This window comes from Anabas testudineus, chromosome 18 (assembly GCF_900324465.2).
Source record: "Anabas testudineus chromosome 18, fAnaTes1.2, whole genome shotgun sequence".
NCBI lineage: Eukaryota > Metazoa > Chordata > Actinopteri > Anabantiformes > Anabantidae > Anabas > Anabas testudineus.
The window spans coordinates 19405927-19519014 of record NC_046627.1 but is presented as its reverse complement, the minus strand read 5'-3'; the positions used below and the strand labels follow the sequence as shown (position 1 = coordinate 19519014).

At 41.2% G+C, this 113088-nt stretch overlaps 14 protein-coding genes across 20 annotated transcripts; 7 read left to right on the top strand and 7 right to left on the bottom strand.

Annotated features, from left to right (window-relative positions):
- The first annotated feature begins 209 nt into the window (after nt 1-209).
- On the top strand, nt 210-18451 carry slc7a8a (solute carrier family 7 member 8a). Of its 2 annotated transcripts, XM_026352548.1 has the most exons (11): nt 210-342; nt 4602-4806; nt 7864-8015; nt 12167-12292; nt 13014-13167; nt 13584-13707; nt 13960-14063; nt 14766-14862; nt 14961-15110; nt 15636-15813; nt 16429-18451. In XM_026352548.1, exons 1-11 carry the CDS (start codon nt 210-212, stop codon nt 16587-16589), a joined length of 1584 nt encoding a protein of 527 aa, XP_026208333.1. In that variant the 3' UTR covers nt 16590-18451. The 2 variants fall into 2 exon arrangements, with proteins under 2 accessions (XP_026208333.1, XP_026208334.1); XM_026352549.1 differs by lacking the exons at nt 210-342; nt 4602-4806; nt 7864-8015; nt 13014-13167 and having other exon boundaries at nt 12177-12292.
- Nucleotides 17698-21511, bottom strand: nedd8 (NEDD8 ubiquitin like modifier). Its single transcript, XM_026352552.1, has 4 exons — nt 21335-21511; nt 21167-21214; nt 20973-21055; nt 17698-20227 (listed from the first exon to the last, which is right to left on the bottom strand). Exons 1-4 carry the CDS (start codon nt 21350-21352, stop codon nt 20101-20103), a joined length of 276 nt encoding a protein of 91 aa, XP_026208337.1. The 5' UTR covers nt 21353-21511; the 3' UTR covers nt 17698-20100.
- Nucleotides 21512-21831: 320 nt separating this feature from the next.
- gmpr2 (guanosine monophosphate reductase 2) lies at nt 21832-26340 on the top strand. Of its 2 annotated transcripts, none has more exons than XM_026352550.1 (10): nt 21832-21874; nt 22328-22482; nt 22758-22877; nt 23471-23554; nt 23660-23833; nt 23935-24016; nt 24125-24231; nt 24828-24870; nt 24975-25134; nt 25302-26340. In XM_026352550.1, the coding sequence occupies exons 2-10, from the start codon at nt 22396-22398 to the stop codon at nt 25489-25491; spliced, it is 1047 nt and encodes a 348-aa protein (XP_026208335.1). In that variant the 5' UTR covers nt 21832-21874; nt 22328-22395; the 3' UTR covers nt 25492-26340. The 2 variants fall into 2 exon arrangements, with proteins under 2 accessions (XP_026208335.1, XP_026208336.1); XM_026352551.1 differs by lacking the exon at nt 21832-21874 and adding an exon at nt 21894-21930.
- A 231-nt stretch (nt 26341-26571) lies between these two features.
- On the bottom strand, nt 26572-28301 carry LOC113157571 (tripartite motif-containing protein 15-like). The gene has a single exon (XM_026353144.1). The coding sequence runs from the start codon at nt 28187-28189 to the stop codon at nt 26690-26692; it is 1500 nt and encodes a 499-aa protein (XP_026208929.1). The 5' UTR covers nt 28190-28301; the 3' UTR covers nt 26572-26689.
- Nucleotides 28302-31745: 3444 nt separating this feature from the next.
- Nucleotides 31746-33768, bottom strand: LOC113157173 (tripartite motif-containing protein 16-like). The gene has a single exon (XM_026352487.1). It carries the CDS (start codon nt 33565-33567, stop codon nt 32050-32052), a length of 1518 nt encoding a protein of 505 aa, XP_026208272.1. The 5' UTR covers nt 33568-33768; the 3' UTR covers nt 31746-32049.
- A 1531-nt stretch (nt 33769-35299) lies between these two features.
- On the top strand, nt 35300-38680 carry homezb (homeobox and leucine zipper encoding b). Its single transcript, XM_026353597.1, has 2 exons — nt 35300-35361; nt 36578-38680. Exon 2 carries the CDS (start codon nt 36602-36604, stop codon nt 38102-38104), a length of 1503 nt encoding a protein of 500 aa, XP_026209382.1. The 5' UTR covers nt 35300-35361; nt 36578-36601; the 3' UTR covers nt 38105-38680.
- Nucleotides 38681-38815: 135 nt separating this feature from the next.
- On the bottom strand, nt 38816-41279 carry cideb (cell death inducing DFFA like effector b). 2 transcript variants are annotated; one of them, XM_026353598.1, is made up of 5 exons: nt 41077-41279; nt 40490-40604; nt 39774-39932; nt 39474-39658; nt 38816-39137 (listed from the first exon to the last, which is right to left on the bottom strand). In XM_026353598.1, the coding sequence occupies exons 1-5, from the start codon at nt 41100-41102 to the stop codon at nt 38996-38998; spliced, it is 627 nt and encodes a 208-aa protein (XP_026209383.1). In that variant the 5' UTR covers nt 41103-41279; the 3' UTR covers nt 38816-38995. The 2 variants fall into 2 exon arrangements, with proteins under 2 accessions (XP_026209383.1, XP_026209384.1); XM_026353599.1 differs by lacking the exon at nt 41077-41279 and adding an exon at nt 40884-40924.
- An 870-nt stretch (nt 41280-42149) lies between these two features.
- Nucleotides 42150-46755, top strand: tinf2 (TERF1 (TRF1)-interacting nuclear factor 2). 3 transcript variants are annotated; one of them, XM_026353571.1, is made up of 10 exons: nt 42151-42545; nt 42833-43035; nt 43192-43293; nt 43546-43641; nt 43754-43864; nt 44065-44188; nt 44282-45116; nt 45778-45836; nt 45932-46011; nt 46348-46755. In XM_026353571.1, exons 1-10 carry the CDS (start codon nt 42521-42523, stop codon nt 46465-46467), a joined length of 1755 nt encoding a protein of 584 aa, XP_026209356.1. In that variant the 5' UTR covers nt 42151-42520; the 3' UTR covers nt 46468-46755. The 3 variants fall into 3 exon arrangements, 2 of the variants coding, with proteins under 2 accessions (XP_026209358.1, XP_026209356.1); XR_003298533.1 differs by lacking the exon at nt 46348-46755 and having other exon boundaries at nt 42150-42545; nt 45227-45836; XM_026353573.1 differs by lacking the exons at nt 45932-46011; nt 46348-46755 and adding an exon at nt 45227-45255 and having other exon boundaries at nt 42150-42545.
- A 302-nt stretch (nt 46756-47057) lies between these two features.
- Nucleotides 47058-49608, bottom strand: dhrs4 (dehydrogenase/reductase (SDR family) member 4). The gene is made up of 9 exons (XM_026352835.1): nt 49471-49608; nt 49041-49159; nt 48634-48811; nt 48305-48406; nt 48115-48185; nt 47980-48031; nt 47564-47698; nt 47375-47430; nt 47058-47267 (listed from the first exon to the last, which is right to left on the bottom strand). Exons 1-9 carry the CDS (start codon nt 49480-49482, stop codon nt 47153-47155), a joined length of 840 nt encoding a protein of 279 aa, XP_026208620.1. The 5' UTR covers nt 49483-49608; the 3' UTR covers nt 47058-47152.
- A 387-nt stretch (nt 49609-49995) lies between these two features.
- Nucleotides 49996-58916, top strand: efs (embryonal Fyn-associated substrate). Its single transcript, XM_026352834.1, has 8 exons — nt 49996-50124; nt 50677-50884; nt 51599-52912; nt 53064-53183; nt 54044-54988; nt 55193-55246; nt 56281-56538; nt 56727-58916. The coding sequence occupies exons 2-8, from the start codon at nt 50873-50875 to the stop codon at nt 56910-56912; spliced, it is 2889 nt and encodes a 962-aa protein (XP_026208619.1). The 5' UTR covers nt 49996-50124; nt 50677-50872; the 3' UTR covers nt 56913-58916.
- A 273-nt stretch (nt 58917-59189) lies between these two features.
- acin1b (apoptotic chromatin condensation inducer 1b) lies at nt 59190-81015 on the top strand. 2 transcript variants are annotated; one of them, XM_026353474.2, is made up of 17 exons: nt 59190-59363; nt 61080-61145; nt 61244-61355; nt 61789-61862; nt 62785-64134; nt 64332-64414; nt 69170-69290; nt 74200-74245; nt 75103-75245; nt 75500-75646; nt 75853-76024; nt 76199-76344; nt 77786-77893; nt 78296-78403; nt 78764-79145; nt 79328-79425; nt 79533-81015. In XM_026353474.2, the coding sequence occupies exons 1-17, from the start codon at nt 59229-59231 to the stop codon at nt 79851-79853; spliced, it is 3612 nt and encodes a 1203-aa protein (XP_026209259.1). In that variant the 5' UTR covers nt 59190-59228; the 3' UTR covers nt 79854-81015. The 2 variants fall into 2 exon arrangements, with proteins under 2 accessions (XP_026209259.1, XP_026209258.1); XM_026353473.2 differs by having other exon boundaries at nt 62782-64134.
- Nucleotides 81016-81142: 127 nt separating this feature from the next.
- On the bottom strand, nt 81143-89343 carry ajuba (ajuba LIM protein). Its single transcript, XM_026353289.2, has 8 exons — nt 86579-89343; nt 83933-84034; nt 83698-83765; nt 83519-83581; nt 82562-82692; nt 82320-82371; nt 81823-81891; nt 81143-81679 (listed from the first exon to the last, which is right to left on the bottom strand). Exons 1-8 carry the CDS (start codon nt 88155-88157, stop codon nt 81548-81550), a joined length of 2196 nt encoding a protein of 731 aa, XP_026209074.1. The 5' UTR covers nt 88158-89343; the 3' UTR covers nt 81143-81547.
- A 4588-nt stretch (nt 89344-93931) lies between these two features.
- On the top strand, nt 93932-95987 carry mrpl52 (mitochondrial ribosomal protein L52). Its single transcript, XM_026353130.1, has 5 exons — nt 93932-94040; nt 94318-94387; nt 94990-95057; nt 95483-95547; nt 95649-95987. Exons 1-5 carry the CDS (start codon nt 94007-94009, stop codon nt 95799-95801), a joined length of 390 nt encoding a protein of 129 aa, XP_026208915.1. The 5' UTR covers nt 93932-94006; the 3' UTR covers nt 95802-95987.
- A 5028-nt stretch (nt 95988-101015) lies between these two features.
- mmp14a (matrix metallopeptidase 14a (membrane-inserted)) lies at nt 101016-112819 on the bottom strand. The gene is made up of 10 exons (XM_026353296.1): nt 112736-112819; nt 106253-106401; nt 105923-106045; nt 105047-105354; nt 104801-104962; nt 104516-104655; nt 104063-104201; nt 103813-103963; nt 103315-103430; nt 101016-102985 (listed from the first exon to the last, which is right to left on the bottom strand). Exons 1-10 carry the CDS (start codon nt 112817-112819, stop codon nt 102669-102671), a joined length of 1689 nt encoding a protein of 562 aa, XP_026209081.1. The 3' UTR covers nt 101016-102668.
- Nucleotides 112820-113088: the final 269 nt, after the last annotated feature.

Sequence of the window (113088 nt, the reverse complement as noted above, 5' to 3'; positions counted from 1 at the left end):
GTTCCCACTGTGACCTGTAGCTCCACCTGTGACAGCACAAAGACAACTGGTCCTCAGCTGGACCTGGACCTGAAATACGCGTGTGTGAGCTGCACTTCCTTTTGCATATTAGTCCAGATTAGTTTTGACTGTGTTTGACACCCTGGTGGTTGCCGACCAGCAGACAGACTAAGGAAACGCGAGGTGTAAGAGAAGACTAAACAAGCAAAATGACAGACGGTCCGAGACAACGGAGCAGCGCGTCCGGCTCTTCAAAGGATGCTGGTGGGGAGCAGGAGTCCGGAGGAGGAGTTGCGCTCAAGAAGGAGATCGGACTTGTGAGCGCCTGCGGCATCATTGTCGGTGAGTGATCATTACTACTACAAGTGCAGGAAAAGTTAGAGGGGAAAAGAAAGACAGACTGCAACAGAAGAGACAGAGTCTGTGGTGACACACGTGTTTCAGCTCCTGCTTTAAATTCATCAGGGCACAAAATCTGCTCTGGGATCAGATTCCACTGATCCATGACTGAGGGACATAAAGTTTATGATCTGTGTGTGAGTGTTTCTAGATAAGGAGGGTGTATTTTCAGAGTGAGTGCACTAATATTTACACAGACAGTAGCATGTGTGTATTCTGTGTGTGTGTGTGTGTGTGTGTGTGTGTGTGTGTGTGTGTGTGTGTGTGTGTGTGTGTGTGTGTGTGTGTGTGCATTAATGCATCTGATTGACAAGTATGGGATATAAAACACACTGAGTGTATTTAAAATGGCTCACCAGAATGGCACAAACTAGATCCACTCACAACACACAGGACAACCTAATGGGACGTGCATTGATCTGTTTGCAACATGAACTCTCAGTAAAGCATAAGCAGACCCCTCCAGATAAATTCTGCTCCACAGTTTTTCCCCCCCGCAGCCGTTAATCAGCGAAGCTTTCATCATTTCTCTGTAGCCTGGCCTGTGATGATGATGATGTCGTCACCCTTACTCATCCTCCCTGATACTCATGAGCTGAGATTTGTGTTGGCTCACATGACTTGGACACAGCAAGAGAGCTTGAGATGGCAGATTGGTTAATGTGAATGGTCACAATATGGCCTTCAGCAGTTGTATTTACTATTAAATATTTAATAACAGGCCTTTGTGACCTTAATAGATCAAGACAGCACCAATTTAATTCACTACATTTGAACAAATGTTAAAGCACAAAATACCAAATTTATACCATTACATTAGACAAAGAAAACTAAAAAATCTCCCATTGGAGAAATACAAATGATATAGCATCACAGTTATTGCGCCTACAGTAATTGTGACAGGGTGGTACAGAACTCAGTCAAGGGCATTAAGGAGTTATTCTCATTTAATGAAGACAACATGTAGAGATGACACCACCAGACGACAGATCGAACACACACACACACACAGGGAAGAAATATGGCACAGGTCGACCAGGTGGGGCGGAGGAGTGTGGGGTCTTCATGTTGACCTTGACAGGATGGAGAGAAGGGAGTGTGTTTCCACGGTAACAGGAGGAAAGAAGAGAGCGAGTGAGAGTGTGCGTGTTTGAGAAATCCCAAGAGACCTGCTGTGAGAGATAGAGAGACAGGCAGAGACGAAGAACAACCTTGGCGCTGAAGCGCTGCTGAAAAGACCTTGTTCCTGTTGGATTTGCAACATACTGACTAAAACCTCGTGTTTGCAGGAAAGACTTAAAGCAAGTTGTGCTCTGCTGTATGTAGCACAGACGTCAAACCTCTTTACTGGTAGAATAATGTTTGTACTTTCCAAGGCAATTATAATGTTCTCAGGTGGTTGCAAATATTGACCCAAACTAAAAACACAAGTGAGGGATCCCCGTACACGCTGCCAGTATGTCTTCTCTACAGCCCCATGCATTGCATGGGTGCGTCTATGTAGCAACATTTAGATAACTTAATCATTTAATTTACGACTCTCCATTCATCAGCCGACTGTTGAAACTGCTCGTCAGCCATCTTAGAGCATTTTTATGGCCGTCCAGAGTCCATACATCTCAACGTAGTCACCAGACTGCTCTCGGCCGGGGCTTTCATCCTTGACCAAGTCACTCATTCATGCTCGTTCAGCTCACATCGTCATGCGCCAGAGATACGCGTGGTCAGGTGACTCGTCTGAGCCTTTGGTTGTGAACATGCCCTGCTGGGTTTCCATGAAAAGGGCTGAGCGTAACAGGACATCAGATAGTTTTATGGCCTATTGTACAGAACAGCCATTTATCACTCTCTCTCACACACACACATAAATCCTGAAACGTGCAAAGCCAGGAATTGGGATTAGAAGTGAACTTTTGGTCGCTTGGAACAAGACCTCACCCTGATAATGCTGTTTTATTAGCCTGCCCGGCTTAGCCATGTCTGAACTCCACTCTGTGTGTTTTAGTATAGAACTGCTGCAGAGACAATCACTTTAATTAAATATTGAGTTTAGCTTTGTGTCTTAAAATTGAATTACGATGCAGAGCCTTAGTCCTTAGTTGGCAGGAATATTGATGAGCTTTGGTTAGATCTCCAACCTTAAAGAAGCCAGTGTTGCCACCAGTTTGTCTTTGTATCCACTTACCTTTAATGCATTACTAGCATTAGTGCCTTTCATAAATTACTTTAGTGAAATAATAACTCACATGCATGCTCACAGGCCTGCAGGATCTGTGAGGCCCTGGCTGAGGGCCAAGCAGCAGGTTGCCGCAGCTTGGTGGCTGTTTGAACAAGGATTTAACAGTGAGAGGAAATGCAAGGACTAATCTTACGCGTCTTTGTAAAGGCTGATTAGCGTGATATCATAATGCTGCACAAACACACACATGCTTGTTTTGTAGCAACAAGCGTCAGTAGAAATGTCCTAGTTATGCAAATAATCATTAATTTGAAGCAGTAAAATCACAATACACAATTATATAATGTTGCTGTCAAACGCCATCAGACAAAACCCAAGAGGAACAGAAATGTGCAGAGGGCAGGCCTGACACAAAAATCTACCAACAATAGATGGTATCAATATATCCTGTGTTAAAACAGGCAGAGAGTGGTAAAAAGAGAGAGATTCAGACCGGAAATATATGAAACACACATGTAGATGTGATGCAGGCTCCCTCTGGGGCTTCGACGTTTCAACCACTGTTTCCTAAAGCTGATAGAAACTCTCAGTTTGGAAGCAGCACATATAAAAAACTGTTCCCTCTTTGGCCTGGTTGGAGACAAAAGGATGTAAAAATGACCGCAAGAACAGGAAAACCAAGTTCCACATTAGTCAGCATTTATCCAGAACACGTGTGATGATGCACATGACACAGACACCGAACACGCAAGTGTCCACATTTCTGCAAAGGAACTCGTTCACCTTTATTTAAAAAAAATATGAACTCAATCAAACCATCCAGAAGCAGAAGCGTGTGTCAGAGTGTTTGCAGCAGATAACCGTGCGTGTTGACGTGCACGGCTGCTTTCCTAGATGTCAAAGGTCATGCACTGAAGACCACGGCTGCCATAACGATAACAACATAATCAGGGGAGGGGTGGTTTTGTTTGTCGGCTCTTTACCTTTTATCTGCAACTGGAGTTACATAAGTGGTGGCTGTCCTCACCACATATGGATTAATAGTGGTTTAGTTGGAGCAGGAGAAATCATCCACACACTCCAAATCTACTCCCTGCATTTAAGTCTGCGGGCGGAGCAGTGTGACAGTATCATTCATACCTTTGACTGTTGGACTCAGCCTATCACCCAACTATCCTGCTATTATTCGCAACCTTCAACCTTTTACCCTGATGCCTTTTTATTGTCTGTGATGTTCGCGCTCAGTCAGAGCACGCTCCACCCTGTCCTCCAACCTGTGAGTGAATCTCGGAGTTGGCATCAGTCGGGCCACCACCTTTCATCTCCTGTGTAAACTGCTTGATACTCTGACGCTCATTGACTATGTCAGGGCACCCACCTGTGATCCTGCCTCCCTCTTTGCACTCTTTCACCCCGCTCTCTGTCGTGCTCCATCTGCTCATAACTCCGTGCTAAGTCAGCAGCTTCTCACTTTGCTCTGTCACTGTACAAACTCATTCATTGTGAATGTGCCCATGACATCAGTGTTTCTCCCATTTACTAAGTGTTGTCCTTAATTATTACTCAAGTGAAAATAGAACATATACAACAAACATTAACAAAGCATTGATACGTTTGATATTTTCAAAGTAATACAGTACAGATTTGACTTTTTACGTATTTTTACAGATTTGTTTCCATCCAGTACGAACGTCCGTTCACAGACTTTTCATGTGTGACATTTTCTTAATTTGTAAATAAACAGAAACAAACAAAACATGCTTTATTGTCAGGATTGACATGCAACAACATAAATCAGCAGTTTTCTTAATGTAGGTCTAGCTTCAACATATCATGTACTTCCCATAATGCAGCTTTATAGCATATTTTCGACTCCCTGCTTGATAGCTGAGATAACCTGGTGCATCCAAGTAAATTTCTCAGAGCTACATAGTTCATACTAGCTAAACTGATCTTGATCTTGTCGTAAACCTCTTGTCCACCTGTAAACCTGGCTCCTCTGTTCGCTCCCTCTTTCCTCCAGGTAACATTATCGGCTCAGGTATCTTCGTCAGTCCAAAGGGGGTGTTGGAAAACGCCAGCTCCGTGGGCGTGGCTCTGATTGTCTGGATCATCACAGGCGTCATCACCGCTATCGGGGCCCTGTGCTACGCTGAGCTGGGTGTCACCATCCCCAAGTCAGGAGGGGACTACTCCTACGTCAAGGACATCTTTGGAGGACTGGCTGGGTGAGTAAACACTATTTATAAAAATGTTCAGGCGTGTATTTGTGAGAGGAAACAGTCAGAGAGCAGAGCTTTCTTCTTCCACAGTGTGATAGGCTGTAATAAATGTTATCGTCATATGAGCCTCATCTACAGACTGATTATTAGATTACATCCATTATCAAAACTGTTTATCCTTAATGCAGGGCTCAGGGTGAACATCTTCTGTCTGTGGCCCCCAGCTGTCCCAAGTCAAACCGTTAACTAATCCATAACTGTACCCATGTGTGTCCATTATTTTGTCCACCCTATTATCAGTACAGTGGACAGACTTAGCTTGAGCTAATATACTACAGAGTTTAATTTCATTTATTGATATCTACAACAAAGTCACAACACAGACCTAATAATATCTGCTTAAATATAATTTAAAAAATATAAACAATCTCCTCACCTCGGTACTGTTGGGATGATTCATAGCCCTGGTTTAGCGGAGCTGGCGACAGTAGGAGTAAACATGGTAACACAGGAAATACAAGCTTGAGTCAAGGTGTGAAATGTGAAGGGAAAGAAACGTGGGTTTGTGGTTTTTAATAGTGGTTTTGATGTAGTCATTTGTCACTCGAACACCAGCTGTCTTTGTTATATATATACCACCAGTTATACCAGTTATATATCTGTGTTTTACGTTGACTCTCAGGTAAGTAAGGTTTGTTAAAACCACAGTTCACACTGCTCTGAAGTCCTGTGTATTACGTTTATGACCCATTTTCCAAAAGAGCGAGGACAATTAAAAGTTAATTCAACAAGTATTTCCGCATGTGAGCTCTCCAACATGTCTGGATTATTCCCTTTATCCTGGTGGAAGAGCTTTCTGATGTAGGTCAGGCATTTTGATCCAAGTCAGGGGGGATAGCTTGAAGTCAAATACAAATATAGGACCAGAACCAGAAGAAGAAAAACAGAACATGCAGGTGTTTGCAGTGTTGATCCATTCATCCATAAACTGCATTAAGGTAACGTCGCTGACTTTAAATGCTTGGGAACCATGCAATTTTAATTTCCTCACAAAACAATATCGTTTGTTAGCGTCGATTTCACACACACTGTGCATTTGCTGGACTGTAAACACAGATTGGACCATTGTTTTTTCAACTATCACAAGGATGCATATTATCGGGGTATTTTTGGAGAGGAATTCAACCAGACAAAACAGCCAAGGATTGTTTTTGTCTCTTTGTACAGTAGCCATCAGCACACATCAATGAACCTTTACGTCCAGAGACTTTGTAGTTTATGGCTTCTGATGGTTTGAAGTGTTGGGGCCACACCGCTTCCTTGTGCCCTCTGTCTAGAATACATAAACCGTGTTCAAGGGGGTGTTTGTTTTTGTTGTCCTGTAGCTTTTGTCCGCATGTGTGTGTAAGTGGGGGCGGAGGGGCGCAGTTGTTCTCGCATGTCAATAACTGGAATCACGGAAATACTTCACTACATCACCTTCAAGTTCAAGTTCAACGTTATTTGTCCCCCACGGGCCAATTTGTTGTGCAACAGCAAGAGAGGAGAGACATAAAAAACTTGCCGACAGCTTTACATAAAAATGAAATGCTGTCACAGGGGGGCCAAGGCGAGCTCGTAGACGGGGAACAAGCTCGGAAGTTGTGCGCTCAAAGATGAATTACATATTTCAGGTACAAAGTACAATGAGGGGAGTGTTACACTCATAACGCAAGGTACAGATAGTACTGATGCAACAGGCTGCAGGGGTCACTGCATACAATTTGTTAGAGAACTAACAGTGACTGATTATATGATTTGAACTGTTTTAATATAATTCCTGTGTGTTTATACATGTGTACTACTGTTGCTTTGTGTTATTTGGTGGTGAAGAAACATTCAGACATCACAGTTTCGATTACTAATTAATCATTCAAGTCCATTTTTCTGAATGTCTTCTTATAATATTTTCTATTATGGTCAACTGAATATCTTTGATATAAATAATCTTAATATACAAAATAAAAATATATATTTCTCTATGAAGTTAAGTGGGGTTAAAAGTAGACATGTTCACATAATGTGAACTAAAATCCTAAGAACAAGTACCTAAGAGTTACTTAAGTTAATATACTAACATTGTGATATTGGTTTTTCACGTCTCAAGGTTTCAGCCAGGAACATTAAACATTAAACACACACACAGCCTCCAGTGAGACACAATCCCATTAACGCAGTCAGGTGTAACAATCTTTCTATAAGCTTTTGGAGAATTTCCACACAACCACTCAGCTAAACCCGAGAGCTCGCCTTCATCTCTTCCCACATCTTCATTCTCCTCTCTTCCCGTCCTGGATGAGTCTGTTGGTGGTGAACTGAATGAATCCACTGTGGACTAAATATTTCTAATAAAATATCACAGGACTAATCTTCTGTACGAGTCTGACAGTGACTAATACGAGTGCTAAGAACTATGGTTGAATGAGTCACCACAGCTAGAAATAGAAATTTTATTCATCTGCTCTCCAGCTGTGTTAAGTTTTAACAAGTGAGTGATCTAAATGTAGTTTCACTGCACTGACTAAGAAAGATATTCTGGAGGTAATGATCCCAGTAGCTGCACATCAAAGTAGGTTAAAATCAGAAACACTGGTTTGGTGTGAGCTTTCTGGTGTCCTGGTTTCTGGATCAGTCTGCATCATGTGTTCTTTCATCTAAAAAGGATGCAAAGACTTATTATTTATGTCTGTCTGTATTGTCTCTTGACTATTGTTTCTCCTGATTGTTTAGCTGTTGAACCTGTATATTCTCACAAAATAACAAAAATATACCCACCGTGACATTTTCACGTCAGAAAAGATTGTTTTTAGAGCAAACTGTGAAAAAATAACAAAGATGTTCGATTAACATTTGCTAAAAATAACAAGCTATGAATGGAAGGATGTGCAGCATGTATGTGTTGTATAGTACTGTGATGTATTTCCACAGTCACTGCTATTACTCGCTGTATTTCATCCTGACTCCCGCTGTTGCTCCCATGCTTCTGTTTTTCTAACCGTCCGACCTCCTTCCGTTTTCTCTCAGGTTCCTGCGTCTGTGGATCGCCGTGCTGGTCATCTACCCGACCAACCAGGCCGTGATCGCTCTGACGTTCTCCAACTATGTGCTGCAACCTCTGTTCCCCACCTGCTTCCCGCCAGAAAACGGCCTGCGACTGCTGGCGGCCGTCTGCCTGTGTGAGTAACACGAGATATGTTTCTGAAATTAAAAGCACAAACACAGTCTATCAACTTATTTAAAGCACTTCAAGGACAAGTCTCGTGAAAAACAGTGAGTCTATAAAGTTGAGTTTGTGAGCTCGGTGACTCATTTCAGGAATTTGGTCCCCAATCTTTGCAGACTCACGAAAACCAGTGCCTGCTGTGCACACTACCGGGTGTAAGATTGTGAATATTCACCACTGGTCACAGAAATCTAACACTGCCCAGATCTTCCTTCTTGTTTCTCTGTGTTCCACTTCTGCCAAATCAGCAGTTTTTACTTAATGCTTGTAAGGGAACTGGGTGTCTCTTTGTTAAGTCTAATGTTTGATGAATCAACATGCTTGCACAGAAGTCTAGACTCAGGTTTGGATTATGTAAAGATAAAGTAACAGGGTTAGTCCAAAGAAGTGCACAGAGTTGTTTTTCAGCGTGCTTGTCAAGACTAGCTCCGATATTGAGAAGCTGCTGTTACATCATCAGAGTCGTCTGTAATATCTCAGAGTTACGGGCTGATTTATCCATTTAGTCTCTGTGTCAATATTTCCTTGTTTTCTCTGGAGCTCCTCTGTTATTTCACCTTCGGTCGAGGTTCAACCAAGAGAAGAGGCCGCAAAGCAGCTAGAGTGAACGTGTGAAGACAAATTGATGAATGCGTTGCTGCCGACATGACAGTGAAGCTCACACACACTGCTCAAATACTACAGGTAGTCCTCAGACAGGGAGAGACAGACAGGCCGGTGTGTGTGTGTGTGTGTGTGTGTGTGTGTGTGTGTGTCTTAATGTCTTTGTTTGACATTTCAGACACATCTAACTTTACCAGTGTTCTCTAATCACTGGTTTTAGTAGGAACCCTGAACTAACTCCTGCATCACAGCTTGTGAGAAATCATCAGGGCAATGAGTGCGTTTCTGCATTTGAAGAAGATAAAATGAAAACAACAGACAGGAACTAGTGAAACCAGTGGGACCAGACAAACTGGGCCTGTCATATTGGCTTACTGTCACCGATGATTTGACTGGCCTCTCCAGTAGAAAGGTGGACTCTCCTGGAGCAGGAACACCGTGTCTTTGGTAGAAAGGTGGACTCTCCTGGAGCAGGAACACCGTGTCTTTGGTAGAAAGGTGGACTCTCGTGGAGCAGGAACACCATGTCTTTGGTAGAAAGGTGGACTCTCCTGGAGCAGGAACACCGTGTCTTTGGTAGAAAGGTGGACTCTCCTGGAGCAGGAACACCATGTCTTTGGTAGAAAGGTGGACTCTCGTGGAGCAGGAACACCATGTCTTTGGTAGAAAGGTGGACTCTCCTGGAGCAGGAACACCATGTCTTTGGTAGAAAGGTGGACTCTCCTGGAGCAGGGACACTATGTCCCTTGCTGTTCAGTCAGACGGTTCAGTTGGCTGCCCTTTTTGGCCTGACAGTGACACTTAAAATGTGACTTTTTAAAAACATGCACAAACACATTTCTAACAGTGAACAGAGAGATCTGCCCTCTCATGATGATTATGTCATCTAAACCTTGTTGCAGTTGCACAACGCTGCTGTATCACATGAAAACTGGAAACAGCAACTCAGGTTAAGCCTCTTTAATTATCAGTTCCTTTGACGGGGACAGTGCACATCATAAAAAATCAATGTGAGTTAGTCAGAAGTTACTGACATGGATTAAACACACAAAACAAAAACACAGAGTAACATCAAAATAAGAACACAGTCAAAGACAGAAGTGCAGCTACATGAGGACTGACTGACAAAAACAAGATAGCAACACATGACAGACCGCCTGAAGACAACGAGGTGTGATTGATGTGACTGCTAATTAACCTTTTCTTCAAATGAACTCTAAATGAACTGAACGTGTGCAGGTTTCAATTGTTTTGTGCAGCTTTAACAGAGAACGCAGACGAACCTGAAGCTCTCAGTCTTAGTGGGATGACACCTGTACCTCTCGTTAGCCGACATATTTCTAAAGCGTCGGGTCGTTTTGTTTGGTTGTGACCTACCTTTCTACCAAACATCTCATCTGCAGAGTCTTTTTTACCGGTTAATACATTTGCAGGAGGGTGAACCTGAACAGTTCTCAGTGTTTCATAGTGGTTTTGACACAGACACACTGACCTACTTCCTACTTCCTGAGTGCCTCAATGCAAATGTGCTTAATGTTAACAAAAAAAATTTGCTAACAGCCACTCGTTGCGTAAGTCTGGTTTGTTTACAGCTCAGCCAGCAGCACGCTGGTGTCGCTGCTCGTCGATGTTGTCTGGCAGCACTGAGCAAAAATTTGCTGAGTGTTGTTTTTTTGGAGATGGTTTATTTCTTGTTTTGCAGTTGTTGTTCAGGAGGAGAGTGGGGGAGAGGTCAGCTGTTTCACCTCAACTCACAAACGATGTGACTCTTGTGGCTCGTGGGGCATCGTATATATGTGTTTATCGGCGTCTGTGTTTAGATGTTTCTGTGCTGTCTTAAATCGGGCTCTTAGCAGAATATTATATAATAACAGTACTTATTTAGCTACCAATCCAGCTATAACCAGCTTCAGTGACAGACAGTCTGGTCATGTCATTCTGCCTGGCTTGACCACGGTGTACCATGTCACAAACGTGAGGTTGGGGCTCTGTCCTCCCTGAAGTCCATCTTTTCTTCCAGATGGCAACGTACATGGGCTTGTTTTCCAGCAGGCTCAGAGTTAACTCAGCAAGTTTACGCAACACATTTTGGGAGACTCGGCTTACAGACAGCTGAGCGGCGCCAGCTCAAGACGTAGTCAGGTGTTTACTGGCAGTCTGTCAATCAACGGAGACGACCAGGAATGGGTAGATGTGTTATTACTGTAACATGGTGCAACTGCAAAAAGATCCTCTGGTTCCCGAAACAACTCCGTTTTTCTGGTGGAGTTAAGAGGTTTATGGTGCATTTAATGGATCAGACTTTTATTTTTGTTTATTGTTCCTGTGCGTGCGCGTGTGAATTCAGTAATTGTCTCCTAAGCTGAACTGTGTGTGTGTGCAGTGTCTCATTTCCTGTTTGTTGTGGGCTGTGAGCAGCGGCAGCAGCTTTCCTCTTCAACCTGACTGCTGTGGTTCCCGTTTGTAAAGAAAACCCAGGATGTTTTAGTCCCCTCTGTACCCTCTGGTTGAAACTCCCACTCACATACCAAAAAAAAAAACAACACAAACAACTCCACAAAAGCTACAAACAAGCCCAGTTTGCCAGTCTGTGTGTGCGTCTGATGCACACATCTGCAGCATGTTCAGCGTAGACTCTTGCAGGTCTGCTCATGTGCATCTGTCTTTGTTCCCCGCAGTGGCAGCTGAGCCCAGAGTTGTTTAACATGATGAACTTAATCCCACAGAGTTAAACAGGACGGTTTTTTAATGGCACCCTATCGGCCTGAACCCACTGGCCTGTTGTACCCAGCAGTTCAGATCAAGTCCATTATCTTTGTCTGTGCTAGCTCAGACAAGTTGGATTAACGTGAACAGCACTAAATACTCAGTTTTATTCTTCATAAGTCCATATGAGCAGAGTTTGGTTGATTATTCAGGCTAGAAAATGACACTTGAGGTTGTCAAAAAACAAAAAAGAAGTGCAATAAACCATGTAACAAACTGCCAGTGCAAGTGTAATAGCACTGAATTATTAACCAGGAGTCATTCACTTTCCACCAAGAAATCCTAAAGGGTACTGGGTTTATCAGTGACCACTTTCATCACTTCTTCTTGTCTTGGGTAATTTTACAAGCACTGCTACTATAAACAGGACCAATAAAACAATTAGCACATAAAACCAGTAACTGCACAGAATGTAACAAATCACGTTTCATGTCACTGACTTCTTGTTTTTCTACTAGTTGCACTCCACAACCTCAGTGTCCCACTACACTCAGTGCAAAGCGTGTGCAGCCAAACATTAGACAAATATGTTGAGTTTCTGGAAACATTGTAGAGTATTACTGATAAAACAATCTTGATCGTGTAAAATGTGGAGATCTTTAATGAATAATGCAACCAGCTGATCGAGACACTATATTCGTGAAGTTAGCAGACAGTTTGGAATGAAGTGATTTTAAAGCTACCTGAGGCTAAAACCTGGATTTAACGAGTGAATTATTGTTTGTGTGTGTCTAGTGCTGCTGACATGGGTGAACTGCTCCAGCGTGAGGTGGGCCACCAGGGTGCAGGACATCTTCACCGCTGGCAAACTGCTGGCCCTCGCCCTCATCATCATCATGGGCATCGTACAGATCTGCAAGGGTAAGCTGGTTAATGCCACCTGTGCATTCCTGAATGAATCCCTGAATACGACCGTAGCATGTGGGTTCTGCTCACACCCGCGGTCAATGGGGACATTCTCAGTCAGTCGGCACAGGGGTCAGTGAGTTGGGGCCCACTTTGGCTAAAACTCACATTGCTAACGCCAGCACGCCTGTGTGGGTTTACAGTTCAAACACGGCCAAGGGACAGTTATTACAGGGGCCACAGAGAGTCGGCCCCTGAAACAACAAGATGAGGATTTCAGTGTGAGTGTGCGGGGCTGGTTTTGATGGAGAGTTTAGGTCGTATATACAGGACAGCGTGTGAAATACTTTCTAAGAAAAACTGTCATGTCAAATAAAATTAAAAAAACAAGATTCATTAAGATCATTTATGACGTTAAGGATCACAGTGAAAACCAGTTTACAGGGGTTTAGCAGAACGACTTTTACAACTTGTTTACCGCACATTGATTTCATTAGATGAGGATTTTCATCTGGTTTTCCTCACGGTCCGCCTAAACTTTAGAACAAGTCCGTCTGTTTACCCCCTGAGCAAAACAGCATCATCACAAACAGACCCACGCAGTTTGGTATTCAGATTTACATAAGCAACACAGAAAACCCAGAATAAAGGCGAGTTTTAGTCGGAAAGGAGGTTAGAATATGAAATAGTCCCTGACTGCTGCACCGCACTTGTTCATTATCTTCTCCACCTGTAGGAGAGTACTACTGGTTGGAGCCAGTCAATGCCTTCGAGCCCTTCCAGGACTATGATGTGGGTTTGATAGCTTTAGCCTTCCTACAAGGCTCCTTCGCCTACGGAGGGTGGAACTTCCTCAACTACGTCACAGAGGAGCTGGTGGACCCCTATGTGTAAGATGCTTTACTCTGCCTCTTGTATATTAAGATACAGTGTTGTTGTGTTTCGAGAACCACTTCCCCAGTACCGAGTGGCCTATTTCCATAGAAATACAGCTGATTTAAAAGCAGCTCGCAGCAATTTTAATGATTAGCTGCCGCATACCAACTAGGCTTCCCAGTTTAATCCCTCGTTCCTTTTGTTAGAGCTCCCTGACATTTATTCAGTTTAGCAAGTCTGATTTCAAACTCTGCATAAAATGGTTTATTTCTTCATTTCCTCTGCATTAAAAAAACACATCGTAATAACTTTAATATCCATTAATACACCTCTCTGTTATTTTAATTTCCTACTATAAACCCTTCTCCCTCCTTCCATTTAGCTTTCTCCCCCAGTCTTTCAACAAAATTTTGCTCTTTATTGTCTCCAGGAACCTTCCTCGTGCCATTTTCATCTCCATCCCCCTCGTGACGTTCGTTTACGTCTTTGCCAACATCGCCTACGTCACGGCCATGAGTCCCCAGGAGCTGCTCGCCTCAAATGCTGTTGCCGTGGTGAGTAGCTCAAGTTGTGACGCAGGTTGGGGTGGTCCTCTCCTGTGACTTTCACACACACACACACACATGTTGGTATGTGAAAGAGTGTGTCGCCCTCTAGTGGTCTCTGCTGGTCAATGCACAGTTTGACTTTATGCACCACTTCGTATTAGAAACACATAAAACATGGTTAAATAAAGATCTAACCATGCATCTGTGTCTCCCCCTCATCCAGCCGCTAACCTTTGTCTTCCCATTCTTCCATCCCAGACATTCGGTGAAAAGCTGCTGGGAGTCATGGCGTGGATCATGCCCATCTCTGTGGCTCTCTCCACCTTCGGGGGAGTGAACGGTTCCCTCTTCACCTCATCACGGTGAGTTGGCTCAATAATGATTCTGCTTTTTGCATCATGTAATAAGACGCCGTCACACACATTTTACTGGTTTATGTGAACGTTATCCATCCTGAGGGAAAAACTCACCATTAGGAAGAAGCTTTTTCTTATCCTGCACTCTCTCTTACATTGTTTTGTCAGACTTTTCCCTGACTGCTCTATCAAATAAAGATAAATAATTTTTTTTTTTAATCTAGCACCTTAGTTCTCAGTTAGTGTGTTGGAGAACCACAAGATAAAAACAAAACAACTCTGATGTCTGCTAAGATGATTAACAAAATAGAAATGAAGACAAAAATTCTGTTATTTGTCTTATTATATTATATATGTTATATCTGAAACATACCATGTCAGCTCAGGATCAAATGATTAAAATGATTGGGTGTCATTTATAAATGAAGATCGTTTAACAAAAAAATACACATTAGCTATATTTAGCAGTTTGATTTTAAGTATTTTTAGTACGATTATTTATGGCTTAGAGCTGTTATGTTGCGTTTCCTTGACCGTCTTTGTTTCTTTTAAAAAGCAATAAGCTACGAATTACATCATGCTGAACGTTTCCTTTCTGAATTCAGCTTCTTTTCTTAACCCTAACCCTCATTTTAACAGTCTCTATAGGCCTCATTCTCACCGTAAAACGTGTGATTAAACTGCATCTTTCATCTCTGTCTTTCACAGATTGTTCTTTGCTGGAGCCAGAGAGGGCCACCTCCCCAGTCTGCTGGCCATGATTCATGTAAAACGCTGCACTCCCATCCCGGCTCTGCTCTTTACTGTGAGTACTAAACTCCTTTATGTGGCCTCCATCACTTTTATCTTGATACTCATGACAAATAGTCTGTGTCTGACCTTTTTTTCCATCTTTTTCTGCAGTGCCTGTCCACCCTGCTTATGCTGTGCACCAGTGACATGTACACTCTCATCAACTACGTCGGCTTCATCAACTACCTCTTCTACGGAGTCACCGTCGCCGGGCAGATTGTGCTGCGTATTAAACAGCCAGATATGCACAGACCAATCAAGGTGTGTTGACATGGTGCCCATGTTTGTGTGTTAATCTCTTTCCAGTTTGTCTGAGTCATTTAAAAACTCTGCTGCACTTTGTGTCAGATCCGATTATTTAGATTTTTGAGGAAGAAAATTTAGCTGTGTTATAAAAACACAGACAAAGACACGAAATGACAGATGAAACTATTACCAACAAAGCATGAAAAGGACCAAGTACATTTACCAGAAGTACCAGAAAGTATATTTATCTTAATTACAAGTCTTTAGAGAAATGATTCATATAACTTTAAGAAGAGCTTCCTCTGTGCTTTGCTTGGCTCAGAAAGAAAGCAGAGTTGGAGCCATATCTGACATCTGAAACCTGTTTCATAAATGGAAACTGGCTGAAAATCTAAATGTCACTGCCATCTAGAATGATTTTTTTGTTTTCAGAAGAGGCTGCACTAACAAAAGTTTGAGAGCCACTGGAAAAACAGTAACAATATGTTATGATGTATTAACATCATGAGTAATAACAAGTTATTCTGTTTTGTCTTCCAGATCAGCCTGATATGGCCGGTCATTTACCTCATCTTCTGGGCTTTCTTGCTCATCTTCTCTCTGTACTCTGAGCCTGTGGTGTGTGGCATTGGCCTGGCCATCATGCTGACTGGGGTCCCCGTCTACTTCCTGGGAGTCTACTGGGATAATAAGCCACAGTGCTTTGACGCCTTTGTCAGTAAGTAACCTTTCACAGGGAGGTAAATAAAGGAGCAGTATGTGATTTGGGGAAAGTTGCTGATTCCGTTCTTTGCAGAAAGGAAAATTAATAGATTAGCATGAAGACTGGGAACAAGGGGAAACAGCCAGCTACACACACCACCACCTCACAAATTAAAACATTTGTTAAAAATGTACACAAGAAAGACATCAGTTTGTGTTTCTACAGGGAGATACGCTTGGTAGTTAATAGAATATTAATTCACCTGCGTCCAGTCGGTATTCTCCTCGCTCTATTCTCAGACTGAGTAACTTCACATTTCACAGTAACATCCTATGAATATGTTGTATTTTGTATGATTCCTCTAATTCTGTAAAGTAAATAGAACTAGTTATCAAATAAATATCGTGAAGGAAAAGTAAGATATTTGCCTCTTTAATTGAGGTAATGGAAATGCTCAAGTATGTATAGAAATACCTCTAAATTGTACTAAACTGCTAAAGTAAATGTACTAAGTTACTTTCCACTACTGTCTAAAATACATACACAGTTGTACACTGTTTTTATTTCATGTAGTATTTGCACGGTGTTTTAAATGTGATATGAAAACTCTGTGTTGCTCTCTCCCTCCAGACAAAATGACATACTTGGGCCAGAAGTTTTGTGTTGTTGTTTATCCGGCCGTCAGTGACGGAAGCAGCAGTGGAAGCGGAGAAGAAGGAGAAGAAATGAAGGAGGCCAGATCCCCTCTGTCCAAGGAGGACGGAGACAACCACAAGTCAGCGGACTGCTAAAGTACACGTGTTTTATCCCCCACCTACAGTAGCCTGAAATAAATATACGTATGCAGACAGACGTGGGCGCGCACATACAAAGACACGAAGACACATGCAAACATACACCACACAGTTTGTGTTGGATTTACTGATCAACACTTGTGCCCCCACATCTTATCTTTTCGCATTATTATTTGGTTTTAGCAACACATCAATCACCGATTTCTGTTCCAAATACAGTATGAGACATACATGACCTTACACGTTTCTGTCTGGGGTCGTTCAAAAGTGCAATAGTGAAAGGTTAAACACCTTCCAGCTCCTTCACACTCTGGCCATCGTCATCATCACCCTTCTCCACACACTCAAACTCTAACAGCATCATCTTTTAGTATTTTTTGTATTATTATTATCAAAAGACTCCAAGTGTACTGTGACAGCTACACAAACACTTGTTTGTTTGTTTTTTTGTTTTTCCAAATTGTAAATGTTGTTCTGTCATACCTTACTTTAAACACACCAAAGCTGTATTATGATTGTCAAAGCTGAAAATCATGTTCAGATCAAGTCATTTCTTCTTGTAAAGTACACTAAGTAGTCTTTTGTTTTTAAATGTGACTGTAATTCCAATATGTTCCTGTTTTTTTTTTTTTTTTTTTGTAATTGTGATAATTGTTTATATCATTTACCCTTGTTGTTATTTTAGTTTTAATAGGTTAATTTTAAATTTGTTGATATCCTTTTTTCTACTCGACATCATATTCATCTGGGCCTATTTTTTACTCTTGAAACTGCAGAGCTGATGTGTGATGTATACTCTGTATCGGTAATTGTGGCGTAAAACAAATATTTTCTGTACTTGGTTTCCAGTATAGCTGTCTTTTGACTGGTGCAGACAGATGATTAATGCTCATTTTTATGAAAGCTACAAAACGTGGAGAGCCTCGAGTTCTTGTGTGGACACCACGCACGTAATTAACCCGTCAAACTGAATAGAAAGATTAAATAGGAAAGACATGTTTGCATTGTCAATATGCAAAATCTTTACACCGACACGTGAATGCCTGTGTATCTTAAAAAGGCACTGATTGTCTTTCATGCAGTAACAGTATTTTTGTTGCTTACAGTACCATCTAGCTGTGTTAAATATCTTTAAGCTTTATTTAGGGTGTAGAAAGAGAGCATTAAAAATATTTTTTGATTCATACAGAAGTTCACTAGAAGACATTTTAGTGCAATATTAGTAGAGGCACCAGCAGAAACTGAACATGCACCCCTGAAGGAACCCACCCTGTATCGTCTGGTAATAGTTACGTATGTACACTAATGCTGCATCTTATAGTAACAACACTCCTGCACACTGTAAACACAGATTCTATATGTTAATGTCTTAATTCTTTCTATACTCTGTTAGTGTCTCAGGGCATCCCCACTGCCTTCTCCTTACATACACTGCCTAAAATCTCCAGACCATGAAAACTCAGCAGTTCTGACTGATTGCCTTTGAAATTCAGTCTGTTAGTGCTCAATGTTTGTACTGGTGCTTTTTAGATATTTATTTCCTCAGGAGACTTTATCCTTCAAGCAATGAAGCCCCAAAACAACTCACAGAGAATGATGAATGAACAGTTGTTGAATAATTAACTATCAAAGTATCACTGAAGTTGGGCCAGTATTGTAAAGGTTGCTCTTGTTAAATTGTAAAGGGGAACAGGGTGTCTTGGACGTTTTTATACGTACAGTGATGTGCATTGTACTTGTTTGGTTACTGTGTATTTGCAGTATACACAGATGTCATGACAGTCTGTATGTTGCCTCATAGTAAATAAAAACCACTGACTAATGTTTGATTTTGTAATTCAAGGCCTCATTTGTACAAAATGCTCCTCATCTTTACCTTTATTCCACTGTGTGATCATTTCAGAGAACGTGATCAACATATCAACATTTTTTACTTGACGTACATAAATGAGGCCTGACAATGTTTCCACCTCGGAAATCAAATGCTGCAACTTTGTGTCATATGGCAACATAAACTGCTCAGACACAGTTTAGGTCTAATTCTGCATGACCTACCACTTTAAAGCAATTTTAACCTTTCTTGCTGCTCGAGGTTCCCTGACAAGCTGCAACCTTCACTTCTTGCTTTAATTCAGACCAAAACAGGCAACTTCAATGTGGTGGAAGTTTTCAGTGTTTTAACAGCATAATATAAACTAAATATAATGTTAGCAATAAATTACAGCACAACAATAAACTGCCTGATAAGAATGTTAACTCTGAATCATTTGTGTAATTTGAGTTGCCTTTTGCATTGTAACTATCGTACAGAGAGCCATTCTGACTGACGTGTCTCCCTAACTGTTGTGTTAAAAATGTAAGTGTGAATATTGAAGGCGAGTGTGTGACGAAAATAAAAAATATACTATGAATGAACTAGACTTTTCACCTCTCCTTTGTCCATCTGTATTGTACATTTTAGACGAATATATGACAAGAGTGAGGCATTTCCAGCAGTTTATTCTACTGACAGACTAATCCATGACATAAGTCAGTTTTTGGGTGCTGACACAGCAAAGCTAAAAGTTAAAGTTGCTTCTGTGAACACACAAACAAACCTGTCAATACTGTGTGTGAATCCACTGTCAGAGAGGACCATATTTGGCACACTCCTTGTCTTCATGAAAGTAAAACATTAACATAGGCAAATTCAGATGAAATTATATAAAATATCTCCCAAATGGACACGAAGCACGTGTGACATGATTTAAAGTAAGATTCGGGAAGTTCTTGACAAGCAGAGCACACAAAGTATTTCGACATGTTGGGAAATATGTTGCCTGGAGACAACACACAAGCAAGAAATAGTCCTGCATGTAACCCTTATTATTATTATTTCCCAAGATGTTGAACATTTCTTTTTTAAAATGCTGTTGTCTAATCTTCACAAATGTTTCTGAGCTGTATAGAGATGAGAAAGTGACTTTTGATACATTGATACACCAATTATTGTTTGATTATTATACCAAGAGTTGGGTAAATCTGTAGACAAAAGAATAAAACACGTATGAAGCATAAGAAGTAAACCTTAGAAGGAAAGGGTCCCCCTACAGCATCTTAACACTACAGATACATCATCTCTGCTTCATTGTGAGTCAGTGGAACAGAGATAACATATGTGTTTAAATCTTGGGGAAACTCAGCCTTGCCTATTATAGAGCTATAGACATACATGTTTTCTATAGCAGCCAAATTAGCTCTGGGTTGTGAATACATAGTCAAAGCTTGTTTAATTTTGCAACTAACTTATGTGCCAGCTCAGCTTTAACATGTGGAATATGTCACTATAACAATGTGTGATGTGTTGCAGCAAACATTGGGAAGAGGCTGCCATAAATACAACCTGATCTAACTGTTTCTACAAATGTCCTTGTGCTGCCAGGTGACTCTGCGACTGGTAGCTGTGTGTCTGCAGTGTATCTGCGTAGAGCAGGCACCACAAAAGCTAAGGCGTATTTTGTAGTGACGTCTACAACGCAGGCGTGGAGTTGAGGCTTGTGGGAGAGCGGCGCGTATGTCCTCCTCGCAGGGCAAGTACCAAATGGAGAACAGAGCCTCCCTGGATTTTATAGTCCGCTGCAGTTTTCTCATCGTTCCTGAGAAGAGAGAGGAAAGAGGTGCAGGGTAGAAAGCCACAATAGAAAATTAAAAATATAAACTAGTCTAAATTTAATACCTGTGTTATTGGCTATTGACAAGCTTGGCAGAATTGGTGGATATTGTTGTAATGTATTGTTGATAATGACTGTGTGGGGTGTTCATTTTTTAACTTGATGTCCATTGTTTTATGTTAGCTTTTGTAGTGTGTTTCATGAAAATTTCCTTCAGCGTATGATAAAATTAACCTTTAGATCAAGCTGAAAACTTCGACTTTTCCACGTCTGTATGTATTCACTCAAACACATCTGCTTATATCCAAAGACATAGATCTTTCAAAACAGATCACACATGTTTAGTTTTATTTTAATACAGGCTGAGGGATTTCCTAAAACAGCTATTTAGTCACTGTTATCAAATATAAATCAAAAGGTTGAAGCATCAGTTGAGGTTCATTTTGATACACATTCAGTGCACTAATGTGCATTTAGTGTGGTTCCCCTGACGGCATCCAGTACAAATGTGTGACACACTGATGTGTATACAAAAATGTGGGTCTACTGTATAAATAAAAATCGTGTCACTTTACTGTTTCACAGAGAAACAAAGTTGGGCTTTGAAAAACGCACATAAGACTGTGTCATAGTGTTGGTTTTGGTATTGAACTGGATGTGATCACAATATAAATCATTCTGAACATCCTGGACATTATCATTTTATTAATAAAGGGTATATTGAGCTTACATCTGTTTGCCGCTGTAGATCAACCTCTGCTGTTGAGGAGGGATCCCCTCTTTCTCCTCCACCCTCTCTTTAATCCGCTCCACCTAAATGGAAATCAATGCAAAGGATATAATGAGATGTGTTAAATGCTGAAACACTGAACAACATGTTTTCATGAGCATTCAGCACAGATCAAACCAACGACATAGCGTTACCTTATCTGTGGGCTCTATGTCGATCTCTATCTCCTTACCAGTGAGTGTCTGTAATAAAAAAACAAGTCGTCTTTCGGCAAATTATTACAATAGATTCAATCGAGTGACTCATTAATAGCACGGACAGACACAAAATAATAGTTAAACCGGGCTAGTCGTTGTACTTACCTTCACTTTAATCAGCATTTTTTATTTAACTGAAAGATGATTAGCAGTATGACTAAATGTTAGCTAAATGTTTGATCAGTCTATCTGCAGGATATAAATAATATTTCACTACAGTAATTTGGAAAAGAAACTCGTTATTTCTTGCTTTCTACAATTTCAATGAACGCTTCCTGTGTTTCCGACTGAATCCTCCGTGCTAACTGTTCCGCTTCAACTTCATTTTGGACTTTTGCTTCATTTACCGTCGTCAACACAGAATGTTCCCCAAAAGTATTATAATTAATTTAATTGAACCATTAGCTTCACTTCAATAAAACAAAACTGAAATATGTTTCCTAAATCCATAAAACAATCTTTGCGCCATGTAACGTAAAGCGAGTCTGTCATTTGTAGTTTTTACCGGCGTGTCGCCTACAGGATGACGCACTTTAAAAACTACAACGCGGCTGTCAGTTGGTGTCCGCCGCCATAAAACTTCCCGCGCAAACAGTGGAAAAGGAAGCAGCGGCACAGGCAGAAGACAGTCATTCTTTTATAACGGTAAATACTTTCTTTGTCTAACGTTAAATGTTGACGAATTAGTAGCTCCTGCTCAGGTAAACAGTTTGTTATGCTCATTAAGTGGATTCAGTTTTGGCACTTTCCGTCGCTCGAAGCTTGACTTTTGACATCGGGTAGAAAAACAACAGATCTGTGTGATGTGACCATTAGCAATAGCATCATTAGCATATGAGCACTTTTACACAGCTACCTAGCTAAAAACAGGCTCATTACACTTCCACGGTGTAGTTATTACACTCCTGGCTAATGCTGCCTCGTCTTTTAAATGAGATAAGGATGTCTAATGGGTTATATCCAGATCATAGACCTGTGTCTGACAGCTACTGACCATATGTGAATGGACGGCTGTGTGACCGGGGAAATAATGTGCAAACATGGCGAAGAAGACACCACAGAGTAAAGATAGTGACCTGTGATCTCCCTCTCTTTCAGAAAGTCACTTTCCTGGGCAAAGTGCTTCATTTGTCGCATTTCGTGCTGCACTCCACCTCGTTTCCAGGATGCCTCGCATTGAGAATGACATCAAGCTGGACTTTAAAGATGTGCTTCTCCGTCCGAAGCGAAGCACGCTGAAGTCTCGTAGTGAGGTGGGTGTACAGCTGCAGGTTTTACCATGTGAACCCTGACTGACCTAGATACAGGTGTTTCCATCTGCTGAGCTCTAAGTCATTATCACTGAGTAAACACGTGTCCTCATTGGCATTGGTCAAAGAGTGCAACACTCATCCCTTACCCACATATATGCATTTATAACACTGTCATGGAAGGGAAATCTCCTGTCATTAAAGTAAATGGTTTGTTAAACAAATGTTTGAAACTGTTCGGTGCACTCAGGGTTTGTGGTTGTATTTGTTTATCTCAGGTGGACCTGATGAGGAGCTTCACCTTCAGGAACTCCAAGGGCAGCTACAGAGGGATCCCCATCATCGCTGCTAACATGGACACAGTGGGGACCTTTGAAATGGCTCTGGCTTTGCACCAGGTAGGCTATGCATAATAACTGATTATAGCAAAGTGCTATATGGAGCACATATGGCTACGATTTATTTGATGTATAATTTTTCTTGTACAAAAGTTAACCTTTCAATTATCAGTTTGTGGTAATGACAACTGACAAAAGTAGTGCAAACAAAACCAAGTCTAGCTAAATGTAGTCTGAGCTGTGATCAGTATAATCCTCGATAATCTCTGCTATGTAATATATTACATGTAGGTGATCATGTAATATATTACATAGCAGATTGATATATGGGGACATGCCCTAGTTCTCTCACCTGCCTTTTCCAAAGACCAGATTAAAACAAGAGGTGATCAAGCCTCTCTGATCCTCCAACTATGGGTGACTTGTGTGTGTGACAGGTTTCAGTTTATTCTTGTAAGAAAATTGAATAGCCCAAATTATTGTTTGTGATTTGGCTTATTTTAGTTAATGAAGTCTCAGAAAGTTAGGATTAAAAAACAAACACACATTAATAATTATTTTATTATTTCTTCAAGCCGTGTCGAGTCATGATGTGCCTGCATGTCCTTTTTGCAGCGTATCTTTCATACATTAATATGTTTGTCTTCCACTAGTTCTCTCTCTTCACTACAATTCACAAACATTACTCCGTGGATGACTGGTTGGAGTTTGCTGCAAAACATCCTGAATGCGTAGAGGTACCAAAATCATTAATTATTATGTAATTGCCTACCAAATCCAAGGAGTGAATTCATGGTGGTTTTTGTTGCAACACAGCTCTCTTTTCTCTGCTTGTGTGCCAGAGTGTAGCAGTCAGCACAGGGACTGGTGATGGTGACTTTGAGAGGATTTGCACCATCTTGGCAGCAGTGCCCCAGCTTCAGTACGTCTGTGTGGATGTAGCAAATGGCTACTCCGAACACTTTGTCCATTTCGTCAAAGACGTCAGGCAGAAGTTCCCTTCTCACACTATAATGGTCAGTAGATCTCTGTTGAATGCCCCTAATTGCATGTAGGGCTGTAAACAGAAAAGTGTGTTCACTGGATCTACTTTCTACTTTCAAATATATTTGTTTAGGCGGGAAATGTGGTGACAGGAGAAATGGTGGAGGAGCTGATCTTGGCTGGTGCTGACATCATCAAAGTAGGCATTGGACCAGGTAATCAATATTATTACCTCAACTTTAAATTTTTAGACAAATATGAAAATTATTCATGATTCATGATGGCTTAAAAGCCATTTCTTGGCTGTGTCTCTTCCTGTTCAGGCTCAGTGTGTACCACTCGCAAGAAGACAGGGGTGGGGTACCCACAGCTCAGTGCTGTGATTGAATGTGCAGATGCAGCCCATGGCCTGGGTGGTCACATCATCTCTGTGAGTAGTAATTCACAGAGATATCTTGTGTAATAACTCAGTAGTGTAATCTTAATGTTCAGTTAACAGTTAAACTCTATCGCCAGCAGCAGCTCAGCTTATGTATAAATAAATACTGGAATCAACGAGAAACATTTAGGTTATCTACACGTTGTGCAGTAGTTAAGTGCAGGACCATTGCATTTTGAGCCTTTTTGTCTCCAGCAGAGACTCCAGGAAACCACTGTGTCTGACCAGAAAAGAGTTGAACAACAAATAGTTGATTTTACACCACAGTTTCTGCAGTTTAAGCAAACAAGATACTGTTAATTGAGATTTAGCTGGTGGGTGAATTTTGTTATCTTCAGACACGACCTACCTCGTTGATTCCATGTGTTTCCAGTCTTTATGCTAAGCTTAGCTAACTAAATGCTGGCTCCACTTTCACATTGGCAAGACAGAGTGTGTTATTTTCCTTTTTACTGTATGTAATCTCCATCTAATTTGTTTGACGGTAAGCAAACTTATCTTTAGCTCTAGGCTGTACACTCACAGTCATAGTCACATTTATAACATAATGCTTTGTTTTGTGTTTTCCCATCTTCTTTTCTACACAGGATGGGGGATGTACTTGCCCAGGAGATGTCTCCAAGGCTTTTGGTTAGTATATGAGCTTATGAATCGCTCTCTTTTTCCAATGATAGTTTGAATTCATTTTTTTTTATATTTCACCATTTGTTTGGGCTCTTAAATGTGACACTCAGGTGCTGGAGCAGATTTTGTGATGCTGGGGGGTATGCTTGCTGGGCACTCAGAGAGCGGAGGCGAGGTCATCGAGAAAAATGGCAAAAAATACAAGCTGTTCTATGGAATGAGCTCAGACACAGCGATGAAGAAACACGCAGGGGGCGTGGCTGAGTATAGGTCAGACTTATTTCTGTCTATAAGTGAAATAAAACGTGTCGGTCTTTGTGTGTCTGTGAATGTTTCCCTGTCATTAAAACCTACAGTGTGCAGTAATTATTGGTGTTATACCAGATTTGCAGCGTCACCTCTCAGGACATTAACCAGTGTCTGTTTTCTTCGTCCAGAGCATCTGAGGGGAAGACAGTAGAAGTCCCCTACAAAGGTCCAGTGGACGAGACAATTCGAGACATCCTGGGTGGGGTTCGCTCCACCTGCACCTACGTTGGGGCAGCCAAGCTGAAGGAGCTAAGCCGCAGGACCACCTTCATCAGGGTCACCCAGCAGCTCAATAATGTCTTCGGCAGCGACAGCTGAAGGCTCGACTGAAGCATCAATCTACAACACCGTCTGACTGACTCCCAGGTGCTGGATGTGCACAAACAGAAGTGAAAATTGCTGCTTAATTATGGTCCTTTGTACTTTTCTGTTTCTTTGTTGGATGAATTGAGCTTCTACAAGTTGGAATTTGAATGCATTTTTAAGTACTTCATACAATCCAGAGAGTTTTTTAGAGACCAGTTTCTATACAGTTAAATGTAAGAGAGAGCAGTATCTCTTCACATCATTCCAGTGCCAGGTCCTTAGTTATTCTACTGCATTTACACACCATTGGGTCTTTATGAACAGTATATACAGTACATGTCTCTCTGCTGTGTACTGATATAGCAAATAGCAAACTTTGTCACCAACATAAGAAATTATAGCAAGTGTCTTAAATTATTTAGAAAAGTTAAACATGTATGCAATTTCTGGTTTTAGAAATGAAGTTATTCCACCACTTACTTTGCACTTTTATGATTTAAAATTTCTAATATTTAGTTTCTGTTTCTAAGTCATGGAAAGCTGAGAATAATGTGTCATATTAAATGTTGTTTCCAGCTCCAACTACTGCATAGGTATTAAACATAATTATCTTTATCTGTTTTTTTGACCAGTGTCTGAAACTAAGAAACTAAGTGGTCATTCCATGGAGGTTTTTCACCCCAGTGTATCACCTCACACAGTGTTTGTAGGTACTTTATTTCAAGCAGTTTGTGTTGTTTTATTTTTTATTGCCACAAGAGTGTGAAAGTTATTGTTTTATGTTGGAACAATACAAAATGAAAATGCAGTTTTTAACTCACCTTTTTCACTTCAGATTTTATCCAGTCAATAAAAAAATCCCACATGTTTTTGACCTTTTATTGTACAGTATCTATTACACTTAAATTTACTACATCTAATATTTCTTGCAATGTAAGAGCAAAACCGCCAGATGGAGACAAACACTGCAACACAGTAAGATACTTTTTTGGTACATTAGAACGAGATGTGTTGTGTATTCTGTATATTCAAGAACTTGCAACGTATTACTGATTGTTACATTGCATATATACATTTGATAGGAACAACAAGAATTGATTAGATTTGTACTCATCAAATGAAAGCAAATGGTTATTACTGCAGATACTGTATGTGTAGCCTGCACTTCTTGGTTTTGTGTGATGATGAGCTTTCAGTGACGCCTCATCCATTACAGAAGTTCACAAACCATTTCTGTGTTGTACAGGCTTCCAATAATTCTTCCACAGGAACAATTAGTCTGCTGGTAACCTCCATATGTGTTGTAATAATTTCCACAGGTGCACTTCCACTGCTGCTGAGGCCGACCTGAGCTATTATCCTTTCCCAGTTGGACAAAGGGGGTCAGATCCAGGTTGTTGAGACTCACCTTAATTGTGAGTATTTCTTCCCTTTGGTACTGGCCGGTTCTTCTGAAGAAGGACAGCGAGGAATCAACTAAGTTCCAAATAACCTCCACCAGTTCAGGTCTCGCCTCCTCTCCACTTCCACTCTGATATGTGATTGTTTTAGAGGAAACAATGCACTGTTTCTTTTTTTTGGGCATGGAAAACGCCTGTGGATTAGTTGATTGATCAGAACCATCATCATAATCTGTTGTGAGACAGCTGAGCTGGTTCTCTTCACAACACAGACAATACACTGGTTCATTCTTCAGGTTATTTGCAGACTGTTTGTCACATATTCCAACTTTCCAGTCAGTGTCTTTGGAAAAACCAATGAGCCATCTCTGAGACTTAGGAGCTGACTGAGTGTTGAGGATGAGAAGAGTGGCAGAGCATTCTCCCATTGAACTACTGTAGAAGACCTTCCTCTTGTCTGTGGACAGGGACATGCCTGGGCCCAAGATCTGTTGGTCAAACATTAGATCTGAACCAGTGGCCACAAGCTCCTGGTGGTTTTCAGGATCAACCAGAGTCAACAGGGATCCCCAGAACTTGCCTGCTTGCTTCACCATTTTTTCCCCATTCTGCCTGATCTTCTGAACCAGTTTGTCACGATCGCTGCCAGGCTCCAACCCTTTTGTCAGGTCCACAGCCTTGGCCTTCTCCACATCCTGATGCACCTGAGAATACATCTGCAGGAACCTGAAGGTGTCCTTCTCGTTCTGTGCTGCTTCCATGCTGCTCTTGCTGGTTTTGATGGCCGTCATCCGAGCAGAGACTGAACTCTGGACGCTGGTCAGAGAAATGTCACGCAGGTTTGTCACAGCTTCAATCAGACGCACACTAGAGCGACCCAGCTTCTGTCTTTCACTCTTCTCCCACTTTTCCAGACTCACGTTCTCATCATCAGTTTTCACCAGTAAGGCCTTCTGCTCAGTGTTGAGCTTTTCCAGGAGCTCTTTGTGGGCCGTGGAGAAGGTCTTCATGTTGTGTAGACGGTGCTGGTCCTCAATGGCACAGGAAACGCACAAACAGGTCATGTCATCCAGGCAGTAGTACTCCAGGAGTTTGCCATGCTGGGGGCATTTAGTGGTGCCACCTAAAGCCATAGGTTCAGTCAGAGGATGAGTCTGTAGTAACACAGGAGTGGTGAGGTGGGCCTGCAGGTGCTGGACACACATGGAGATCTCACACTTCATGCAGGTCTTTCGTGCCGGTTTCTTGTTCTTCTCTGTGCACATTTCACAGAGAATAACTTCTGGTCCCTTTTGTAGATGATCAGACATGTTTTCAGAAGATAATTCACTGTTCTGGAATAAAACTGAAATAAAGTGACTTCTTGATTGTAGTTGTTTAGCTTCTTGTCTGAATTCTCTGTTGCTGCAGGACTGTACAACAGTTTCCATTTACTGACATTTACAACTGCCCACTGCAAACAAACCCAAGGGGTGGAGTCGGACAGTTATGACTACAGCTTTTGTACCGCTCACAGTAAGTTTTATTGCAGTTATAAATTGCAAATATATTTTGATACAAGGAGTTTTGTGTGAATGATGCAGTATTATTGATACAGAAACCTTCGCACTGACAGAACTGTTCAATTTTACTGCAAGCACTAAATAGTGCATATTCACAAAATTAAACAAGCTAAAAATCTACATCTAGTAGTGTTTATTTGTAATGAACATGATTACGAGGTGCAGATAGGAATACATTGATTTGGGATTTTTACAACAACATGGCTGTCCATGTCCAAGAACAGGTAGCATGAGTTTACCTCAGCTAAAAGCACTCTCCATCATTCCCCACCAGCATTTCCATTGATTCTGGCATTGCTGTTAACTGAGGATAGGAAGTTCTTTTACTTGTCCTCTTCTAAGAAAACAAATGGGGCTTGTTGGTGAAGCTCATCTCTCCTGCTGTAAAACGATAGTGAGTCTGGAAAGCTCCACACACACACACACACACACACACACACACACACACACACACACACACACACACATTTAGAGGATCAATCCTCCAGGTGAAAGTCTCTCCAGACTCACTATCATGTGGAGCACTATATAATCAGACATGTTTTCAGAGGCAGGACGATCATGAAAATACCTGCTCTTGGTTTGATGTCTAATTTAAGTATTACAAAAAAGGTCCTTGAATTATCTCTCTTGATGTACTGTATTCATTTTAAATTAATACAAAATTATTATAATCTTAAGCAGTTTCGTATCCTTGATTTATATCATTATTAGGATTGTGTCACTTGATTGTCGGCTGCTCATAAAAGCCACACCTTACCTTATCAGTGAATAAAGCTTAATAATCTACAATGTTCAAATATACACTCAGTTGCTGGTTTAAAACACAAACCTGTAAAAGAGCAGAGAAGCTGAACAATTACAACTTTCATTAAAGTTAGATGCTTTTGAGGAAACTAATTCCCTTTACTTAAACTTCCTGTAATTCACTATGATTTTGCAGTTTGTTTATCAGTGAAATAGTTTTTGCTCCTAAATAGTCTCTATTCATTTCAATCAGGCAGGAGACAGAGGGTCCAGGCTCTAAACTGACTGTAAGGTGATATTTACTGAAGAGGTGATCTATCTGAATTAAACATTATTAGTAGTCAAACTCCAACTAAAGCTGGATCCACTGCTTTTTAACTGTGGACTGAACCATAGCAGCTGAGAGGTGGAGGTAGGAGCTTTAAACCATTCATTCACTTTTCGGTATCTTGTTGGTCCAGCTACATACATAATTAATCAGAGTAAGTTAGAAATTAATTAATAAGTGTTAAACAGTTAAGCTAACATATGCTGTAGTTAGCATTCAACTGAGAGCTAATTAATGCTAATGCTAATAAACTGGTACATTGGGATCACAAACTGAGCTTAGGTAACTTAATGGTCTGTAATGTTTCTTAATGTTAGACTCAGTTTGTCAAGTAAGACGATTTAATTATACTAAAATAGAAAAACAGATCTATCATGTGAATGTGCTGAGCGGCCTCTCAGCCTGTGGAGGACATGTGGTCAGGTTAGCTAACGCAGCTCTGTGAAGCTCAGGAGAAAGGCGATATTTTAAATTTAGAAAAGTACAAAAGGGAAGAAGACTGAGAAGAAGTCGGGATAAGTTTATGGGAAAGCTGCTTAATGTTGTAGTGAGGTTTGAGGGAGATGAAGGTGTAAAGAAAATGGATGCTTTGAAATTGACTAAAATTTATAAGAGCACAAGTAGAAGAGGTGAAGTTTAGCCAAGGGTGCTGGGAATTAATTGATAGGGTGTCATACAGAGGTGCAGGTTGAAGGTGCAAGGAAGTAGAAGTTTGGGCATACAGCAAAAGTGTGTAAAGGTAAAGGAAGTGAGTGAGATGTGGGAATCTACATGAATATGATAGATGTGAAGTTGGAGCCAAACCCAAGTGCTGCAACTGTGGAGGGGGACAGTGCAGCATGTAGGGGATGTGAGGTGATGAGGAAGGAGGATGAGATTCAGCAAGTTAAAATTAAGGAACGAATATCATATGCAAATGCAGCTAAGAGGGTAGGAGGAGGAAAACGGGTAAGGGCTGAGGAAGATGGGAAGCAGGAGAGGGCGGATATGTGGTGCAGTTAGTTAGTGACAGGAAGTTGAGTATGATAGAAGAAGATGGGGATCTAGGGTGGTTTAATAAAAGTGTAAGAGAATCAGGAAGGTATCAGGAAGTCTGCTCTCCTAACAAATCTTAGGAGCAAAGGCAGATGTAGGAAAAAAGCAGTGCGGCGGTGGAATGAGGAGTGTGGGGATGCACTTACAGAGAGGAGTAAAGCTTTTAGGAAGTTAAAAAGTAATCATAACTTTCAGCAGTTAATAGAATATAAAAAGGCCCAGGCAGGACTGTGAAGGACAATAAGGAAGGCAAAAAGATTGAACTGGAGGCAATTTTGCAACTCTATAGGTGATATAACTCAGGTAGGGGACGTCTGGAAAATGATTAAGAAAATTGGGGGAGAAGGGAGAGATTGGGGGGTATCCAGTGTTGGTGAGTGAGGGAGATGCAGCTGTAACAAAAGAAGAGAAAGCAGAAATGCTGGTGAGAGCTTTTATTAAAGTGCATGCATCTGAAAATCTGTGGCTGGATGGACAAAGAGGAAGACAGAAAACAAGGGAGGAAACTAAAGATACGTTGTGCAGGAAGGAGGATGTTGCTGGTGACAAAAAAAGTACCATTAACACCATAACGTCAGCGAGAGCAATAGCCAAGACTAATTATTCAGCTCCAGGGAAGGATGAGATTTGCTCTATTATGTTAAAACATCTAAGTGGAGTTGGACTAAATAAATTGTTGTCATTGTTTAATACAGTAGGGGAAATAGGGAAATTGACAAAAGGTTGGAAGGAAGAAATTATAGTTCCAATAAAGAAACCAGGAAAGGATGAAAGTAAACCTGGAAGTTATAGGCCAATAACTTTAATATCTAATGTGTGTAAAATTATGGACTGACTGATATATTATCTGAAGAAACATAATTTGGTGAAGGCCATTGTTTGCTGATGATGGAGCATTATGGAAGAGGGGAAAAAATGAAATACACTTAGTAAATAAAATGCAGGATAGGATAAAACAAGTAGAGGAATGGGGGATGAAATGGGGATTTAGATTTTTAATAGAGAAGAAAAAAGAACAGTGCTGGTTGATTTATTTCGTTTTTTGGGCATGAACTTTGATTCCAGGCTAACATGGAAAGACCGTATTTACTTATTTAGTAAATAGCTTTAAGAAAGTACTGAATGTGATGTCACCTTTTTCACTTCAGATTTTATCCAGTCAATAAAAACATCCCACATGTTTTGACATTTTATTTTATTTATTACACTTAAATTTACTACATCTAATATTTCTTGCAACCTGAGAGTAAACACCGCCACCACCAGATGGAGACAAACACTGCAACACAGTAAGATACTTTTTTGTATATTCAAAAAATCTCATAATCAACGTATTACTGATTGTAACATTGCATATATATATTTGATATAAACAACAAGAATTGATTAGATTTGTACTCATCAAATGAAAGCAAATGGTTATTACTGCAGATACTGTATGTGTAGCCTGCACTTCTTGGTTTTGTGTGATGATGAGCTTTCAGTGCCACCTCATCCATTACAGAAGTTCACAAACTATTTCTGTATTGTACAGGCTTCCAATAATTCTTCCACAGGAACAATTAGTCTGCTGGTAGCCTTTACATGCGTATCCACCTCCATATCGGTTGTGAACATTTCCACAGGTGCACTTCCACTGCTGCTGAGGCCAACCTGAACTATTATCCTTTCCCAGTTGGACAAAGGGGGTCAGATCCAGGTTGTTGAGACTCACCTTAATTGTGAGTATTTCTTCCCTTTGGTACTGGCCGGTTCTTCTGAAGAAGGACAGCGAGGAATCAACTAAGTTCCAAATAACCTCCACCAGTTCAGGTCTCGCCTCCTCTCCATTTCCACTCTGATATGTGATTGTTTTAGAGGAAACAATGCACTGTTGGTTTATTTCGGGCATGGAAAGTGCCTGTGGATTAGTTGATTGATCAGAACCATCATCATAATCTGTTGTGAGACAGCTGAGCTGGTTCTCTTCAAAACACAGACAATACACTGGTCCATTCTTCAGGTTATTTGCTGACTGTTTGTCACATATTCCAACTTTCCAGTCAGTGTCTTTGGAAAAACCAATGAGCCATCTCTGAGACTTAGGAGCTGACTGAGTGTTGAGGATGAGAAGAGTGGCAGAGCATTCTCCCATTGAACTACTGTAGAAGACCTTCCTCTTGTCTGTGGACAGGGACATGCCTGGGCCCAAGATCTGTTGGTCTAACATTAGATCTGAACCAGTGGCCACAAGCTCCTGGTGGTTTTCAGGATCCACCAGAGTCAACAGGGATCCCCAGAACTGGCCTGCTTGCTTCACCATTTTTTCCCCATTCTCTCTGATCTCCTGAACCAGTTTGTCACGATCGCTGCCAGGCTCCAACCCTTTCCTCAGGTCCACAGCCTTGGCCTTCTCCACATCCTGATGCACCTGAGAATACATCTGCAGGAACCTGAAGGTGTCCTTCTCGTTCTGTGCTGCTTCCATGCTGCTCTTGCTGGTTTTGATGGCCGTCATCCGAGCAGAGACTGAACTCTGGACACTGGTCAGAGAAATGTCACGCAGGTTTGTCACAGCTTCAATCAGACGCACACTAGAGCGACCCAGCTTCTCTCTTTCACTCTTCTCCCACTTTTCCAGACTCACGTTGTCATCATCAGTTTTCACCAGTAAGGCCTTCTGCTCAGTGTTGAGCTTTTCCAGGAGCTCTTTGTGGGCCGTGGAGAAGGTCTTCATGTTGTGTAGACGGTGCTGGTCCTCAATGGCACAAGAAACACACAAACAGGTCATGTCATCCAGGCAGTAGTACTCCAGGAGTTTGCCATGCTGGGGGCATTTAGTGGTGCCACCTAAAGCCATAGGTTCAGTCAGAGGATGAGTCTGTAGTAACACAGGAGTGGTGAGGTGGGCCTGCAGGTGCTGGACACACATGGAGATCTCACACTTCATGCAGGTCTTTCGTGCCGGTTTCTTGTCCTCCTCTGTGCACATTTCACAGAGAATAACTTCTGGTCCCTTTTGTAGATGATCAGACATGTTTTCAGAAGCAGGGAATCTTGATTCGATGTTTCTTGAATTCTGTGGTGAACAAAGTCCTTAGGATCCTTCTTGTTGCTCTTTAGTTGCCGTTGTTTTGGCAGAAAACTAATCTTCAAACTAAAACTTAAAGATTTCTGAATTTAGTTTAGGTTCATTTGTTTCTCGAACATTTGCTTTGTTGCTGCTGCTTTGCAGAACAGTTTCAGTCTCCTGAGAGGTAAAACTATATTGCCCTCACTTCCACAAAACCAAACACTCACAGGGTGGAGTCAGAAAGATGTGCTGGCAGTTGTTGGCATTCATTTTCACACCCATATGAGTGGGGATTTATTCAGAACTTGCAAACACACGTTGGTGTATTATTTGTGTATGAAAGACATTAGAACATGTAATAAAAATCAGGCCCAGTATGACATCCAGATAGTAATCAGCTCATGATACTAAAACCCTACATTTATCACGTTCATTTAGGGATAATAATTCACATTTACACTGATAGAACTGCTCCTCTTAATTTTAACTTAATATTGTTACTGAGATCTTTGCACTGAATGAAATGCAAATGATTAATGAAATGTGAAGATGTGAAATAAACGCAACAGGATGCCTGCCTTACAGAAGCTCACACAGCACCTCTGTTGCAAACAGAGAACCAGTCACTCCTCCCTAAAAACTGGTTGAATGAGATGACTAGAAAAACCTGTATCCATGACTTGACTCATTGCAAACCTCCCAACATGAACACACAGACAAGCTGCAGAAGGACTGCAGCTTTTGTGACGTTCAAAGAAAGGTTAATTTCCCACATAGCAGTAGGACTTTAGTTATGAATCGCAAACACATTTTAATACAAGTAGTTTTGTGTGAATAGTGGGGTATTATTGATAAAGAAATCTTTGCACTGTCAGAACTGTTCAATTCTACTCTTCAATCTTACTGCAAATAAGCCCTAAATAGTGCATATTCACAAAATGAAATAAGCTATAAATCTACATCTAGTAGTGTTTGTTTGAAATGAAAATGATTGGAATACAGTGTGCATGATTAATATATTGATTTGGGATTTATAGAACAACAGGTTTGTCCATTACAGAAGTTTACAAAGCACTTCTGTGATGTACGGAGCACCAATACCTCCTCCATACGAACAGGTAGCATGAGTATACCTCTGGTAAAAACACCTTTCATCACTTCCCACATGAACATTTCCATTGATTCTGGCATTGCTGTTAACTGATGATAAAATTGTTCCTGACATATTTAAGTCCTTTTGTGACTTGCACTATATAATCAGACATGATTTCAGAGGCAGGAATATCTTGAAAATCCAGCTCTTGGTTTGCTGTTTAATAAATTCCTTTTGATTTGTTTTAATTTAAGTATTAGAAAATGTCCTTGAATCAGCTGGCTAACAGTGAGATCTCACTAGCTTCAGCAGTTTCATATCCTTATTTTATATATTTATAGGATTGTGTCAGTTGATTGTCTTGAGCAGAGAATTTACAACTTACATGAAGGTTAAATGGCTTTTGAGGAAACTAATTCCCTTTACTTAAACTTCCTGTAATTCACTATAATTTTGCAGTTTGTTTATCAGTGAAATAGTTTTTGCTCCTAAATAGTCTCTATTGATTTCAGTACAGAGGGTCCAGGCTCTAAACTGACTGTAAGGTGATATTTACTGAAGAGGTGATCTATCTGAATTAAACATTATTAGTAGTCAAACTCCAACTAAAGCTGGATCCACTGCTTTTTAACTGTGGACTGAACCATAGCAGCTGAGAGGTGGAGGTAGGAGCTTTAAACCATTCATTCACTTTTCGGTATCTTGTTGGTCCAGCTACATACATAATTAATCAGAGTAAGTTAGAAATTAATTGACAAGTGTTAAACATGTAATATGTGCCTGTGTTACTGACGTGCTGCTGTAGTTAGCATTCAACTGAGAGCTAATTCATGCTAATGCTAATAAACTGGCATATTGGGATCACGAACTGAGCTTAGTTAGTTGACTTAAGGGTGTGTAATATTTCTTAATGTTACCCTAGACTCAGTTTGTCACGTAAGCCGATTTGATTTAATATCATACTCAACTGGAAAAACATACATCATGTGAATGTGTGCCGCTAACTTAGCTAACGCTAACGTTAGCCGAAGTTAGCTAGCGTTAGATGGCTAATGTGAATTTTTAAACACTAGTGTTATTTAGTATGAACTTAATGTTTAGTCATTAAATTAACATAATGCATATTGTATGTAGTGTTGCGTAAAATTAATTCCGCGTTTAACGCATAATTTACCCAATTTACCCTAAATTTACCGACTAGTAGCTAAAGTTAAACATTTCAGTAGTTAACTTCGTGTGGTGACATTTTGACACAGTCACTTTATTTCTGTAGATTACTATTAAATCACTTTTATTTACAGTTACCCCAAGATCCAGTTGCTATGACTCAACTTCCAGATAATCTTAAGTAATGTAACAATGTTTATCTGAGAGTTTATGCTAATATTAATTGTTATGTTGAAAAACTTTACTGGGATCAGAGCATTTTACATATTTACTCAAATTAAATGGAGCCAAGTACTTCCTCTGCTGCAGCACTGTGATTTGTCTGGAAATATCTTATTTTCAATTTGTGAGTGCTGCTGCATGGTGATAAGGCCTTCACAGTGAGGTATAGCAGTGTAAATTGTATATGAGATGTGTATCATGATGTAGTATGTTTTCTGATGCCCCAAAGTAATTCACATCTCTGTTTTCAGTGTAGAAATAATAAAGTTTATATTCCAAAAACATCTATATGATACAATACTGTTCTAGGATATTCAACAGTGAGTGGGATGACAGTTCAGTGTAGGTAACAACTATAGCAAGTTTGGTTGGTGGACATATTCAAGTTAATAAAACGTTAAAGTTAAAAATTGGAAATACATATTTTCCCTTAAAAGGTATAGATGATGATCATTTGTTAAAGGATCAACCCTGTTTGTCTGCTCTTTCTAGGAGTTGTTATGACTGCTCAAAAAGATGGCGCAGATAGCTGATCAACGGCTCCCCAGGATCAAACAAGCAACACCTGACGTTTGCAGAGAAACTAACACTGCCCCACCAGCTTTCTACCTCAACCAGAACAGTGCACTGTGTCTCCCGTTGGTCTCTGATAGTCAGAGGCTTATATGGGTGCACTCAAACCAGATTGACATACAGATGGAAGGTGCAGCAGAGCTGGACAAGGCCTTCGACAGGTTCCCATATCTAACAGAGAAACAGACAGCTGCACTAGCACAGAGCTGCTCCCTTCACCCAGACCAGGTGAAGGTTTGGTTTATGTTACAGAGACTCCGTTATGGTATCAGCTGGGATTACAATGACATTCAGGAAGTCCGAAGGAAGTTGACGACACAACAGGAAAAGGAAAAGCTGCAAGACAGGATAGGGGATGAGACAAGCAACGATAGAAAAGAGAAGAGACAATATACAGAGGTAGATGAGTCTCATGGGAAGACTGTAGAAAAAGTAAGGAAGGAACAGAGTAGATATGAGGGAAAGATGGTGGGAGAAAATTTCAGGACTAATGAGCATTCTGAGAGAAAAATTAAGCAAGTGCAACTAGTGAAGACGGTGAAGGACAGAGAAGTTAATAAAGTAGAGGAAGACAAGGGGAATACTGAGCAAAAGCGGAAGAGGATCACAGTGACAGACAAGACTGGAAAGAAGAGGATGAAGCGAGTCACTGAGGGAGCTGTGGAGAGAGCCCGAGATGTAGGCAAAAGAAGGGAACAGCAAAAATCCGTCAAGTCACAAACAGATTGTACCAGAAAGAGGATAACAAGAAAAACAAACAAAAGATTAATGTCCATCCATAAGTGGCCTGCTGCCAAGAGTTTCGTGGTGCCTGATGAACCGCTGGATGCAAGTCCTCTTGTCTTCTCCCAGCCTCCAGCACAAACCCTTGATGTGCCTCCACTGAGTGACAACGTGAAAGAACTGCTGGAAAGCTGTGATGTTTTCCCCAACACCTTAAATTGTCATATGATGGCTGTGAATGGCATCTTTGAAGGGAAACCAGAAACTACAGAGTCCAAGCTGCAGGAAGAACTGTTTGTAGGTTTAACAAACCACAGTGTTGTCAAGACTGACATTGACAAACTGAAAGAGCTCACCAAAGTGAATAATCCTGCCGACGGGTCATCCATATGCACCCAACAGCAGGATTCTCATGTTGTAGATCCATGCAGGGGCCACAGTCGGAGCCGCCGCAGTACCAAGACACAGACACAGTTGGCAATGTTGAAGGTGGCATTCTCTTACTGCCAGTATCCAGACAGTAAGGACTACGACCGACTAGCGGTGGTGGTTGGCATCCCTCGCTATTTGTTGGTTCAGTGGTTTAGTGACATGCGCTATTACATCAAAAAAGGAAGGCCACGCTGGATGACTCGGGACCAGCACAGCAAAGCGCTGGAGAACGTCAGGTACCGGCAATGCCTCAACACGCTGACAAAGGTGCAAACGATGGAGGAAATCTGAGACACAACCTGGCAGGTGGTGCTTAAGAGGAGTGAACGTTTTGGTGAATCTGAAAGGGAGAAAGTGCCTCCAGAGTAGAAATAATCTTTTAACATCAAAAACAGTTTTGATTTGTGCATTATTGAAGTTAGTTTGTTGTTCAGTTAAACCTGAGGACAGTGTTTTTTAATACAGCTGTTTGGCAAAAAGATGCCAAGTTGCATTCTTTTGAATTTACCTATTGTTCATTGCTGTTGCACTGTTAGTTTTTTTTATTACTTCGTTTACTTCTTTGCTAGCATGTACATACAGAACTTTTAATTGATATTCATTTGCCCTCCAGGCGTAGTGTTATGCTGATCAGTCTATTTGTGCTGTGGAGTTTTTATTTTAATTTAAGTCAAGCATTTAATATTGAATGTTTTAATATGACTCATCGTGTGATTAGTTGCATTGAAACATCAATTACAGGAGGTGATTGATTAATTTTCATTGTCAGTAGATGAATATTTAATTTTTCAACATGACTGAAAAACGATTAAAATAACAATAATTGCATGATGTTAGTTATTTATCACCTGTAAGTCTACCTGACAATTCAGAGGTCACAAAAAAGTTAACAAATTGATATGGTTGTGGAGTATTATGTAGAATATATTGCACAAAAAATAGACACATTAATAGCTATGACACTCCTTCTCATTGTATCCGGCTACATTACTAATCTTCCTCTAAGATGTTTTCTCATGTTTAATATTCAAGGCTGTTAAAGAACATCTTTTTGTCTGTTTCATTTAGTTGTTCATGCTGTTCGTGTCAATAAAGTGGATTCCTCTCTCCTCCAAGACAAACCCTTATTCAATTAATACTTTCAGATGTAGTCTGTGTTACATACAGATACTTTTCTCCTTATCAATTCCAGCTTTCTATGTACTCTGCCCTCTGTGGCTGCCAAAACTCAGCACCCTCGATAACGCGTCGGATCAGAGATGCAGAAGTGATAAGCAGGTGCCCGGCAGCGTGCAGCAGGGTGGAGGCCATTCGCAGAGCTTCTCTGAAAAAGAGAAACAAGATAAAGTGTGATTTGTTTGATTTTGTAAATTAGATTTAATGTTCTATGATAAAACTTTGAATTGACTGAAAGCTGCACTAAATTTGTATTTGGATGAAATATATCCCCCTGTCATCCTAACAGTGTACAAGTGCTTTGTTATATGCTTTTGATATTAAACCTACAGCTATCATTTTGGTTTGACAAACATACTTTTGTAGGAGTTTTTCTTTTACTTGTACTTGTATTTTTACATAAATGATCACAATACAGATGTAAGGAACAGCCTACACTAACTTGTAAGGCTAATTTAAAAAAACCTAAACCTCCTGTCTTTACCTGAGGACTTTCTTGGGCCCCAGACACTGGAAGTCAGCGCTCACAGAGTACAGACCCTGAAATGTTGCCTTGACATTTAGAGACCCAAACACATCCTTAGGGTTCAACCTGTAAAGATCAAAGGTGACACGAGCTATGTCTCTCCCAGTCCTCTGTTTGTCTTGAGATTTGGGCACGACAGCACCCTGTGGGATTAGAGATGGCAGTGGAGCGTATTAATCGTTTGTGATGAACAAGTGCTATATCATACAATACCTAAACCCATGTTTTTATATAGAAAAACCTTTTGGTCAAACATACTGGCCGAGGTCTCCATCTCTGTCCGGGCTCCAGGGCCATGAGTGCAGTGTTGTCAGGCAGGGTCATGAGGAACTCATCTGAGTCTACTTCTGTACCATCCTCCTCACAAACCAGCGACAGAGACAGCGCAGACAGAGACAGCAGCAATGCCTGGCATACCTACAGCACAGATTCAAATCATTATTACACCCAAAAGGTTCTTTTGGATCAATGTGCAGGGTAAAATGAGCTCTTGAATAGAAGAGAATGAATCATATGTATCTATAATCATGCATAATAGAACAGAAATGGTAAAACACCAGAGAATAATGTAATAAAATTATGAAGTAAATATGTGAAGTAATAACAACTCCGCTCATTGCATTTATCACATCTACTTTTCAGTAGCAGCAGCTACAGTAGGACTTGAAAACCTAAAAAAACCCCCACTAAAGTAGATCTCTATTGTAAATAAATAATCACTACATGCCAATAATTCAATCTGGCTCTCAGCTTTGTGCAGTGCATAAATGAGTCATGACTTCATGTTACCATAAATTCAACATCACTGAAGACTTGGGATAATGTTACATCCCAGTAGCCTTGTTAAGATCATTATTCTTTGTCCACTGGTTGAAACCTGCTGTTATTCACAGATTTCTTTTTTGTTGTATTTTCCCATAAGCAGCTGATGTTGATCAGAACTGCGTATTCCCACTAATTACAGTCTCTCTCACCCTTTCTTTCAGCTCCTCCAGGGTCCCGGCTGTGACCCCCTTCTTGGTCTCCCTATTGTGACAGCACACTCTGAACGGCCGCTGTGGTGGGGACCACACTCGCCTGGTCACTGTTCTGAGGACAAACAAGACAGACAGGTTATTGAATGATGTGTTTTTTCTGTTCAAAGTTTAATAAATAATTTGTCTAGACACTTTTCACAGCATAACATAACTCTATCATCGTACAGGGGCAACTTGTTACACTGACAGTGGCTCAGTTCCATTCGAGTCTGCTAAACCATAACAGTCAGTCAGCATAAACAATATCAGCACCATGAAACACAAGCAACTATACAGGAATTCAGTTATCACTGATTTTATTATTTAAATACATTCTTCGTGAAATTCTCACCTATTGTTTGGTGCTAACCTTCTCATTTTCTCATTTCCATGTTTTGATTTGTTTTGTTTTGTTTTTTTGCTCAAGGTTCAAATAAGCAAATATTTTGAATCCTGTTCAAACTGTACTGTGTTGTTTGGCTTGTTGAGCAAACACAGGAATCACAAGGCAAATATCAACAGGCCAAAACTAATTCTTCACTTACTTGATAAATGAAGATGTAGAATCCATTCTGATCACTGTCTCGTTGTCTCCCCTCACAGACGTACCTTCTGTTGAGTGTTTTGGTGCATCAAACTCTAATAATCTAATAGTCTATACTGCTCGTGTTTGATCCAGCAGCTGGACTTTGCTCCAAACCTGGTGATAATTCAGACGCAGAACATCACCGGGCAAAGTTCCTCTGGCTTGTGTGTGTGTGTGTGTGTGTGTGTGTGTGTGACTGAAAGACATCATATCTTTATCTGACAACTGCAATAAATGCCTCTATGACCTGGCTGATACTGTACTGAGGTGAAAAATAATAATAATATGTGAGAGTTACACTCTGGTAGTTACAGTATATTTATAATTGTGACCACAGTTTATAGTGGGACATTGTACAGTCAATAATTAAAGTTAGTGTTCCTGCTAGTGTTAGTGCCTTCACACGCAACTTATATAATCACATATGAATTATTTATTGCAGTGTCTTTTAACTTATTGGCTGACAACGTGCACATTAATACTGAAATAGCTGTGATAAACATTATATATTTATTTATAAAGTTATATATTTAATTTATATTGTATCTGTCATTGTATCACACTCAACATGTTGTGGGGTGCCACTATTGGTGAGAAAAAAAAACACAATTATAAAATGTTACCTTGAAATTCAATAAGTCTTTTCAGCTACTGTATATTTTCCAAATACATTTGGTGGAGTAAAAATGCAATAATTTCAGAGAAATTGTTGCATTTTTACTTACTTCCCTGAAATGTGGTGGGAAATGTAAATACTTTTAAAACTTAAGTTGTTACTTTAATGTATTATATTTTAAATCATTTTAAGATCTTTGTAGAGATGTAAACTCAAAATAAAACCTGTATGGCACCACTGTAACACTCATTTCAGCTTTTCCTAGCTGTTTTGTTAGTTCATTATTCATATGCCACGTAAAATAACCTGATATTCTTCTTAATAAACATAGTAGTTTATTAATTTTTACATTTTCTTTTTCATATTGTTTTACTATAAACATTAGTTACAACACAATCAATACGGAAACATCCAGCAACCCTACGTCATATCCTGGAAGCACTCGTTTAATACACTCCAGCGCACGCGTGGGCGGTGTTTCTTCCTTGAGCCTGTGTCTTCGGTTCCCCTGTTGCGAAGCACCGCCCACGCGGCACACCGCAAGTGCAGATTCGAGCCACTGTTGTTAGTCCGTGAAGGCGGGAGGATGAGAAGAGAAGACGTGTTTAGTAGCTCCAGTGTTTTCAAAGGCGGGTAAATAATAACAAGAGTGATCCTGGTGTGTAGTTAGAGATCTTCACCCGACACTGGAGTTAGTAAACATAATTAATCAATAACCTCACCTGTCTAAACTAAGTTTACTCGACAAGTTGCTAAGCTACGGTCAGTTTGTGTTTGTTGTACTGGGATGGCCACAAGAAAACCTAACGACGGTAGGTGCTAAAAACTAGGAGCACGTTAAAGAAACTGTCATGTAGGTTTTGATCTACATCACATAATGTAATGTAAGTTATGGTAGTAATGAAGTCTGTTGCTGGTGTGGCGCCACATCCTCACCGCAGCTGACAACTAACTAACGCTTAATGAGATTTAAATGTGAATAAACAAATGAATCTGTGTGTAAACGCTGGAGACTTCAGCTCTGTGTTATTTAGTTACAGTTACATCAATCTATGACTGTCCTGAGGACCCTGCTTCTTGTCCCCCCCCCTCCACACAGATGCCAGCCTTCCGTTTGCTGCCCTCCAGCTCCTGTCTCCTCCTCTGCGCCTGGTGTCTGCAGCCATCTGGAAAGTGATGAAGACCAGGGACATCATGCAGTACGGGGTTGTGGAGGAGTTTGTAACTTCCGCCTGTGAGACAGTCCCTGGCCTGCTAACTGTGAGACACCAGGGCAAGCTGGCACTGGGGCTGAGAGCTCGGGTGAGGTTTTATTCTCCTCTCATATCTCTTTGTCAGAGTGTGTTGCTTTCTCTTTGGATAGATGCAGCATCACCCTACATTTTGACTTCTGTCTTCCTGGCTTGCCTTGGAGTACAAACATAATACATGATTCATTGTCTTCCTCTTTCTTTACAGTTAATCTTAGAGCTGTGCAGCACACAGCCTGATGTTAAGGTGGTCGAGCATCACCTGAAAAGGATTTGCGCTCCTGCTTCGTCTTCCTCTGCTCCTACTGTGGTATGTCAGAGCAGTTTTGTTAATTTGTCACTCTAAACAGTTTGTAGACAGATAGAACATAAACTGCATAATTAGTAATATGTATAGTATATTATGGTTAACAAGAAAGACATCCATTGCTAATTTGTTTCGTGTAGATGCTGTATTCTAAGATCATTACATTACTAAGATATTACATTCCTGGTTGATTGTAATGTTAAATTCAGTGTTCTTATAGTGTTTCTGGAACAATAGTGTTATTCTGTGTCCTAGAGGAAGGATGTAAAAGTCCTAAAAACAGCAGAAAACTTTCACCGTTTGGTGCACACACTGCTCACAGACCCAGCAGGGAGAGAACAGTTCTTCAAGGTAAGTTCTCCTCCTTCAAAGTCATACAACAACATTATATTTCAAGCTCTGTTTAGTTAATGGGCTGTCTGTAGAAATGGAAGAAACAACCAGTCCTATTTTTCTCTCACAGGAGAAGTTTCCTGTGGAATATGGTCCAACGTTCGACAAGGAACTGGAGAAGTTGATGTGGGAGTTTTTGATTCGACTTGACCAGTTGCTTCCTGTGCCCAGCCTAGCTCAGGTACATTCAGTACTCAGTCTATCTGAGAATAACAGTCATTGGTTTGTAACAAATTCAAACCAAACCATTGTTAGTGTGACAGAGTTGGTGTTGTTGCATTACTTTAGCCAATAATCATCGAATTATATTTTCAACTAATTTAAGGGTTGTAATAATGTTCTCTTTCAGAAAATTGTTAATATATAATAATTTACTTACAGACAGTGTCCTGGCTTAGTGGTGCCCCCCCTGTTCTGGAGGAGTGTGCGCAAGCTGCCACCCAACCCCAGCTTCTGAAGATTTTGCTTCAGCATCAAACCTGTCTTGGTCACCTTGAGCCAGCAGGTAGAGTCAGAAAACCTTAGTTTTTTGCCAGGATGACTGTAACAGTGAGATCTTTTGCGTAGACTCCTAATATTTTTGATAACCCTTTTCCAGCATCTCTTCCTCCAAACATGGGAGACTCCATCCTGGATTCACTTTCTCTGCCACTGTCTGGAAGAGTACCTTCAGATCAGCCAACAGAAACCAAAAGGTCTGCTGTGGAACAGCCAGGTGGTGCACAGAGAAGAGACAATACACCTTTTATTACACCTGTCATTGGACTAATATCTAATGAAGATGTGCCAGTAATGAATTCTACCAGTAGAAGAACTGTTAGCTCAAAAGATGCTACAAATGACTCAAATGAGAATTTAAGATTCACTGTGGTTAATCAGAAACAACAATCCAAAGATGATGAAGGACAAGAGGCAGAAGAAGAGCTGCAGGAGGAAACTAAGACCTCCAAAAGAAGCATCAGAAAGAAACGCAAACATCCTGATCAAAGGCCAAGTGAATCTGATGAGGAGGAGCTGTTAGACATGACCAGATCTGGAAAAAAGAGAATAAGCAGAGTGAGGCAGGGTAGAGGTGGTCAGAGAACAGACAAGAAAAAAGAAGAAGGAGCAAAAACTGTAAGAAATGAGGAGTGTAACACAGCAGTCCTGTCAACCTGTATGACCAAGCTGGGAGTCGGAGCTCTCCACCTGCCTGAAGATCCGTCCCTCAGCTCCATTTATGCGTCTTGTCTGAGCAGCCAACCCAGAGTTATTATCGAAAAACTGTCAGTGGCGTCTGTTAGCGCTGACAGACCTGGCAGAAGAGGAAAATACTCACACGAGGAACAACAGAGCAAAAGGAGGAACTCGCCAATCAAAACTGTGGCACATAAAAGCAGGAACAGCCACGGTCAAAAACGTGACTCAGATTTGCCCGGGTTGGATGATAAAGAGTAAGAGACATGCTGCAAAATCTTCTTATTACATTGGATTTACTAGATTTTCATTATATCTGCCTTTGAAATCGTGCTTGAATTAAATTATGAATATATTTATGTTTCAGAACATATCAGTGATCAACTATCTTACAAGGTCTGTAGAGTAAAATCAGATATCCTGGTCCACTGACATTTCAAAGTTGCTAATAAATCACAAATCAGATATATATTTGACCTTGAACAGTGGGCCATATAACACATGCTGTTGTATATAGAGTAAGTTCAACATGTTTTGGACACTTTACTGCAGCAATGTGACTCAAACCTTACAAATAAAATCTAAACTGATTTTGCGTTTCCAGTTTCATTTGTCTTTCTGTGAGCTATCACCTTTTTAGAACTGCATGTCACAGGAAGAGAATTTTTTTTAGCTGCACTTCAGCGTTTCCTGTTTGTCTGCAGATCTAAATGATAATTCTGTTTCTGTCTTATTTACCTCCTGCTAAAACTATGACAAACAATGGTTTGATTATGTTTGCACCTTTATCTTCTACACATACCTGAGTCCCCTCTCGATGCTTAGTCCTGTGTTTTTCCTCTTTATGTCAAACTTGCAGAGCTAACATCAACACGCATAGTTTGTATTGTAATTCTGATCGATTGTTTATACTTTCAGAAATCATCCTGTATTACCGAGTGTAAGCAGATCTCCCTCTCTGCAGCTGAATAACAATGGTAATTGAACAAATAGTGGGAAAAAAACTGCAGGAATTAAAAAAAAAAAACAGCATCATATGTTTTAGTTTAACTGTGTTTACTTTCTTGTTTAGAGACACTGGCACCTCCAGGTGATGGTGAAGACTACGTAGCTGATTCTGAGGATGAGGTGACAAAGAACTTCAAAGGGAGGGTGTGTATGTTTACAGCATGAGAGAACAAAACTTTAATGAGCACCAAAAGATCTTGAAAATGGTTCAGTTTAAGGGAGCATGTGGTTTGGCACTGGCATTTATTCTGACCAACCTTATGTTGTTGATTTCAGCCAACTTTCTTTGTACATTTGCAAAAAAAAAAAAAAAAACGTTTGTATGATGCACAGTTTCACATAAGTGCTATGTTTTGTTCTAAAGCATAGAATATGCCCCTTAAAATATTAAGACAGTCAGATTCTGGGTTTCATGAGCATTATCAATGCAGCAGTGAATTATAAATAATCCTGTTTTCTGACTGACTCTGTCTCCCTCAGCTGTTTGTGAAGCGCTACTACAAGACCAAACACGGCACCTATGTTCCCACTCTGAGGGAGTTCTGGAAACCAGGGATGACACGGCGCAACCTGTTGTCTGCCAGCAGTACACGCAGATGATAAATAGATTTTTACTGCCACGTTGGCTCAAAGCCAGAGGACTTTCACTGTGGCGAACATTATTTTTATCACCAGCTACGCCAACTTAAGCGCATATATAAGACATAAATATGAGTTACTTTTCAGATTTTTAATGTCACTGTAGTTTAATTAGATGTTTTTAACTTGAATAGTCGTATCTAAACTCATTATGTATATAAATAAAGACCAGACATTATGTGTGTGTTACAAATATGTACCTGTGATATGTAATATTGCTAATCAATAAAGGTTTTCCACTTAGCAGTATGATAATGTGTTATTTCTGCCCATTCCATTATTCTTGTAGCTGATGTGTAATAATGACTGAACACCATTATAAATCCAACCATTTATTCAGAAATCAATTTTATCAAAATTATTGCAAGAATAGAACTGAAATGTTGAAGCTAAAACAGAATAGTTGTTGCTGGGCTGTGGTGTCTTATTTAGGACGGTTAGGACAGTTTGTGAACATTTCTAGAAATATTTTCACAGAAAATTTACTGAGGAGTCACTAGAAATCTTCAATATTTGTTTGATGTCACGGTGCCATTGCTAATGTTTTAATGTTTTTTTTTTTCTTACAAGTATGCAAAAATTATCAAAGCTCATCTGCACACAGAAACACACAATTAAGTGCAAATTAGTTTTGTTTTGTGCAGGTTCAGAGTCGACAGCCCATCCCTCCGGTCACTGTGATGGTCTCTCCAGTAATGTAAGAAGCCTCCTCAGTGCACAAGAAAGCAATCACTCCACCAATCTCCTCTGGCTCTCCAACTCTGAATGAAAGTGCATTTGAAAATGTTATGTTATTGATACATTAGTCACAAGTTTAGGTGTTGTCCAGCATGTTGGTGAGAAGCTTCTAAGTGCTTGTGAACTGTACCTTTTAATGCTGAGCTGCTTATTAAACTCGTCCATTACGCCTTCATTTTGCCACAACTGGGAAATAAACAGCATTCATCAAATCAAGAAGACATGACTCAGGTTGTATAAAGGTGCAAAGAACAACAAAATATATAATGACAATGAATAAATCCCATTTCAACCTATATATTTGATATTTTCTCCTCACCGCAGCACTGAAGCGGGTCTTAATAATTCCAGGGGCCACGCAGTTTACTCTTATGTTACTGAGAGCGAGGTCAGGAGCCAGCGCCCGGGTCAGACCCAGCAAGGCTGTCTTACTCACGCTGTAAGGACCCAGAGCCTGCAGACATATGAAAATGTCAATGTCACAGATAATTCAGTTACACAGTTAAACATATGGAGTCTTCTTCCTGTCCAATAATGAATATTTAATAGTAATATCAAGTTGTTACAGTCAAAAGTAAAACATATTACACCATGAATAAAAAAGAAACACACACTGAAAGTTGTTACACGCCCACATAGATTTCATGTCACTTAGAATTTAAGCTCATTTAACCTGCTTCTATAAATGTAATAAAAACTAATGGAGGTAAATGTTCTGCTTATACTCTCACTGACCTGCATTGGTTGGTATCCAGCCACAGATGACACAAATACCACATTTCCCCCTCTGAAAGAGACATTAAATAGTTTTATAATATTTATTACTGGACATTTGGATAGTACAGAGCTAGTTCAGAGTTTGTCGCTTACCCTCTCTTCTTCATATGAGGCACCACCAACTTGGTCATGAGAAAAGCTGATTTCACGTTTACAGAAAGGATCTAGAAACAAATGTAGAAAGTGCTAAGTACATCTGATAAATACATTTGATCTATATTATATAAATATTGCTATATTAACGAGAACTGTCTACATATACCACCACATTTGTATTATGTACCTTGTCCCAGACATCCTCTGTGGAGTCCATGATGTTTCCAAAAAAAGGGTTGACTGCTGCATTGGATACTAGGATATCAATACCCCCACACTGATCCAGAGCCTGTTCAATGCAAACACATTGATGGGTGTGCAGTAACAGGGCCTAAGTTAATTGATGATGGTTCCTGGGGGTCCTCCTACTTTGCTTGATAAAATAAAAAATAAACCAATATCATGTTACCTTTAGGTGCAGAAATATTTTTTGATAAAAAAAAACAGTTTCCCTCAAATCGCCTATGTTCCTTGGATGATTGTTCAGATGCATCATCACCTGCTGTCAGTACTCACCGTTCGAACCAGTTTTTCTCTGTCCTCTCCATTACCAACATTACAAGTGGTCCCAGTTACCAGGATGTTCTGACTCTGCAGCAGGGCCACAGCCTTGTCCACGTTGGCCTGCTTCCGGCTGCTCACCACCACACGGGCTCCTCTCTTGCCCAGAGCCTGAGCTGCAGCTAGACCGATTCTGGGAAGGTGGAGAAAAGCACCATGACAGCTCTGCAATGGGTGAAACCTACGGCATCTGGTCATCATCACAAATCTCCTGTTTTCAATGATATGCACGTTAAATCCAGGTAAACAGCTTGAGATCCCTTCATAAAAGAAATCCTTGCCAGTGGCACTTTCTTGGTCCCTGTAAGTGTCATTTTGAAGCAGTAAAAAACAATACAGGAGTTAACAAATATCATTCTTACCCATCTGTAGAGGCAGTGACTATGGCTACCTTTCCTGCAAGACTGCTTTGAGACATACTTCTTTGTCCAGCAACAGGATTAGTCTTGAGCAGGTACCTGACAGCACTTCTCAACATGACCTGTGAACAAAGGATAATCACTGATATCTACTCTTAAAAAACACTTCATAACTAGGGCAGAGGGCAGCTGAACTATGACAGCTGTGCTGCACAATAAGTGTGATAAGCAAAGTCTTAATGATGTTACAGCTTTTTTCAACAGTCACTTAGAGTAATAATAATACTGTTTTATATATCATGAAGCAGGGACACATTATTTACAAAGGTAGACTCGCGCAGCACAATTCAAGTTTATACGTTTGCGTAGTAGATTCATGTACAACATATATGAAAAAAATAATTCTGCAAACGTGTCAAATGCATCATCTCACCCTGACGTTCATGCAAAATTGCACATGAAGTTATGCAGAGGAAAGATTTGTTCAAAAACTCTAAGAGTCTATTGCCAGGACCTTTGGACTACTGACGACTAATGGATGCCTGCTGTGAGTGTTCCGGGGTTAAAATCCAACTGTCAAAATAAAAGCCTTGAGGCGGGCAGCAGCTCGCATTTGGCTACTTGTATAACCTAATGTCACATCAATGTTGGTTGAAAACAACAGAAAATACAGACAGATTTTATTGCAGCGATGTTAATGCTACTGGTTGGTTGCATTTTTTATTTTTATCTGCATTTACAGTTTAGTTATGCCATTAATGGCCACAACGAGGGGACGTAAACGCAACCCACAAGCAAAGAGCCAATCAAACGAGACGTGTACGCCAAGCTGCGGAAAACCAACCGACTTCACAGAGTATGGATTGGTCTAATCAGGGGGCTAAACATGGCGCTGGTGCTCGTGTTATGCTTATAGATCAGCGAAGTGCGTAAACCTCTGAGCGAGGAGGCGGAGATCAAGTTGTTGTCATCGCCGAAGATGATTGAACGCTGATGGCCAGAGATTTTCACGCTTGAAAAGAAGTGATTCCCCGTATCAGGGATTGTACACCGATACGAAGTTTATCGGCGACACGAAAAGAACAAGGTAATTACGCCAGATATGAGAACGTCTTCGGGTGCAGACGTTGGCTAGCAAACACACTCGGCTGCAGCGGTTTTATCCCGCGGTGCCATTGTTGTTGTGAACTGAAGGTTAGCGTTAGCAGCGACAGGCGATGAAGATAACCACCGTTAACGTAACGTTAGCTAACATTAGGTAGCAGCTGTGAGCTAGGCCGCGACAACATCGCTCTCATTAATATATACATTTCATATTTGGATGAATTAGCTATCATTCCACATAGACAGCTGATACATACTCGGCTACATGCGGTGTATGTGACAACGAGCTTGCATTGCCTGTTTATCCGTGATGCTAAGCTAGCGTTAGCTTTCACTGAATGGGCTTAACGTAACCTAACATAACATGGTTGGGCGTGGAAAGGATAAGACAGGTGTTGCCGCTCACTGTCTACCTTTCATTTCGCATGTATCTACTTACGTATCCATCGAGGTTAGCTAACCTAGCTAACGTCGTTAAACCTGCACCAGTGTGTTATAGTAGAGTCGTATAAAGGCGTTTCTAAATGGATTACAGGATTCTTATGAGGGCGGACGACGAGGCACCCAGGCTGTGAGATGAGTCCTGCCCAGACCCAGCTGTGCCTCGGCACCGAGTCTCTCTGGCGACCACTACATCTCTGAGAAGCACAGCTGATATAGATGGATGACCCCGACTGACCTGGACACTTGGGTTACAGTTTCTCAGAGACGTACATGTTAACTTATCAACAATGTCTGTCTCCGTGAGTACAGTATTTATTTCACTGCATGCAATTTCATCACAACGATCGACAAATGGAAACCACGTCAATCTGTAATATGTTTTTAACAGGGCTTGTTTGCACGTTGCTTTGTCATCTCACCTTATCTAGATATTTTATCTGGGTACTCATTGCTTTTATTACAGTTTTAAGAGGGTCCCACGTGGCTCAATTGAGCCTGGTTGTCCCTGGGGGGTTGGTTTAGAAAATGAAAGGGGGCCTGACTCTCTGGCTTTGGCTTGGCAATTAAACCCTAAACAGCAAGGGACAGATGTGCCTCTCATCCCCTCCCCCTCCCTCTCATCTCGCTCATTACCATTAAGCCCTTGTGTCCATTCGGTCATTGATCCTCCCTGACTGTGCTCCCTTTTCTCTCTGCTTCATGGTTACAAATGCAGCTGTGAATTTTTGAGTTGGCTTTTACATTTTCCATCTTTTCTTTTTCCCCGATCCTCTTCCTGTCCCTCTATGTCTCACAGGGGCATTTTATGAGATCTTCCCTATTCACTCTCCATTCAACAGCTCTAAACAATCAACCTTTTTATTACTCTTCACTTCTTTTTGCCATATCACTGTACTTGTTTGTTTGTGGTATACAGTTGACACTAGCCTGTCTGAATTTAGGCATGTGTGTGAATCACAGAATGGGTGGGTCTGTATTTCTAATTTCTACTTTCTTTTCCTCCTACTTTTTAGACCGTATTAGCAAAGGCGCTGTTTGATAACACAGCTGAGAGCCCAGAGGAGCTGGCTTTCCGGAAGGGTGACATCCTAATGGTTCTTGAACAGGAGCAGAGTGGTGGGCCTGGCTGGTGGCTCTGCTCCCTGCATGGCAGACAGGGCATTGCTCCTGCCAATCGCCTCCGTCTCCTCCAGACTGCCCCAGCCCCGGGCTCAGAACTCCATCGTGGAACCAGCGAGGATTCTGTTTACCTGTCACCTGGTCCCCCTTTCGTCAGCAGTAGTGCAGAGGACATAGATGGGGTGTATCGCTCCCCACCTCCTGTGGGTGAGGGACGAGGAGCTGGAGTTAACTCGAGACCTGGGGAACTCCGTAGAGTGGAGGGTGGGCGTCCACGCTCCCACTCCAGCTCTGGTACTCGGCCCAGACCTGACTGGGATATTGGGGTGGCAGGGCGTCCACGGTCACCCTCTCTGAGAGGACGTGGCACAGAAATGACAGGAACACTTTATCAGACTCCAGTAACTCCCATACCTTCAACAGCTCAGGCCAGGCAGCCTGGAGTCCTCATGTCCTCAGAGTCTGTGTACCTTTCACCTACTGGAGTGCCAAGAGCAACTGATGAGCCAGAGGACACTACATATCTAGTACCCAGAGAAACACTAACGTCAGACTCAGATGACTGTTACTTGGTACCCAAAGGTACACCACTTGCAGGTGATGATGTTTATCAATCCCCAACAGGAAGTGTTGTGGCCACTGCTGTTTGCTCTAATGGTGCTTCTGTACACAGTGGAACACCTGTAAGCCCCCATCCCAAAGTGAACCAGGACACACCTGGGATGTACCAGACACCCACCCCTGTGGGAGCAAGCCCTCATATGACTTCAGCCACTTTTTTGGCCCACCAGCACCCATCTCAGTTATCCTCTGCTCAAGCATCTCCCAGACCTCTGCCCAAAGGAGTTTCACCCAACTCTGCTGTTGCCAGGGGCAAATCCAGCCTGGCCTGTCATCGAGGTTCCCCTTTGCTGGTCAGAGCAGGGCAAGTCAGGGTTCCTGGATCACCAAATTTTGCCCGCAAGCCTCCTCCCCCAGCACCTCCAGTGAGGAGTGTCACAAGGAAAGACGCTCAACAAACCACACCTGCATTAGCTGATTGCAACTCTGTTCCCAAACCGACTGCTCATGCCACCTCTGCAAGTCTGCAGCAAGAGAACAAACTGCGGGGAAGTCCTCAGAGTAAGGATCAAAGGATGAATAATGGTGTGGAGAACATCGGCAAAAACGGAGAAAAACAGGATCAGTCAGATGCTTTAGATAACCAGGTATGTGGTGGCTGCTTCCTTTACCATAATGTTGAAACTGTTCTTATATTTTTTAGAGTCACGTTATTGTTTTTAAGCAGCCTTATGCATATTTTGAATACAATGAGACCCTCGATCATAACTAAGTTTTGTGCGTTTGTCGTCTTGTTAGGTTTATGATACTCCTCCCAGTGGCAGGTGGCAGCGTCCAGTCCCATCTGCCCTTGGGGATGATGATGGCATTTATGACACCCCCCGCAGTGTGCCGCCACAAGCTGAATCTGAGACAGAGGTAAAGATAACTCTTTTCCCTTTGCATTGGTTAATCACTTTTGGCTTGTTTAATCTCCAATCACAGTTCACAACTAAATAATTAATAATTATGGTACGTCAATTGTTTCTGAAATGTAAACTTTAGAAGAATATTATTTATCTTATGTAAGTCTTCTTACAGTATGCAACATTTTGCTGTCTTAATCTTTTCTGGTCAGGTTTTGATCAGATGAATATCCAGCTGGTATATTTTTCTATTACAATGCAATGGTAATCCAGAGTTGTAGTTTGCAAAAGAATAGCTGGGAACTGGGACAGACTGTTGTGTTCATAGTCATGTCTGCACAAGTTAAGCGATTCACAGGAGATCACTATCAAATGTCTTGTCACCGTTTCTTCCCACATTCCACTATTAGCGTGTCTCCCTGCCCCCTTCCAAGTGACGCTACACCTGTCTCTGCCTGCTTTGGGAGCCTGTCTATCCAGTCCAAATGTTGCTTCTATTTTCTCTCAGTCGCACCCATCTGTCAAGGCCATGTCAAGGCCATACCACCACCACCCTGCCCCCATTGGTCTCCCCTTTAATGTACTTAAATGTATCTGCCAGCTGTTGGATTATTTTTTCCTCTTTGCCTGTGGTTACTGTATGTGGTGTGCAGACTCCCTCCTTTTATACCTCAAAGCAGGGAGTCTTTGTACAACAGTCCAAAGGAACAGATTTTTACCCTCAAAGGGCTCCTTTGAGTGTGTTCCTCACACTGGCAGTCAGTGACTTTGTTGCATCTGCTTACAGATATGCAGTAGTTTTATTTTACCACTTTCAGTTTGGTCACTCACACGTTTTCAGAAACATTCATTTTGTTCTCTCCTGTCTTATAGGTCTATGATGTCCCTACCATCACTTTGAATGTGTCCAAGTCAGATATCCAGCCTGATGAAGTTGATGATGAAGTCTACAGTGTCCCTACTCTTCCAGGCATCCCTCTGGGACCAGGGGAGTCCACAACCAGCCTCTCTGGTGAGGATGCTGCCCAGGTTGGGCAAGTCTATTGTGTTCCTGGAACTGAGAAACGAAGCAGTGGTGGAGATCACAATCGAGACTCTTCTGAGCCTGACTGCGGCATCTATGACATGCCTGCTCTGAACATCGAAGTCCTCCCTCACTCTTCCTCGTCTTCCTCAACCTCTACCCGCCGCTTCTCTGTTTCCAGTAATGGTTCAGGTGATGTGCAGTGGAGAGCCTCACTTTCCAGCCTTGTCCAGTCAGTGCTGAACACAGCCTCTGGCTCGGCCTCTACTTTATCGTCACGGGATCTTGCCACCTCATTGGCCGATATCCTATCGACCTGGAAAGCCAGTCATTCAGGTGACCCCCCACCGCCTCTTCAACAGGCCTGGGTTTCTCTGTCAGACCTTCTCCCAGCATTATCCGCTATCGGTAACGCTCCTCCATCTGAAGGTCTCCTGTCGTTGGTCCAGCGCTCCCTTGAGGATTGCACCCTCCTCTTGCAGGCTCAGGGAAGACCACGTCTGCCTTCCCAAGAATCCTTGTCCCGCAGGCCGTTGCCCGCTCTTCCAGTGCCTGATGGGAAGTCATCTGGAGGTGGGATGGGCTCTCGTAAAGGTAGCTGGATCCAGGAAAGACCCCTGCCCCCAACTCCTCAGCCCTCCTTCCCCTTGCCTCCCACTCTCCCCACCGTGACTCTCACAATGGGCCCAGTCGATGGAGAAGATGACCCCAGCAATGAGTATGCTGGGATCGGCTTGACTCCAATCCCAGCCCCAGTACCTTCTGGGGACAGTGTTGGATATGTTAAGCTGCAGGTGAGTTTTCATGGTGACATTTTCTCTTCATGTTATTTTGATCTATTTTGTTTCTTCTGTTTTTTCTTTAGTAAATCTTGGCCTTTTTTTCTAGCTATTCATATGTTGTCTATGCAAACGTTTACTTTTATGTTTGTGGTTCTTTCACAATAAAACACTCTGAACATATATGTTAAGATGCCTGTTCTGTCGTTCCCACACCAGGGTAAACCTGAGCCTCCTCCCGATGCCCTGACTGAGAATGGCCTAGAGACAAGGGTAAGTCCCTGTATTTGTGCCTCCACCTACATAATCCTCAGCTCTGACATTCTACAAATTGTTATACAATTTTTGTAGTACAAAAAGGCATACAGCAAGTCTACACAGATAAGTCATTGATTCACTCTGTGTTCACAGCATGCTCTGTTTACTAATGAGCGCTGTGACTCATTAATCCAGTCTGCAGCAGCTCTTTTGGTTTCTGATGTGGTCTAAACCCGTCTTTACTCTCATGTCGTCCTCATGTTTACCACGCATCATCTAACTTTGTCACATTCCCCTCATGGATTTCTGACTCATGGATATATTTGTCACTGTGTGACACAATGTGTACATAGTGTTCAAACTTTCTTTGTTTTTCTGAGGATACAACATCAAGGCCGGCAGTAGGAGACGTAACAACACACAACATACAATTAAATCTAATCTATTGCCCCATGTTATCTCCTAAGCCGCTTCTGTTTTCCATTGAGGCTGAGATCATGTCTCTTTTTCGCTCAGTCTGCATGTTCCCAATCCTTGCTAGTTGTCTTGGTTACGCAACAGCCGACTAACAAGAGATCACTTGTAAAGCTTAACAGTCCTGCCTTGAATTGAATAGAAACTACAGGACAATAAGTGACAGAAAGAAAACATGAATTCAGTTATTCTTTCTACAGTGGCACTTACTATATGCGTGTGTTTGTGTCTTTCTCTGAGTTTGAGCATTACACCATTGTAGCACTGTTATTACTCAGGCTTGGCTATAATTTATCTGACATTTGAGAAGCTGAAAGAATTATTTTCAAATTATTTAAAGAGTAATTTAAATGTAATGTAATGTATGAGCAGTACAGTTGCTGGCTCTATGAAAGTAGTTGAGTGACTCATTCATTTTCCATGTGGTTAACAATATTTTAAGCATCTAATTTCTCAGATGTGTCATCTCTTCTAAAGTTAATGATACATTTAGTGCTAGTGGTCCTACATAGTATTGCATATATTTATGTGCGACCTTTCACTTACAAATACAAATTTCCTCTTTTCTTGAACAGTTGACACCATCCCCTCCTCTGCCGGTGTCTCTCTCCTTGGAGGACTCGGAGCTGCTGTCCTTTTATTCCTCGCAGAGCCTTGCCCACCTATCCTGCCTGGCAGACGCCATAGACGTGCTGTTTAGCAGCGTGCAGGGCAACCAGCCGCCCCGCATCTTTGTCGCCAGAGGAAAAAGTCTTATTGTGACGGCACACAAACTAGTGTTTATTGGTGATACACTCTCCCGCCTTCTCACCTCTGCTGACCTCCGGGCCAAGGTTTGTGCAGTAAACCTCATCTTTCGAAGTCGTATGAGACAAAGTCGAATGTGTATGTTAAAGGGAAAATACAATATATGACATGATAGGCACAGGTTCTGTTCTGTAGGTTTCCTAAAATATACATAGATGTTCATGAAGTAAAATTAAACGTGTATCATATTTAAAATAGATTTTCCCAATTTCAGATCACAACCTCCGGGGGACGACTCTGCCAGGCCTTGAAGGCAGTTGTCATGGCAACAAAGGGTGCTGCACAAAACTACCCCTCGGTATCCGCCTCCCAGGAAATGGTGGACCGTGTTGCAGAGCTCTCTCAACAAGCTGCTGGCTTCTCCACTCTTCTCCAGCGTCTGGCAGAAATATCTTCATGATATTTCGTATCTCTTGCGTAAACTTTGTTTACACTACATATATTTTCTCTCTTTGAAATGCCTTATTTGTTGTTACTCTTTTATTACTTTTGGTTTGAGTGGGATTGAAGCAAGAGATTTGGATCGTGTTTAGCCTCACTGAAGCTGTTACTAAACTGGGTTTAGACTGTTGGTTCTGTTTGCCTTTGTTTATATGCGGACCTCTGTGCTTTGTTGCCAGGCACACTTGTCTTTTTGAGTGTTAACTTATTGAATATTTGAAGAACCCCTGTGAGTTTTACTGTCTGTGCAGACTGCCTATTTTGGGAGCTTTGCTTTAATATGTTTGATGTATTTTCTTTCTTCACATGATAGCCATTTCCCTTCCTTCCTCTATTTATTTAGCCATCCCCACTGTTCCAAAAATAGCACAGAAGGAAGTCTTACATCCTGGTTCTGACCTACATTTTACTGTGATACCTAAAAGGCCTTTTGTGACCATTCTGGGGCTGTAGAAGCAGTGGTTTGGGCTTAATATGGGAGGAATTAATTAGGGTGTGGAGTAACATCCACCCATAATGTAAGTACGAGTTGTGTTTGTGTAGTACCCATTTCCACTCAATCTGTAATTTGACATGTATGCAGTCTTAAACATCTCCTAAGGAAAAATGAAAGTGCTGTTTGACAGAGAAAAATAATATTGCATAACTATTGCTGATAGAGAGTAACAGTAGTCTGGTGTGAAATTGCATAACCGTGCTCTTTCTCACAGTTGCATGACAGCAAACAAAACCCGTTAACCAAGTTCACATGTCCCCACCTGTTTTGTTCTGCGTGATTGACTTTCATTGCTTCATTTCCCAAAAGATGCTTGACAAGTGTGCTTACTCTGATAGTTTCAGGTCAGTAACATATCTGGGAGGCAGTATGGCTCAAACTAAGGCTGGGTGTTAATGGCAATCAGTCATTATTAATACCAATGGAACACTTCAGTTTGATGGTATTACATGATTATACAGTTGCCAAATCAAGGTATGAATCAGTTCTTTAAAATCATTATACCTTGATCATCAGAACATTGTCCCAGTCCTAGTATAAACTATGAAGTAAAGAACAGGTTTATGATTGAAATGGGTGCATTTTGCATTTTAAAACCAAATACATATCTGCTCTTGACAGATTTTTTTTTATTGGGCCTACTGTCTATGGGCCCTTTTCTTATACAAGTGTTTTTCTGCACAGCATCAGCTCAGACAACGTGCAGTATGAACGTGGGGGAACAAATGGTAAACTGGAAGTTGAATAAATGACATGTTTGGTACATTTACACTACAATAATTAACTGAAATGAACAGTTTGATCTTTGGGGTGCTACACTAAGTTAGTTATATAATTATAGTAGACGGCTTAAAGGTTTTTGGCTTATCATATTGTATTACTTAACCTAAAACTCAGCTTTATTTTTCACTTCCAAATCGTCAAGCTTTTCAGAATCCTTTTCACTGTTATGTGGCTGAGTTTAAATCATAGTTTTAGGAATCTGTAGCTTCCTGATTTTTATTTTTTCCACTGCTGCAGTGCCACATTGTGGGGATTTGAAGTATTACTTAATAAATACCTGTCTGCCAAACAGGCTTCGTACTGTACCTATAAAGAGAGCATGAACGGCAAGTAACCTTTAACTATATATTTATTATCATCAGGTTTTATGTCCCTTGTTTTACCCTTTGCATGGCTTTAATTTGCTTAAATTTTATATATGCATAACCTTCACCAGGGTAATTTTGATAGATTATTTACAAGGAACAAAAATGTGTTACAGTTCAATGATACGGCTGTATTTCTTTTGTACAAGAAATGTTTTTTTGTTTATTGCACTATTTGAACCCATTTGAGTATGTTATCTATATTAGCTGACATTTTTCTACAGTACTTCAGACCTACACCTCTATAATTTCAACACTACATTTGATGTCTGTCTTGTATTCCTGTTCAAAATGCACAAATACATCTTTTGCAATGAAACAAATTTGTTTGGATAATTGATTGGAAAAAGTGTAATGTCATTACTGAAGTTTGTCGTGCCTGAAATAATGGGTAGCTTTTTTTTTTAATTCTTCTTCTTTTTTTTTTTTACTTTTAAATAAAATCACCTTATAGTTTAATGACAATTAAATCATTAAATTAAACTCCGAGGACAACATCTGCCCATTCGTTTTAGTGTGTTGTGTTTAAGTAGCCTCGGCGACACGAACCTTTCCGAGAGTAGCCGAACAGTGACGCCGAGCAGCAGCCGTAGCGACGCTTGTTGGAGTTTAGACAAGCGGAGGGATCAAAATGGCGGACGAAGATATTACGCTTGATGGAAAACCTCTACAATCGCTCCGAGTCGCGGATTTAAAAGCCGCTCTGGAGCAGAGGAACCTCCCAAAAAGCGGACAGAAAAACACACTCATTAAGCGACTGAAAGGGGTAAGTGTTGGCTCTTCTTATCTGAGCCTGTGTCGAGTCTGGCTAAGTTCAGGAGGAGAGGAGCGGTGGGGGGTTGACATTAGAGGCCGTAACGGTGTGAGCTCGGAAGCGGGAATACATAAATCGCCTGGCACACGTCAGTACACACAGGCAACATTTTGTACTGTAGGCTTTTTCTATTTGGAAGAACAACAAGTACAAATGTGCCTAACGACAGATTTTTGACTTCATTTGTAAGTAGTCGTAGTGCACCGTGTTGCACACTCTTGAACTGTGCACCTGTCAAGTCGAGGCCTAAGCTGCCAACAGCCGCTCGTACTGTAACGAACATCCCCGTGACCGCGCTCCGTGTGTGTTGGGGCTCCGGGGGCGCGCCCCGCGATGTAAACACCATTTAATATGCTTAAATTATGCATTTTATCTTATTTATTATCAGCACTTTTGTTTTGCACAAGACCTTTAGCTCATAGGGAACTATAGATTCCAAGGCCGTACCTAGGATTTGATAAATACGGGTCATAAGTCCTGCAACCCATAGGAAAAATATTACTATATACATTTACATACTAATAATATGTCGGTGAAGATTCTTTGTCATCCAGGTGAAGTTATCTGGAAGTTGAGAAATGCCATCTGGACTTCCTTATTGCTACGTTGAAACGTTTCGCTATTCATCTGAATAGCTTCCTTAGTCTGAGGATAGTTGAATAGAGACCACAAATTATTGGGTAGGAAGGGTTGCCAGAGGTGTGACTGTTTCACACCCTCCCCTTCCATTAACAATCCCATTCAGACAGGGTGTGAAGTGAAACCAACCTGGAGGATACATATGTTGTCTCTAACCTACTATCCTCAGACTGACAAAGCTACTTGGATGAGTAATGAAACATTTCGACCTAACAAAAAGGAAGACCAGTTTCAGATTCATGCCAACTAACAAGAAGGGACAAATAAATCTTATGTCGTAAGTAGTTAAAAGTAAAATGTCAATGTATACTGGAATTACTATTTTGGGAGAGACTGGCAAGAGCTGCTGTAATGGTATACATCTCACACCCTCACTCTCTCCCACAGCAGACATGCCCATCACACGTAATAAAAGGAAATTGGGGGATGGATGTAAACAGTAAAAAAAAACACAACTATATCAACAAAATACTGAGTAAATAACATATAGGAATGGGGGAAAAGAGGCTGTAAGGGATAGGTGATAGAGTGACACATGAAGTCTAAGAAGGGGCATGGTATGCCTCTAAATCACAGGGTTGTCAGGTCACGTATTTATAGTGTTACTTTAAAACCAGTGAATTTGATCTTCCCTAGGGAGAACCTGTGTTAAGAGAACCCATTACACAGTGGTAGTTACAGACCTGGTTACTAATACTGTACTTCTTATAGCATGGCATACAGGGACATAAAATACATGAATTATAATTAGCATATCATATTTTAAATGGCATAGAAAAGGATATGTGAGCTGATCAAAAAACATTAATGTCATTAGTTTGATCATGAAGCCACAGTGGATTCCTATCTCTTACGTCTAGGTAGGTGGAGACCTGTTTTGTCATTATTTGCACACGTTCAAAACACGTGTGAGCACAGGACAACAGTGAAACTGAACTGTGTGTAAAAGCCACACAGACGACACATTGGGGTAGTAGTGTTGTCACTAGGTTTGATAATTAAATAACTCTCTTTATTCATTAACTGCAGGCCCTGATGCTGGAAAATCTACAGAAGTCATCCTCATCTCACAGTGGACTGCAGCCCAACTCTCAGGTACAGAGATTTTTTTAAACATGGTGAATTTGTTAATCTTTTGACAACATATGTGATGTCATTTTTAAATTCTGTTTTTGTACTTTTCTGTATTGTAGATAGGGGAGGAGATGTGCCAGAACAGTTTTATAAAGCAGTACCTGGCCAAGCAACAGGAACTCCTTCGCCAGAGACTTGAGAGAGAGGCCCAGAAAGATGAAGACGCTGATGGTATAACATGATACACAGTAGTGCTGGATATTGACACTGATCTCCTGATTCATTTAAATTTCTAAAGTTCAGAATCAGTTTGTATTATGTCCATAATAAATGATTATGACTTGAAAGGTTTTGGAATTGCACAGAAAAATATGTACATATACCTTAACTCTATGTGACACAAATCATGGAGTGTAAACCTCTATCAACATTCTGTTATGTTGAAATATGTACAAATAATATCTTAGAAATGCCAGCCCAAATTCTGTTAAATATGAAAAAAAAGTTATACAACCGATTTTCTGTAGAAGACAAGGAAAGACCCAAGAAAAATCTCTTTTTGGGTGATTAAAAAGTTCCCCATGGTTAGAATCCAGTGGATCTGTTAGTCTTAATCTTCACTGGTGCTGAGCTTTAAACCTTGCCCAACGTCCCTCTCTGACAGAAAGCCCAGCAGTGCCAGAAGAAGATGAAGAGCACTCAGAGGACAATGACAGCTCTTCTTGTGTCTCTGACAAGGTCAGTAACCACCACACAGTAAAAAATCAAATGAACAGGGCTAAGGATTTATACCCCAGATAGGACACACTAAGCTGTTATGTATTAATTAGATAATGTTGTGAAAATATTTTTTTAAATTACTCTTAATATTCTAGTTCTTACATCAGATTGGGGTTGGTGCTTTTAAAACTACACACATTTATTTTTGTAATGCTTTGTGTTTTTTCTGTGGTCTTAATAAATCTGGTATAACTAATATGTTTAATGGTGCACTGTATTTAAAGGAATATGTTAGCAGAAATATAATAATATTGTATAATATTCATAAATATGTTGTCATTAGTGTGTTATCACCTGAAAATAATAAGCATTTCTGCTAGTTTAGAATGAACTTTTTATCTTTTATCTACATAAGGGAGCAGTTCCCCTTCATGGAAGCAGTCATGTTGCACTGCCATGTTTCTACAGTAGCCCTCACAAATTGGATAAAGCAGATACTTCACTTAAAAATTTAATTGCATTTTTCTTAAATTTTGTGACTCTGAAGTTACAGTTATATTTGCTATGTTACATTGAAACTGTGGCCTATAGTCTACATTGTAAGTAGGCGAACTAAGTTCACTTTCTAAATATTTATCTATCTAAAGCAACCTCATCACCTAACATATTGCTAGTTGATGTGGTCATAGAAGATGATGTGACACCTTATGGACACCGTAAGCTCTTTCACGCTTGGAGGTGTTGGTGTGTGGGGTGGTGCTCAGAAGGTTGCATTTTGCTATCTCATCATTAGATGTCGTGACAACTTTCATATTTTACACATCGTACCTTTAATTGATTCTACAAAATTGTAAATAAATTCATAAGGGGTTTAAATTAATAGCCTGAACTTAGTTATCATCTTTTCTCTCAACCTGACAACATTATTTATGCGCAGCAGCGTCGGGCCGTACTCTCGCAGCAGGCTTTCACCAGGGCAGAAGAGAGAGCTTCGGTGGACTTGGGCCCTAGTCCTACCCTTCACCATCAGGAGCCCTCTGAGGCTCCAGGAGCTAGGATGCAGCGAGGAGCCTTTCATCAAGTACATAAAGAGCCACCAGTCCCCTCTCCTCCTCGCGCTGTAGCCTCCCTTTCAGTGCGTGTCCTCAGCCAGCCTGACCAACAGGGACTGCCCCCTGCTGTGTCCCGGGCCCAGGAAAAAGAGGGCACAGCACCCAGTGAACTAGGATCCGCTCATTCTGTGCTTCACCTTAGCCGATCTGCTGGAGTATCAGCAGGAAGTAATGTGCATGAGGACAGTGATGAAGATGATGACGTTGAGAGTGAGGACGATGAGGATTGGGGACCTGGTCCTGGCACTACACGAAGGGACAATAGCGTCCCTCCCCAGCCGCAGCAGATGCCCCCCAGTGTCCCATCTGCTGTTGCAAGGTCCAAACGCAAGCTTCAGCCACCACAGCACATCCCACCACCACAGGTACACCACACCCCCATGCAGCTGCGTCACCCCACTCCGCCTCCTTCTCCACCCCCCAACCTGTTCCCTCTGCCTGACACACCCAAGCAAAGCCCACCAGACACAGAGAACCAGGAGGGCTCAAGAGTGGCATCTTTCCCACCTCCCACCATGCAGAGACAAGACTCTGATTCAAGCTCTCGTTCCAGCAGTCCAGAGCCTCCTATGAAACGCAGGCCAGGACCCCTCTCTCTGCTGGTACACAAGATGGAGTCAGAGGAGGCTTTCCGTTCGGAGCCCACCTCAGCTGCAGAAATGTCAGGAGAGACAGCAGACTCTACGCCTGGTTCTTCCAGTGAATCTCCATTGCAAAGACTGGAGAGAAAGAGGCAGCAAGAGAGAAGAGAGTTGGAGGAAAAGAGGCAACTGAAGGAGGAGAAGGAGAGAGAAGAAAGGCAGGAAGAGGAGAGAGAAAGAAGGAAGGCACAAGAACAGAAGAAAGAGAACAAACACTTGGAAGAAGAGATGGAAATCGAGAGAAAACAACCACACGAGGAAGAGAAATACCATCAGAAGGAGGCGCAAGAAAGAAAACATCAGGAAAAGGAAAAAGATAAAGAGACAAGACACCAGGAAGGGGAGAAGAGGAAAGAGGAGAAACATTTCAAGGAGGAGCAGGCCAAGAAATGGCAAACAGCGACCAAAGACAGGGTTGTCACTGAAACACAAGATTCTGATTCCTCATCAGATTCTGACTCCAAATCAGACTCCTCATCACGTTCATCACAGTCCTCCTCCTCTGAGGATGAATCCCGCTCTGCCAGTCTGTTAAAGGTTAGTGACCATACACCAGGTTGTATAGAAGTGACTTTACTATTGAAGAGTTGCAGATGTTTCCTGTTATTTTTTCTCTTAGCATTATTTCAGCATTATGGTGTGTTTGCCCTTCATTGCCTACACTCACATTCATCTTTCACTCTTTGCATATTGCTGCACTGCTTTGATTGCTTTTACTTTGAATAATTTCACAGAAGGCAGACCAAGGACAAGTTGCAGAGGAAGAGAAAAAGACTAACTTGAATAAAGCGGCAGAGAAACGATACCTTTCAAAAAGGTCAGTAACCATAATTAATTTACAAGTATCCTCAATAACGAGTGCAATTTCATCTTTATGTTATTTGTGGGTCAAGTAGAACAGTTACACTAGCAAAATTGAGCTTTATGGTTACTTTGCACCCTGTACAAACCGCCATCTTGCCCTACTTTGAGGACCAACTGGCATTTTAATGTGTGATGTGATAATACAGTTCTCAACTACATGTGTGTTTAAAATTGATTTAGTAATTTTTTCTTAATTTAAACTAATTCAGCAGTCCTATGTTTTGGCAGTGATGTGTTGCCGTCTTACTCTTCCTTTTATATGCTTAGGTTATATCATCATATGCATTCAAACAACCCACCAAATCCTATTTAGAACTGAAATCACTGGCACTGCTGTGATAAATGCCCTTCCTAGCACTGAATTTGCTGAATAATTTATCATAGAACATAGGGTGGCACTTACGATTGCCATTTCTGTATATCTCAGCTTGCTGTTTACTCTGCTGCTAGAGATGGCTATACATTGCTTTTCATTGGCTGCTTATCAGATCACATGTATTTTAATTGTGTAAATTGTGTTGATAATATGGACTAAATCATATATTTGGGTATTATGGGTAATGATCACATGTCTGCTTAGTCATTCTCATGCACATTTTGCTCATATTAACTAAATGAGGACTTTGTGAGTATGTAGTCTATGTGTGTAGAAGTACAAGAGATTATTAATATCCCCACCAAATAACTCATACTATCACAATTAGTGTAAGGTAAATGAGAAGTGTTTTGTCTAAATGCATGTCACAGTTGGATCACAAGATCAGTGCTCCACACTGAAGTTAGCTGAATAAAGAGACCGCATCCTGGGTTGTACAGTTCCTCTAAAACTTTGCAGTTTTACTTAAAATGTTGGTACTTTGAAAAATTATGACTTTGTTCTTTGGCTATGGATTTGACAAAATTCATTGGTCACAAACGAGTGGTGATAATTTCCCACTGTGTCTCAGCATGGAAAGGTCTCCTCCTGTGAAAAACATTAGTCACAGAGCTGACAGCTCTCCTCCGAGATATTTTGAATGTGAATCGGTTGTAAAGCTGCTTTCTCACTCATTTCTCCTGATTAAAGCATTTCATATTTGTTGTCAGGCGTTCAATGCAGCAGCCTTACAACCTCAGTTTTATGGAGGAAACATGTCTTTTGTCTGTGTTTCATCGTTGCCTTTACCTTTAATCTTGTTAGCTTAACAAATCTTTATTTACGTATTTGAATTGAGCGTACATGTTTGGTGCATTATTATTTTAGGTTGTATTTCCGAATGCGCCACGTTTGCGCGTCTAGAAATCCGCTTTTATTTTGGAAGTCGTTGACCGGAAGGTAGTTTTGTTCTGCTCGGATTGACTTGACACCGCTCTTTCTAACCAACATGGCCGCCATGCATGCATTGCATCCCTGATACCGACGCAGTGTGCGGCTAATCAGCAACGGAAACAGCCACGACTAGATTTTTTTTTAATTTCGCGTCCCTGATTTCAACCCAAGCCTGACCGGGATAACCGCTCAGCGCCGGCGTGTTATTTATTTATCTGCGGGGGTTCCCTTTCAAGGCCGGCCACAATGCTGTCCGAAGGAAACAAAAACGGGTAAGAATGAGCCAGAGGGCGACTGGAGGCTTCGGGTTGCTGGTTGTACTTTTCTCCCATGATCCAGAAAGTAACTGGGATATATTAGCCGGTGTCAGCCTGCTGTTTTCTAAGGTGAAACCGGCTGCACATTACGCTGCTGGTTAGCTAGCAGCTCCGTCCTGCCTTTTAAAACCATGTCATCAGTTCACGTTGGCCTGGTTATGAGCGGGTTACACGTTCGCCCATGTGAGGAGAAACAGGGGGTGGGGACGTCGGCGAGAGTCTTTTGTTGGGTGAAGGGGTAGCGAAGATTTTTGCGGGGGAAGGGGGCCCCTTTCATTGATTAGTCTAAAAATAGTTTAACGTTGAAGGAACACACTGATGAATAAATAATAGGTTCGGATGAAGAGGAGCATGTGGAAACTGACCTCTCCCCTGCTGCCTTTCTTTTTTTACCCTCTTGTGTCATAGCAATTATCCATGAGACAATTTTTTTCTCGTTTTCAACTAAAGATTGTGTTTCTAATTGAGTATAACCTTGTTTTGTTGTCCATTAAGGCTCAATCATGGCCATACTGTCCAGCCCAAAGAGGACTGTTTGTATTTTGGGTTTCTGTGGCTGTTAGTGATCTCACTGTTGTCGAGGGAGATCATTAAAGCAGACATCTGTTAGCTGTACAGTCTATGTGAATGGGCCCTTATGGTGTGATATAATTCTCCCAGCTGGCATGTGTGATTTGATCGGTGACACTGTCTTGGGCTGTTTTATGAGTCCAGATTGTCAATAAGGACATGATAGATTTAATTTTGTAGTGCTAATGATCATTTTTGTCATGTCTTTAACCAGAGGTAATGGCTTTATTTTATGATACTTTTTATAGATTGCTGTTATTCCTCAGGCCAACACTGTACTTCACTGTGCCTCCTCATTCCAACCTAGTTATGAAGACAAAGCTGCTTTAAATGTGAAGTGAAGGAGTTTCATGGCGGTTACCTGAGAAGAAAATGCTATGCATCTCTCTCTCACACACACACACACACACTCGCACTCACACACTCACTCGTACACAGAGACACACAGTCATTCACCCACTCTTTCTTTCAGTGATCATTACATCATTTCAGCCTGGCCTTTCCTCCTTTGCTGATCCCAGGGGGTTGTGTTACTAGTTGACATCTGTCTCCCTCTATATTGTGTGCAGGTGTCTCTGGCCTTGCTCGTGAGCTACACACATATCTAGGCCAAATGAGGAGAAATGGTATTGCACAGAGGAAAATGCTGTCTTCATGCCTACACCCGTGTGTAGTGATTAATCTCTAGAGAAAGTTGAACTGACTGTTCTACTAATAAACAGGGTAGACTCTAATATACAGGGTAGTTTACTACAGTGACTAACATTATGAGTCCTTGTAAAAAAAAAAAAAAAAAAAAAAAAAAAAGGAATGTTTTATATCATTGCGAAAGAGGGAAAAACAGGCTTACATGTCTAACTTTCCTTCTGTAAAGATGTTTTCTTCATTTAATTTATTAATTCAAACAGTAGGCAGATTAATCAATGATGAAAATTCAAGATTCAAAGCAGAAAAACAAGTAGCTACATATTGTTAAATGTACTGCTCACTTTGCTTTCCTAAAATTATTTTATTTTTGATTTCTAATCAGGTATCGTCTACTATAACTGATTAAAAATTTCAACTAAACTAGCAATCAGATAGTCACATCTAAGATTGACACCTTTACTTGTCCTTTATTTTAAATCCTAATTTTGAAATGCAAAGAACTGTGCAATGAATCAAAACAACAGAGGGAAAAAAGCATTGTGATGGAGAAGGTTCCTGCAGGATGTGATTCTCCCACCTACAGGGTGCTGCCACGGTGCTTGTGTCATCACATGAAGCCAGCGGGGGAGGCTTTTGATAATGCTGGTAGAGGAAGTTGAGGGTGTAGCTAAAAATATAATGATGACATCTGCTTGGTTTTGCAGTGCTCTTAGATAAGTGATAATAAAATAAAACAACAGAAGTGAATAATCATTTGAGGTCTGACTCATAATAACCATCATGCAGGCTTTCACTGGCTGCGTTAAAGCTGGGTTTCTTTTTTTCTTATAATGATCCAGCATGGATCTGATGAAGACCACACATGGAGTCAGCTGTGAGTTTATGTCTTGGACTATGAGTTAGTTTTAGGAGTCTTTGTGACCCTGGGTGTCAGTTAGCTGGTGAGTTATTTATAGCAGGAATGACCCAGATCAGTGGCCTCCAGCATGCTTCCTGTGACTCTTCTAGTGTTTTCCTCTCCCTTCTCCCACGCATCATTTTGTCTTCACCAAGCCCGAGAGCTGAGCTGGAAGGCTTGCTTGTCTCTGTATGTGTTATCTTTAATTAGGGCTGCAGCTAATGTTTTTTGTACTCATTAATCTGCTTATTGTTTTCTTATTTAATCATTTGGTCCATAAAAAGTCAGATGATGCCATAAACTTCCAGGTGATCTTTTAAATAGCTCCCTTTCTCAGACCAGCACAATCCTGAAACTAAGTTTGTCATCTCATAAGGTAAGATGAGCAGCACATCAATCTACTTTAAGGTTGTGCTGTGGCATTTAATTTTGAAAAACATGATTTACAATTCTTATATTATGACTTATGACTATTAATTACAAAACAAAATGGAACAACAAAAAGAAAGCCATGATTTTGTATTTTGTTGTTTTCGTCCTCCTTTCAATACAACAGTCACACCTACTCAGAGGTTTCCTGGTATTGACTTTATACACATAAGATTCTGCCACACCTTGTCATCTTTACTTCCTGAAAAGAAGACTATTAGAAAGTTATCTAGCACCTAAAATCTGGGTAAAGAGATTAGTCTGTAAAATGAAATGCCAACCCACACAATACAACTCACAAAGATTCAGAGATGGATGTAGTAAAAGTAACACAAGGACAGTCAAAGATAACTGACAAGGGGATCAATAAAGTTTGTCATTATTACCTGCTCAGAAACTGAGACCAGACATGCCAGTTACTTAGTCCACATCAGAGTGGTACTGACCACGAACCATCAGACAGTCATTAACATCAAAGCTTATTTTCCCTCAACCTTCTTCTTCTCACCCCAGCCAATGTTTTTTTTTTTCCTGCAGTGAGGTGTCAGAGCCCAGCGCAGCTGCTGTCACAGAGGTGGAACCAGACTCTGAGAGCTCCATGGCCCAGCAGCCGTCCTCTGGGGCTGAGCCGGAAAACAGCGACGATCGCCTGGAGGAGGTAAGGTCACTGCGAGGCTGGTGGTGCCCAGGTGTATTCTGTCTCCCACTAACCTTCATTCTCATTCATGTAAACACATGTAGTTGAGAGGGTCACTCAAAACCAGCACAACCCCAACAGTTTTACAACCATTCATCCCTTTGGCACCTGTGAAGTTTTTATATTTTTGATCCTGACTCTGTTTAGAGTTTCTGCATCCTGTTAACCTTTTAAAGTCTCACCTAATTAGTCATTGGATATTTGGAAAAATGCTCATAGGTGAATGAACATGGGTTGAGTTGGAGTTGGGTCCTTGGGTAAATGGATATGAACTAATCTCTTTCATCTGCATTCAGTGCTACTAATGTTTCATAACTAGTTCATTCACTTAGATGATCTCCCACACATGCATTCTCTGTATGAGCTCTACATGTGTCTGATGGAATCTAAGTAGTCAGATACTAATGTGGTAAATAAGGCATCCATGCTGCATTGCGTATATGCTGATGGAGATAAAGTAACAATATTAAACTCATAGTCCCTGACACACCAAAGAGACCATAGCTCAGTGAATGTGTCGTGAGTTGTTCTGGTGTATTCAGCAACACTGAGGCTATATCAGCTCATATTTACACAACTCAAAACACTGAGAACATTCAATCTGTGCCTGAGTTCTTGATTAATTGTTAGTCATAGCTTATTTTCTTTTTGTCCTTCTGATAATACTAGAGCAACAAAATGCAAGCTCTTAAATATTCTATTAGTGTTTTGATTATTGAAGATATAGATTGAGCAATAACAGCAAAAAAACAGTCTTTGGGATCACAACAAAGAAAATTTACTTTTTTTCCCCGTCATGCCAGCATACACATCAGCCACCAACTATCAGCTTCCCGCAGAGCATTGTCAGATATAAAATATGCAAGTGGCCTGCCACAATACACATTCTTCACCATCTGAAAAAGTTAGCACCCCACCATCACAGTATACAGAAAGCCAAAGTATGCCCTCCTAAACAGCTAGTGTAGAATAGCAGCCAGGCTCACTAACAAGCCTCTTGTGGCAGCATTAATTCAAACCCAGTAGCAGTCTCTTGACTACGGGTTTAAAGTTCCAGGACAGAAAGAATTTCAAAGAGTGTGCTGTCTCAGCTTTATGCAGAATGCAGAGGAAATGTCAAGCAGCAGCTTTACGTGTCCAGTTGCACAACAGAGCCTTACATGAGCCTAGTAAGCATAAATGTTTTACCATGTTGGATGTAGAGAATATCAATCATTGATTGAAAATAAAAGTAAATGTAAAATAAAAGTCTAACTAAAGATGAGTCTTAATGTGGTGTGTCAGGGTATAAAGAGCAATCATATTGGACCAAATTCAGTTTAAAAGCTACTTTTTATTAGGATAAAGCCTATAAGCTTCTCAAGTCAGTGCTGCTGAAACCAGCTGAAGAGCAGCACCAGACGATGCCCACAATCATACATCATACTTCCGTTACTTTTAAAGCACTTACCTGCTATTCTTATCTAGAACACATAAATTTGATTTACTGGTGAGCATCTATTCTGTTGAAGTTATTATCAGTGTGTGTGTGTGTGTGTGTGTGTGTGTGTGTGTGTGTGTGTGTGTGTGTGTGTGTGTGTGTGTGTGTGTGTGTGTGTGTGTGTGTGTTGGTTTTGTTTTCCCCTTGGGTTTGCATGAATAATGAACCCTGACACTTTGTATAGAGATGCATAAGGGCTTGTTTCTGCTCTTTCTCTCACCCTGTGTTCATTTCCTCTGCTCTCTTGCTAGCTCCTTTCACACTGCCTCTTTTTCTCGCTGCCTCTCTTTCTCTTTTTGTGCCCTTCTTTGCATCTTTTGACTTTGTATCCCATCATGAACGCTTCTCTCACTATATATATTTATGGTGTGATTGCTGTTTAAAACCCCATTGATTGCTTTGTTATGAAGGTTCCCATGCCTCTTCCATTGCCCTTAATGGTACCTGCTGAGTACTACTACTACCACCACCAACACCTCCTCCACTTCTCCTACTCCTACAACTCCTGTCCCGCTATGCCCAAGTGCGTCGCTGGTACCTGAATTAGGCCCAGGGTCTGCAATCCACTGAGTACTACACTGAGTAAAGCCTGAGCCTGCAAGGCCTCCCCTGTAGCCCTGCAGTGACTCGCTGAACCAGCAGGAACTGGAGTTCGCATCAGACCACCACCTACAGCAGTGGCAGCCATGGTAACTGCATCAGCACACAGTTGTCATGGTAACCAAGCCTCAAGGGTTGGGAGTCTGCTCACTTAAGTTGAACTGGACTGTACTGCACTGTGCAGCAATGATGGAGCAAGAAAAGAAGAGGGTGTCCTAACTCTCTGTATCTTCTACCACACTTCCTGCATTTTTCACCTGCTATTTTGAGGATACTCAATCTACAACTGTTGTCCTCTAACATCCTGTCCCCCATCTTCCAAAAACAATTTCAGCTCAGAGAAAAGATGAAACTCTTCAGCTCTCCAGTTTTGTTTTTTACCTCTACCCTTAACGCCACACTGCCCTCTGCTTGTGGGGTGGAGAAATGACTTTGGACTTCCTACTGCTGCAGTGAACCATACAGTGATTGAAGCATTTATGCCATTGCTACTTTGGCTTAAAAAAACAATCCAATGGAGATACTAAAATAATTTACTTGGAAGAGATGTTTGTGGGACTGTCTAAAATACTAATGTGGATGAGACCTGTGTCTGTGGGTGTGACATAACAATGTGGACATTTACTCACACTTTGCAACCTCTGGAGGCTAAATGTCATCCTCTGCCTTGACAAGCAGGCCAGACTATGAAAATGGATTTTATTACTCAGGTGTAAAACCTTCAACTTTTTGACTGTGCCTTTAATTTCTGCCACCAATCTAAGGAGACCTGTACCTGTGAACTCTGCACCTGTTCCACAGCAGCAGAGACTTTCAAAGGACAAGCAATATAAAGCACAGCATGCACTATGGATTTTTGTCTGGACACAGTGACATCTGCGCATAGAAAGCTGGATGTATTAAACAAATCATCGCCTTCTCTTCCCCTGCAGCCACACTGTCAGTAAACTCAAGTGTGACTCACGATGTGCTGCCCGTGCTGTGGAACTGGCAGATGGACAACTGTGTTTTCTGCAGTTTGTTTATTTATAAATCCATCTTTTCACTTCACCCACAACTTGGCCTTTGCATCTCACATGATTTCAAGAGAGAGCAGAGGCATTTCTGCCAGCAAATGAATGGTTCCCAGGATTAAAAAATGGATTATTGTACATGTGTAAAACAAACTCAAGATTTGTTCAGCAAACTTTTTGGCCCACAGAACCACATGAACTGCTGAAAACATGATCTCCTTCGGACAAACACCTCACATGAACTGTTTGACATTTCAGACCGCCCCACCCAATCCCCTCCAAGTGTCTGCAAGCCTTTCAGGACTGTATTTGGGAGAAAATGGACAATTCAAGAGAATAGATTGACTCTTAACAAAGTGCCTATTTTAATATTTGTCAGATGTGCCTCACAGTTCATGGACTACCTCCTACCCCCCTCCCCTGTCAGATGGCAAAACAGTTTGAAACTCCCAGCTTCCCTAAAGACTGAAATATGACTCTGTGATCATCAGTCAATCGAGAAAGGTTCTCCCCAGCCCCATTCAAGAAATAAAGTCCAATCCAGTGATCAGTTCCTGCCTGGTGGCTAGTCTGCACACTCAAACCGAGCCATGCCCTCACTCCTCTGCCTTCCCTGATTGGATCCTTGTTGCCTAAATACAGTACACACAGTGTCGTGCGGTTGGGCCATAGTCGAGCCAGTAAGGAATCAGGTGTCAAATGGTACCAGGAAATGACTTGTCATTATTCCTCTATTTAAAATGTTTAAAACTTTCATATGATTAACTGTAAAGAAAGATTTCTCTTTTCTCCTGATCTTTTTTGTAAATTTTTCTCCTCCTTGTAATTTAATACCAGTTTTTACTCTCGCATGTACTGCAGTTTGAATCTTATATTTTTATACCAAGTTGAGAGATCTTGTAGTATATTTGAACACAAACTGTGCCTTTACAGTTTTCTGTTGTTAAAATATGTTAAATCTTTATAGTGAATTTCAACTGCAGTATTAGTAGCTGTTAGAGATCTTTGAGTTCTCAGCACTGGGTTCTCCACCTCTGCTCATGACAGAGATATTTAACAATGATTACTCAGTTACAACTCTTAATTCAACTATGTGCTATTACCTTAGTTTTAAATCAGCCGCAGCAAACACCGACACTGACACTTCAGTTCTTTATGTTCTTGTAGTAACATACAGTACAGTATTAAAGCTGCCCCCTTCTAACCAATCAGTGAAGGTCAAATACCATATCACCGATATTGTAAGGGTTTCTTGCACATATCTGTAACACACCATATGTTTCACCATGGATTTGTGGTTCTCATCTCGTGTCAATATTTGACCCACTGGAGGGATTGATTTCGGGTCTCATGTCACAGCTAGCTTGATTCCCAAAGTTGCATATTCTAGCTTTAAGGTACGACTCAGTTTTAGTTTCACGCAGGTATTTTGATGTCTTAATGCACATTATAAACTTTTTTGTCCTCACACCCATCTACAGGCACACACATGTAAGGGAATAAGTGTAAAGTTTTATCTCAGTATCTCTGAGCAGAGGTGGAAGGCGGAAATGTGTCTGGAGTCTCTCTGTATCGACCAGGAACCCTGTCCTGATTGTGGCACAATTGGAGCCTTCAAGCTTCTGTTACTTTAACCCCCTGCCCCCACCCCTCCTCCACTTTTCCTGTTTCACGTCCTCTGTGTTGATGTCTGATTGGGTCTGGACTCTTGGTTCTCATCTCACCCCGCACCCCTGGGGTTTCTGTATGTTCTCTTTCTGTCTCTCTCTCTTTCCAGAGCACCACTCCTAAGGCTTTTGCTGCTCGCAAGATATCCTTGACCAGTGAGTACAATAGTTATATGTTTTGATGACTCCTGGATGTTGCGCTCTATACCAGAACTTATTGCAGTGGAACAAGAAATGATTGCACTGTTAACATTTAAAACCTTTATCCAAAATAGGTTTTCATCTGTATGTATGTATGAATATTTATGACTCAAGCAAAAACTCTCCAAATGAATAAAATTACCTTTTACTGGGTACTTTAGGAACGTGAGAGCCTGATGACTGACAGGTTGAATATGCCTTTAGGATTTCTTTAAGAGTCTACAGCAACAGTGCCAATTATTTTACATTAATAGCACTGTGGCATTTGCATTATCTACTATAGAATTATTAGATTGATAGAGTTAGTAGGTATTAACTTTGTATAACACATAAACCAAAGACTTCCTAGTTCTAAAATTATCACCTAGGTAGGATTCAAGAAAAAGGAGATTTCTCAGACATTCATCAGTGCCCTGTTTACATGAGCCAAACCAGCAAAAGAAAGTTTTGTGCATGTTTGTTTTTCAAAATATTAAATGTTTATTACTCCCTTTGTCCTTTATTTGAAACTGTAAATTAATTTTGAATCCATAAACCACCACACTAACATCATGTCAAATATTGGTTTTAACAAGCCAGTATTGACTTTTTTTTCTCAAATTCTAATTATATACCTCTGTTCCACTTACAAACTCTGTAAACTTAAATTAGTTACAGTCACTATTGGCAGCGCTATCTGGGTTAAAGCATTTAAGCAGTTATTTCTGGTTTTAGGCAATGAGCCTGCACTGACTTGTCAAACATTTAATCTTTCTTCATGGAGTGCATTTTCTCTCAATGATAAGTGTAATTTTTTTTTCCTGCCCGTGCAGGTAGTAAGACGTCTCCAGCCACAGATGGAGGACCAGGAGAGCCTGAGACAGGAACTGCAGCAGGGAGGAAGAGGCGGTGGGGCTCTAGCACAGCAGTCACTGCCAAGAAACCATCGATTAGCATTACTACTGAATCACTGAAGGTAATGACACAGCACAGAGGGTAGGACCAGGTGTTCAACGGATCTGGGAAAATGGGGTTGATATGTTTGGTTACTTTATTTTAAGTAAATCCGTTTATTTTGATGATAAGAGCTGATATTTAGTGTTGTAGTTAAAGATTGAACAGATCTTTTTAATGTCAAGTACCACATTAAATATGAAATGTTTTCTCAGACAAAGGATGAACCATCGATAAAATGCTTGTTTGTATTAAAAATGTCCTCTGTGTCCTCAGTCTTTGATCCCAGATATCAAAGTAAACCAGGAGGCAGTGGTAGAGCTTCACCCAGAGGAGCTACAGCTGTCTGGGGATGAAGAGAACCTGGACACCAGCCGCAGTGACCAGGATAAAGGACTCAAGATCCAACGCACCGTTACACAGGTAAGGAAAGGTGCAGCAGAGATTTACAATATTATTAGCTGAAACAGTGACATTGAAATTTTGTTTTATTTATAAGTGCAAACAGAAATATAAGGAAAAGCTAAGATTCCTGTTCAGACATCTAACATAGTTACATTTTTATCATATCTAGTTTGAATCTTTGTCAGTGAGTTTTGAACTGTTGCATGTTTTTAATTCCTCTTCAGGTCGTCCCAAGTGATAGCCAGGAAAACGGACAGACAAATGAAGAGGAAGATGTGGAAAAATCAGAGAAGGAAAAACAACGCAGGACTTCCAGAGACAAGAGGAAGAACAGTATTTCTGAGGAAGCCTCAGAAACACAGATATCTGTCAAGCTAGACGGAGAAGCAAACAAAGGTAAACCACCTCCCTGGAAGATTTTTTGCTTTTTATTGCTAATTCTGTATGCCACATTTTCCATTATGCCTCAGGCAGGCTAATCTTTCTCTCTACCCTGATTATAGCTATTATTGCTTCTTTACCCAAGCCACTCACTTCTCTACACATTACTCTTCCTCATTTTGCCCTCAGTTACCCCCAGCGACAGTCTGGTGCGTCGCTCCATCAGTCAGCAGAAGTCTGGCGTGTCTGTCACCATCGACGACCCCGTCCGCACATCCAGGCAGCCCTCACCGCCTCGTGGCAAAATTTCAAACATCATCCATGTGACCAACCTGGTGCGTTTGTAACTCTGTACATTACAAGAAAGGAGTGAAGTGGTGTTCTTTTACATGTCTGTTGAATTTGGTTGGAAATGGTTGTACAGAAATATCCTGCGTTTACACATACCACATTTTTCATGAATGAGGGTATATTATGTGGATGCCAGGGAAAACCACCATAACGCGTAATAAAACGTAATTAATTCAATTCCATTCAATTTGATTTGTATACCGCCAAATCACAACAGAAGTCATCTCAAGGCACTTTACAGTGTAAGGTTTAAGACCTTACAAAGTATAGAAAGCATTTGCTTTGAGCAAGCGTTAGGCGACAGTGGAGAGGAACACTTAATTAGGTCTTAACCCTGTAGTTGAGCATCTCCTGAAGTTAGGGGGCACAGTGCAAGACTAAACGTACTATGACAAGATGAGACATTTCTCATTTAATGACTAGCATTTGAAGCATTTTCTACTTGCGTCATAGAAACAAGACTTTAAGTTACACATGAATCAAACACCTCCACATTTCTAATGCGACCCAGCCTCGCCACTCTCTCAAAATCAATAGGTCTTACACTACGTTAGTCTTAACCTGCTAAACTGATGGACTGAATAGATAGAGTAGAAAGCCACCAGAAAGTTGTATTTTTGTGAAGTTGGGCCTCAGGGTGGCACCAGTGGAAAAACCCTGTTGTTGCCTGAATTAAAGTGCTTATTCTGTGAACTGTGAGCATGTCTTAGGACATGTTGGAATTTATTTATTAAATTTTTATTCGATGAAATGTTAACACAGTAACAAAGTAATAAGAGCTCATCTACTGGGTAACATGAACGTTTAACAGATTTCATGGAATTTCACTCTAGGACTTTGAACTACTTCATGTTCAAACACAGTTTGAAGGATGTTGCTTAATGCACTATAGTTGTTAACATATTTTATTCTGGACGATGGCGTTTGATCAGCTGATATTATCATTCGTTTAGCATTTTTCTTTCTGCAGCTCTTGTTTCCCTCTGATCCCTCTGTCATTGATATTCACGCTGTGTTCACACTACCAATGACAAATTGCGAGGTCAATGACAGCGGCAATTCATTGTCAGTGGAAACTCTAAATAGTTGCTCAGTATACTCCCCCTGTGCAAATGTATATTAAACAAAACAGAGCAAAAACTGATCATACAGCCTCAGTTCCCTGATTATTTACTGCGCGTCTCACACTAAAACACTATAGTGTAAGTTTCCAGGACAGTAACAACTTCTAAAAACAAATTGCTGACATTGTTGGTGTGTCTGGCAGTGGCAGAAGCAGTGGTCCAGTCAGAGCATAGCCTGCAAAGAAATGTGCTTAATACCTTTATATCTACAGCTTTGCCAGAGCCGTGATTTCAGTTGTAAAGGTGATAAAACAACTGAAAAACCTTTCGGTTCATGCCTCCCATTCTTTCTATCCCACAGGTACGACCCTTCACTCTGGGCCAGCTGAAAGAGCTGCTGAACCGGACAGGCAGCATGGTGGAAGAGGGCTTCTGGATCGACAAGATCAAATCTCACTGTTTTGTCACAGTGAGTATTAACATATGAAATCTGTAACATTGTATTAGGAGTTTATAAATGCATTATGTAGTAACCAAAACTGTTTCATTTGTAGCATATTGATCTTTTATCAAATGCAGAACTGTTGTTAGTAATTGGTTTGACTCACTGTGTGTGGGTTAGTATTGTAAGAGCTGGGTCTTCCACCAGAAATAGTTACTGCTGTTCTCCAGGAAATTGATATTAGATATAAAATAATTAAGAAAATTAAGTCATTCGTAATAATGCAAAGACATACTAAAGCTAAGAAGTAGACAAGCGTTTACTTGGATTGCTTCTGTGATGTCCTGTGTGTTGTGCTGTTCCTGTAACAATGTTTTTGCAGCTTGTGTTGGTTTACTGCAACTGACAGCATCTTTACTGTACTCGTAGTATGCTACAACAGAGGAGGCAGTTGCCACCAGAAATGCTCTGCATGGGGTCAAATGGCCTCTGAGCAATCCCAAGGTCCTTTGTGTCGACTTCTGTGAGCAAGCCGAGGTAATGACCCCCTCGAATCCTAACATAGACTAACTTTAATCAAAAATACTCCAAACATCCAGAGCTTATTCATCAATGTAGTGCAGCGTTAGTATGTTGTTGGCAGCTGGTGTTCTCCAAAGTAAAAGTATCAACAAGTTTATTTTTGAAGCCATTTCAGATCAGCATCTATTAAGTTTACGATCAGTCATCCACTGGGTTTCTGATAAAAATGGGAAAGTTTTCCTTCATTTTTCAATCTATCGTACTTATAGTAAATTTGACTGTTATCATAACTGTCTCTTAGATGGTGTCTTCTGCCCACAGTCTAACTCCAACTTCCTTGGCATTTGTCTTTGTTGCCATCATTTTGTCCCGCAGCTGGACTTTCACAAAGGTGTCCTGAAGCCAGAAAAGGAAGAGGAACATGTTGCACAGCCAGCAGCTCCTCAGAACCGACTACCCCCTCTAATGCCTGAGCGAGACAGGGACAGAGAAAGGGACAGAGAAAGAGAAAGAGACAGGGACCGGGAGCGGGAGCGAGAACGGGACCGTGGAGTGGCAGGAGTGCGGGATTTGTGGGCAGAGCGGGAGAGGGAGATGGAACGTCGGGAGCGGACCCGTGGTGAACGAGAATGGGACCGTGATAAGGTCAGAGAATTTGCAAGACCAGGAGAGGACGGGCGACGGTCTCGATCCAGAGACAGAGAGCGAAGGAGGAGGGAAAGGGCGAGGAGCAAGGAGAGGAAGACTGATAAGAAGGGTAAGATGATCATTATACGCTAATAAATCAAACCTTTATTACCAATATGTAAAACTGTGTTTAGCTTCTCCGTTAACGGATCTGAACTAGGCATGAACTGGTGCTGTCCCGTCCCCCAACTCAGTAGTCTCCATGTCTCTTTATGTCTTCACATTCACCCATTTCTGATTTCTCACTAACAGAGAAGGGAGACGAGCCTCCAGCTAAACTTCTAGATGACTTGTTCCTGAAGACTAAAGCAGCTCCGTGTATATACTGGCTTCCCCTCACTGAGGAGCAGGTTCGTCTGCTCTCTTATTTACCATGAAGTGACTCGCTGTTTGTCACTGTGAGTGGTTGAGAATTTAAGATTTTAGTCCTAACTATGCTGTTCTTTGTGTCAACCAGGCGGCACAGAGGCTCTTGGATCGCAAAGAGCGGCAAAAGGAACGAGAGAAAAAGCGTAAGGAGCAGCAAGAGGAAGAGGACAAGAAGCGAGAAGATGAGAAGAAAGAGAGGCTGAAGGCTCGGGAGAAGGATGGTGGCGTGACGGTGAGCGGTGGGGCAGCTGGACGTGGAGCCGACGGAGACAGAGAGAGAGACCGCGGTCGAGAGAGAGAGGGGGACAAGAAGAGGGACAGTGGCCACCGACCCAGACGACCCTCAGCAGGCACCGAAAGAGGACGGCGCTCTCGTAGCTGTAGCAACCCGAGGGACAGACGCCGCTGAGATGTGGGCAGCTGCAGGGAAAGCTGATAGCGTAGCAGAGGATGCTGCAGACAGGAAGTCTTGGGAGGGAGTGTTTCCACTCGGTGAAGATTTTCTCTTGCCTCAAAATCAGGACTTGTGTCTGCTCCTCACTAGCTGCCCACCGTGCTTTAATTTGTCCTCCTTGATGCCAGCGTTGTCTTCCACACACTTCTGCCAGTTCCCCACTTCCTTAATGTCAATTTACATAAAAAAAAAACACTCATTACATGTTTGTTTTAAAGAATAATGGTTCTAGCTCCACTCCCCACTCTTTTCTTGTCTTCCAAAAGTAAATTTCAGAGTTGTAGTGTATTTAATCTCCTCCACTGAAGAAAAGAAACAAGGAGGGTGGTGTGTTTTTTTTTCCTTTTTCTGTAGTCTCAGCATTTTGTCCCACTGAGGTTTGGGAGCCCGCCTTTTTATTTTAGTTCTGCGGGTGCACAGTTCCTTCCTCCTCCAAGCCCTGTAATAAAACCAGACCAAAATAGATCCCTGACCTTCAAATATTTGCTAGGATCGGTTCTAGTGTTTCATTCTTCAGCACTGAGTTTTTTTTTTTTTTTTTTGGTATATTCAGCTGAATTTACTGTCCTTCTTTGTCAGCGTGAGGAAAGTTGTTATATTTTTTTCACAGTTTGATGGATCATGTTTTTTCTTTTCTTTTTTTCCCCCCCACTTGTCTTTGAGGATTTGTTGTGATACAACAGGGGATGTTTGTGTGAGCATGTCCCACAAAGATACAACTGGTTCTGGAGTCTCAACACTGTAACATATAAAAGTGTGATAGAAAGAAAAAAGGTGTGTTTGATGCAGGAGACATGCGCACGTCCGAGTTTGTCTTTAGTGGATGTTTTCGGGGATGAGGAAGGGAGGATAAGAAATTTTTTGTTCTGTAATAATTACAGGAAGCCGACCTTCCCTGCACTGACGTCTCCATTTGGAAACACCTCTCACCATTTAATCATATATATTAAAGGAGGTAAAATAAAAAGTTTATCTTCTAATAGAGTAATGGTAACAATTTTAATATTTTTTAATTTAGTTTTTAGTTCAAAGCTGTCTGATTTTGTAGCTTTTCCCTCCTGCAAGTGCTGAATGTACCGAGAATTTAAAAAAATGAATAAATTTAAATTGGTTATCAGCTTGTCTGCTTGGATTGTTTTTGGTTCCAGACATTTCTCACAAAGCATCATGACCTGGCTGTGAGCCACCGAGATGACATTTACAAGTATTTGGAACAAGGTAGTTACAGTTCAGGAGAAACTTTGTGTGTTGGAACAAAAAATATTTATTATAACATACAGAAATTACAGTAATGTTTTCCCCAATTTGTACAGATTCACGTAACAAATCTCTTACAGTAAAGTCAAATTTAAGTGCAAAATGTTTGCTAGTGATAATATGTACAAAACAGTTAAGCAAAAATCCCTTGTTCTTCTACAGCAAACAGTAGCCACATTGGGGTAAAAAAAAAAAAAAGCAGTAGTTTCTTTCCCATTCCCTTATAACTATGGTACAGTAATAGTACAAGAAGTACAGCAGGCATGTATGTGTGACAGAAGGGACTGATCCAAGTCACTGTCCTAATATCAGCAGTTTTATCTCGAAAATAACGCGACTGAGCAAAAGCAGAGTGACGGCATGTTAAGACAGCCGCAGCTGCATGGCACAAGTCAGTGTGAGTTGTGAGAGGAAATGTTATGTGTGGTGCACACTCTGCTCATGTGACACGAGTGGCAGAGGAGATGAGAGTCCAGGGGGAAGCACTGCGACCCGGGCTTATCCGAGAGCTGCTTACCACACTCCTGAGAGGAGAAAAATGACAAAGACAGGAAGTGAGGTGACCTGTCGAGATGCTTCGTAACAAAAGTGACATCAGAACAGTCTGAAATGAACTTTGTGCACATAAGTGGAAACATATGGAGGAAATCAGGTGAAGGTGACGCACCTCGCAGTGGTAACACTCGAAGTGATAGTCCTTGTTCATCGACACCACCCTGAGGATCTCTTCACTGCCCTGAGACAAAAGAATGGGGAAAAAATGTTTAACCTAAATGATTCTGGAGCAAATGTGTGAATCAGCAGAAACATTTTATTACACACTGTAAAAAGTTTGATTTAGGAATGTTCTACATTTGGATACAAAGAAATATCAAACAGAGTTATCTAAACCACAAAGATGAAGTGTGGTGCACTTCTAACAAAAACATGCTTTTGTATTGTCGCTTCATGATAAGAAGGCCGATTACATGTTACATATTTGTTTGGATTTTTTCTACCCAGAAGAAAATTAGTCTTAGTCTCTTTGTTCATGGATTAGCTCTAAATCTACTCCTCATGTTTCTACACACGAATAATATCCCAGTATTATATTTATGACAAACCGTATGACAGAGGGAAAAAACACCAGCATGTGCATGGAGATAAACAGACACTGATGCTCACCTCAGTAGGTAAGATGGGTTGCGAACAGGCAGCGCACTTTGGAGCGAAAGTCCTGTAGATGACACAAAAAAGTTTAATGTCGACATTTTTGTGCATCCAGATGTTTTTAAATTAAAGCAATCATATTTATCTGATGGTCTGCTTCTTTGAACGTAATGATCTATATTCTTGATTTAATGAAACGTTCAGACAGTGACAAAGGTTTAATGTTAGATGTTAGTACTCCTGTTTTCAAGTCTCACCTGTTGTAGTCTGCAACGCAGTAGATGTTGCTGTGTTGGTCCACAGTAAAAGGTACCCCGTCGAGAGCCTTGGAGCACACCACGCAGCGGAAACAGCCGGGGTGGTACGAGTTCCCGAGAGCCTGCAGGATCTGAGAATGAAGGCTAATTATTAATTTAAGTAATCTAAACCTTACGCATATCTGGCTACTTGCAAATTTTCATGTTTCTTATCATTTCTTACCGTTTTTTATTTGCCCACAAACATAAACAAGCATTTCATATTGACTGCTAAAGCTTTTAAAATAAACTTAACCTTTTTTTTAAATGCCGAAAATGCATTTCATTTTCTGACTCTTTCATTTTAGGGATGTTTGTCTTGTGTAGCTAATATTTTCTGAAACATATCTCGAATGCCTTCCATATTATGCTGGCTCCTGAAGATGATCAAAAAGAGAATCCATCTGCCTGAACAGACTTACTCAGTCTGTTATTTTAATTATATGGCTGAATAATCATTATTTACGCTACTCTAATTAACCCTAATTCTAATCCATGTAGCTAACGAGAAGTATAAAAATAAACTATTATTTTAAATTGTTATAAAGCTATTCCATTTGGCAGAAAATCATGCCTGTGCATTCACAGGCTCACTGGTAGCTTTCTATTTATATTATGGGTATTATGTGGTTCAAATATGGTAAAAATAAGTTTTAAGCTAATCACCACAGAGTCTTATTTCTTTATTTATCAAAAACCCAAGGCAAACATTCCACTGAAATCTGCTGTGGGAACCCAAAGAGGAGCCAACAAAAAGACGTCACTGAATTTCTTTATCCTCTGGGGGCGTCATTGAAAGGAACGCTTGGAAACATAGGACACAAATAACTAAAAGTTACCCACGACAGGTTAAGGGTTACAGTATATTCCTTTAAATCTATCATAAGTCCAAGTGTTTATAGGCATTAAATCCCTCACCTGTTCGAGAATAAGGTGGCCACACACACTACACTTCTCAGCAGCAGCCTGGAATCCTGAAAACTGTTATTAAAACAAAGAGATTACCGTTAGCAGAAAATCAATCTTTGAACACGTCTGTGTGTGTGTGTGTGTGTGTGTGTGAGAGACAGATGACAAAACATGACCTCAACTCTTACCATGTAATCCTCTTTACAGTACACAGAGCCACTGACATTGTAAAAGTCCTTGTTTCTCAGGGTGCGTCCTGCAGAGACAGAGATGGCAGACAACTGACTCAACATGAGAAACAGGTGGCGATTTAATAGTAAAAGTGGAGTTTAGAAAATGTATAGCTGCGATAGAAATTCTCCTCCAAGCTCAAGCACTTCCAATAATCGGTGTTGTGCTTGTGGCCGAGGTGGGGGTACTCACCACAGGACACACAGGTGAAGCAGCGTGTGTGATAGAGGCTGTCCAGAGCCTGGCAGGCATTATCCGCCCCGTACACGCCTTTCCCACACTTCACACAGGTTCCTGTCGAGACAATGGGGGAAAACACAGCGGACACAAACATGCATTTAGTCGAGTAATCGCTCGGCGGCTCTTAGCACTTCGTTTACGACGCATTCCAAGAGGATGTGTCTGAAATCCAACTCCACACAAAGTGTCAACACTTGTAAATCCTCTCGTTCGCACCACCTAGGGGATTTTCACACAGTTTAAACCCAGTTACCCATGCCAGCCTGTTTGCTCATCCACTCCAGTGTCTGTTATTAAAGGGGAAACTCCACCGGATCCTACTTTTTGGCAGTGGTTCCACAAAATAGACAGACTCCTTCTTCTGGGGGCTTTCAGCTCAGACCTTCTATTAAATTTTACTTTAAACCCAACAATTGAGACAATTTGGAGCTTAAAAAAAGATTGCACTTTTCCTTTATGAACCTCAGGAAACAACAACAGAACGTAGTAAAATACACAGTTTGACACGTTCACCGCTTCCGTCATTATTACCTAAAGGCAGATAATCATTTTTCTCATTTTAAAGTCAGTGGAGCAGATGCTTCACTTCCTCAGGAAACCAGTTCCTGTTCAGTTCAGGGTGAGATAAGGTCTCTACAACATTACGATCAAGACCAAAAGATCAGGATTAGCTTAAGTTTGTAGCAAAAACACCTCTTTCCTGCACCAATTTAAAGCCTGTCAACCTTCTTATAACTATTTTGTGTGTTTTTAATTTGACAAAATCCAGTTGTGTGTTTAGCACCTTAATGTCAAGTGGAAAAACAGTGTGGTGGTCCGAGCTACAGTCTTCCTGTGATCTATTTAAGGGTCTGCCTGTGTTTTTTTTTCCTTTCTAATGTGGCTGAGGGAGTGCCACACACATCAAGTATTCCTACATGCTGCTTCTACAATCTTGGACAGTGCCTTCAGTATTTAGGAACAGGCTCCGCTCTCCAAAGCCAGAAAACCAGTGGGCCAAGAATCCAACTTTAAATATCATGTCTGAAGCTGCAATGTATAAAATAAGCTGGAAGGGGGAAAAAACTGGTTTAAATGACTCTGAAAGAATGCAGGGACTTTTCAAAAAGGAGATAAAAAACTTTTACGTTTCCGAGCAAACAATAGTTTGTAGGATAAAGCCTGTGTGGGCACCCTGAGTCAACAGAAAATGAACGTGACTGTGCTAACAAGAGGTCTGGCTGACTTTCTTCCAAGACATTTGTTCTCAATTTCACACCTAAAGCTAATTAAAGGAGTGTAATCCCATTTATTATTATTATTACACTGTGACTAACTTAGTGTGAATCCCTTGTTGCTTTTTATCCTGTGGCTGAAAATTAAAAAGAATTCCAGAAAAACAGTCCACACCTCCGCTTTCTTGATTTAAAAGGGGATCATTATCATTTTTACTTTCTTTTTAATCAGAGAGGGGGTTTTTCTAATGCCGCTCTGCGTTACCTGTTCATTTACAGGTGTGTGAGCGTCTGTATTCACGGTTCACAGCCTCTGATTTCTTCCTAATGGCTGAGAGGAGTACAGTATTGTATGTCCCCTCTGGGCACACATACCTGAACAGAAAAACAGGCTACAGCACACCGCCCCTGCACACGCCAAGGCAGCATTACACACACCAGCACACACACACATGACTCACACACTGCGTTACTGTGGCCTGAAGTCACTCAGGGGGGAAACACACCCTGCCACAGAGCAACAATAGACACACACACACACACACACACACACACACACACACAGTACATATTCATCCAGCCAGTGTAACACACTCATACAATCATACACACACACACACACAGATCCTGAGCCCTAATCTTCTGTGACTCACAGTAATGGTCCAAGCTGTGTTTATATGGAACCTTGTAATTTGTGTCTGAGTGTTACAGCAGAATTGTGCAGTGTAATGGCCGTGGAGCAACGCTGCATTAGCCCTTTAGCGCACCTCACTGTGGCAAATTGGCAACGCCTGCCTAAAACATCAACTGAAATCACCTGATGTTTTGAATATAGGTGTGAGTCTGAAAGATTATATGCATATCTGTACTGCTGGGACTTTAGTTCATGTAGAAAAAAACATGTATCTTGTAGTGGGTCTCTCTTTTTTTCTACTCAGCCACTTCACTAAGCACATGTACTTGTCTGGATCAGTTTCTGAGGCCTTTTCTTTTATGCTTTGCGTGCTACCGTCCTGCATGTCTCTGCAGGTTCCAAGTCACCATCTATCCATCCATAAACGCTTTCAACTATTAATCTGTCGGTCCATCCATCCTTGCATCCATCCCCACAACCCTTTCATTTAAAGACAAACCTGTGATCTGACATCAGGCAGTGAGAAGGACAATAATAACACAGTGAGGGCGGATGCTGGGTGACCCAGTGCTCCATTATGAATGCACGGAGCCCTGTGCATGAACAGCGGTGGCACTGGCTAAACTACAGGGATGTGATTTTACAATTTGTGTTAAATGCAGCTCTTTAGGACTAACATGGCTACCTTTCTCCTCACTTTCCTGGTTTCATCGTATAGCCTGTAAACTATTTTTAAAAAAAAGATCTCACCAAAGAACTCCTGTCGGTTCTCCATGGACTCTCTTCCAGCTCGGACTCCTGGATCCTCCTGAGGTTTGACTGGCCCTCCACCTGAGGTGGGTGCCAGTGTGGTTGTGCCTGATTTGGACAGAGCTAGACACTGGTCCTTCAGCATCAGGCCCTCCAGGAGCCCCTCACCTTCTAGCGCTGCATCTCTCAGTAGAAGTCGGGTGAGTTCTTCCTGGTACCGGGTGCCAGGAAGGTCCGAGTAGCGGGCCCTCTCTCCCATCGCACCCCCATCTTTGCCTCTTAAACCTGCCTGTTGCTCATCCCACCACTCTGAGCCACCCTGATAGCATGCTGCTGCTTGACTTCCAACAGCAGGTGGGTAGGAGTGTCGACTATCATGGGTCCCTGGACGCATCCCTCCCTCCAGGTACTGAGTCCAGGCCTCCACTGGCATTACCCCGGCCCTGCCCAGTCCACTACAACCAGCCTGAGAACCCCCCGTCTGCGTGGAGGGGGACTGCTGCTGTGGAGGGAGGCCTCCAGAGGCTGAGTAGCGAGAGTCGTACCCCAGACTGATGCCACTGGTCCGATTGCTGCTGCAGCGGCTTCCCATAGGGCTTCCCCCTCCACCGCCGCTGGCTGTGCTGGAGGCAAAGCTGGACCTGGGGCTGACCAGCACCGACTCCTGGAGGCTGAATGACGAGCAAGGGCTTAGAGTTGGTCCTGGGGGGTAGAAGAAGCCTCCTCCTACGCCGCCTCCGATCACATCAGATGGCCGATGTGGTGGATGAGAGAGGGATGCAGGCCTGGTGCTCTCCCACAGTTCACTACCTGTGCTCAGGCGTTTGTAAAACAGAGCCTCCTGGAGAGAAAGACGCTTGTGCCTTTCAGGCTCAGAGAGGTAACCCGGCTCCACCAGGCCACCTCCACCACCTCTGGGAGCTGACCCATATCCAGTGGCAGCAGGGTACGGCGGGGGGACGGAGAGAGGAGGAGGCTGGGAGAGGAGCTGCTGTCTTCTGACCAGCTGCTGGAGCTCCAGAGAGTAACGGCGTTGATTGAGCGACGCCTTTGAGCCATATGCCCCAAGAGGGTCACACTCAGGCCCCAGGCCAGACTCACGCCTCAGGTGGGAATCCACACCTTCACCCAGGTACCAAGAAGCTCGCTGCTGAGGTGAGCGGCGCCTCAGTGGCGCCAGGGTGGAAGGGTGAAGTTGAGGGTCACCCTCTGAAGGTATGGTACCCACAGTGGATGAAGCTGACGGTGGTGTGAGGAGCTGAGAGGGAGGCATCGCCATCCCTCCTCCACCACCTCCTCCTCCTCCTCCTCCTCCTCTCCCACTCACTGGAACACATGCATCGCTTGTGGTTGCAGAGGCAAGTGAGAACTGGCTTGGTCTAGAGGGCGAGGCAGCTGCAGAGCTGGGAGCTGGTGGCAGACCGCTGCCCCCACCGCTGCCTCCGGAGATGCCAGTGTTGGCGTTGCTGTTATTAGAGTTGTTGGCAGAGTCGTGTTTTTTCTTTGAACTGTTGAATTTCACACTGCCCGAGTCCGTTAGCTTTAACTTCTCCAACAACTTGCTTATCGGCCTGTCCATGATGAAGCCTTCTTGTGTGTATGTGTTTTGTTTACCTGTGGCAAAGTCTTACAGGTTTCTCTTTAAGTTACAAATGAACGTGCTCAAACACAGACGTACAGCAGAATAAAGATGTTCAAGTAAATGTACAGTTTTCACAACAGCTGCTGAAATGTTAAATTCTGTTAAAGAAATAAAAAACTGGACTTGAAACTAGCTCAAAGCTAAACAAACAAACAAAAAAAAAGGACCCTGTATATGTACACAATAAATAGAGAACAGATAAATAAGACTTTTAAGACATTTCAGGGTGGTTACATGACTTCAGTCCTCTGAGTCATCTGGTTTGCCCGCATGTGGAAAGTCCACAGGCACAGGTAGACTGTGGTGAGCAAGAATCCATTGGATTATCAGACAATTACTAACAGTTCAAGTCAATCCAGACAGGAAATGGGACAAACATACATCCAGGACACTTCAGCGTGACCTATGGTCGTGGAGGGCCTCCTCTGTGGACCCTCATGTGGCTCCACATCTGCATCTTCTCTGGGACTAAGACTGTGTGAAGTCCACTTCAGTGAGGTTGGTTTGATTTCGTGGCTGTTCAGTCCGGTGTGTGTGTGTGTGTGTGTGTGTGTGTGTGTGTGTATGGGGGGGGTGTCTCTCTCCCTTTGAACTTTCTTTTTAAACAGACACAAAGCGCAGAGGTTCAGCAGGATGCAGGCTGCCACCGCTTCATGTGGGTCCAGTGTAGACAACAAAATAAATCCGTCCGTGCTCAGAGAGTCGACTCACCCGATGTCTGCCATTCATCCCGGGATGGAAAAAGTTAAAATAACCCGACTTACTTCAAGTGAGGCATCAAGAAAACGAGCACACGGCACTGGCTCCGTGCGTCCATCCGCCCGAGCTCGGCTGCTTTTATCATCCCCGTGTTCAAAGCGGAGCTCCTGTCCGGGACTCGGTGACGGAGCAGCGGACAAGTTTGGATCCTGAGGAGGAAATGTGGGAAACCGGGGCGCCGTTACTTTAACCTCCCAGCAGACCGGCGCTGGACTAAACGAGCCTCTCGGGATAAATAAAAATCCCTCCCCGTGTGCACTGCACGGTCGACAACTTTGTTTCTTTCTTTCTTCCCCCTAAATAATTACTTTCCTCCCCCCTCTGTTCCAACACAGTCGAGTTAGACCATGCGGAGGGAGCTAGTTCCGACTACGGATTTTCAAAATAAACTTCCGCCTTTAATGCCCACTGTGTGTCCTCCTTAGAAATTGACAACGGCAGCAATTAGATGTTTAACTTTAAGAAAAGTTACTACTTTGACTCTACTAAACCACTGTAGACATGTTTTGTTACAAGTAAAGCCCTGCAATCAAAATGTTAATGTAGTGCAATTAAAGGAACAAACGACCACAATCAAGTAAATAAATAGGTGCTATTTATAAATCTTATTAAAAAGTAATGTGTAATTTTTTTACACATTACTGTAAATTGTATACAGCACCTTGGGAGTGTGTGATAATCTGTTTATGTGTGTGTAAGAGTAAGATAAGTAAGATATTCTTTATTGGTCCCACATTGGGGAAATTTAATTGCTACAGCAGGTCAGTGCCAAAAGAACAACAGTAATGTGCAAAAAGAATGAAAGGGTGTGCAAAAATACAAAAGTGATTAACATTTTACGAGAATCTACAACTATATACACTATTACGACTTAACGGATATAATATGTTACACGTAATAATAAAATAAAGTAAAAAACAATACAATGAGATGGGCTATGGATGCATGATAACTGATTTATTTGGTGTCAAGACACCAAATAAATCATAAATTGTGCTTTGACATAGAAACTGGGTCTCACTTAACTGTATTATAATAGTATAATTTTATATTATTATTATTATAGTATGATAATAATATAATTGTTAGACACGGTCCTGTGGATAATAACTTTCTGTTTGTTTGTGAAAAGCAGCAGCGTGTTCGCTTTTATTTTGAAGGTGCAGCCCGTTCCGACCGTTAGTCCGCGTTGTGTCGACTTGACGCATCACGACTCCTTTATCAGTGAGCGGCGGCTGGTTTCCCACCAGGCCGGGACACCTTTCCTGCAGACATGGCTGGTCGTCATTCAAACACTTCACTGAGGCCTGATCCTCACTAAGAGCTACCATCCTCCAAAAACTGGACCCCACACACAAGAAAGAACAACTGTCATGTTTAATGATCACTTTAAAACTAGTAGCACAATGTTAATGTGTTAGAGTTTCTTGCAGACTTTGTTTTATAGCAGTGGGAGAAGTATCCAGTAGTATTGACTTACTCTAGAATAATCATTTAACCTACTTCAATAAGAATTGCAACACCAGTTAAAAAAACTCTGCTACACATTAAACAATAAAGCACTTTTTATACAGAGTATTGTATAACTGGAATAGAATTAGTGATGTATGAAAGTGTCATAAACTACACTTCATTATATACTTTGAGCAGGCTAATTTATGAAATCACTGTTTGTATATAGCATGTACGCATTATACAATTATAGTTTCTATTAATAGTTAAATGTCATTTCATTATATTTACCCCTTGTTAGATCTGCAATCTACAAGCAAATAGTAACAAAAGCTGTCAGATACATGTACTGGAATAAAAACTAATGTATTGATTGAAAATTTTTATCAATGAAATGGATTGTGGTTAAATATAAATAGCCTTTAAACAGCTAACATAAAAATAAATCATCAAACAAACCGGATCTGTCGTAGCCCATTCATTTATACTTAAAATCTGGTTTGTATTGTTTTAATATTAGAGTTTACATTGCTAAGGTGCTAAGACTTTTGATACCATTCATTCATTAATAGTAATAAATTGCAAATATTTGACAAAATGTTAAAAGCTTTTTTACTTGTAAGTTTCTGTACTTGCAGTTCTTTAAAACTTAAATTTAGTATAACTATTCTGTCTTTACAACACATATTAATAATGAGAATCCTTCTTAAAGCACACTTTTAAACACATTACTTTATATATCCAAGTAAAACCGCGTCGTTAAGGCGCCGGCACTACTTTCTTGTACCACCAGCCTGTGGAATGCGCGGAGGGAGACGGCTGGTGGATTTCCTCGGACGCTCTGAGTTCTCCAAGGACGCCGCAGTGTAAACATCCCGACACTGTGTGAGGCTGTCCGGCATTAGTCGGCGCTGATCCCGGCCGATCTGCGGCAGTTACCACACACACAGAAACACAACAAGCCCCGATAACGTGTTACTCTGTTTGGCCTGGCGGCTTTCTCTCTGCCCCGGAGCCCAGTCCACATGGAGCCCTTCACGGGCCCTGTGGTTCACCGGAGTCCCTGCAGCAGCCTCCACAGGCTGCGAGTGGCAACTTGTCTGAAAAGCTAACAGAGAAATTCTTCTGGGCTTAGTGTCGGAGCAGTTCATACAAAAACAACACTTTGAAGAGCGGCTGTGCTTCTTCAGCATAACAATTATGAAGTAGGCCCAACTCTCCAACAATCACCACCTTTCTCCGTCTAGGATCATTATTTCTGCACAGCTGCTATGGAGCTGTGTGTGAGCAATGTATGTTTTGTATTGCACTTCTGTTAAATCTGTCAGTAAATGATAAAGGGTGGTAAAAACTAAAGCGACAGAGGGTTTGATGTGCAGACTAAGTTTGATTTATGGGTCTAAAAGGCCTAGTTTGACTTCTGCAACCTTTCTTCTACATGGTTCCCACTAGGGGACGCAAGGGCCTCCCAAATAAATTTAGAGCTGCCACAAAATGACAAGAGACGAAACAGTGACTAATAAAACACAGTTGTCTTTCACTTGCTTTTCATAAATGATTGCATTTTGTCTGATATATCATGGACATCCAGTCATCCAGGTGGCTGGTTTTCCGTCTTGGTAGATTATCCTGGAAGTTTTTGTCAGGAAGCCCAGTGGCCATGACTCAACTTCCAGGTAACTTCACATGGATGACTGAGAATCTTTACAGACACGCTAAGTGGATCTACAGACATAAACCACACACAGCACAGCCACTTATCTTACGTCTGAGAAGAAAAGATTAGAGATGGTATTAGTTTATTTTTGTTTTTTTAAACTTTTTTGGCCAAATTAGATTTGTGATATTAGGCTATGTGCTACAAATGAAAATATTAAGTTTGCTACATTTCCAGAGCATGTATCACCTTGTGGCTTTAACACAGTCCATTCATTGTATTGTATATTTTGGAAATACAAGTTGTAAACTGTAAGTTTGACATCTGCAATACACTCAAAAGAGTTGTGACAGAGCCACGTTTACCAGTGTGTTAGCCTTTTTAATCATTTAGGAACTGAGGACACTAATTGTTGCAGTTGTGCAGATGGTTTTTAGTTGATTCTCCTTTATTATGCACACATCATCAGTGGGAGACAGCTCTGGACTCAAAGCAGAACAGTCCAGTGCACACATTGGTGCTTGTACTGGGTAACACCTGGAATTGTAAGGCTGAAATTTCCAAATACTATAGTATACACCTCTGTGTCTATGGTACATTAACACAAAAGCAAATGAGTGAAAATACAGAACCTTTTTGCTTTTGCTTTTATAAAATTAATAAAAGTATTAGGTATGGACAAATCACCTATTTTATTTATCTATTTTCATTTAAAAAAGTTGTTTTCTAGGAGTGGGGTGTGTATTTAAATGTCCTACTAAAGTCATACCATTTAACTAGCTTGCACAATAACTGGGTCATCTTCATGGAATGCAGACATTATTAATGCGTGTTTCCTGCTAAGACATGTCAAAACATCTGGTGAAAAAGGTTTGTTCACTCTATGATGAGCAGGTAAACATTGACAATCAGCCAGCGGTCAGACTGACGGGTTATATGCAGCCCCAGGGTACAAAAAGCACCACCTACAATTAGGACGTCAATATTTTGGTACTTCAATTAAATAGAAATTAATTAGTAAATGTGTGAGCTTGGTAAAAAGCTAAAACAATTTAAGCCTTGGAGTTTAAAGGAAATGTCTATGTCTAAATAATTTTGAAAAAACACTTGACCAGTGGGTAATGCAAATAGCAGTGACTGAAACCCTCCAGCAGCAGGTTGTCAAGATGAAGGCCAAAGGGATGACCCTATCAGCCATAGAAAGAGAACATGGTTGTTCTGTCTCATCATACAGAGTCTCCACTTGGACTGAAAGCAGTCTGCAGTGAACGAACCTCTCATTTGCAGAAAGAATCAAAAGAGACTAACCTTTGCTGAGCAGCAGCAAATGTTTATCAGAACCTTCTTCGACAACATGCAGGTCCTTCCCTGCAATCGGCGCCTAACCAGCCAACAATCTTTATGCAGGACAATGGTCCCTGTCACGCAGCCAGACGGCTAAAGCAGTTCCTTGAAATTGAAAACACAGAAATGTCCCAGAGTCCTGATCCAAACCCAAAAGGAAAACCTCTGGAAAATCATTGGCGACAAAGTGATGGCCAAGAAACCCACTACGGTCACAGAACTGTGGGAGAGGCTGGAGGAAGAGAGGACTAAAATCACTGCAGAGTTGAGAGAGAAGTGGTTATAAATTGTTATCTCCAGTGAATATTTAAGAGAAATGTTTCCCTTATTAACTGCTCACTATATTTGAGTTATATCATATAAAAACATGGAGTAAAAGCCTTTTAATTTGTACTGTTTTACCATCTTATAATGCAATATGAACAATAAAGAGGAAAACAGTTTGAACAGTTTTATTGTCAGGTTCACAGCTTTGTTTAGTTTAGTTTTTCGTCTTCTTCACTGGAAACAACAGGTTGTTCAGCTGTGTAGCTTTAGCGCCACCCTGTGGTCGACACGGGGCGCTGCAGACAACATGGCGGCCACCGTGAGGACGTTGTGCTGTTCAGGTGAGACAGAGGTTATTGACTAAATATGTAGTGTGGGAGAGACTTTTTAAAAACGTAACACTGAGCTTCCCTGTTGTAAACACGTATCTATACCAGTCGCTTCCTTTAACTCAGTGTTTGTGTGAATAACCGCCGTAAACCAGTTACATTAACTAGCAATGCTAACGCTGATGCTAACAAGTAGCTAATGTACTGACAACATAATGTGTTACTGACTCTGTGTAAAGTTAGGAATCATTTTGAAGTGATTTATGTTTCTCTACCTGTTGTTTTCCAGTGTTGAGAAACTCCAGCAGACAATTCAGCACAACGTGTGGAGTGCAAGCTGGAGAGAAGTGGAGGAAGGAGTATGTTTCACTTAAACACTGTATTCACACTAGAAATAACTTATAGATGATGGTGAGAGCTGGATGTAGAGCTCAGTATAAATCTGAGAAAATGTGTTTATCTGCTAGTGAAATAACAAATGGAATATTGCAAAACAGTATAATCATTTATTATGTAGTAACTGGAAAATACATCTGAAAATGAGTACACAAAGGTGCATACACTGGGAATATATTGTATATAGTGTAGACTTTAGGAGTCATGTCCATCAGTTTGAAGTTTATTTTTATGTAAGGTGCATTGTAGCTAAAAGCTGACAGTGGTTGTCATCCCAGGGATTTCTAAAGATGGCTGCTGCCATGTGTACAGTGTTTTAGTATGAGGTAAAAGGCTGGTATAATAAGACATGTAGGTCGATTTGAAATCAATACTTTATAAAACAGACATAGTGTTGTAGAAGGTTGTAACCATCATCTACCCTGGGTCGTGCAGAAGTGTAGATTGCACTGGTTATCCAGTGTTATTTTACCATTTCTTCTGATGCACTGTTTAACCAAAATTAACAATAGTTACTGTTACGATAAATAACCTGTACTCCCATTGAAATGCATTTTTGTTTCAGACATGGACTTTCACGTAGTGGCACAGAATATGGACCCCTGACAGACCTGCCTGACTGGTCCTATGCAGGTATCATTTATGTTTAGCTTTGTCAAGTCCTAGGTATAATAGAGCTGTGACTCAGGGCCCAGAGTGAGGTGATTCTGTTTGTTAGTTTTCCACATTTTCTTTTTACTGAAACAGATGTTTAGGAATTTATCTTATTTAGTATATAAAATCTGACACCCTACTATACTTAAAACAGCCCCTGAACACAGTGTTAAAACAATGACACAGGATTTAAGATCTTACATTTATAAGATTTAAGTATTTATTTATTTACTTCATTACATTTTGCATATCTTTTTCCTCTAGAAGTTGTTGGTATATTTCACTTGCATTAATGGGACAAGGCTCAGAGCATGTTTGTAAACATGTTTTGTACTTATAGCATATTTTATAATTTATGGTCCCATTAATTTGTTTTGTGTTACCGTGATCTTTTCTGTGAGCAGATGGAAGACCAGCTCCACCGATGAAGGGCCAGCTGAGAAGAAAGCAAGAGAGAGAAGTTTTAGCAGTGAGTGTTGCACATTTTTAAAATGTATTTTTACCTCTTCCTTTTGCTCTTTCTGTATATTTTCAGTCATACGTTTTAATTCTTAATTTTCTTTCTCGCAGAGACGTATCGTGATGCTAAGCTCGGAGATGGACAAAGGAATAGAGACGTGCAGGGAAAAACAGGAGGAAGCCAAAAGAATGGAGGAGGCAAAAAAGGCTCTTTCACTTAAACCTAAAGGGAAACTTTTAATGAAGAAAAAATCTCAAAGTTAGAAACAGATTATTGCTGCAATTCTGTATGTGATATCCTGTTCTGAGAAATGCGCTGATAGCCAGCTTATTGGATATATTTATAAGGACTTGTGGGTTTTCTCTTGCTGTATAATGTCTGTTTTTCAGTATTCAGTGATTGATGAAATAAATCTTTGTTCTGTTTCTTATGTGCAGTTTGAATATGAAGCTGATTTGTGTGGTTTGTTAGAAAAGCTGTGTCCAGCGAAACAATTGATGGCTTGTATGGACATTCTTGGTTAAATATAAATTGAGTTAATGTCTCTAAGTTCCACTAGAATGCAGCATTTCTCCTTTTGTAAGTGAGCGAGAGGCTTCAAACGCCATTTTGTCTGATGTTGAACTGGACTCTACTGTAGTAATTCACTGTCATCAGTTCAAATACATGACGAATGTTTGGGTCTAGACCAGATAAGTGAAACAGCTTCACGGGAGACACAGTGAGGAGGAAATTTAGTATAGAAGCAAGATTTGTTTTGGCTCTCTATAACACTACTGCTCTGCATCATTTAAAACAACTTGTATCTAATTTTTTTAATGAACACCTTTACCAACACAACGGAAAAGCTGGAGCCCTTCTCTAGCCTGGTGTCTGGAAAGATGATTAAGAGGCTGCAGTCCAGTTAGTAGAGTTCTTCCCACAGAAAGTGATACTTTCAGCTCAAAATCTAAGCTGGATAAAATCGTAATTAAGCTGCAGAAACACGTGTCTCCTCTTTTAAAGCATAAAAATTTATCCAACAGAGGAATTTAGATTCTGGTTTCATTTGACCCAAAGTATTTAGTTAAGTTATGTGTTTTGTGAGGCACCTACAACGTTGAAACATGTTGAAGCTTAACTTTTGTCACATGCATTTATAGTGTAAAGGGACATTTTGCAGAGACGCTGAGCAGCTGTGCCTTTGTAAAGTCAGCACTAATTTACTGTGACTGTGACTTATAAACATACTACATAAAATGAGGTAAGCCTCTGCTCTCTGCCCCCTCCGCTCGCCCTGACTTTTGCTTTCTTCTGACTCCTTGCTCTCCTTTCTCCCTCTCCATCTGCCCTTTTCTTTCTGTTTCTTTCTCTTTGCCTGGATCTTGTTGCAGACTTCAGCAAAGCCTCACTGTAATTAGGGCTGCGAGCCGCTGAGTTGCAGATTCTTTTCTGTGGCGATGGGAGTTTTCTCCCCCTCCCCGACTAGTCTTAAATTTTTTATACAGTTGAGTAAGGGAGCTGTTTGTTGTATTACAGAAGTGTGGGAGGACAGTGAACAGGCCACAGTGGGTGTTAAAAACAACAAACTGTTGTAAAATGTCAAAGTGTCAGAATTCATCCTATTCACACACACATCCTCACACCTGGACCATCAAAGACCCCCAACTGCACCGACAGCGAGAAATGCAACCCCTCATTCTTCCTCCTCACATCCTGCTTTTCTCTGAATGTCTTTCTCCTCAACAGCCTCTCCCCACGACTCCTCCCAGCCTCCCCCATCTCTCCCCTCCTCTGCTCCTCGTGTTGTTTTGGTTTTTGAGGAAATGAGAACCAGATGTTGCTTATTGTGCAGAAGTCAGCGATAGAGGGACGGACGGAGGGAGGGATGTTTTTGGAGGTAGGGGGCACTAGGTGAGGTCAGTCTGCGAGGATAGAGGATGAGACAGATGTGGTTGCTTTTGAGGATTAGTTGACAGACCTCTGTAGTTTTACCCACAGACCAGACACAGGGAGGGTTTCCTGGCAGATATGACTGGGTGCGAGAGGATGGGCAGAGCCCAGTGCAGAGTCAGGGGGGTTGTGGAGGGTCTGATTCAGCAACTCCTTCCCAAAGACCGCTTCTTGACCTGGTGGTAGTGTTGCTGGGGTATGGGGCACAGTTTTTGAACTCACCATGACTGTATGCGAACTGGCTGAGCAGGCTGCAATTATCTTTGTTTGTTGCTAGTGGACAGTAAACCACGTGGTTTCTCTGAACTGGAGATGTTTGTTTACTTTGAACGCAGCTGAGTTATTATTTTCTGCCATCAGCAAAGATTACGTCAGTTTATTGAAATACTCCTGATTAAGTGTGTATGTGTGTGGATTGGATGGCTGAGGCTAGCAACAGCTGAAGAGTTACTCATACTAGTACAATATATAATATAGAAGTAAAACTCATTACTCAAGTAATAATATTAGCAACAAAAAAACCCCACTTCTCTACTGAGTTGAAATTAAATAGTGAAAACTATAAACACAAATCTGATTATTATAAATTAAAATGTTTTGAACCTAATTGCTACCTAATTTCTAAGTAAAGTCAACTTCTTGATTACAGGTACTTTCAGTCAAACTGAAACGATAAAGATAAATAAAAAGTTACAGTAAAAAGCAACTTTTGCAATAATCTAGGTCACAAGTCTCAGGTTGAATTGCAAGCAGCTGTCCTGGCCACTTCCTGCCTGGCATGGAGAAGGAGTGCTGAGCCCGATGGTTGTTCCTGCACCGCCCAGCCACACTGTATGAGTTCAGCATTAAAATGGCTGACGGAGAGAGAGACAGGGACAGAAAGAGGGGGCCGAACAGGATAGAAGCCAACATGGCTAAAATTCTCATCTGTATCCGTTTGTCTAACCTGTAAGATAGGAAGCAGATGCTTGGCAGGTAAACGTAGTGGTACCTCCAAACAGACAAGTGAAAATGTGTTTCTGACACAGTCAGTGTGGTTTTATTTCTCTTCTTTCCCTCGACCTGATCAGTAACATCTTTTACAAGCATTAAACATGGTCTGTCGTCTATCATAGCATCACCAGGACAAGGCAGAGCTATGAGGAACCAAAAAAAGTTTTTATTTAGCAGTAGTATGTAAATTCTTAGGACTTTTACTAGGAAGAGCTGTGTAATCCTTATAATTAAAATTGTAACTATAGGGACTGTACAGATTGTTTGTACTCACCTAGTACTGTTGCCAACCTTAGGGGGTTGTGACCTCCCAGAGAGTCAGCAAATTAATCTAACAGATAACAGCACAGAAAAGGAGAATAATAACATGTCTTCGACTTAATGCCTCATAAAATCATTAAAAACTAATTTCAGCTTAATTTTAAGGGGTCACAATAAGCCCTGACCTTATGCACAACAGCTCATTCAGCTCATCCTGTTTGTCAGTAAACTTTAAGTTATTTTAAGTTTAGATGATGTAGACATTTTATAAAACATTAAAGACAACACATTTTGAGTTTCCAGATTGAAAATTGTCCCCTTAACAGGTGTTTTTTCCAGTTTGGTATGAATTATCTTATAAATATGAATTATTATCATAATAATTGTGGATTAATTTGTCCCAACTAGTGACTACTGAAATATCACATTTGGAAATGTTAACGATTCCCACACAGTTCATCAGTATCTACATATCGATGACCGGAGTGGAGCAGCTGATGTTTGTCTAGCAAGGTGGAACAGTCAGAACAGTTTTTGTGGATGAGAGAAACTGGTGAGACAAATGGAAACACCAGGTGACACAGGGAGAAAGACATATGAGTGGAATAGAAAGGAAAGTCCACGTGGTTCAGGTTAGTGTAAACTGCATTGATGCAGCAATAGTGCCTGTTTGAGAATCTGACCCACAGAAATGGTTTTGGGTCTTAGTCTAAGACTTTTCATCCCTATGCAGAAATAGAAACACATTAAAATGGATTAACAATGTTAAAACACCACTGTGTCCAAGTTTGGAAATACTAAAAAATCATAGGTTACCTGATAAACAAATGTCTTTGGAGGTGGAACGTTGTAGTGTCTTGATCAAGGGCTCTTCAAATTCCAGAGGTTACATTACAAAACACATTATAAAGATCTTATATGGTGATGTAATATAAATACAAGAGAAGTCAGATCTAAACTTTATTAGGTACACCTATACAGTCTAATGCAATGACATAAATTCCGCTGGTGATGTTGGTGGGTGTTTGCATCAGTGTTGTGGTTTGTCCTGGTTGTTGTCATTTCCCATTACACCCGCTGGGTGCAGGATGTGAAGAGTTAAAACAGAGCACGGGGGAGGAAAGAGCAAAGAAAGAAAACAGCAAAAACAGACCGGAGATACTTGTGGTGAGAGGAGGAGTGGTCTGAGACTGAAGCCTCATAAAAGAAACAATTTTACAGAGGGTGAGGATGTCAGAGAGAGAGAGAGAGGAGGGGGAGGGAGGCGTCTTGCAAAAGGATTTCTGTTTAGAAAAATGTGCAGGACAGAAATGTATCCCCAAATCTACAGTATAACATAAATGACTGCCTTTTCTCATTTCCGTCATGTCACCTTTCCACCTCTCCTTTTTTTTCCACATCCTTCTTTCTTCACTCATTTCTGCAGTTAATTTTAAGAGGAGAGATCCAGAGCATAAACTTCTCTTTCCTTAATCCTGAACGTATGCTCACAGTACTCACACATGCAGACGGCAGCTGGGCCCGGCCAGAGAGGCTCACATGTTTCTGAAATACCAGATGCTCGGTTGGAACACACTTCTCTGAAAAATGTGACTGTTCCCTCATTTTTTCCAACTCGTTCCTCGACACATGACTGTTGGCTCCACATCAAAAAACAACCAGTTGCTGACGCTGGATCCAGACTGCTGCATTTAATATTGTTTTAATGTGTTACAGTAAATGTAATATAGACTTCTACTATACATTTGAGAACTGATTCCTTGTCAAGTTAAACTAATTTGTATATTAATAAATGAGAATGACATCACACAGTGTACTTTAAAATGCTAAAGTCTGGCGTTGAAGGATATAAATATTGTGCAGAACTACTAAAGGACGGGAAGCAGCTGCAGATGTTTGTTCCACAGATGTTGAACATGCAGCCAATAATGTAATCATGACAAGCAAAGTAGGCTTGCAAAACACCTTCGTCTCCAACAAATGGATACTTTTCTACGAATCAGGAGTAAAATACTTGGTCATCATGAAATTTTCCAGTTATTGAAAGTGGATTTTTTCCCAAAGCTTCAACTTAATAGACCTAATAAGCTTAGGATCATACTACACCAGGTAAAGGTGGGTGAATTTTCCATGTGGAGCACTTTTGTTCTATTGTGTATAACTGTGTATTTAAGACACTGATGAAGACATGAAAGTATAAAACCATCCATGAACATTTGTAAAAAATAGTTTAATTTCACTTTATCTTTCGAAATACAAAAGTGAAAAAAGGCAGAAAAAAAATCTTATTTCATTTTATTGATGTAATCATCATTATAAATATTATTACCATTATCATTGTTATTAACTAAATTAATTTGTTTTGATTTGTGAAAAAAAAAAAGCACCACCTGTCAAAGTTCATAAATAGTATTGATTGTGTTGTTTAGGGTGTTTCTAAACTAAAAGAAACTCCCCTAACTAACATTGCCCCTTGTGATCTGGTCTAATTCACAACGTGTAAACTGGGATCTTTTTCTATCATTGTCACATTATGCCTCTGTCCAGCAGGACTCCAAATGACAATGTACAAAAGCAAAAAAAAAAAAAAAAAAAAAAATCATTATAACTTTACCAGGAGAACAATAATAACAATAACCATACTTATAATAACAATAATTTCCCATAACAACAATAATAATTAAAAATTGCACCAAATGCTTGGAAACTGTACCACTTACAGACACGTGTGGACACCAACAGCAACTGTACTGGAATATTTCAGATCTGTCATTTGTGACATAAAACATCATCTTTAAAAACATTAAAACATACATTTTCCTGTCTGACTGCTTGCACTGACAAACGTTTGTGATTTCTGTGTGACACTAATCATGAATCCCATGTGTGCATGTGTGAAAGTCTGCATCAGCCAAATTTTGCAAGAGGGAGAGTTAATGTACTCAGCTGCATCACATCCATCCTATAAATTATTCAGGTAATAATATCTATTACAGAACATGGTCAAGAATCATCTTAAAAGTGAAGCTGAGTATTGTTTTATATATGAAACCAAAACAAAGACACTTGACAAGGAGAAAAAACACTTTTCTGTACCTTACCTTTAGACATTTAAGCTATTTTTACAGAAACTTCACTTTTTTTTAAGCCAAAGTTCTGAAATGTTAAACAGAAGCAGCAGCAAAAGTGCTTTGCTGCAATGAAATAACCTAAAATCAGCAAAATTGTGAATTAAATCTGGAACTATTTAATCAAAGAAGAAGCAAACAAGATTATAAATGTCTGTCAGAACTAAAGAGCTGAGAGGTCGTATATGCAGCTCTACTTAGTGGTAGAAAAAATGGCTGAACATCAAAACTGTCAAAACACTGACTGTAAGAACAGAATAAAACTCCCAGATAGTCCTAAAAGATTTATCAGAACACATGTTCCAGAGTAACAAGAGGAGATGATGAATTAAAACCGTACAGATTTCTAAAAACGAGTTTCCTGTGGTGTAACTAATGAATCAGACAGCAGTTCAGCTGGAGTCGTCCAGTTAAAGTAGAAGAAGGGAGGTTTTTTTCTTTTAAAGCCTGGGATGTGAGAGAGGAGAGGCAGGAGGGAAGTCGCTGATGAGGACGAGTCCCTTCTTTCTCTGCATGACGCTGTGGATATCTGTTAATCTCTGAACACAGAACAGTACATAGTACATAGTTAACATACAAATACACATTTCCTGATTTCAGTTTCTGGGGCATCTCTCTCTTCTTTCTCTTTCATGTCACCCAAACTTTAACAGCCCCCCTTTTCTATCAGCCACTTCTTTTGTCTTTTTCCTGGTTGTTCTTTCTTCCTCTTTCTCTTCTTCTCCCTCTCAGTTTCCTCTCATCTGCACCCGGCCCTCGTTCTCTTTCCCGCTCTCTCTCTGTCCCTCTGTGAGTCTGTCAGTCGCCCGCCTGTGTCTACACCTTATCCAGGAGGGATCTCTGGCAGTAGAGGAGGCGTCTAGGTGTGCCGTACTTCCTGAAGAACAAAAGCGCTCCCAGAGTGACCACCACCAGCACCAGCAGGAGGAGAGGGACCACCACGGCCACCGGCCCGACACGGCTGTCAGCTTCGTCCACCTCGATGATGATCACCTCCTCTCGGCCCTTCTTGGGCTCCTCGCTTTCGCAGCCCATCCAGTCCCTGAGCACAGACTTGGGGTATCCAGACTCCACCTTCATGTGCTGGTTGTTGAATTTCCAGTATTTGTTAGCTTTGTAGAAGTAGGTGTAAGCTGAGGATAAAGTGAACATGGAGAGAGCAAAAGTGAGTTTAATGGCTTTTCCAGTTTTGACAAAAACACAATAATGCAGCTGTTTTGTTTGGAGCTGCTCTAAATGTTAGTAATAGAGCAAAGGATCCTATAACTACTAATCAATCTGCAGATGCTATTCTTGTTTAACTGGTTAGTCTTTCAGTTTACAGATGGAGAAAAGCAGCAAAATGCCAGTACATACACTGTTTCTGGACTATTTGATTAATAAAGACTATTGAAAGTGTTTCACTTCCAGAAGTCAGTAACACGTAACGCTGGATTACAGATGATCGTGGAGGAAAACTTACATCCATCTTCACTCATGATGGCAGCTTTGATGTTGTCTGGCGCTCCGCTCCATGTGCTGATGGGTTTTGGATATCCACTGTCCACAGAGCGGGTCTGCTCGTTGAAGCGGTAGTACCTAAACACGTCACAAGAAAAAAACAAACAAACAAGGGAGAATATTACAGATTTGCAAGAAATTATTTCCTGTGAAGTGAAGCCTGACATGACACATATTTCCTATGACCTCATTAGGAAATATTTTGGTTTACAGAAATCAATACTGTAATATGTATTAGTGGTTTAGGATGTTGACTAATAGTCATAGCTGTGGAAGTTTTGCTTAAAGTCATCCTTCCTCTTTCTTCTGAATGATTCCATCCCTCTCAAAAAGTACCTATCTAAATAAAGGAAAAGCTAACCAAGAAATTTGTTTGAATGTTGCAGGAACACGTATTTCAAAGAAAACTGTCCAAAAGTACAATGAAAGATAAAAAGGTGTGATGTGAGTGAGTACTCACTTGTTGCCTCTGAAGAAGTACGTCTGTCCCGTTGGCGTGTAATAGAGAGCAGCATCAAGTTTGTCTTTGGGTAAACCAGTGCCCAGGTCTTTCAGGCTCTTGGGGGAGTCCTTGTCCATGGTTGACTCACTGAAAACCCAGTACTTGTCACCTACAGATGACAAAACAGGAGATTAAAACAGGAAGAGCAAAAACCAGAGAAGTCACAAATAGTTAAATCATCACTTCATCTAATCTCAGAGAAACGCACCCTTGAAGAAGATAAATTTCCCATCATTCCTCTCGTAGGCAGCGTTGATGTTTGAAGGCAGGCCTTTCCAGAAGTGATTAATGGGCATTGGGTAACCTTGAAGCACTTTGTTGTTGCGCACACGCCAAAACATATTGTCCTGAAAAGACACACATGACAATAGATAAGAAAATGATCCAAGACGGAATATTTGATGTGTGATAAATGATCCATATTAAAGCAGTCATTAGTTGTATGGATGACACAATAAAATAAATTAACATTTAATGATTAATTTGCCAGATGTAGTAAGAATGGAAAGTCTGGAGGGTATTAACACTCTGGCCTGTACTTAGCCCCAACTAGAAGAACTGTCAAATGAAATTTCAACATCTTGGGAAACACTGACTCATGGCAGCAGCCCTCACATCATCAACTGTCTTAGTTTAGCTCTAAGAAAAAGAGATTTTGCACCTTGAATACAAACTTTTCCCCTCTGAGGATAGCGATGGTGTCAAAGTGTCCCTCACAGATGTCCGTGCCATGATTTGTTCTGTCAGGAGTGGACGGCTTTGTGGGTCGAGGGGGAGGAGGTGGCGCCCCAGACTTGGATCCTGTGGAAAAAATAGTAGTATTAGTTTATTATGAGAGTGAATTTCTAATCTACCAGTGCAGTAGATTAAATGATGAGCTACAACACGAATCAAAGGCTTCAATGGAGAAAATCCAATCTGCTGTGTTCATCCATAGATGTCCCACCATAGATTGTCTGGATTCCTCTACGGTCGTCGTCAGGGAGCTGAAAGTTTTCAGTGTCAAACCACTGGTAGAAGGGGGCCATGATGGCAGAGGGGTTGTTGGAGTGCTCCAGGCCCAGAGCATGACCCAGCTCATGGACGGCTACCAGGAAAACATCATTACCTTCAGAGAGACAGAGAGAAAATTAAAGCTTAGTTTGTTTTTCGTTTCCTCCAGTTTCTACATTTTGTCTTTTAACCTTCTCACCTCCCTGGTCGTCCGGCCCGGTGGTCCAGGGCTCAGCGAGGTCAAAGTGCGTGTCTCCACCGATGCCGTTACCAGGGAAGTAAGCGTGAGCCAGGAAGCCGCCCTCGCCATCGAACGGCGTGCTGTCACCGTGGAACCCCTCCGAGAAGGACAGCATGATGTCTGCGTACTTCTCGACCTTGCCTCTGATCTGGCTGAAGGGGATCTCTCTGAAGGTGAGCGGGATCGCACTCTCCCACACTCTGAAGGCCTTTCTGATGGCTTCATAAGTGGCATGTTCGCCTACTTTAGGGGTGTAGTTCTCTATGCTGTTATAAAGGAAGGGACAGAGGTTTAGGGCTGGGATGGATAGAGTTCAAATAAAACACTCAAAGAAGTTTAACTAAGTTTGGTGCTTGTCAAAAGAGAAGTTATTTTACTTCACAATGAGCCTTTTGAGTTTAAATTTAGGATTGTATTTAGGTATAGATTAGTAAAGTACATCTTAAGAATGAAGCAGATTGCAGAACATTTTCGAGTTCCAGGTAACGTTTGAGAAGATTTATTCATAATAATTATTAAGTATTTTCAAACAAAATAAAGTAATTCCACTGTTATCAGAAAAAAATACACTTGAGGCAAGAAGTTTGGTCAGTGATTAATTACTGAAGTAACTGCCAAACATTCAGTGGTTCCCACTTCCAAAATGTGAATACTTGCTGGTTTTATAAATGAAATATATTTGAGTGTTGGACTGTACATTATAAGTAAATTCAGCCTTAATGTCTATAAAGGTATATCACCATAATTGCACAATAAATCAGATTCACATGAGAAACATCAGTAGTAAAGTCAAACTGAACAGCGGGGGTGTAGTGAGTGAGTGTGTGTCCTGACCTGAATGTCACCTCAGATTTTTCCCACTTCAGTCCCTGCACGGCGTATCTCTTTCTCCTCAGGTTCGTTTTCAGCTCCGGGCCAAACTTGTCTGGGACCCCGCACCGTGGCCGGCTCATCGCCCTGACAGCAGAAAAATAAAATTAGTAAGTTTGTAAAATATTCGGACTGCTTTTAACGACACACTTGTAAATAGTAAGCTTGTTTTTCTCTTACTTTCTTTAGCATCTTCCTCAAGAAGATGGCAAAAACGAAGGTATTTGGATTTCTTATAAATCCACACATCCACACAAAAACTTTTTATTTTTACCGGTTTGAAAGAGAACTCACTCTATTGTGTTGGAGTCTATGGAGCCGGTGACAGTCAAACCATAAAACCTCTGCATGGCTGTTATGGCCGTTTGAATGGACTTTGGTGAGCGGATGGCCTGAGCTCTGACATCCCCTGGAGGCAGGTATCCATACTTCTGCAGCCAAGCCTGTGAGAGAGAACAGGAGAGAGAAAACACTGTAAATAGTGGCTATATCTAGAAAACTACTACAAAATACTGCATGCTACCAGTACAATAAACATGTACTGGAAAAAAAGTTCAAATATGACATGTATCATTAAAAAATTAAAATCCACCAATAGCTGTGCGTTTATTTTATAGACACTCATTAGAGCTTTTCCAACACATAATCATTATTTACTTCTTTCTCTTTTACTTTCTCTGTGGGTTCCTCAGTCACTCAGACATGTCTTAGTCACACATGCCAGAAACTACAGAAAAACCACCTGAAAAACATCTTAAAACATCTTAGTCAACAAAAACGAAGGGATTGGCCACTCGTTTGAACCTGTGAGTGTTTTTCTATTTCCAGTCAGCTTCCAGAGCTTGTTCGGGCCTGTTTCCCTCGGCGTACGTGTAATACACATTGTATTGTGAGGGAGGGTACATCATTGTGTGTGTTAACCTACATGCCCTCCTCCAGCAGCCTACACACACTGATCTAACTAAGCGTGGTATATTTATTGTCTCTTCTTCGACTTGACCGACACATTATACCGTTTATGAACTCTTAAACATAACACCAAATGTCTCAACATGTTCCCTTTATTGAGGCTAAATTTGTTACGGGAAACTGTGTTGTGGGGTTATGAGGAGAGATGAGAGAGGAACTGAAAGCCAAATAAAACACACAAACCAAAAACACTGATGTCATTTCAGTCACAACGACCCAGAACTGTGTCTAGACGATCGCAGCCAAACACAACTGGGCTATAACACTGGAAAAAGTAACATTTTTGTTTCTCAAAGAGTTTAAGATCGTCCTTCTTTCTCTTTGTCTGCCTTCGTGTCAACTTAAACCACCAGTATTTATCTTTACACATGAAACACCAGCTTATTCTTTCCACTGCCTACCGCTGGTGGTCTAACGCTGGACAGAGACAAAGTTCAAGGAATAATTCACATTTTAAAATATTAAAAAACGTCTTATTTGTTAAGAAAATAAAACTCCTGGAGACTGTAAATGTGTATTTAGTCTGAAAAATTACTACTGGATGGTTTGCCATTAATTTTATGCAGAAATTCATGTTCCCCAGAGGAAGATCCACCTGAAGGTTAAAGTCTTCATCCATTTACTGAACTATTCTACCTTTTAAAAGATGAATTATGTCTGTCAGCGTCAGTCTATATAATGAATACCTGGTGCTAATGACCTTCCAATTAGCCTCAGTCCTGTGTTGTGTTTAGTGCAAACGTTAGCATGCGAACATGGTAAATATTAGCTAAACATCACTGTGCTCTGTCACACAGCAGCTAACACGACCTCTTTAGGCATCAGTTTTAGTATGAATTAACCAAAATAGCCATTTTCCTAGTTACATAGAAACAGACTATTTCTCCATTTCCTGTCTTTATGCCAAGCTCAGCAGCTACTGGCTTCAGCCTGGTGAACACATGAGAGTGGTATTTACGTAACCTCTGACCTCTCACGCGGAAAGCAAATAAGCGTGTCTCCTCATCGACATACTGTCTAATTTGTCTTATTTTAGTTGAGGATCCATGTTTTATGCCCTCAAGGCCTAAGAGCCTCTTCGAAGTGTGTGTTTCCAATTATGTATCTGCTCACAGAGCATAACACACATTTTCGTTGTGACCACTTATTAATGTGGTGGAATTACACCAGATTCCTTCGTTAGCGTCATCTCGACCTCAGCTATATCGCTCGTTCCATCCACTAGTGCTGGTTTTCTCTTCAAGCCCTGATCCTACAAGGGGAAAAGCAGAGGGGGGAATGGAAACGCAGCAGCTACTGGGTCTTATACTGGCTGTGCACACACGGCTACTGTTAGTCATGTGGTGGGCAGAGAGGCCAGAGAACAAGGTTCGCTTATGACGGCCTGCAGAGAGCCTATTTATCCCCCTCTTCTACATCTCAGCACTCAAAATTTCTTAAGACTTTCTCTGGATTATTTAAGCTTCTAGTTCATTTAATTTACCCCATCACTCTCTCTGAATAAATCTGCCTCTAACAACGACCAAATGTACTTTCTCTGCTCTCTGCTGACTGCTGCTAGTGTGTCCTGTGGCTCCAGTGTGGTGACGCGTCTGCTTCTATAAAAACACCCCTCCTGAAAAGTCTCCCCCACACACCGTCAAGACCTCAGCTTTTCTCCTCTGCTCCCAAACTACTCCACACACCGCCGCCACCTCCGGTTGGGACGCCAGGTATCCCAGCATGCACCCCTCCTCCCTGGATCTCCCAGCAGCCACCGTCAAAGGTTCTATTTATTGAGACCTGTACATGGCCAGTATTGTCGGCCTCAGGGTAGCTCGGTAGCTCGCTCCAGAGCCATGTGTGGTCAGAGGGCTCGGTAAACACACCCCTGGGTCTGTGCAGTGTGTGGGTGTGTGCAGTGACGTGAGGCCTAAACGTGTAATGGACAGACTGAAACACAGCCAGTGGGATGTAAATGATGTAAATAAGGCAGAGGATGTGATTTTGGGGAAGTTGTGAGATGTATACATGGATTCTGTGACCCTACAGTGACCTCACTGTCCTACGTAGAGCTGAAACTAATAACTGGATTGGATTTTTGAATTCTGTTAATTTTAAGTCAAAAGAACTTCAACATTTATTGTTTGCATCTTTTAAATGTAATTGCTGCTTTTAAATTCTATTAAACTGAATATCTGTGGGTTTTGTACTATGTATAAACAAGATAACAAAAAAATTCCGTTCTGCATTTATAGATTTGTGGTAAAGCATGGGACATTTTCACGAAGTGAAACTTTGATTGTGCTATTAAAAAGTCACATGGTTACCAAAAACATTTTCAACTATGTATATATTTTGTATTGCTGTATTGTCTGTTCAATGATGCCAAAGTCAATATTTCTGTGTATAACAATGCTGCCAAACGTCAAAACACTCTTCATCCCACGAATCTGGTTTTCTTCAGCCAGAGAATTTAGTCGGATACTTTATTTCCTCTCACCAGGACTGAGGGAAGAAAAGGGACAGACCAGAGGTTTAGAGACAGCAGAAGATGATCTAAAGTGCAGAGTTACATTAGCGCAGGAAAGGTAAAGACATTAAAAAGAGGAGCGGTGTAAGAAAAGTGTGGCAAGAGAGAGAGGTTAGGGTTTTGGCTGAATTTAAATTTGAGGCACTGAGTCAGTTGTTCCTCTTGCTTAGTGCCAACGGAAAAAACTGAGAACTGAGCTCATGAGTGGCTGAATCTCACATCGCCTTCATTTCTTGGCGTCTCTGACCCAGTTAGCACTCACACCAGCGCTGCGCATTTACATTTCTCCTGGGTCAAACAGGTGAAATAATATGATCACTGGATGGTTTTATTCTGCCTAGGAAGAACTCATTGCACTGATTCCTGCTACAGAAACACTGACACAGAAAGAGAAATAAAGAGCAGCCTGTAGCACTAAAGGAACATTAATACCATGATACCATTTGATATTTTATGTTACGTTACATTTCCATTTTTCTACATTGCAGAGGGAGATTTTTTAAATCAACATGGCCGGTTGTATTGTGCTTTCTAAGGATCTATTTACCGTGATGGATACAGTGTAGTCATAGTCATTTCAGTCATTGCTGATATCTTGTAGGACATCTTAACAAGTACCTCAACATTGCAAAGCTATATTGTGCAACCTAACATGGTTCGAGCATGAGACTCGCAGTCAACCCACTCTGCTCCATCCACCGCTTGTTGAAGTCACAATAAATAAGAAGCTGCTAAACCTACTAATCACAAACAGTGAACTGGTTAGAGTGAACTGTCCGTGCTCTTCAGTGAGTCCAGGTCTCAGGCTTTGACAGACACAAACCTAGTACTATTATTGTTACTTTCCACTAGTTTCTTAGAAAGTTGCCCAACTCCAGATTTCGTTACAGCACATCTGGACTTCAACTTTAGTCAAATTTAGCCAGCTGAACGCCTCAAACAACAACAGTAGGAATTTAAAGTTTGGTCAAAACAGTGATAAAAATGTGCCTTTCAAAGACAAAGACTGTGTCCACTAACGTCACGGTGGAAATTTTCTCTCTTTGATGTCTTGTGTTGCACTGTGATGTACGATTTTCTTAGCCATAGAGCAAACACAGGCTCCCCTTCTCCCTTGAAGTCCATCGGTTTCTCATTAAGTCCGATCCAGCTGATTATTTTGACATATTAAGTGACGACCGCTGCCTGTCAGAGCGGCGTGCACCAGATCTCGAGCAAAGGCTTTTCTTTGATGCTACATCAACAGCAACTCTGGTCAAGATAAAGAGAACTGAACCCACATGTGTTTGGAGCCCTCCGCTGGGATCACGAGACATGTGTCTCCAGACGGCAGCGGGGAATCTATGGATTTTTTTTTACCTAGCTATGAAGAGCTCCTGTTTTAGATCCTGTTGTTTTTGTTGCTACCCACTTCCTTAACTCACAATGTCCCACTAAGCATTTTTTTAAGTAAATAAAAGTTAGACAATGCAAAAAAGGTGAGTGGAAACAGATGCTGGAGGGAACAAAGATACAAGACTCCAGCAGCATTTCATTTCATTTCAGAGTAAAAAGGTATTTTTCTATTGGTGAAGCGTCTCTTTTCGCTCCTCTTGGATTAGGTGGGTCCAGTTTGTCAAAATGAAGTCAGAGAGCGATATTCATATGTTGAGCAACACTGATAAACCACAAAATTCCTCTCCCTTGACTTCTGCTTACTTGACCCTCCTCCCGTCATCCTAAAAGGGAACTGCATCCACTTTAATTAAACTAAGTTATTTAGTCTTTGTTTCTTCTGTGTCTGCTGCTCTAGTTTTGTCGACTTTCTCCACACACAGACACTTCTATCTTTTGATCACAGGGTTCATATACAGCTCTGAGTTGATGTAATCATGAACCTATAATTAAAGCTGATCCTCTTTTTGCATCATGACTGACTGTTATGTCTGACCCCATCATAGGACGTCTTACTGCGGATAAAACTGTTCACTGTATATCAGCTAAAATTACATAAACTTAACATATGAGACTCAAATGAACCCCATATGGATGTGTTCATTATTTTATTTCTATTATAATTAAAACTGATACATTGCTGCTAAAGACGTAAACAGTTTTCTCATTTTGTTGACAGACAATCATTACTGTGTTGGTGTGCTCGCCACAGGAGGGCAGCTGCCTGTGGCCTCTTATAAACTGTCTGGCTCTCTCTCTTATGGACCATGTCTGGCTTGACTCACACGCCAGTGACTTGCGGTCAGTGACTAAGGTGCTCCTTCTCTTGTCATGAGCTGATTTCTTAGGTGCATTTATGTTTTGCTTTACTTTTATGGTAAATGGACTCGGTGAGACATCTGGCTTTAGTTGGTGCATTTGGGGAAACACTTTGTAGTGTGTTTGACTAAATCCCTGATGTGATGCTGACGACAAACAGCCTTTATTTTTTACATGATTTTATGACCGAGGTTGTTGTTGATGTTGTCCAGACTGGAGGGTGATGACCGACCATTGGAGTAGATCTAAAATGAGCAGAGACTAGAGGCGCCCTGTGTGCTCTCACCCAATCATTTACAAAGCTGCTCAGGAGATGATGATGCTGTTAGTGTCTCCAGGTTGGAGTTTGACAGTCTGACACCTGAGGCCTAAAGGCTCACAGACAGAGCGCCTCATGTCCAGCTTGTTGCTCATGTAGACCAGCTCCACGGCCTGTTGTCCGTGCAGTCTATACAGGCAGATGAAAACCATTAACCTCCTCCCCCCGTCCCACCACCACTGCCCCTTTTTTCTCAGAACAAAGCAGCTGAGCAGAGTTTTTCTAATCTGCCTGCTGCTGCTGATCTCTCCTTCTTTCTACACAAACCACAGAAGTTTAGACTCATGACATTTTTTTTTTCTGTGGATGAAATTTCAGCTCTTGTTGCTGAAGTCTTTTAAACAGCTCTCCGCACGAAACAAAGGTCAAGAGTGTTTGAGGGAGCGAGAATAAACATGTTGGGAACAAAAACAGTTCCTCCCTCACTGTTGCAAGAGCACTGTGAACACGATAACCATCAGAAGAATATAATAAATCTGCAATACCCTATAATAAAACAATAACAGATTAAATACAATATAAGATGTTTAGTGTATAGTGTACACTTCTAATGCAAACACTGCAAATCTGGGAACAGTGGGAACAACTTTATAAGATTTAGGAATGTAGAAAATGGTAAACAAGTTGTTGACACTTCATAACCTGTACATGTATGAAACCTGCATACAGATGTTAGATGAATAATGGTTCATTAAAGTATAGATTGATCGTGATTTCCACTTACCTCGGCTTGTAGTACATTTGCAGTGACGGGGGTAAAACCAAAGCAGCAGAGACCACAGGCCAGGGTGAGGAGCTGGGCCAGCATTCTTACTATCTGCAAACTACCTCCCCCCCGAAAAAAAAACAAGCTCAAGAAACTAACGAGTCCCAGCGTCCTGACAGCAAACGACCAAGCGAAAGGGGTCAAAAACAAACTGGATCGATGAAACTCCCGTACGCCTTTAAAACGTGGCAGGAAACTTCACCGTATCCTCATGGACGCACGGACCGCAGCTGGCAACTGTGGCGCACAAGAGCGACTCGTCGAGAAGACGAACAAAAGGCGAAAACCATCAGATGCTCAGCTGATTTTGA

What these genes read in the sequence shown, in the direction of transcription:
- mmp14a (XM_026353296.1), bottom strand. Translation starts at nt 112,819, where the DNA reads ATGCTGGCCCAGCTCCTCACCCTGGCCTGTGGTCTCTGCTGCTTTGGT. An exon ending in AAATCTGAGGTGACATTCAG is followed by an intron (nt 105,355 to 105,922) that starts GTCAGGACACAC and finishes CCTTTATAACAG; the next exon opens with CATAGAGAACTACACCCCTA. An exon ending in CATCATGAGTGAAGATGGAT is followed by an intron (nt 102,986 to 103,314) that starts GTAAGTTTTCCT and finishes CTTTATCCTCAG; the next exon opens with CTTACACCTACTTCTACAAA.
- LOC113157173 (XM_026352487.1), bottom strand. Translation starts at nt 33,567, where the DNA reads ATGTCTGATCATCTACAAAAGGGACCAGAAGTTATTCTCTGTGAAATG.
- acin1b (XM_026353473.2), top strand. Translation starts at nt 59,229, where the DNA reads ATGGCGGACGAAGATATTACGCTTGATGGAAAACCTCTACAATCGCTC. An exon ending in CTTCTTGTGTCTCTGACAAG is followed by an intron (nt 61,863 to 62,781) that starts GTCAGTAACCAC and finishes ATTTATGCGCAG; the next exon opens with CAGCGTCGGGCCGTACTCTC. An exon ending in AATCTCACTGTTTTGTCACA is followed by an intron (nt 77,894 to 78,295) that starts GTGAGTATTAAC and finishes CTGTACTCGTAG; the next exon opens with TATGCTACAACAGAGGAGGC.
- dhrs4 (XM_026352835.1), bottom strand. An exon ending in CAGAGGATGTCTGGGACAAG is followed by an intron (nt 48,186 to 48,304) that starts GTACATAATACA and finishes ATTTGTTTCTAG; the next exon opens with ATCCTTTCTGTAAACGTGAA. An exon ending in CCTCATATGAAGAAGAGAGG is followed by an intron (nt 48,032 to 48,114) that starts GTAAGCGACAAA and finishes TGTCTCTTTCAG; the next exon opens with AGGGGGAAATGTGGTATTTG.
- cideb (XM_026353598.1), bottom strand. Translation starts at nt 41,102, where the DNA reads ATGGATTCTACATCTTCATTTATCAA. An exon ending in TGGAGGAGCTGAAAGAAAGG is followed by an intron (nt 39,933 to 40,489) that starts GTGAGAGAGACT and finishes TCTGTGCTGTAG; the next exon opens with GTATGCCAGGCATTGCTGCT. An exon ending in GGGCCCAAGAAAGTCCTCAG is followed by an intron (nt 39,138 to 39,473) that starts GTAAAGACAGGA and finishes TCTCTTTTTCAG; the next exon opens with AGAAGCTCTGCGAATGGCCT.
- slc7a8a (XM_026352548.1), top strand. Translation starts at nt 210, where the DNA reads ATGACAGACGGTCCGAGACAACGGAGCAGCGCGTCCGGCTCTTCAAAG. An exon ending in CATCGTACAGATCTGCAAGG is followed by an intron (nt 12,293 to 13,013) that starts GTAAGCTGGTTA and finishes CTCCACCTGTAG; the next exon opens with GAGAGTACTACTGGTTGGAG. An exon ending in GTGCTTTGACGCCTTTGTCA is followed by an intron (nt 15,814 to 16,428) that starts GTAAGTAACCTT and finishes CTCTCCCTCCAG; the next exon opens with ACAAAATGACATACTTGGGC.
- LOC113157571 (XM_026353144.1), bottom strand. Translation starts at nt 28,189, where the DNA reads ATGTCTGATCATCTACAAAAGGGACCAGAAGTTATTCTCTGTGAAATG.
- mrpl52 (XM_026353130.1), top strand. Translation starts at nt 94,007, where the DNA reads ATGGCGGCCACCGTGAGGACGTTGTGCTGTTCAG. An exon ending in GAGGACGTTGTGCTGTTCAG is followed by an intron (nt 94,041 to 94,317) that starts GTGAGACAGAGG and finishes GTTGTTTTCCAG; the next exon opens with TGTTGAGAAACTCCAGCAGA. An exon ending in GCCTGACTGGTCCTATGCAG is followed by an intron (nt 95,058 to 95,482) that starts GTATCATTTATG and finishes TTCTGTGAGCAG; the next exon opens with ATGGAAGACCAGCTCCACCG.
- homezb (XM_026353597.1), top strand. Translation starts at nt 36,602, where the DNA reads ATGGCGCAGATAGCTGATCAACGGCTCCCCAGGATCAAACAAGCAACA.
- tinf2 (XM_026353571.1), top strand. Translation starts at nt 42,521, where the DNA reads ATGGCCACAAGAAAACCTAACGACG. An exon ending in CACTGGGGCTGAGAGCTCGG is followed by an intron (nt 43,036 to 43,191) that starts GTGAGGTTTTAT and finishes CTTTCTTTACAG; the next exon opens with TTAATCTTAGAGCTGTGCAG. An exon ending in GGAGAGAACAGTTCTTCAAG is followed by an intron (nt 43,642 to 43,753) that starts GTAAGTTCTCCT and finishes TTTCTCTCACAG; the next exon opens with GAGAAGTTTCCTGTGGAATA.
- nedd8 (XM_026352552.1), bottom strand. An exon ending in ACATAGAGCCCACAGATAAG is followed by an intron (nt 21,056 to 21,166) that starts GTAACGCTATGT and finishes ATTTCCATTTAG; the next exon opens with GTGGAGCGGATTAAAGAGAG. An exon ending in ATCTACAGCGGCAAACAGAT is followed by an intron (nt 20,228 to 20,972) that starts GTAAGCTCAATA and finishes CTCTCTTCTCAG; the next exon opens with GAACGATGAGAAAACTGCAG.
- gmpr2 (XM_026352550.1), top strand. Translation starts at nt 22,396, where the DNA reads ATGCCTCGCATTGAGAATGACATCAAGCTGGACTTTAAAGATGTGCTT. An exon ending in TGGGTGGTCACATCATCTCT is followed by an intron (nt 24,232 to 24,827) that starts GTGAGTAGTAAT and finishes TTTTCTACACAG; the next exon opens with GATGGGGGATGTACTTGCCC. An exon ending in GGGGGCGTGGCTGAGTATAG is followed by an intron (nt 25,135 to 25,301) that starts GTCAGACTTATT and finishes TTCTTCGTCCAG; the next exon opens with AGCATCTGAGGGGAAGACAG.
- ajuba (XM_026353289.2), bottom strand. Translation starts at nt 88,157, where the DNA reads ATGGACAGGCCGATAAGCAAGTTGTTGGAGAAGTTAAAGCTAACGGAC. An exon ending in ACTGTAAAGAGGATTACATG is followed by an intron (nt 83,582 to 83,697) that starts GTAAGAGTTGAG and finishes TTTTAATAACAG; the next exon opens with TTTTCAGGATTCCAGGCTGC. An exon ending in TGCGTTGCAGACTACAACAG is followed by an intron (nt 82,372 to 82,561) that starts GTGAGACTTGAA and finishes TGTCATCTACAG; the next exon opens with GACTTTCGCTCCAAAGTGCG.
- efs (XM_026352834.1), top strand. An exon ending in CAGATGCTTTAGATAACCAG is followed by an intron (nt 52,913 to 53,063) that starts GTATGTGGTGGC and finishes TCGTCTTGTTAG; the next exon opens with GTTTATGATACTCCTCCCAG. An exon ending in AAGCTGAATCTGAGACAGAG is followed by an intron (nt 53,184 to 54,043) that starts GTAAAGATAACT and finishes CCTGTCTTATAG; the next exon opens with GTCTATGATGTCCCTACCAT.